The sequence below is a fragment of the Sylvia atricapilla genome, chromosome 1, assembly GCF_009819655.1.
Source record: "Sylvia atricapilla isolate bSylAtr1 chromosome 1, bSylAtr1.pri, whole genome shotgun sequence".
Classification (NCBI taxonomy): Eukaryota; Metazoa; Chordata; class Aves; order Passeriformes; family Sylviidae; genus Sylvia; species Sylvia atricapilla.
This window is the reverse complement of record NC_089140.1, coordinates 26,613,798-26,757,976: the sequence shown is the minus strand read 5'-3', so window position 1 is coordinate 26,757,976 and position 144,179 is coordinate 26,613,798.

The following is a 144,179-nucleotide window of genomic DNA, read 5'->3' as shown; positions in this document are numbered from 1 at the left end:
TGTTGTAGAAATCCCATTATTTTAACAATGAAATATCACTGTCTTATGCTGTGTAACTTTAAAGGTGACAATTATCATTACCCTTGAGCTGTAGTAACACACAAACCCTTCTTTCCAGCTTGATCACTGTTGTCATTTAATTGAATCTGAATATTTTAAGAGTAAGTGCTAGTAGCAGCATAGCTTAATATGATGCCAGCAGGTGCATAATTCAAAGCTAAAGGATCATTCCGTAGCTTGTAGGAAAACAGTGTTTACTAAAAACCCCAAATGCACATTCTAAGAGCATGACATAACACAATGGAAATGAGCAAGGAGTCTCCCAAATGAGATTTAAAATGTCACTCAAGCAGATGCTGAACTTGTCAGTCCCAGCACAATTTGTAGGTAAGAAACAACCTAAAAATGCAAAAATCAGTCAGATGTGAAATGTGTGATTCTTCAAACTTTCTAACCTGCATAGCAGCTTCTTTTTTCTAGTATTTTACAGCTCAGACTGAATTTAAATATACAATCACAAAAATATAAAAACAATAGGAAGTCAGTGTCACTCAGTGTCCACATTGTCCTGTTCCATCTGACTTAAAATATCCCTGTCAAAGAAGCAGCCTTTAGTTCATATGCTTAAGTGGCATATGCTCAACATTTCAACAGGGACTCTTTCTTTTACAGAGTATGTAAAAGAAATTGGATTTCTAGAGATTAATAACTTGAGAAAATAAAGTCTATATTTTTGTGCACATAAACTTGACATTTTATCCCACATATAGATATTCCTGAACAGCAAGGAAATATTACAATTTATATGTAACTTTATAATCTGTTTGATATTTTTGAGAAGAAAGTTACATAGCAGACTATGGGCTGGGTGGAGCAAAGTAATACGGGGGCAGATTAATAGTAACTAGAAGAGAGCTAGCCAGTAGTGTTCAGTGAGGCAACATTCAGAAGGATTAAAAGATGAATAATACTGAAGATAATATTTTGATTTTCAGTTGATTCTTAGTTTACAAGTAGGAAGAAGGTAATTGCTAAATGATAAGCAGATTGGGTGTCTGAAGGGTATTCTAATGAATGACTGTATCACATCACCTCCTAATTGCTTCCTTAACAGAAACATTGGTCTCTTCAACTAAAGGTGAACAATTTCAGGATTTCAGAGAGCTCATCTCCCTGCCAGCTCCTAGCACAGCAACCTGTGGGAGGTGACAGCTAGCTGAGCAGGTACAGTGTCCAAGACACTTCAGAACCACAAGTTATATTTGTTTCCTTTAATCGTTATATGTGGTTGTGAGGCATTAAAAATGAACCTGAAGTGCGTAAAACCTCACTGAAGGAGCTCCATATTTTTGATATTTATTTTTCCACTCTAGACTCCAAAAGATAATTTTATTTTAGTCAAGTAGCAGAAATCTGAATTTACTATTAAACATAAGCTGTGCTCCCAATAAATAATTATTCCTAAGAAAAGCTGAAAGTACTGGAATTAAAACTTACTTATGCTGGTTTTACACTGTTAGATCAAATATCTACCTATATCAGTGCAATCCGGAGATGACATAAAATACGTGACAGAGCCAGAGTGCCACTAGGAGACTTCAAAAGATTCTTTTAAAATTTCCATTTACTTTTCTGCATTCAGGATAGGGCCTGATTTGTTGTAGTAAATGCAATAGATTCATATGTTGCATATGAAAGGAACTGAGAAATCCCGCCTTTATTCCACTCTGCCCAAAAAACTTAGTTTCTATTCTATGTGTGACTTTATGTACACACACATTGATGAGATCAGATGCAGCCCAACTCTTAAAATATTTTCTGATTGCATTCAAAACATGTATTGGCACTCAGTGTTCATTGACCTTCTTGCTGTCTTCTTCCAAATAATGTTTTAAATAATCTGTGGGAAGTTCTGTTTCCTTGCTGCTCCATTTTACATCACAAGATATTTCATAAGAAAAATAAAACATGAAGGAAAAAGAGGAAAAAAGAAAGCCTTCAATTTTCAGCTTTAAAAAAAAATTATTCCTTTTGTGGTAAAAAATTATATTCCCTGTTTAGGGTTGTTGTCCCTGTTCAGTTTTCTCAGCAATTATTTGCTAATAGAATTAAAAGCGAAGATCGTAAAGGCTTATGCAAACATCTTGATCCATGACCCTTGCCAAAGTATTTGAATGTCTCAGGACATAAAGATTTTACCTATTCGAAGGACCAGAGCAGAAAAAGAACTATGAAAGAATGTTTTTCATCAGATAATTCAGATTTGTCAGAACTTGTGTTTTTCCCACACATTTACACTTTAGGGTGGAACTTCTGGTCCAAACCAGTGTGGATGCCTGCTTCAGAGCAGATCACTGGTTACAATGGTTATGCTTTGTAATTCATGATGATACTGGATCCAGGACAGCTTTTTCTGTTGCAACTCTCATGCCCTTCATGAGCAGCAGCACATTGATTTAGTGAAAGGATAGGGCAACACTACTGACTTGCTGGGAGGGTTGTGGGTCTTGCTCCAAACCTGCCAAGCTCAATAAAAGAGCAAGAAGCCACAGATCTCTTTATATCAAGAGAATTACATTTGCATAGGCTACATGTATTGCTACTGAGCTAATGAGTTCATTTTTTGATCCTCCCATAACCATTTAGAAACTACTTTTTACTTATTTACAAATGATCCAAAACATCTCTCTGCCAAAGAGGAGTGTATTTGTCCTTACTGATGTCAGTGAAGTAAGTGGAAGGAAGGGTCTCTTTGTACCTTATCACCTACTGGGCCATGTCTGAACATTTAATATATACATTCACCAAAAAGCCTGTCTTGGCACAGAAAAAAACCCCACCTCATTAATTCTGTGCAACTCTATGCTAACTTATCAAACTCCATGTAAAAAATGCCATGTCTACAAATACGTTTACAAGTGATCCACACATTGTCAGAGATGCCTGTGTTTTCCCAGTAGAAACTAAACCTGAAGAACAGAATCTTTTGCTGTTCAAAGCTTGTTATTTTTCTTAGATAGAATACTGAATTAAGTTCATTTGTATGCCTGTCAAGAAAAGAAGAAATAGAACATTATCTAGAAAAAGCAAGAATAGCATAGCTGCTTTTGCAAAATTGTCATGGGGTAGGAAGTATTGAATTTTTTTCCAATAGCTGAATTTAACAACAATAAAGTAGATTGGTACACGGATTTCCAGAGTCCCATGATACTTAATAATGTTTTCTGCAGTAGGATTTTTACTCAAATCTGTATAAGCTCTGAATGTTTGAATGAAGCACAGCAGCAGTGGGGAACACAACAGGAGGCATATAAAGTCTTACCAATAGGCCTTGCCTTTGAAGATATGAATTTGAATGACACCTTTTTTTCCCAGTCTGGTGCTGAAGGTAGGCAGCTTTGTGTTTTTCCTGGTCAACTAAGTTATCTTCTCTCTTCTCATAGATTCTCCTGTAAACAGAAATGTCACTCTCTTTGCCACTACTTTCAGAATTATCAGGATCATTTTAGATACTCTTGTGTGCTTGCTATTCTTTCTTAGTATTCTTCCAAGTTTTGTCTTCTTTTTAATCAACAGCTGCTTCATTATTTCAACCATTCTGCATCACTCTTGTTGTAATCTCTTCATATCTCTACTGTTGCTATATTTGTCCTTTCAACATAGCAGACTTACCCCACAAAACACAAGCAAATAGACTGTAACCCCCACCATTTCAAACACTCTTGCAACTGAAGCACTGAGCAAACTGGCATGTAAAATGTAGCTAAAGATACATCAAGGTGACTCTTGCACAGATTTCTCCTTCTGTTTCACCAGACAAACATCTGGCCTGAAATTTCCATGTTAAGTGTTTGACTCAGCTGAATATAATTATGTAAAAAGTTTTTGTTTTCTCTAAGCCTTGCTCACATATAAATAACAATAACTAATTAACATTATAACAACACTTTAAAACCTTTGAGTCAAGTTCATGGGAAGTTCGAGTTCTGGGAAGGAACTTGGGAAAGAAGCTGGGGTTGTCCCTCAGAAGTTTTCCTCATTTCTCACCATCTCCATATGGAGAAATGCCTCAGGGTTCCCATTTTGCAGAGGCTGTTTGTATTGATTTGTGTAATGGTAGATGTTAGGCAGTATATGTTAGCACTAGGAAAGCACATTGTCCTGATTCTGGATAAACTCTGGATAATTTATTCTGTCCTCACTGTGTTTCTTCCATCTTATCCAGCTTTGCTTTTGGAGGCCATGCTTCCTTTGTGACCCTCAGACTGAAAGGCTGAAGAGGTACAATTGATTTGCTCAGAAGTAGTATTTGATTGCTTCTGGTATGCCTGCCCTGGCACAAACCATGTTTCCAGTTCACTTGTCTTCTGGGAACTGTCTGTCACAGAATGTGTCTTTGAACAGGACTAGGTGAACAGAACTGAACCCACTCTTTCTGAACTGGGTTGAGAACTAGAAATAATGCAGCCTGGTGTGGGGCTACATTATCCTTCTCAGTCATTGCAGCCAGATTGTCCCTGGACCTGGAATTGCTGCTCCACAGTGGCACGTAACCACAGCAGTTTACCTAGGTTTTCTTCCAGCTTTGTAAAGCTGCGGTTTAGTTCATAACCCCAAGAATAAAGTCCAGCTCTATCTTCCCTGTTCTTTTGTGTTTCATTTTCTTTTCATATTGTTATAAAAGGCTATTTAGTGATATGAGCAGATGCACACTTTAAAGGCAAAAGTAACACTCACTTCTTTAGCACTCATTTTACCAGGGTTCACTCTACTGCATTTAAAATCTGATCCATAAAACTAGTACCTTAAAGGCCTACCCATAAAATATTTACAAGACAATTATTGAAGTATCGTTTATTGGCGAGGATTCCACTCTCCTTGCCTTTCTGATTTCCAAGTAAAATTGTAATTTTGAATTCAGACAAGGTGGTAACACAAAGAGGTATAATATCACTCAAACCTTTTTCACACCTTGGAGAAGAGATTACTTGCTTCTACTTGCCAAATATTTATCTTTTTTCTTTGATAAATTATTAGAGGAATGAGTAAAGCTGAACTTCTAGCAAGCAAGAGTAGAAAATCATTGTCAGAAAATAATTACATATCTGTGAATAAAGCACTTGATTAGTCAACTTTTTTTCCTCATCTCTCCAATATTTTTTAACTGAAAGAGAATAAGGTTAGGTTAGGCATTAGGATGGAGGTATTTACACTGAGGGTAGTGAGGCATGGGAACAGGTTGCTCAGAGAAGTTGTGGATATCCTATTCTCAGAAGTACTCAAGCCAGATTAGATGAGTCTGGAACAGGAACAACCTGCTTTAGTGGAAGGTGTGAACCGGTTTTAGTGGAAGGTGTGCCTGGTCATGGCAGGGAGGCTGGAACTAGATGACCTTTAAGGTCCCTTCTAACTTAAGGCATTCTATTGTTCTATGATTTTATGATTTTTTTTCTATATATTCTCAGGGTTTGCCACTGTTTTCTTTGTTATGGCCTTCCAAAAAAGAGATAAAATGTGGACGGCCTCTGATGTCCGCTGAGAGTTTTACTATTGATAAAGTCCAGTCTGTATTAGAAAGTTTCTAAAATTCATAAGAAAATATAAAATGTCCAAGGCAAAAAACAACTTGAACAAATTCAGCTTTATGGCTTTCATATTTAGCTATTTTATGGCTTCAAATTAGCAAAATAAGTTTTTCTAGCCTTTGAAATTATGTAAATCTGATTTAACATTTTCTCTTAAATTTGAAAGACCAAACATTAACAGATTAATTGGATTAGCTATCAGGAAGGAGTAGTAATATAACTAAAAGTTTTTCAGATTACTGTATTTAATTTTAACATGCTTTGTAGCTTGTTAGTTTTAAAACTATGTATGAACTAGAAATATTTATTAAAATAAATTATTGCATTCTATTTATGATAAATGAGATGTCATTAAAACTGCATAAAAACACATTCTTCATACTTGCTAGCTATTCCTAACATTTAAAGATGCCATTCTCCATTAAAAAAAAAAAAAAAAAAAAAAAAAAAAAAAAAAAAAAAAAAAAAAAAAAAAAAGGCTGCTGTGCCTCAATTATGGGTTTTTGGTTTTTTTAAGATGAAGAGTGGTCATGGATGGTCCTGAATGGGTTTGTGATGACAGATTTCAGCAGCTGGAGGATTTTTTTTAAGCAAAGAAAAAGAACTGTGCTGGAGTATGAAACATTTTTCAGACACAAAGACAATTTTTAGTGACTAATTATAGTTCGAACTAGGCAGGAAAAAACAGCAGTGTAAAAAATCCATGCGTAAAGTTAATTTGGAGTTGAAGTTCAGTTAGAAAGTGTCTGGTGAATGATCATAAACTTATTAATTCCTCAAAACAATCTAGACAGTAGCTTGATTATAGATAAAAGGTGCATTTTTAAAGGGTAGTTTGTGATACCTGTCATATGGAGGATGAGAACCAAAACTGATCTGGGATGCTATAAGGAGCCTTTAACTACCAGAACTCAAAGGCTTGATTTTAAAAACCAAAAGTTATGTCTATCCCATCCGAGCAGAGTTTTATTGTCTTTCTCTTCAGGTCTTTTTAATTTGGTATAAGGCAGAAAATTCTGTGATGTGCTGATTTTGGCTGGATTAGAGTTACTTGTCTTCAGAGCCACTGGTATAGGGCTGAGTTTTGGATTTGTGCTCAACATGGGGCTGGTAATATAGAGATTTTTGTTATTGTTATGCAGGGCTTACACAGATCCAAGGCCTTTTCTGAATTAAACTGACCAAAAGGATATCCATACTCTAAGGTATTGTGCTCAATATATAAATTTGGGGGAAGGAGGGAATGTTCAGAGTGATGGTATTTCTCTTCCCAAGTAACCATTACATGTATGGAACCTGGCTTTCCTGGGAATGGCTGCCTGCCCATGGGAAATGGGGAATGAATTCCTTGTTTTGCTTTGCTTGCATGCAGGCTTTTTTTTTTTTTTTTTTTTTTTTTTTTTACTATTAAGCTGTCTTTATCTCAACCCATGACTTTTCCAGCTTTTACACTTTTGATTCTCTCTCCAGGCTTGCTGGTTGTGGAGTGAGAGGTGGCTCCGAGGACCTTGGTGGCTGGCTGGGGTTAAACCATTCCATGGCAAAAAAAATATTTTGGCTAGATCCATAATTTTGGATAATGGGAACCTCAGTTCAATTTCTTATTCCAAATTTACTGCAAGCATATCAGTCTCTTAGATTCTCAATGGGATACAAGCTGCCATTTTTTTTGTTTTCTGAGGCTTAATGAAAGACATTAGTAGTTGGAGTGTGTTTTCCAACATTTATCTTTGAGATCTGTAGCTCAGAGGGTGATATGAATATCCTGTACCCACTGTAATGCTATGGGCAAATTAGTTACCCCAAAATGAGAGTCATGGCGGCTGAAGGGTTCAGCATATCAGCTGCAAGACACAACAGAGAAGAAATAGACTGATTTCAAATGTCACACATTCCAGGCAAAAATTCCACAGTTTATCTGGAAAGTGGCCTTGATTTATGCATGGGATGTGCTGCCCACACCTTCGTCTTGAACATTTCTATCAAATGATGAAAAGGTTTTTTATTTCTATTAAAAGATTACTTATCCTTTCCACTTGGCACTTCGTCCAAAGGAGGGGAGATTTTAGTTAAGTGTCATCATCTGCTTAAGGCACTCCTATCCACATGGCCCATTCTTGGGAAAGAATTCTCATATTCATAAAGACTGGGTCAAAGAGGAAACAAAACTTTTAACTTACCTTGATACAGTTGTACATATAAAAAAAAAGAATAAGAGAAACATTCTTTAGCCCTCTGCTAAGTAAGAATGTGGTCTACCAGCTGTTTGCCATCTCTACATTTCAAATGAAGGACCTAACCAATTGTCTAGGGAATTAATATTTTAATTAATTTGTGAACATTTAAAGATGGAAATATCAGATTGCACCCAGAGTACTGTGCCCAGTTCTAGTCCTCACATTTCAAAAAATACACAGACAGACTGGAAAGGGCTCAAAGGCAGTTCAGAAAGATAATCAAACCTGCTCTATGAGAAAAGACTGAGGGAATTAGATGATTTTACCCTGAAAAAGAGAGAGTTTGGGGAGGACCTCAATGCAATTATCCAATACTTCCAGTACATCTGCAAAGAGGAAAGAGAGTCTCCCTTCAAAAGGAGTCACATAGAGGACAAAGAGAAACAGGTACAAGTTGCACAAGGAGATGTTTCATCTTGATATAAGAAAGAATTTTTTTTTAAGTTAAAACAATCAGTCACTGAAATGACCTTCCACAAGACCATGGTGGAGTCCCCATCATTGCAGGTTTTCAAATTACTGGACAGGATGCTAGATAATGTCATCTAAGCTCCCTTTTCTACAAAAGGTTGGACCAGATCATCTTTTGAGATCTCTGCAACCTGGACTGTTCCATACTATGTCATGTCTTTTTACTCCAAAATAAATTTATTGATGCTTGGTGAGGACTACCTGCTAGGATAAAAAGAAGTGTGTTTCCAAAGAAAAGTAAGTTAGCTGGGGACTCTCATATTTTGCATGAATGTCTGAACTGCAAGATTATTGAGCAAAACATTCTCTGCTTCCTTCTCTTCTCAACAGTGCTGCCTTTCACAACAGAATTGTTACTCAGAAAGTGGCTGCCAGCATGAAACTTCATGTCTAGTCCTCCTCAAACACATTACTAAGTAATGTGTGAGCAACTGATTTATGACAATACATAAGTGAGCAAGTAATTTCTAGAGGATAGTTAAGACATAGAAATGCTGATTTTTCTTGATTGTTTGTAAGAAAACTAGGTTTTCCTTACAGTCTGTAAATGTAGACTCAGCACTTTTAGGTCTTACAGTACCTAAGACTTCTGAGTATAACTCAATGCTTTTTCTGGGTCAGGACCTTCATTTCTCTGCAGCTGAATATCCCTTACAATGTGGGATGATGTCACCTTGTTATCCCACAAATTCTTCTTTTGAAGACAAATTCTAAAAAAAGCTTTTGAAAAGGTTTATTTATAATGGGCCGAGTGAGAACCATCAACAGACATATGAGTTAGGTATAGAAACACTACACAGGAAGAGTGTTTCAAAAGTGCTCACAACCCTACAGGAGGAATACAGTCATGGAAGAAGTTTTCACAGGAAAAGCAATTTTCCTTCAATAATATTGCTGCTAGAGTAGCGTGAAGATTATTAAATTTCTCATCTGCAAACTTTGGTAAAGGAAATAGTAATAACTAGGATAAAATCTCCATTTTTATTCTCATTCCCAATTAAGTACAGCAGGTTTTAATAACAACATATTTGAGAAACATTTCAAAGCTAGCTGCAAAATTTTAAATTACATTTGTTATGTATAATACATTTTAGAAATAAAGGGGCTGATATATTCTAGACTCTGTCCTGTAATTCCTGTTAATTAGAGGGGACGTTACAAACAAAGTATGCATTAGAAAAATAATATACTCCAGAAATATGACTTTAAAAATCTGTGCTCTTTTAAATTTTAAAATAAAATTCATAAATTATCCTACTGGAAAAGAAATGAAGCAGTAAAAAACATGAGGAACAGACTAAGAAGTTAAATAAGGGTGCTAGAGAAATATTAGTCTGTTTTCATTCTCATACTGTGAGTGTAATGTACTGGAATTATAACTGTATGACTATCTTCTCTACTTGCTTTTCTCATTTTCTATGGTCAACATTATATTGAAATTATTGTAAGGGCAAACACCATTGTACAGTTGCAAGTACTTTCAATAGGTAAAGTATACAATATAAAGTCTCTACTGTTGCTAAGTAAATGTCATCTTTCCCAAAACCCACTTGCAAATATTGATCAAGAATCTCAAGCTTTTCAACAAGCTCCGAAGTTAGAGAGAATTAGTTTATGCAGTTTCAGAATATTTGTAGCTCCACTTATAACATCACTATGTGTTTTTAGGCTAACCAAGGATGTTAAGTAATTTTTTGTAATTTTCTGAGTTGTAGAAGATGGCTACCCAACAATCTGCAAGAACAAATTACTGGGACATGAGGTAGTTTGCCTATTCTTCATGGAAAAGGTTTAACAAAGGTAATCCATAAGTATTGAGAGAACTGGTTGAGGTCAATCTACAGCTGCTCTCAATAATCTTCAGTGACTGGGTAGGTGCCTCAGGACTGGAAGAAGGCAAATCTTGCTCCTCTCTTTAAAAAGAGCAAGAAAGAAGATCCAGAGAACTATGAGTTTGTCAGCCTCATGTCAGTCCCTGGGAAGAGAATGGAACAGCTAATCCCAGCAACCATTTCCAGGAACATGAAAGATAAGAAATTGAAAGTGAGTAGTCAGCATGAATTCACCATAAAGAAGTAATGCTTGACCAACCTGAGAACCTTCTATGATTATATCATTCTCTGAATATCATATGTTCACATATTAGGATGCATTGTTAATAATTTTGAAACTTGATTCTGAAGGTAAATATAATTAGCATTTCTTTCATTACTATTTCTCCATCTTTCCATTCTCCCACTACTTTTTAATCTTTTAGTCCCAAGGAAAAGATATGGCTGAGAATATCTCAGCTTTCATTGTTTCCAATCACCATTTTTTGAGGTGTTTCGTTTGTGAGTCAATAGGTGATTGGCCTACATAACGTTTTGTGCAGTGAGCCAAACTGTTGGAAATTCCTCCACTAATTTTCTGTAATCAAAATGACATTGAAGGGAAAAAAGCCATCCAACAACACTGAGGAAATTATCTAGTATTTCTCTCTCCACTTTACTGATCTATCTGACAATCCATAATAACAGAGGACAAGTATCATGAGCAATGTGGGGGTGTTATAGGATGTGTATACTTCCAGTACTGTATCATTGCCTTTCCACCTGATCTGTCACAACCATAATGTACTTTGTACTAACAGCAAAAATGGAATTTTTGCTCTACGGATACTGAGTGATGGAAAATTGGTTTTCTGAGGTTCCCAAAAGCTACCATTCTCTACCTAAAAGAGGATATACTCCTGTAAATCAAGGGTCTATGTAGTCGAGAATTTTTTTTACAAGAGTGACCCAGAAAGAACATTCTAGAAGTACAGTATACACATGCTTTACCATGAAACTCTCCCAATCTTCGCAATTTTGTTGAAATCTTGGTTTTGTTTTTTCATAATTTTAGTGACCTTCCACAGATTTTTATTGTACGAATTTGTTCACTTTCTGAATGCTTTTTACACTTTGAGATTCATATTCTTCTGTAGTAAGAGATTTAAAAGCCTAGATATGAATATGTAAAAACTTTTCCTATGTGAAAAGCTTTCTTCTTTTTGTTTTAAATGTGCCATTTTATGTTGTGTAGTTCTCATAATATTTAACAGTCATTCCCTATTTCCCCTTTCTCTAACTACTATGATTTTATAGACTTCTGTTATAACAGTCCCCATTTGTGTTTTAGTTTTCTTTTCAGGAAAATGCTTGTTTGCTTTACCCTTCTGATCCCTTTGTCCCAGCCCTGGGACAGACTTAAAGCCAGAATGCCTCAGCTCAACAAGATGGTTGAGCTGGTCTCAACTGTTTGTTTTTTTGTTTTTTTTTTTTTTTTTTTGCTTAGGTACCATCTAAGCTTTGGACAACTAGGATATGCCCTGATACACCATGCATAGTGCATTAGTATAACTGGCAGATTACGATCCATAAAGAAGCTGTAAGATGTAGTTTGGATGTATCCTTTCCTCTTTATAAAAGTAGCTATTGGTATCTCAAAGATTAGACCTCTGTGGAAATTATAGAGCACAGGCTTTTCCCCAAGACACTGAAACCATCACAGTCCATTGGGAGTGGGTGGGAAGTGGCTCAACAGCTTTAACTAATGATTGCAGTGGTTACCATAAAAGTAGTTGAAATAACTGTGACAGCAAAGCTCAGACTGATAGAGAAGGCATTCTCACCAATGTCATCAAGTGCTGCACCTGGGATAACAGCCAGGAAGAGGTAATAATTCCTGACAGAAAATGGGGGAAGAATTCAGTCCAAAGGGCATTCATTCATAATGCAAAAGACTTCAGAGCAAGCAAAAGAAGAGTTTCAGATGTAATGAGCAAGGTGATACCTTATGAATTCTCATATCATGCACAATTTTGGAATGTGGACAGAGCCAGCCAATAAAAAGAACATACTTTCTGTAATGAGGAAAAGGTATGCATGAAACTGTGGCTGTATTTAAGCCTTCAGAGGTGTTAAGGTATTTACTGACTATTATGAGTTTCAGAAGTTTTGAAAACATTTGGTTGGGTTTGGTTAAATATATGTTTTTTTTTTATTTTAGGGATACATTTATTTGACCAAAAATTTTGGTCTTCTCTTTGTTTTCTCAGATATGTTGGACTATCTGATAGTGTCTGGAGAGATGAAAGCCTTACTTTTACTTACTGTGCAAGTGAATGTGTAAAATGTAATGTGGAACAAAGTATCAGCTATGAATGTCTTATGATTTAAGTAAAAATGATGGACAGAAACTAGAGTAAAAAAATGGAAAAAGCAGGCAATAAGACAAGTTTTACAAAACTGTCAGGTTCAATAATCAGTGTACTTAGTGTCAGAATATTTTGACACTGCCCATTCTAAGGTTAGTAACTTGTCTCATTGATCTTTTTGCACATCAAATGGCTTTGCCTTTCTAAATAAACTGGATACTGCCTTACCATTACTCTGTCTAATTTTACATTCATTTTCATAGATGTACCTCTAGTAGTAGAATTTCAATGTGTAAAAATATTTCTGGAAATTTAATTGTAAGTTGCTGTGGATGTTCATTGAAGGTTTTTCCATTTCCTGCATCTCTGGAAAGCTCAGCCACATAACATTTTTCTGCAGTAACATATAAAAAATAACAACTAACTGCAGTAGAAGTAGCATGGTAGTACCTAGGTCAAGCTACTGAACTAAAATATTTTTAAATTATAAAACATGTTAAATGACAAAAAACACCCCTTTACAATAATTTGGATAATATAGCAGACTATTTTCAAATATTTCATAGTAAATGAAAAAAATGTAAGCTCACTGAATAAAAGTTAAATTTTGGTCAATGTTGAGCTATACTAAATTGGTTGTTCTGAGTATATTTCAAGGAGAACCTGAAAAGTCAAAAAAGTCATTGCCTAAAAATATTTGTTCAGTGTAACTCTTGGCAAAAAAAAAGTTAAGTCACTGATTTCATACCTGCCTGAAAGATTATATTCTTCCCAAGCTCAAAGTGAAGATCTGCCTCTGTTACTTGAAATATGGTTGGTTTTGAGAATATATGTCTGCATGCATCTGGGATGCTCAGGTAATATTTTAGCACTAAAATTAATCAAAAAGTGGAAGTGAGTATTGTATACATGAATTCATAGTGAAAAGTTGAAAAAAGCTTTGTTGTAACTACCAGGTGGCTGTGCTATATCAGCCTTTGGCTCCTTCTCTTGCAACAGTGAAGAAACCAGTGATCAATGTCTTGTCCAAATTGTGACTACACCAGGATAGTTTGGGTGAATGAGGAAAGGTGACTTTTTACTGAGACAAGTGTGGTCAATATAGGTTATATTTTTCTTAAAAATAAGGTTCTATGATTATGAAACTGAATGTGAAGTTCTGATGAAGGGCCTGGAACAAAAGTCTTATGAGAAGCAGTTGGGGGAACTGGGGTTGTGCAGCCTGGAGAAAAGGAGGCTCACAGGAGGACTTGTTCTCTACAGCTGTCTGAAATGAGGCTGCAAAGAGACGGGGTCTGTCTATTGTCCCTGGCAAAAAAGGACAGGATGAAATTAAATGGCCTCCACTTAAGCCAGGGGATATTTCGGTTGGATAATACAAAAATTTTCTTCACTGAAAGGGTGGCCAGGCATTGGAACAGGCTGCCCAGGGAAATGGTGGAGCTATCATCTCTGGAAATATTTCAAAGACACTTAGGAACATGGTTTAATGGTCAGCTTGTCAGTGGTGGATTTCCAGTTGGACTCTATGGTCCTGAAGATCTTTTCCAACCTAAATTATTCTATGACTCTTTGATTGTTTTTAATGCTGATTCTGTAGGCTACAAAATATAAATCCATACATGGTTAATATAGAACAGGTATGAGCATGCAACCTCAAATTCTTACATTTTTAATTCTCTTCTGTTACGATATAAACAAAGTAATGAATTGTCAGAAGTTAGAATAAATGAGATAAGGGATTTTTTGTGTGAGTATTTTTTAAGGTTTTGGTGCAGTTGTGGACAGGATGAAGGATTAACCTTGGCACTGATCTTCTTGTTATCCTTAGAATACTGGGAACAGGTAAAAGGATGCTCCTTTTCTTTGTGAGAACTTACCAGGATGGATGATATATGGTGAATGCACACAACCATGGCAATTGCTTCAAAAACCATTTCACCAGATGAAGTAATTTTACCTTATCTGCTACTGTTTTAATGTCAGATGCATAAAAATTATTGTTATCATCATAATAAACCTTCTGCTGTAGAAATGAGAATCATGGAAGTCCTGAGAATGTTGCAGGTAGAAAAAGGTAGGAGGTCAGTAGGTCAAAAAGCATGAAGTTAGAACCCAAGCACCCATAGTGCTTTAGCCATAGCTTGAGCATCTCTGCAAAATGCCACGATGTAATATCTTTGGTCCAAAAACTGTCTGTTGTGAAATAGAAAAAACTGTCTAGAAATAAATTTTTACTGCATCACACCTGCAGAATATTTTTATTTTCTGTTTTATAGGTCAAGTGAATACCCTATAAGCAGTTTTTAATCTGAAGAAAAACACACAATGGATTAACTTTGAAAACTGGCTCTTCTATGATAGATGCAGAACTATGCTGAAATAAAGGATTTCTTTATTTCTTTGTGCTCAGAACAACGGTTCTGGAAATACCCTAGAGAAGAAATAATCTTTTGTCATTTCATATCTCTTTAAAAAAAAAAGCCAGAACAAGTTTAATCAAAAACCTTTCTCCCAGAACCTCATCTCTAGTGGTGGCCAATAGGGGATATTAAGTAGGAGTAGGATAAAGTAGGATCAGTTTCACACAATATTATTCAATCTGTATGTAGTTAAAGGACCTCCTGGGCCTTTAATTGCATCTAAATCATCGTGTGTAATAGCTGTTGATACCACCTATCCTGCATGAATTTTTCTAATTCAGGTAAATTTGGCTAATTCACCTTTACAACAGCTGTAGCAAGAAGATACCCACTTTCAATGTGTTGTGTGAAAGTTCTGTTTATTTTAAAAATATTGCTAATTCCACTATGTACTTCTTGTTGCTTTATTGCAATGCTGAATAAAAATTGTTTATTCACTTCAGTTATGCTATCTATTTGCTCATAGATGTCTGTATAGTTGCTGCTGAAGTTGCCTGCTTCATTTTCTCCTAAATAATTTATACATAGATATGTTTGCAAGTTTTTACTTCTGGTAAAGAAGTTAAACAGATTTTCCTTCACCTTGTTTGTTGGCATGGATTTTTTTAGCCAGGAAAAATATTTTCTGTGAAACCATGAGCTCCATATTCTCTCTAAAATGGAAGAAACCAAAAGGTTCAGGACAGATGCCATGGTTTCCTTCTATAATACACAGTCCAGAAGCAACTGCTTTTGCAGATTCCAGAGAAAACATCAGCCAAGTGGACCCTGGTAATGACAGAGTCATCTCAATTTGCTATGTATGGTCTGTCTTTAGAACTACCCACTTTCATGCGGCAGTTTAACTGCTAGTCTAGACTGATGCTAGTCTGAAAAATTAGCATAAAGTAGCAATATCATATAATGGCACAATAAAAACATAGTCAAGTTCTTTGATGAGCAATACTTTTAAATGGAGCCTTTTCCAAGAACAAAAAATGGCTTCAGATCTTTTTTGTAATTAATCATTAAAATAAATAGGGCAAAATACTCTTTAAATCTATGTAAAGGCTGTAACTTTCAGTCTCCTTCCAATCATGAAATTCATTGTTTTTCTTCTATTTTTTCTATCAGGTTGCAAATATAACTGCCTGGTTCAAAGAAATATATCTCTGTCTTAGTTTGTGGTGGTTTTTGTTGGGTTTTTTTGAGTGGTTGCCTTTTTTTTTTTTTTTTTTTTTAATTTTGTTTTGTTTTGTTTTGTTTTTGGGGGTTTTTGGGGGGATGTTGGGTTTTTGTTGTGTTTGGGTTTTTTTTCAGGTTAAATTTATTTTATTGTCCTATTCCACCGACTTCCTCTGTGATGTTGCGTATCCCAGATAAAAGTATGTCCTTTCATCTCATTTTTTTCCCCAGTTGGCTAATACTTCAAAGGAATCAAATTTGCAAACACTTTAGTATCTACATGTGAAGTACAATTTATATCTAAAAATATAAAACTTATTTCTTTCTGAAATGTAGAAGATAGGAGTTTTTTGTTCTGGCCCAATGGGACAGTGTTAACTCCCAAGAGACTGGTGTTAACTAGTTTTTGGCTGGTATGGGAGCTTTTTTAAAGCATTATAGTTAGACTTACAGAAGATGAAACTTGGGATCATCTCAATTTAGAAGTCTAGCTTGTCTGGAATTGGTCCTCAGGGCAAGCCTGGCCTTGTGCTCCACCCCAGACTTTCTGGTGTATTTCACACTGAAATTTCACTGCAGGAAAAACTATAGCAGTCTTGGTGAAAAGAACCGTGGATTGATGTTTCCTGCTCCCAACAGCAGAAGGTATCCACAGTTCTTCCTGCCCTCAACCCTCCTGTCCTGGCCAGCTGAGCCCCTGCCTTCTTCATGGCTCATCTGGAGGAGGAGAGTGGGGCATGTCCTCCCTCCCCACTCTCACTGTTATTTGGGACTGTGCCTCTTGTGGGTATTGCACAACATGAACCTGGATAATTAATGGTCGTACAAATAATGCAACTAAAGAGAAAAAAAAATCACTGAAATTTTCAAAACAGGTTTTTAGCCAATCAATTGCTGTTCTTGGATTGTTACTGGTATTAGATAGCCTAAAACATGTAATGCAAGCGAAAAACTGAGAGATCAGTTACCCTACAGGAAAACATGGGCGGTACATGGAGATTGTCCTGTCCTGTCTCAGTTGCTTTGCTTCAGAAATAATGTTTTGAAAGAAGTTTTAATCTTTGGTGGTGGATTGTACAGTGATTTTGGGCCAACACAGTCACAGTCATTAATTAGGGTTTTGGAGACTTGGTAAAATTAATACAAGATATTTAAATAAGAGACATATAATAGAAGTAGAAGATTATTTTCTTTCCTTTGGATAAAATCTCTGCCATTGTAGTGATGTAAGTAAAGTTTTGAGAAAAAAAATTGAAAGACAATTTTAATAAATGGACTTTTTCCACACATTAAAATTTTTAATATGTATTAAAAGTGATTGTTTTTTCTGTATTTTGAATACTTCCAGTTCAAAGGCTAGCTAAAAAGGAACTTATTATAGAAAAAACTTTCATTCTTCAGTCTGTTTTTCTGTATTTAATAAACACTGATAAAGGCTCAATAAAAAAGAGCTTGATCAAAAGCTTACAATAGGAAAGACACAATTCTCCTAAAACACAAAAGCACGGTATAACCTAAAAGAAGCTGCAGCTAATCAAGTGTGTATGAGGCAAATAATCTGTACTCAGGCAGCAACATATATTTACAGTGTTTACTTTTTGATGATGTTGTAGAATAAGGAAAAAAAGTCTAGACTTCCAATGCTATATGTGAATTTTAACTGATCCCAGATTTATTTTTCTTTTAGATTTGAAGGCCCAAAAGTAATTTAAGTCTAAGTGATATTTGTTGTTATCACTAAACAAATCAGATTTGATTTTCTTGCTACAGATACAAACTTACGTCTCTCACAGGGTTGTCTGTAAATTAAAGAATGAAGATATGTTTTAAACTCTTGGACTAAACAGCAGGAATTTTAAACAGTCAAACACAAACTACCTTGTGAATCTTCCAGGTTGCTTCTTTATGCTTTTGCCATTTTTAAACAAGGATTTGAACTTGTCACTGTTCACTCTGTAAATATCAGACTAATATTCCTTACAGATTTTTAGAGAGAAAATATAATTCACATGCAATCAGATAAGAGAGTTTTCACTAACTTATTCAAGATGTCATGTGTAATGTTCTTGAAATGAATTGCCAACACAAAGTTTTTCCATTAAAGTAAACCTCTGGGAGCTTAGGTTGTTGAAACTTTCTGTATTATGATCTTTAATACCTTGCCTAAAAAGTGTACACAATTAAACTTTGAGTTGGTTAATTTAATTTGCAAAGTGTCTCTAGGAAAGAGTTTCTTCCAATTATCTAAAAGACAAAAATGGTAAATAAAGTACTGAGGAAGATGTTTCACTGAGAAGAGGTTGGCTTTGAATCATCTCTGCACTTCATTATCCTGCAATCAAGCAATCAAATTTCTTCACCTCTGGAATTCACATTCTGCTGATTATCATTTATGTACTTTAATTGGTTACACTGTAATTTCTGGCTAGACCCTTATGAACAAAAGGATTGTTACTGATGGCTCATTCACAGTTTTAGTCCCCTTTTTGTAGTTGGCTAACAGATTCCCTCCAGATTTCTCTATCATCACCTACACAGCTCTCCCACTGGCTATAAAATACTGCAGCAGCTTGTAGGTAATTGATCAGACAAGTGAACTGTAAAATATTCATTTTCTACTTCAACAGCTAGATAAATCTCTGGGGAAGTGGATGAAAATATTGCTTATGCACATCAGGGTTGGTGTAGTAATAGCAAGGTTGCTGATAAGCAGGGGTCTGCTACAGAGTTAATGCTTAATTCTGTTCCACGCCAGAGGTGGGGAAGTGTGCGGTCTCCCTTTGCCTGCAGCCAGGAGTCTCATTACACACAAAACCCCAGGCATCAACACCAATGCACCAGCCATGGTGCTTCAGGGATGGTGCATCCTGTTTTAATTAATCAGGTTCATCTCAGTGTAATATGCCAAGGAACAAATTAACAGTTAGTTACTGTAACCAACATACTAAAAACCAAAATATTAATGAACTGGAGAGCAGGAGTGAAAAGGGACTGACAGAAAAGAGAGAAGAGAGGTAAAACCTGCTTTTTACCTTTTTCACCAACAATAATTTTTACAATCTCATTTTAAGATTTTTTTTTTCTCCAAGTTTTCAAAAATCTTTCAAAGTGCTTTAATTAAAAGCATTCAAAAGCAACTGCATACAGACCTTAGAGGAATGGCAGAAGATAGTGAATTATTTTCATCTTTATCTTGCTGGGTTGCCATAGTAAGAGAACCTGAAGGGAGTTAGCAATAGCTTTGTTTCTGACTTGTACTAAATGTGTGTTAGGCAATCTTTCTCAAGCCCAGACTATACTAATCAGAGAATGCATGTAGTCCCTCCACCTGCTTTCTCCTCACACAAGAAGGAGAAATCTAAGCTTTAAATGTCGGAATATTAACAGCAGCTTTTAATCCCCCTGGTTTGTTTTTGAAGCAGCAGAGAACATATGTTAGTTTTCCATGTCCTTGGAGTGTAGTGTCAGTCAGCTTAAGATGAGACATTTGAAAAAAAAAAAAAATCAATGCTGTGTGTGCCACAGCAATTTTTACCACCTGGGAAAACAAATGGAAGACTACAATTTTGCAGTAGAAAAGCAAGTGTATTATAGGTGCTGCAGCATCTAATCTAGAGATGCTGACAAGAAAATCAACCTTTCTTGGATCAGAATAGTCATTTGCTTTAAGAACAGAAGGTAGGTCTATGTTACTTTCTGTATCAGCTCTGATGATTTAAATTCAGCGCCAGAAGAAAGGATGGTAATAAATCAGTCAATCAGAAAATTTAGAGAGCCCCCTAACAACCTGGACAACCTTATCCAAACATACTTTTCCCCTCATTGTGGTAATAAACAAATTTGTTCACACATAATCATGGTTTTGAGGTGAACCGCCCCCAGGCTGAAATCAGCTCCATTAAAAATGCATGCCATGGCATTCAGGGACCCTCTCAGGTATTGTCTAGTACCTTGACAACCCAAATATTCTGAAATGCATTCCATCACACCAGACAAAGCAGGCTGTACATCTTCTGCATACAGCAAGACTCAGATTTTTTTTAAATGCTTTCTATATTTTTTATGCTACTAAAGCAAATAACTTCCTAAATGAACATTCTGAAAACCATATTCTGGGTTTGTAGTATCCCAGGTGCAGAGTGCTGTAACTCATGTTTATTTCTGAAAAAGAAGGGTAAAGATGAAACATATTTATAATGAGAAAACTATTCAAAAGAGAAAAACATGAGAAAGCACTAAAAAAGCAAAGAAACACATATGAAAACAAATACTGGAAATAGTTCCCCTTTGTGGTCCTTGACATAATAAATCCTGCCATTTAACACTTCCTAAATTCTTATTCAGTTAAAAAGATAATTAAAAAAATAAAGTTCTGTTAATAATGAAGCAATAATAAAGTGCCCAATAACTGTGTGCAACTTTTGCTCTTTGAATGCCATTTTTGATGATGATAATGTATTGAAACGAAAGCAGATGGATCAGAAAGTCTTTTCTATCTAGGATTTTAATTATATTATTTCTGCTAATTCCTCTAATATGTATTTAAAGTAAAACAACTTCCCTTCCCTTCCCTTCCCTTCCCTTCCCTTCCCTTCCCTTCCCTTCCCTTCCCTTCCCTTCCCTTCCCTTCCCTTCCCTTCCCTTCCCTTCCCTTCCCTTCCCTTCCCTTCCCTTCCCTTCCCTTCCCTTCCCTTCCCTTCCCTTCCCTTCCCTTCCCTTCCCTTCCCTTCCCTTCCCTTCCCTTCCCTTCCCTTCCCTTCCCTTCCCTTCCCTTCCCTTCCCTTCCCTTCCCTTCCCTTCCCTTCCCTTCCCTTCCCTTCCCACAAGCTTTTGACATTATTTTGATAAGAGCTGATAAGAAAAACCTTCACCCACTTTTTTTTTCCTCTGAAAATATTGTGTTATCCAGTTGTGTCCTTGCTTTCCCCTCCAAGTTTCTATTCATACTCCACTGAGCTCTACAAATTTTGTTTTGGTATGTTCCTATATAACTCTTTATTATGAGCCACTCATCCCTGAAAATAGGAATGCCTTTTTTTCAGAGTCTATCTTTACATGATTTTATCATTTCCTTTTAAAATCCAGATAGGTATTGGAATCAGTACCAGCCTAGATAAGCATGTGTTTCACAAATTTCACCAGCCAATAAAGTCTTATACCTCCCATGAAGTTGTGAAGGACCAGCTCTCCTTTATGGGTCAGAGCAGCTTGGAAACATTCAAGCACTACTGAGCCTTAATCACCCTGGGTACTTTTCAATCACCTTTATGTTGAGATCATCTCTCTTTTTCTATCTATATGACACAGAAAATGTATTTAATAAATACTGTGTTGCTGAGAAGCATGAAGAGGACACTGATCTGTGTGTATGTGGAGAAGTTAAGAGACGGGAGATGTCCAAATGATTGTTACTGTCCCTCAAGCTTGGAGCATTTTGTGGAGCACTGCTGGTTGGTTGAAAAAGACTTGAATGTGAAGAAAAAGACAAAGAGAGGCTCTAATACAAGTAGAAATATCTGCAGAATAAAACAGGAGGGACATCAGGGCTAGAGTTAAGGAAGCAAAGAGAAAGGGAAAGAAGAAGAGGGGAAAAAACACAAAGAAAGGCATTGGTAAGGGAATGTAGTTTTCTTCTTTCTTTGCCCTGGAATTGCAGATTTCTTTGATTGTTGTTTGATTAGTTCCTTTACTGTAAGGGTTGCATTAAAATAAAATGTTTTTCAAGAGAAATTCACCCGATTATAATCACACTGTGATTTCTTGCTTTGAAGTCACTGAACTCTTCTGTGTGTTTCTACCCCTTTTTATTAAAGAAATTCTTCATGCATCTGTAAATCTGCTCCAAAACAGTATTGTCCCAGTCTGAGCACCATGGTACTTACAGCATCCAAGGTCAAAAAAGTTTTAGATTTTAAGAACAGGCCTCAGAGTAATTATTTTTACAATGTATTGGGTTTGCATGGCAAGATTTTGACGGTGGAAGAGGAGCAGGAGTGGCTTTCTGTGACACCAGCAGCTGCCACCATCCAGACAGAGTTCCAGCTGCCTCCGAGACAGACCCACCACTGGCCAAAGCAGAGCCAAGAAGTAATATTCATACATTACTTCTTGTAATGTCTGAGATAACATATTTAAGAGAGGGTAAAAATCGTTGTGCAGCACCTGTGAGAGGAGTGAGAACATGTGAGAGTGTCCTGAGGTGACTATGATGCCTCTGTATCCCCAGTTGCCTGTTCTGTGTGTGCTGTATGTTGTGTTCTGTACCTTTAAGAACGGTTCTGAAGGTGAAGCAGGGAAGGAAGACCAGTGTAGTTTGTTTTAAAAAGTGTTCACTCCTCCACATTCGGGACTGTGTGTTCATCGGATACACAGAGTAGCCAGGAAGAGGTTTTTTTTCTTTTAGTTAGTTTAGATAACTGAGACAAAGAAGCTTCCTGGACTGGTTTGTTTGTTTGTTTGTTTGGTTGGTTGGTTTTTTTTTTTCTTGAGAATATTTAAATCTGCTCTGGACTGAAAACCCAGAGAAGGACTGGGATCTGGTACCCATTGCCCACCGGGGCCTGGACCTCAGCATTTTCCAGCACCAAAGGGACTGGGACTGATAAAAGACTGAGAGAGCTGAGCTAACTCCTGGCAAGGACTTCCTCAGTTTTGCCATCTCTCTTCGGAGCAGCAAGAAATTTCATTATTTCATTTTTTTTCCCCCATTCCTCATGCTTGTAGGCATTTTCTTTGTTAAATAAATAGTTTTTTTCCACTTTTCTCTGAGTTGTTTTTTACCTGGACTGGCTGAAGGGAAAGGCCATTTGAGTTTGCTCCCCAAAGGAACCCCATTCAGAAGTTTCCTCCCAAATTTGCCCTAAACCAGGACAGAGAGAAACAGCCCTGTAGACACCAAGGTCAGTGGAGAATGAGGGGAAGGAAGGGCTCCAGATGCTGGAGCTGGGATTCCCACGCAGCCAGTGGTGCAGCCCTTGGTGCAGCAGGATGTCCACCTGCAGCCCCTGAGGGTTCACAGTAGAGGAGAGATTCACCTGCAGACTGTTGAGGACCCCATGCTGGAACAGGTGGATGCCTGAAGAGGGCTGTGACCCCCTGGGAAGCTCACACAGGACCAGACTCCTGGCATAACCTGTGGACCCATGGAGAGAAGATCCCACAATGGAGCAAGTTTGCTGGCAGTACTTGTGACCCTGTGGGGAACTGCAACAACCTGTTCCTGACAGACTATTCTCTGGGGAAGGGACAGTTTGAGTAAAACTGCAGCCCACTGGAAGGGAACTTGGTGAATTCCAGGGAGTGTCTCCTGTGGGTGAGATCCCACACAGGAGCAGGAGAAGAGCATGAGGAAGAAGGAGCAGCACAGAGAAATCACTGTGATTACAATCCTCATTTCCCATCTCCCTGAGCCATGCAGGGGGAGAAGGTACAGAAATCCAAAGTGAAGTTGAATCTGGGAAGAAGGGAGGGTTAATGGGAAGGTGATTTTATTTTCCACTATTCTAGTCTTTTTCAAATAATTGTCCAAAATTAGACTATGTTTCCCCTAGTAAAGCCTATTTTGCCCAAGACAGTGACTGGTAAGAGATTTATCTGTCCTTGTCTCAATCCATGAGGTTTCCATCATATTTTCTCCACCTGATAAAAAGGGCTTCTTGGGAACTTTGTGCTAGTCAGGGTCAGCTCACCACAAACAGGCAGCCAGGAACAAAGCTTGTTCCATAGTTTGAGGTGTAAGAAATTACAGATGGATTTATTTTTTTTTTTTAAGAAGGAAGATAAAATAGTGATAATGCTTCATAAAAGAAAACATCAGAAAGAAAACCACTTGTTTGCCTATAACCCTTCTACTTTGGGTATTCCAGATGCAGACCTGTCACTTCCCAGGAAATGCCTTAGTTCATGAGCCATATTCTGTACTGGCTGGAATAGAAGGAACAGCTTTGGTGGATGGAGGCATTGAAGTGCTTAGGGTTTGAAAATGTGAGGGATAGGTATTCTGATCCTTGTCTTTAACAATGTGTTCTGAATCTTAAATTTTATAGTGGCTGAAGAGAATAATTTCATTTCAGGAATAGACAACTTTGGGTGCAATAAAGATATTGTCTCAGTGGAAGAAAAGCTGTGTCTCCTGCTTATCAAGTGAGTGCTCTAGCTTTAGGCCATTGTAGAAGATGACCTTCATGTCTCAGGTCCCATGTGTTGAAGAAAACACAGAAATAGAAGTTACATTCCCTTTCCCCAATTAAATGTTATGCTTTTTGTGTGCAACTAATAGTGAGAAATTTTCTGTAGGATATTATATACATCAATAGTTGAAAATTTTCAGCAATGTTTTAATTGAGAACAATACTTAGAACTCACAAATAACATATACAAATTTAGTATACCTTGTATACACGTACAAGCACAAGAAAGCTCTCAATGTTTGAACAGACTTCTACTGCTTTTCATTTTCTCTGAATGCTTTATCTGGCTGAACTTGGCCATTTTTAGGCTCTTTATGCTAAGACTCTTTTTCCTTTAACCACAGTAGTTTTTCCAAGCATTAGCAATCATCCTTATATAATGCATTTAGAAGCTGATAAACCCTTTCCTTTTGTTGTACAAATTTGATGTGTCAGTTTTCCCTTCTGTGCTGAAATGCAGGGCTCTATGCAAGATAGTACTTTTGTTCATTTAATAATCTACCCGCCTTTCCATAAAGAACTCTACCCTACTTTCAACATCAATATTTCAAAAGTTCTTTTCACCATATTACTTTCTTTTTCCACTTCTAGTTGGTTATCAAAAGTTTAACTGAATAGCTATAGTCAATGCCTTTGCAGCTAAAAAGTTCAATTAATCTAGTTGCTGTCATGAATCTAGATAATTTACAAAGATTCCACTTCCCAGTTCATTCACTTTCCTTTTCAGCAGAACTCTCCCAGGTATTAGGTGCATATACCAGCTGTGATTTGCTGGAATACCACATTCCCAGCAGGTTTTGGAATAAAGAAGCAAAGACATAGGACTGTGTATATAAACCATATTAAAATACAGTATTTTAGATTTGTTACATTTCCTTATTTAGGTCTTATCACATGATCTTATTAGAATAATTCAAATTTGAAATAATATTTTTTGTTTATTTTCTTATTATTGCTTTTCTTAGTCCAGCCTTTGCTATGGAAATTAAGAATTGGCCTGCAGTCCAATTTATTTAAAAGTCCTTTTCAAGAAGTTGAGACATTATTTTAAATTTCAGCGCAAACAGCACAGTTGGAGACTAAAAGGTGATGGCATGACAAGAAACAATCTGGAGTACAATGGATAAAAAAGGAAAGCATTCCAGAGGAAATGGAAAATAAGTTAGTCCTTCCTGTGGACAAGAGAAGACAAAAAAAAGGAAAAAAGGAACACCCAGATAAGTGTGGTTCATAAGGACACTGGAACCATATTTTCTCCTAGAAGATTCTCAGTGGTAGAGTTAACTTTAAGACTGTACCTACTTTTTTGTGAATTTGGCAAAGGGAACTGTTGGAAAGGAGATTGCTTCCTGCATTAACCGTTGTAATTTGATTCAGTTAAGCATTTCAGTTAAGCATTTCTTCCCTTTTGAAAACATTTATGGAGTTTGCTCTGGTGGTTGCCAAAAACATGTACCAATAAATCAGGATTAATTTACTGATTTGCATGTAGGTATTTGGGAAGTGTATGGTAAACTGTTCATGTTTGGAATGCATCACACAAATTCCACTGTCTGATTACCTAACTGAATACATTGAATCCATGCCCAGAGCTGTGTTTTTACGTTAATAAAACAACTATGATATGGCTGTTTTGGAAAAGTGTATCTATACTAATAGCTATCAGAATACAGATTCAATACAAGGTTGTTAAACAATAATTCAAAAGTGATTTAGAAGTAGCTTGAGGGGCATCTGAAACCCAGTATATCTGAGACTGAAGCATAATCCACAGAAACATGTAGAAAACATTGCAAACATTTCACATGTGAACATAAATTAACAACTTCCTTTTAGTTCTACTGTATTTTTACATATTTTAAAACAGAAATATTGCATTTGAAAATCTGAAATAATGAAATTAGAACATAAAATAAATGCTTTTATGACTGATAAAAATTAAAACACTAAGAATGACAAATCAGATTAAGATAAAATGCATAAAGCTTTAGCCCATAATTCAGCCTAAATAAGCAAGAAATCTAATTTTCATTGGCTATTTCATATAAGCCCAAAGAATAAAGAGATAATTCAAATTAATATTTTTCTATTTATCTATCGTATGTTTCTCCATTTAGAATTAGCTGTTATATTACTATTTCAATATTTTTATCTATTCCTATTTACTTGTGTTACAGTAATAACTAAGGATGTTTGTCTATAAAAAGGACAGGGAAGGCCTAGATATAGATACATCTCACAAACCATCTATTTAAAGTGCAAGATTTTGAGATCTTTTGCTATTCAGTCAGAATTAATTGTTCTGTTCAGAGCATGATTAACTGTCTTTTCAGATCTGTTGTTCCTTTTTTTACCAACTGTTCTGCAGAAGGCAGCTTTTGCACAATGTAAGAAGAGCATTTGCAAAGAGCCAGAAACTTGCAATACAATACAGCACTGAGAAAAGGCTTGTTGCTCAGTGAGGAATAGAGTCATGTGAAGTAGAAGAATTCAGAGATCCTAGAGAAAATATAAAGAATTATTTTCTATATATTTTAAAGAGTTCTTAAATCAAAACCAATATAAATTATTGCCCTTTTCTTCTTTCCACTGTTAGGACAGGGTTGAAAGCTTTAACTTAAATTTTAGCTATGTAAATCTTGAAAAATGCTCATAATCTTGGGCTTGATAAATATAGAAAATTTTTTAAAATGGGCATATGCCTTCTTTCCAAATGAGATTAAAATTTTTCTTTGGATTTTTTTTTTTATGGTAGCTCTTGACAAAACTTTGTAGCAGTCCCAGTGTATTCTGCAGTGCTATGAATTTATACCATTAGAAGCAGAGAATTTTATGTCTTCTTACCCTGAGAGGGGAAATGTGTAAATGTAGGAACAAATCTTCCACCAGTTTAAAAAAACCCAGACCAGCCCACTTATGAAATCATTGCATAAATGTGCCTGGAATGTCTATTCCAATAATAATTCAGTTTACTCAGCCCTGAGAATAAATGTTAATGATGAATGTTTCTTAATTTAACCAGTCCATCTCTCTAGTTAAATTTCTCTTTTCCTTCATAGTAAGAATGCAGTATAACAGAATATCCATGGTAGTTAAATTGGAAATGGTGCCCGATAGGAGTTAAAAGTCCCCAAAAACTCTGCTGGAAAAAACCCCTTCATATCCATAGAGAAATGTGAAAAGAGCATGTAGAAGAATTAGCAGACTATCCAGAAGAAAATATTATGTATTATTAAATGGCAATAGCCTTACATTAGGGTTTTTTTAATTGGTAAAGTACTCTTCCTAGCACGTGTTACTGGCAGCACGAGGATCTATTTGATCTGTCATTGCCTTGAAGAAAACATGCTTGCCAGCATTCCTTCTCCTGGTCTTCTGCAGCCTTGTACATAGGAAAATTATGGTGTGAGGTGGAGTAGGGTACGCCAAAATCTGCAAAAATTCCACTTATGGGATCATGCAGAGAAAAGGAAAGTTTTCTTTGGAAAATCCAAGACAATAATACCTTGAATGTTCTCTTAACTTCACCTTGGTGGTTATAGATTCTTGCCTTGTAAACTCTGGATGATCCATTTTCTGAAGGATACTTTTGCTGTTGTTTTGACTTTTGAGGGGTGTCAGGGTAGTGGCATTTTTTTTTTTTTTTTTTTTTTTTTTTTTTTCATGGAATGACATTTTTGGTTTGTTTTGTTGTCTTCCTTTAATAGGTATTGAAACTATACTATGAACTAATACATTCAGAAAGTAGACAGACCATATGCAAATACAGATAGACAGTGTTTTAATTCAGTGAGACTACAGCTGATACCTCCTCATACAGTTCCTTCCTTATGGAAGGAACAGAATTCTCTGATGCTGAGCCTTTTAATGCTGGTATTTAGAGGCTTTTAATCTTTTCAGTTTTGCCTGCTTCTAATTTTCTGGTGCTAAGCTCTTCATGTTTCTTTCGTTTTCCTTAGTTTCTCACGTAACTCTGGATGCTCCAGACCTTGCCCTGGTTAAAACATTTTTCCTTTCTGTACCTGCCTTAGCTCTTGATTCCAGCACTTCATGCAGGTACTCTGAAATTGCAGCCCTGTCAGCACATCCTGCTTATTTACTGAAGTGCCAAGAAGTCTCAAATAAATGACAGCCCCAGTCTCAAAGATGTTCTTCCTCTGTGATGTAGGAGAAAAAGCAACTGATAAACCAAATTAACTAGAAGGAAAGTGAAGGCCAGATAACACACAGGTAGTGAAGACTCACATTCCTTATGTCCTGCTGCAGTAACTGTTCTTGGTAACTGGAATTGTCTTTTATTCTTAGCAACAAAACTGAGTCTTTGATGTAAAGAAGGGAAATGAAGAATTCTGACTAAGATGACCTAATTAAAAACATCATGTAGGAGTTATTAAAGTATTTCACTGAAGTATTTCTGGAAAGCTTGTGTCCTTCTCGGATGGACAAAATAAATATCATAAGTCCAGTACATCCTAGAATACTAATATTGTCTAGCAAACACTAAAAGTAAGGCTTGGAAAAAAATGGCATGCCTTTTCTCTTTAAATAGATGTTGTGATGATATTACATTACTCTGAAATAAATACAGAAGGAGTTTCTGTTTTTAAAATAAATAAATAGGCCACATGACAAACTATGTCTAAATTAGACAGCATAATTGAAATCAGACTCAGGTGTCAGGCATCTAAGCAGAAATCTCAGACACTCAAACAGAAATCTAAGGATGACAATTGTGGAAAATACTCTATTGTTTCTTAACCTCATACAACACCACTAGTGCCAGGGAAGACTTGAAGTGGTCTTATTGTATGTTTTTAAAGTTACACAGATGTATAACAATGCATAAAGTTAAATATAAGGAAACTAATAATTTAACATTTATAATAATAATAATAATAATAATAATAATAATAATTTCTCTATCTTTAGTTTGAAAAGTTCTTAGTTTAGTAAAATTCTGGAAAATAAATATATTTTGTTTATGTTCTTACTACCACTTTTAAGGAAAGCTACTGTTAGCTGTTAATAATAAATTATGAGTTCTCCTCCCAGGCTACATTAATTTTTTGGGGGAAAATACATACCCTTTGGGATTCAGACATTTTTTCTGGTAATGAGCCACTTTCTTCCTGCAACATTTCAACCTTCTCATTGTGAAATCTGACTCCTATTAGAACTAGCTTTTTTAGCTCTGCAGATCCTTCTCCAATTAAGGCTTCCTGTCGAGTAGACCAGATTCCTTCAGGAGGGAAATGTTAAAAGTCAGTGAATTATGGAATATCATAAAGCACACAAAAGCCTAAAAGTTATTCCTAATGGCTAATAAATTAGAATACTTTTTTGTATAATAATTGGCTGTGATTTTAGTTGAATATTCTGTGAAGTAGTACCAGAATAAACTGCTCCTTATTATAAAAAGTGGTGAGCACCAATGAAGAAAGAGAAACACCAAGAAGAATTCAGAGTAGGGAAGAAAAAGGAAATTAAAATTTAACTTGGAAAAATTCAGTAAACTACATCCAGAGGAAGATAATTCAAACATATAGATAGTCAATAGAGAAAAGATTTTACTAGGCAGGCATGTTGGAAAAGATTTAGAGATCAGATAGAGCATAGATTAGCAATGACATTGCAGTGTAGTATGAAAGAAACCCAAATATATTAATCAATTTTTGTCAGCAAAGGCACTGGGCTGTAGAGCAACAAAATAATGTGTCTGTTAGCTTGATCCTGTCAAACATCAGTCTTGCAGATGATTTCTGTGGCAGAACAATCAACCTCTCTAAGGGTCTAATTCACACGAAGTTCTCTGAAATCAATGGGTCCATACAATGACTTTTGATATGTGTGAATGACATTTTATACTGTTATAGGCCATTGTTAGCAGAAAGATATGCTATGATATGATGTGATATGATATGATATGATATGATGCACTTAAGTTGAGAATAAACTCCCTGACAGAATTACAGAGACATGAAGAATGGTTGTATATTGTATGATTAAATAATATAACAAAGAAGACAGTCAAGAGAAAAAAAATAAATTTCTGGTTATAAAGAGGAAAAATAGGATTAAATTCTGACTGCAAAGTACATTCAGTAGTGGCATAATCTCCTTACAAGGGGAGTTTGAGGCCCAAGGACACTGAAACTTTGAACTAGCAAACTGGAAAACTCATTAGGAAAAAGGACTGCAAACTGGCAGGACGGTGGACTTGCCTCAGCTTCACCATCAGTGCATACAGTGAACTCTGAAGTTCCTTCCTCCTTGTGCCAGCAATGCTCTTAAGTCTTGTTCCAATGGCAAGCAGGGATGCACTTGTGGCTACCACGTGCAAATGCATCCTTCTGTGACAACCAAACCTGCACCTGTCACAATCTGCTGAAGCCGCAAAAGTGCAGCTCCTGGAGAAAAAGAATAGCTGTGAATTCCTGAAATTCTTTTCCTTTCTGTTGATGCATTTAAAAGAGCCAACTATGATAGTGCTTTTTACTGAAGACCAGAAGACATGCTCTATTTAGTAATATTTTGGAAATGCCAGCACATACAATTTTCTTTTAGTTTACTCTACAGAGAAAGAAAAGCTACACTTGAATAGAACTGACCCATGCAGACAGATTTAGTATCTTCAGGATATTAGTAGCTTGGACTAGGTTCAGACTTCTAACCTGAAGGAATAAACTTCTGTAGACACCTTATTAACAGAGGAGGTTTAGACTTCTAGGATAGGATACCAGATTCTGCATCAGGAGACACAGGGGCTATTTTTATCACAGCAGTTGAATTGATGCGTGACTTTGGGAGTTGCAGACTAATGGTGAGAAATGCACACATTTAACAAGCTTGCTCCTTTCTGCAGTTCAAATGATAAACACTCTTTATTAAGAGAAAAACTTCAGTCTATACACTCTTTCTTACACTCTCAAAACATGCATTTACTTGAAATAGCTAGGAGAATACCTTAAATTAGAACTTAACACATTTACCACATTTTGACTTTGATATGAATGTTTTTCTGTACTTTAAAAATTCTCTTATTCTCATGATTATCACTTGGAACTAAGAGATCTATATGATGTGGGCATAGCAGGGCTGACAACACGCTGTCCCATTTGACATGAAGGCAACTATCCCAACCAGCCCAGCCCAGATATTCTCAGGTCAGATCAGCTGTTGTGTGCAGGAAGAAAAATTAAGTCCTTTGGGAAGCCAGGGCAGCAGTAAGGATGGCAACATCATTTAGCAAGAGCAAGTCCTTCTCACTGGAGGATGCCAGATTTGATCCTCTCTACTCTTCCATTAAACAGAGTTTTACCAGAAAAACCTTTTACAGCAGAGTCACTCTAACCTTCAAAATAGAAACAGAAGCCTTGTTCTCTAGTGAAGAGTAAAGAACAACTTGAGAACTTTTTAACCCACCTGTGCAAGTGCTGTCACCAATTGGTAGTTTTTACTGTGGAAGTCAAACTACAGATTTAGTTAGGCTACATAAACATTTCAGGAAAGCACATGAATACCGAATCTTTTAAAGACAATTGTACAGCCTTCTTTACAGAAGTGTTTGGGTTTTTACACTCAGGATAATAAAAGTGCTAATGATTTCTCACTTCCTACACAAAATTAAATGCTTAATAAGCTGAACAAGTTTCAGCTAAATTTCCCTAATTACCAACTTCAGTTTATTTTTTATTTGCTACCTCCCTGTGGAAAATGGTACACAGGATTTCTAACGTTGCAATAAAACACTGGAAAATCTGTTTCCCTGTACTGTTTTTCATGGACTTACTGGTAATTGCTTCTTTTTATTTTAATGACTAGGAAACACATATTCCAGAAAAGTAACAACAAAAATATAGATGTTTTTAATGGTGATTTTACATATCTCATATCTTCCAGGGTCATATCTTCCAGGACAAATGGAATAGTATTCCAGGCTGTCAAAAAAGTGTGTGACATCTATAAGACCAGTTCCATTAAATGTGAGTTTTAAAATAAATGTCAAGAAGTTAACTCAAGCAGGGTTTCCATCAGAAAGATGTGTTCTGGTAAAAAGATTTTGGTTTTTATCTCAAAAGAAATAGCACATGCTATAGTGGAGGAAAAAAAAACCAAACCAAAAAACCCCAAAAAACTTAAAAGGTGGGAATGAAGCTAAAAAGGAATTTTCCAAAATATTTGGAAAATATCAGTATTTTCAGTAAAACAGTCAAAAAATAACTAAAGAGAGGAGGAACAGCCTGACTTGCTATGACCACTTAATGTATACACTGTATATATAGAGACAAGGCCTTTCTACCAGAATCTTTATACACAGCTGTAATTGAGGAAATATTCCAGTTGGTGATTGACAATCAAGCTGCTAACAAGAATCTGATTATTCTTGCCTATTTTGATTCCAATAATTATGGCAATAAAATGGGTTAACAAAATCTGAAATAAAACAGTATTATGAAAATTATCTTAGAGAAATAGCATGATAGAGATACAATAGAAAATCATGACTGAGAAATACTGCATGATTACTTTAAAATCTAGAAGTAAGGAAAAAAATTCATGATACTAATTAAAGTTCTCATTAGAATCCCATTATAGGAAATAAGAGAAAAAAAGCCTCTTTATTTCTCCAGAGACAGCTTTAGCAATATGAAATGAAAAAAAAAGGCTTAGTACCAAATCATTTGTGTCTCTTTCCCTTTCAAGCACATACACAATGAATTGGATTGCATTTTATATGGTAAAAGGACATTAGCTAAATCACAGCGAATGCTTAACTATTCATAGTTTGCAACAAAGCAGAAAGCTGGTGGGTGTGAGCATATGCATTTCTGTGCTGGTGGAGAAGACTGTAATCTTCTGTACATCACATAAAATGTTTATATTGAACATTGGAATGTGATAATTAGAGATAAAATTTCAGATGGTACTTTTAATTTTTTTCTGAGTATAGTACTTCAGGTGTGAGATCACAGATCCTCTTCATGTACTGCATGCTTTTTCCAATGGCTGATAAAAAACCTTTCTGCCCACCAACTCTGAGGAATCATTAAGTGATAAGAGCAGCATGGTTGCTTCCCTATTTAGAAAATAGAAAATTACATAGAAATATTCAGAAAATTGCAGGCAGAACATTGGTGCATTTTGATCCAAGATAAAAACATCTACATTAAGTTCTTTACCAGACTGCTGTTTTCTATTTCATCACTCATTTAGTGTACTAATGATAGGTATATAAATAGTATTTTTGTAAATCTCTTTACTGACATGATTCATTACCAAAATTTAGATTTATAAATTACTGAAACAGAAGAAAAAAATAAATTGATTAATCTTAGTATTTTTAAGAAAATACTGCTGCATAGTTAAGCCTTACAGCTCTAGTTGTGCAGAGAACTTTTGAGTCTGTGGGTTTCTAACAATCCGTGCAGATAGGGGTGAATTGATCTTAAAGAAGTGAGTGCAAAACTAATTGCAAAACTGGTACAGTTCAGAATGTAGGAGTGCCTTACAGACTTAATTTTCCAAAAGGTTTGTATCTCAGATTGGCTTTCAGATACTAACTAAAACAAAAACTCCTAGGATGTAGAAGAAAGAAATTGTACTTTCAAAGTTCTTATCTGGAAAGAAGGTTCCTCTTTGTGAAGTATGTTCACAAGGTCTTGGATACAAAGACTGTTTTTCTTATACAACAACAGTGAAGGTTATGGAGTTTTGGATTAAGACTTGGTACATTTAAGTTTATTTTTGAATATATGAGGTTTGAATGCTATGAGAAATAATGAAATACACAAAAAGGTAGGATAAACCTTTTTCTACCACAATTAAATGTCAAATGGATAAAATTAATTTTTTCCTTGTGAACCTGATAAGTTCCAGCTCTGTTCTTACACATAATTTGTCACACTTCAAGTCCTCTCTTCCCCATGATGAAAGACACTAACTTTCATGTGCTCTGTATAAGAGTAACTACCTTTCCTTCAGTAAAATGACAGACACTACTGTTCAATATATTTCTGCTGTATTTTCTATCTCGTGTTTCTGATTTTCCTCTCCATCAGTTTTTATTTATATGCTGCAATGAAACACCAGAACATAGCAATGATCATGAAAGGTCATGTATATCTTCTAATGTGGCTGACTCAAGGTACTTGTGAGAAATTTAAAATACCTCTGAGGCAGAGTAATCTGAAGAAATCTCCTGTTCTTACTATTACAGCCTGAGTTAAATCATAAAGGTAACAATAAATATCTCTTTAAAATTTTCCAAATACATTAAGTAGTCTTGACTGACACATTCTCTCTACTTTTATTTTTTTCTCTGAATTAATTATTTATATTAGTGAAGCATTTTATGATTTTGTTCACAGTATATAAAAAACTGTTTTACTTTCTCAGATTCAGATTATTTCATTTGCAAACTATTTCTCATTCTTGATTCTAACAGAAAAAAAAAGAAAAGTTTTCAATTCAACATTATTATTTATTACATACATAACTGAACTTATTTGTTGTTGTATGTTAAATCTTTCTGCTTTTTAACTGCTTTTCGCATCTTCTTTTGAAGTACACTTTTGTTATGGGTAGAATTCTGGAAAAAATATTGATTTCAATAAAGGTGTTACATTGTCCATATTGTCATAATTCAAGTTCTCACATATTTGCAATGTGACATATTACTTCTTATGCTTTCAGTAGCACATTAATGATGAGCTCTGATAAGAAACCTGTAGGATTTTTAGGGCTCCATGGTTAATTTAGATACGGTTAACTTAGACAGCTGCATTGTACCCCACATTTTTCAGGTAGTTCCCTCCAGCATGATTGTCAGTGATAAATTTTGTTTTTCTGGTATTCGTTCATTTAGTTTATCTTTTTGTCCTTAAATACTTCATGGTTGTTCTTATACCTGAATAACAAAAAGGTTTTCCTGCACTTCTCAGATTTCCGTTTCATTGCCCTCCCTCCCAGTTCAGTAGTAAGAATAACAAGACAGTTCTATTAATAATTTAATCCCCTTTTCTATAATGACAGGAGTTTGTATTATCCTAAATTTCTTTTTTTTCTGTTAGGTTTTTTTTGATCCTGTTTTCTCCCACACATACAGGAAGACATTAAGTAATCATTCCTGAGGAACCAAAATTTTGAACATCTAAAGAAATTATGTTGTTGGGTTTTTTTAAAATTTTATTAACCATAGCAAGTGATTGGCTCATGAAGCTTTTTGTTTTCCCTTTTAAAATATGACAATCTCAAGGTACTTGAGAGAAATCGTGAAAAAGTTCAAATTCTTTTGGTGATAAGATAATGACTCAGAAAATATTCTTGAAAGAGACAATAAGCTTCATGATCATTAGTTCAATATCTTAAATATATGAGGCACTTTTTTTTTCTCCTCTCTTTCTGTGCAATAGTTAAAAAATTGAGGGTGTATAATTTTGAAGTTTCATGCAGCTTGGTTGTTATGCATAAAGTTACAGAAAACTTTTTCCGCACATAGGGCTTTAGTAGCATCACATTGTTATATATCAGAAAACAGCAGGTTTCATAGTAATCTTCCAAAAATTCTTGAGTAAAAACTAATGTAAAAAGTCATTTAACTTCCCAGCAGTGTTCTTATCTTCCCTCACCGCTTTGTAGGGATTTAGAAGATCTGTTGGTTCTATTACAGTCATCTTCAAAACGTATTTTCATGGCTTCTGGGTATTGGTTTTAAAACTCTTTAATTCTTTTCTTGAAAATCCATTTTTACCCTTCTAATTTCTCTCTTTCTTCATTGCTGCTATGTCCTTGATTAATGATAGGCTTTGCTAAGGTCAGTCTTCCTAAATGCAGAGAATTTGCATGCTTGAACCAACATCTTTCTAACTATTCTGATTCTCTAAACTACAACATGCCAGTTTTTGGCCACCGGTCCCTGTGGTGTTAAGAGATAGAATTCTCAGAAGACCCCACATGATGAGACTTAGCAAAAAAAACATGAAAAGTTTAAAATGCTTATGTGATCATGGACAAACACAGCTTAATTTCATACTATGATGCTGAACATTGCACTGTTCTTTCCCCAATCAGATTCAATATAATTTTTACCATCTGCAGCAAGTTAATGTTGTAAGAAAAGTTTATACATAATGAATTTCTTCAAATAGCTAATATGTTTTGAATTATTTAGCCAATGTTTGAAAATATTTTGTCAGATACTAATTCTAAAATATTACCAGCTTTACTGAAAACTTTTTCTACAGAATTGCTTTTTTTAGGTTAAAGAACATTTTGCTTCTTATAAGAAGCTTAATTCATGATTATCTATTGGTATGAATAATCTTAAATGTCAGTTCTACTGAACTTTTTTAAGGTCAGAAGAGAAAATTAATTTTTTAAAAGTTGTGCTGCAATCAACATCCCTGTTTAGTTCAACTGCAGACAATTTAAGCATTTATTAACCTAACTGGAAGAGTAAGAAGCAAGCTTCAGATAGAAGGGTATCCTTACTGAAGAGCTTCTCTTCTAAAGTCCCAAAATAGTATAAGACAAAATACTTCCATACACAGAATTTGTTAAAAAATCATCAAAATATTAAGAAAACTATTTTACATTAGTTAAAATTCATGTCTCTGTTGTCATTTAATTCAGCTATTTGGTTTAATTCTCCATGCCTTTAAAATTTGCATTATTTATTTATTTATTTGTCAAAATCCCTGCTTTTAAACAGATGCATTGATGCATAATCTGAGACCATCAAGGTATTGAGATTTTAAAGCTGAATTGTGGTTGCTTTACACACTTATTTTCTCTCAAAATTTCATAACGGTATTTTGTGCTCAGGTTGGCATGTACTATCTATGAACTTACGAGAGAAGTTGAAAGACATTCCTTCGGAATAAACACAGAGGATTAACAGAGGATTATACTTCTCAGTTCTATAAGGTTTTGAATGTACACAATCTGATTTTTTTTTTTTTTTTGGTGGTATCCAATATCAAACTAAAAGGAACAAAGTAGATGATATAAAGATGTATCAAAGATTGAGCTGAAATTGTATAGTTCCAAACTAGTTAACTGTACAGGCCTTTTGAAACTGTTTGAGTTAGAGACCACGCTTCTGGTACCTTTGGTTTAACAATATGGCTAGATTCTACTTATTAAAAGTTCTGCAGAACTTCTGGCAATCACTTTGAATCTGAGGTGTTTGCACTGTTTACAGCACTGATCTCGAATTCTTTTTCTTAAACTTTGTCTTTGTTATTGTGTTCTGTGTAAAGCCTTAATTTAATTCTTGATGCCTCATTTCAGCACCTAGAAATGAAGTCTGAAGCCATTTGATATGAAAGAGTACTCAGCTACATAAGTTCCTGTGACACAAAGTCTAACCTGCTGATTTGCATCCTGTGAAGGGCTACCTGTTTAGAAAGACCTGAGACAGCCTTGGAAAGCAGGGAGAGAATTAAAAATAACTAGCTTTTTAAGTGTGCAGCTGTGAACTGCAACAATCCTGGACATGCCATTTTATAATGGCTTCCCTAATGAGAACGTTCTTTTTGTTATTGAAGGTTCTTAACTCTTTTGCTTTCTTTCTTGGTTTTTAAGTGTTAGCAATCATTACTGTAGCAGCTTGTTCATCATACTGAGATATCTCTGAGTTCCTATATAAATATCAGCCTTATTTCTCCTTTCTGGTGTTAAGAGAGCTGGAAATTACAAATAAGTACTCTTTACTTTAGTATTTTGCTAGTTATCCAAAACCAGTGGGTGAAGGAATAAATTATAGGCAAAGTGTACTTTAAAATCATTTGAGCAGTGATGACTCTGAAAAAATAGATTCAGTTCCAGTTTAAAGTTGATATTTTAATTGTTTCTTTATCCAAATTAACTGTTCCATATTTAAGAGTTCTAGATCTCTCTGAGCATGCTCAAAAGAGATTTTAATGATGTAATAAAATAATAAACAAAAGGAACAGTAGTCATCAGCTCTTGGAATTCCAGCCTGGGCAGGACTAGTCCCTCTCTACTCAGTAACTGCTTGGTGTTTACAAGGTTCCTATAATGAGCTCCCACAGGTGATTTTATTTAATCAGAGCCTTTTTTTTTTCATGTCCAGTGTGTCTTTCCTGCAAAGGAAAACTGCAGAAGACTACTTTTCCCATGACTTCACCTGCCAGCTGCCCATTAATTTTAGGATAACTTGCATGGTCAGGCATAAGTGGATGCAGTCAGCATTGCACATAATTGAAGTTTACTTGTAAATTATCAGAATGCTTTAATTTTGGAAAGAAAAGGATCTCATTTTCTGTGAGATGACAGAACTTATTTTTCCTTATTGACTGTTTTCATCCTGGATGGTGTTTAGTCATTTTCTTCAGCATGCTTATTCAGGCAGCTACATTTGTTCTGTAATTTTAATAAAAGGTATGGTTAGAACAAGGTTCTTTGTCACTAACTGAGAGGCAATAAAATGTGGTTGAATGTGACAAACACTTTTCACCACGCCAGGGGTGCTTTGTTCAGACCTACCCGATGGCAAAGACATATCTTCTCATACATTAACATTATCTGAAATTCATATTGTATATTGATATTATATAGCAGAGGTCAGTTTCAGTGAAAAAGTGTGAAAGAGGTTTTTGGAAGGAAAGGAATTAATAAAAGTTATGATACTGACTGCCCACCACAGAGACAAGTTCATGTGACCAGTTATGCAGCTGAAAAAAATAACGATGCAGAAAGCAGAGTGCTTCAGCCACAGAATGATTCATTTTCAAAATTAGGAAGAGAACCAGAAACCCTGGGCTTAAAATGCAGATTTAATATGAATCCTGGCAGCTTCAATTGAGAAAACCACAGCCAGACTGTTTTAACAGCAGGCATGCCTGGCTTTATTTTCTTTTATGTTCCTGTCACATATACAACTTATCCAGGTTGCCAATTCAACATAAAGAAGTGGCCATTACCTTGAAAAAAATTCTCATTTTCACCCTTCTCATAAATATAAATACTTCTACAAGAGGACTAAAGTATTGAGCTGTGACTTTGATGCTGAAAATGTTGAGCAACAAGCTATGCTGGTGAGTCTGAAGGGTACTTGAACTGGCTGTCTGCAGCACTTTGCAAGGGAAGGTTTTATAAATTAGTTTAAAATTGCTTTGTTGTTGTTAGTTGTCAGTGGTAACTGTGATAGCCATAACTGAGTCCTTTGAATCTTCTAAGTGCATACAGCATTAATTGATCTGTATAAAATTCGTATGAGGTAGATTATATCACTCTTTTAATCAAAGAAACTGTTGCAGGAGCCCAGGAAAGTTAATAGAGGAATTTTCACTGACTTCAGATGTGTTGCTCACCGATGACATTCCTAAATGCCTGGTTGCTGATTTTTCATGGTGCTAATGGCCTGAACATGAGATCAAGGTCAATTGGAAATCAGCTACAGTGTGTGAAAATGAGGTCACAGGAATAGAAAGCTGAGCACAGAAAGGCTCCAGGAAGGCAGGAAACTGGGCAACCAGGCCTTAAAATTGCATAACTGAAGCTGAAAGGCAGGTTCAGAGGTATATAAAAGATTCAAGAACTGAGGATCTCCAGTTCATAGCCTTTAGAAATTGGTGTACACCACTCTGTTACCAATTCTAAAGCCAGACAACATTAGATAATAGAGCTTTGGCAACCCTCTACAGTGTCTCCTACTTGTGAGGCTTTTCATTAGCCAGCCCTTGGACTTCTGGAAAAGGGAAGTCAATGAAAGTGTGAAAATGTTCAGAGCCATTTGCCAGAAATATCTACATGCTTATGTGACAGAACTATGTGAATTAAATTCCCTATGAACTGGTTTGCACAGTATAATAGCAAACACTGGTGAAGGAAGATGCAAATATGCATAAAAGACTGTGTGAATCATGTAATGTCCTTAATTTTATTTTATTTATTTTTTATTAATGCAATGGCAATTTTCACAAATATATATGCTAAATAACAAGGGAAGCCAAAACAGCTCATTTAAATAATTTTGTGTGCATTATACTTCCAGTTAAGGAAGTCATTCCTGTCTGAAATGGAAATGGGAGGAAATCAGTGGTTAATTTAATGGGCATACTAATAACAGCAGGCAATTATTGGTCACAGGAACTATACCAAACCTGCTGGGGAATTTACCTGGTTTCATTTACAGGGGAACAAACTATCATCTGGGTTTCAAGCAGGGAAATAGCAAATGAACTGTCTGAAATTAAGAATGGCAGCCAATATGGTTTGCTCACTGATTTGGGGAAAGGACTGCCTGCTGCATACAAAATGTGAAATCATGAGGCATTGGTAGTAGGACTAGAACGGAGAATCAGAAACCTGTGACCGACTTGCAGAGCATAAGCAATGAAACTAGGATATATTTTTGATCACAGATGGCTGAATTTGGTACTGAAATCTCTCCTGAAATCTCCACTGAAATCTGTCCTAGAAGACCCAAATAAAGTGAAATTTTGGGTTGCTACTTTTATAGAAAGTCCTGTCTCCTGAGGCCACAGACCAACAGGATGTGTGCACTATGGCGTTGCTGAAAGTTCAAGCCCTGGACAACTTCAGATGACAGAAGTAGAGGTATTTGCTTAAGTTCTTATGCTTGGAAATTACAAGTATTTCCACAGGATTATCTCCTAGTAGTTTTCTGTCATTGTCTGGCATGGAGAACAATGGAATCCCACTACATCTATTGGCTGACATGTCTCTAGTTGCTGTCTTTGAAAACTCTCAGGAGTAGGATACCAAACTGAAAGTTTTGCAAAATCAGAACCAACATGTAAGCAAAGCACCTGATTTCTATTGCTCCCTTACATAAAATTTATGATGTTGTAATTCGGCTGGCTTGGTTGCAGTGTCTCCTGATTTACTAGTGTCACTGGGATCAGAGCTGTGCCCACAGTCTCCATGCTGTGAAGACAAAATAAAGTCTGCTAAGTGTTTTAGTGGCAAGCAGGTCACCAAGGTTGCAATTATCTCTAATTGACACTTAACACAAGCTGTAATATTCTTTATATGCTGCTGAATGGCAGCTCAGAAGGGTGTGAAAGTCTTTCCTATCAAGCAGCAAAATGGAAAAAAACCCAAAAGAACTTATTTTATCTTTTGTCCTTTGAACTGAGCACTCACACTGCTCAGTATGAATGGGAACAAGTGCACCAACACCTATGGCAAATGGCTCTTGGAAAGTAATTTTTGTCTGTATAAGTGATTACTCTATTGTATTTTACTATAACACAAAAATCTCTCTAGCTAGCAGCACAACTCAATGTACTCTCTCTTAACAAATGAATTAATGTTCCATCTTTTTACTGCAATGAACTATCACGTGACAAACGATACAGTGTCTTCCTGACAGTACAAGAATGGCTATGTCAACATTGACATAAAAGAGGTGTTTCTCTATAAATATGCAATCTTTTCAAATGCTTCTTCCAAAATTGTAAAAGGGTTATACTATCCCACTGGCACCTGAACAGTCCAGGTTCCTGATATCTTCTTTTAGTACCACTTCTGTGAAATAAGAAAAAAATATTTTCATTCCATCAATCATAGCTTTTAGGCAACTGGCTACAAATATTTGCAAATTTTTTTACTCTAGATATGCTTTACAGTGAAAAAACTTATTCTGTATGTAGTTGCAACTGAAGAAAACTCTCAAGTACCTGTAAAAGATGAGTTGCTGACTCAACCTGACTATTAAAAGTTCTTTTCTCAGAAGTTTATGATAAACATTCAGAATGATCCATCTCACTTCTACAAAAGGAGATACTTGGATAATTGCCTGGCATTTAATGGAGTACTCAATTTCAATAAAGCAACATATATCACATCTCAGATGACAAACCCAATCAGCCATTATTTGGAAATAGGCATTTCACTGTTTAAATAATATCACTGAAAGAATGTCCAGCTTGTGATCCTGAAAAGAAATAATCTTTCTAATTTTAAATAAACAGCAGAAAATCAATACATTAAAAAAAAATAGAAAACATAATATATTAAAGACCCAAATTAACTACCTAAACACTGGATTTTCTGAATTTCATTGTCCCTGCATCTTGCACTTTTGATAGATAATTCAGTATATTTGATTCTTTGCAGTTTAAGACTGGGGTGCTGTACAGTATGTGCAAACTCATTCAGTATGATACAAATGGCAGAATTCTCAACTGCTTAGACTTTGTTCTAAAGCTCAGACCTCACAGCAAGTGGTCCCTGCCTACTGATGCTTTTGATTATGCTTCAGCCCAAAAATCAGCACAAAGTAAACAGGGAAAGCATTCTACCCTTCTCATATGGAAAATATGGTGAATTGGTATGCATTAATGATGATACATTCAAATTTATAGGCAAATTCTAGTGCCTTACAACCTGCTGACTCATGATACTGCTGGTTATGAAGTCACAAAGACAACATAGAAAGTAACTTCAGATTTAGAAAGAATGAAAAAATGTTTCTGGAAAGAATAAGGAAGTAGATCTGAAGGTTTAGCTATATCAGTTCAAATATTTCATATGTGTATAAGGCCACAAATTGCCTCCAAATGAGTCTAGTAAACATATAGTTACTGGGAAATGTTAGAAAAACAAGATGAAGTTAAATATGCTTTTATGTACAATTGATTTCACAGCTAGAGATTAGTGGCAAGATTGTCAGAAGTGGCAATAAAATCTAGCAATGCTTTCAAAGGAATAGGTAAGATGGATTGAACAAACAAAATAAAAGATGGCCCAAGCACAGTAAGAATAACAAAATCAGAAATTTGTACCTCACATTTCCACAGTAAAACAAACCCTAACTAATCAACTGATCTGGGTAATGCCAGTTAAGATCTCTGAAAAGATTAGAAACCAAATTCTGATTTGTTGTTGGTACATGTCTTGAAAAATTGAACTAAAACTGGTCCTACAAAAAATTTTGGCCAATTTCTCACTAAGAAGCTTCTCCTGCATAGGTTTTAGCAATGAGATATGAGGATAGAGAAGTTAACTTTCAATGTAAAACAAGTGTCTCTCACATTTATCCATACACTTGAAATATGCATACACATATAGAGTATAAAACATACATAAATTCATTACTTACATTGTCAGAAATATAAGATTTAGCCTTGATTTTTGAGACCTGTGCCAAAAACTCAGATCACTGCATGAAAGAAACAACGTTTTAAAAGATGTAGTGTCAACTACTACCCTGGAACAAGTGTAAATAGGCCTTTGGAAAGCCATGCATAAATGTTTCAGAAAAGCTATTTATCTACCAAGTTATTTTAGATTTCTCTAAATATTTATGAAAATGAAAATCATCATAGATATGCAGGAAATCATAACTGTTCAAAGGTTATGTCATGCTCTAATGAACATTGTCTGTATGCTTTTGTTAAGGATAAATTCTCAGTATTGTAAGATCACTATATACGCCTAACAGCTTATTAACTTATTATTATTTTAAATGACATTAAAAGTATTACAGAAACAAACAATACTTGTCAAATGGAAAGTCAAATTTCTACCTTTCAGTAACTTTGTAGCTTACTGCAATGAGTACAAATAGACCAGATTTCTTTTAAAGTATTTAGCTACGGTTTTACATACAGAAATGATCTCTCTAAACAAAAATTATACAATTCTATGTGATCTAGTCTTTACAGGATCTAGTCAAAAAAGAATGAGAATAAATCACCCTTATTAATCCTGACAGTTCATTATGTCATCAGATACTATAAACTCCCTGCTACTGCTCTGTAGGCATCATGTATGGTTCTCTGAACATATCTGGAGATTGATTTTTACCCAAAAGCATTGAGTTTAACATTAATAATTGTAATAAGCAACAGGGCCAAATTTGTGTTTTCTATGCTTAATTATAAATAGGTTCTATATTCTGCAAGGCAGATTGTATAAATTCAGAACTCCTATAAACTCCAATTGAACTAAAAAAGTAAGAAGGGACAGAGAAATAATACTGAATTATTCAGGCTATATCCTGAAGAAGTTCTGAGACCTTATTTTGAACCTCTGGAGTGCTTGAGAGAATGGAACCACCACCAGAGTGAAAACTCTGGAGTGAAAATGGCATTATAGAAAAATTACAAAATCAGCTGGAAAGGGTTTCTTCCTTCATACTCTCTAGTTTTGAGGCCCTCACTGGAGAAAAATGCACGTACAAGTATTTGTTCTCATAATGAGAAATACTAATAATGAAAATAATTAGAATAAAATAATAAATTATAAATAAATAAAATATAAATAATAAAATCAGAATAAAAATTGTAAGCAGCAATGTACTGTGTATGAATATACTATATATAGCCACATGTTACGCCATTACTGATAATTATATTCTCATTGCCAGTAATCACTCACATGGATATTTTGTGCTAGATATTTCTGAAATTAAGTTGGAAGTTTGAGTCCTTTCCCTGACTGGCAGTTATAGGAGTTTTCTTCTCTTTTGCTGGAGCACACAAGACAGCAATTTTTATCTCTAATAATATCTTTTCTTAATCTACTTTCAAATGGACTGCCTGTCTCAAATTGAGACCAGAGTGATTTAGAGTCAAAAGAATGTGTATAATAGAGATGTGGCATGTTTAAATCCTCTCCTCAGGAACATAAAACTCAATTAGAAGTACAGTCTGGCAGACTGTGTAAAAAAGGACTGTGATGGACTTCATGTCTGGTAAATCATCCAGAACTTCATCAAAATGCAAAGCATAGTTTAACTGTAAATATGGTGTAAAAACATGGTGAAGATGAAAGTTTATTTGGAGATGAATTTTTTTCTGGACATGGGAAGCTGGTATATTGTATGGAATAGATAAAACAAAAGTGGAAGTCAGATTTAAAGTATGACTTGGTGAAAAAACATCAACTGTGCTACACAAGCATTCCTCATCAAAAATTTTCAAGTATTGAGAAAAACAAGAAGAAAAATGCAAAACAGATTGGAGAAAGTTATTTTTGGAAGATACAGCCTAATTATTTTTAAATAAATACAATTTTTAATAACCCAATTTTAATGTTAAAATATTCAATTGCCATCCAGAAGAGATCTAGAAAGATGGAAAAAAAAGTCTCTTTCAGTGAAGAATGTGTTGTCAAAAAGGCTTGTGACAAGCGTTACAACATTTTGTTCCACTGCCTTATTCTTTTGTGAGGTAATCCTCAATTCTTCTCTAACATTTAGAAGATAACAACAGCTTTAAAATGTTTCTGTGCTTGTGAAGGGTCAGGAGGACACGGTGAGAGCAAAGCTTCTTTCCTCCATCTCCGCTGGCTCTGGGATTCTTCTCAGGAAGACTGCACCACCCCTCACTTCAGGACAAACCCTCTCTGTGGTGTCTGTAACTGCCTCCAGAGCAAAAGGATTCTGCCATTGGCTTCAACACTTCTCAGCACTGAAATCTCAGCACTGTGGGACAACACAGACACAATGCAGCTTCAAAAATGGGGCATCTGGAACATGGTCTTGTGTGGACCTGATATTTTCTGAGCTTGAGAATTGCCAGCTCCTCCCAAGGGAAACTTTTCAACAGTTTTCTTTTTCCAAAACAACCTTGTGTAAAAAATATTCTTTTCCCATAACAACAGGTGTTGTTTGCTATTTCTGTTTCTTAGTCAATGGGAGATGTGTCAGTCCCACAGACCAATAACATGTCTTAGCACAGCATGTTATAAAAGGGCTGAATGAATTGTAAATAAAGCCTTCTGATTTCTACTGCCTTCTGACTGGAGTCAAGCATCTTTATCTGGTGTCCTATTGTGACAGTCTTGCTCTCTGCATATGCCTAAGAGCAGAGAAGGGAGAAAGATGGGGATTTGAATTGTAGCTGAATGAAGTTTGGCTATATGGAGCCTTTTTACTGTCTACACCTCATCTTTACAATCTCCAAATTCCTCATGAACACAGTTTCTGTGATTATTTAGGAATAACACAGATTACAGCCAATAGTATTTCTTCAAAGGACTTAAATCTTATGCAAGAAATACAAGGAAGCTGTGGTGACTTCAAAAAACTATTTATCAGGTATGAGAAAATAAGAAGTGTACCATGATTCCCTAAAGAAGGCTATAAAAAAAGTAAGTCTGGTAGGCTGAAAGAAAATTCAAACAGAGGAACCTTTTCTACAACTGCCAATGGAAATTGAACTGATGCCACACAGAAGATATTTCTTGGTGAGCCTACTTTTTTCTGCTCTTATTTTTCCTACATTTGGACTTTATCATTAAAGGAATTTTCCCTGTATCAATAGACAAAATGTCAAATAGTCAAAACCCGTATGTGACAACCAACACTCTAGATATCTGAGATGAGCTCCATTTTTGGTAAAATAAGAGTGGCACCAAAATACATTTATTTAGGTTGACAGAAATTATTGCTGCATCAAAACCTTGTTAAATTTCTTTGCAGCAAAATCCCCAGAATGCCATTGAAAACAGAGCAATCCCTGCTATTCCTATACATCAGGCTGGGGATCAGGGTGCTTGAGATACTCTGTGATAACTTTGCATTTAGGACAGATTAAAGTTGCCGTAATATGTGAAAACAGACACACAGATTCTTCACAGAAATGAAAAGATTACTTTTTTTAAGGTACATTGGAATGGTTTAGGGTAGATTCTTTGTGCTGCTGTCTTCTCCACAACTTTTTCATCTTGAACTCCTCAGCTGAATGAAGCACTTCTGACTGCCTGAATTGAACCTGCAAATCTGAACTCAATCTCATGTTCTGGCAGCTAAAAAAAACAAAAAAAACAAAAAAAAACCAAACCAAAAAACCAAACCAAATCAAAAACACCACAAAAAACCAAAAAAAAACCCAAAAAAAACCAAAAACAAACAAAAAAAACCCCAAACAAACAAAAAAACCCAACAACAACAAACCAACCCTGAACCTAAAAAGTCTGGTTTTGGAGGAAATTCGATATAAACCATATAGGACCTCAGAGAAAATGCATTAGGCTGTGTTGAAAACCTCATAAGTTTTATAGCTTGAGCCACTCAGTCTAGTCCTTTCCAGAACCAAGCCCAAATTCCACACCTCTTGTTCCAGTCCAGCCATTCTTCTAGCTCAGAAAACAGACTACAGCAATACTTCTCTAGTTATCCCTCTTGAAGACACTACATCAACCTAAAGCCATCCAATGTCAGCTTATCTTCCTTTCTTGGTTTTGAAGAGCTGACAGTACTCTGCAGTGAAATTATTTCAAAGACCCTGCGAGGCTTTGTCTTAGAAATAACAATTGTCTTCCATGCAACACAAAAGCCAGTCCACACAATCTTCTGGCTGGTTTTGTTTTGTTTTTTCCCTCTAGAAGTGTAAAAAGAGGGACAGTGAAGCTCCCAGTAGAAGCTTCAAAGAGTGAGGGTGCGGAGTGCATATGGTTTTGTTGAAAAACTGGTTGCAGAGCTGATTAGAGCTTTTCTGTGGAGACAAGGAGGTGGGCAGAAAAAGAAAGGAATCTGTGCACTCGTAGAGTGTTTTCCGATTTATTGTAAGCATAAATGACCATTCATATTTTCTGTGCAATTCCTTCTCGTCAGACAATCGCTAGTACTCAAAACACTGGATTAGAACTGGCAGGTTGGAACTGTCATACTTTCTTAGTTTCGATTGAGATTAATTTCTTTCAACAAGTAAAATGAAACTAGACTGCACTTCAAAATATTACTTTCCCTTTGTTACAAAAAAAATTAAAGAAAATGGGGAGTTTTAAATTATTTTTTTATTAATGTTTTACTTGAAAATGAAATTGGACAAACCTTTTTCATGATATATTAAGAAAGTAAAAATAACTACACAATAAGAGGTTTTTAATGGCAAAATTTGAAGTTTTGTAAAAAAAAAGAGAAAAAGGGTATTGATCCTTGCTTCTTGTTAAAGCATTCCAAGCATCTAATCCAGCTACTTCCCAGGTCACATTTTTGGTGTCAGATGAGAGCTAATGAAGTTCATGTTTTCTGAAGAAAAAATGTTGAAGAAAAAAAGCAGGTTTCTTTTTCACAGGCAAAGCTTTACTTTGAGTTTACAAAACCTTTCTGTCTTCCAGAAAAAGATATATTTGTTTCTGGTTTTATGTCCTGTGAGAGACACACACCATTTACATTTAAAAGAGGTTGTCACATTTATTTTTCCATTGAAAATATAAAGTTTTCAGAGAAAACTCCCAAAACCGATGAAGTTTTCAACACAGCCTAATGCATTTTCTCTGAGGTCCTATATGGTTTATATTGAATTTTCTCCAAAACCAGACTGTTTTGTTGTTGTTGTTGTTGTTGGGTTTTTTTTTTTTGTTTTTGTTTTTTTTTTTTTTTTTTTGGTGTTTTTGGTTTGGTTTTGGTTTTGTGGTTTTATGTTTGCTGGTAGGTTTGTTTTGTTTTGTTTTGTTTTGTTTTGTTTTTTTTGGTAGCAATGTTATTCAGTTAAAATGTTGACCTGAAAGCCTTTTTAACCTTTATATCCTCTGAACTATTATTATCCTGCTCCATGTACATAGTCTTTCTATTTGTCTCAAAACTCAAAAACTCATATTTTTTAGTTAATTTTGTATTCTCAAATTGCAGCTGATTTGGATTCCACACAGATATTCTTCTAAATAATTCAAAACCATATATCCAAGACACATGAAAAATATCATTGACAGGAAGCCCAATAAATTTAAATTGTAAAGATAGCAGTAGTTACTACTTTTTTTTTTCAATAGAAGCATCTGCTAGAAGCCAAATTTACAACTTATTCCCATAGTGCCCATCAAAGAAGTAAAGTGGTCATCTGCAGAAGTTTTTAAGACTTCTAAAGGCCCTTGACAGCATCTTTTGTTATCCCTTCAGATATCATGGTGCTGGATACCTATGAATACCACAACAGAATCAGGGGAGGATTTACCAAAGTTTTCAAAAAGAAAAAGGGTAAGAACCACAGCAGAATTGTCAAAACAGCATAACTTCAGTGTTTTTTTAACAGGAAGACATTAAGATTAACACAGTAAACACAGAAATTTGTTTGAATAAGCAATGTAATTACCAGGTCAAGATAATTTCTTTTGTTTTCCATAAACAAAATTACATTTAAAAGCATGTGAAGTGTTTTGCTCTCCTCCTAGGGAAATGGTTTGAGCACAAAGTTTTAATATTTATGTGTTTTCTCTTATAAAAATCCATGAACAAAGGATTTCACAACTCTAAAGGTTACACAGAATTTAAACAATAGGTTTAGTTGATTTGAATAGCCTTTTGGCATGTTGATTTATGCTATAAGAGTGGCCAAGGGCTTTAACAGTTTAAGCAGGATAATGGGGTAGAGAAAGCATGCTGAGCAAATGCATTCCAAGATTTAAGGACTTAAAATGTCTGAATTAAACTAAACTGACATGTATTCATTCTTAGCAAATTTGCTGTAATTATATGGGGAAATGTCTGAAACAAGACTAAGATCACCTGCCAGCTGATCTGAAGGGTATACTGGTTCCCATTATAGGAACTACATTTCAAGCTGTTGGCCTCATACCTAGACATTAAGCAAATTGAGAAATATCTCCGTTAGTATAAAAGCATTACAGAACTAAGGGCACTTCAGCTTTGGCCAGTCTTTGTTGAAGATACAGATGGCAATAAAATAACAAAAAAACCCAAATTAAATCATCCAGAGTAACATAAAAAGATGTTAGTGAATTGATCTATAATTAGTGCAATAGAATGGCACAATCATGAACTAGAATGAAGTCAACCACTTAAATACCTGAGGTCTCAGAATTCTGAGAGAAGGAAGATTAGTTTAATGGATAAATAAAAATGGCTTTTAAATCAATTAATTTGTATTTTAATAAGAATTTTATTGCCCTCTGACTTAAACAATCTATGAAGTTCTGTAAAGCTCAATTAAATCTGGGTCATCTGGAGAGCTATTTCTCTTCATAGTCTTATATCATGTAGTGACTTAACATTCTCAATCATCTCTGTTTTCCCTTTCAGAGAAATTTGGTGATTGCCAAAATTCTTTTCCCTGCGTCACATTTCAGCAACTCGTCCACAAGTATTTCAGATCTAGTGTAACACTCCTCCCTTTCGGCATAAGACCTGGGGGACATGCTAACATTTATAGTCCAGAGGGTAACCCAAAATACTTTGACCGACACCTTTTCAGGAAATGAGTTGGAATTCTGAGGTTTCTCAATACAACCCTCATTTCCTTTTAATTCCATACACCTTGTGTATGACACACAGGTGAGTCAAAGTTGTATGTTCCATATGATTATCTGTGGCATGCTACCATAGATAATGTGCATAGATGGTTTATTTCGTCTTTACTCCTCTTCCTATGATCCCCAGCTGGTGCAATGGAAGCACAGATTCCCTGGCATTTAACAGACTTGATTTATTCCTCTGTAATGCATACAGTTCTACATCTAAATTGCTCCAGTTTTTGAGGATGGGAGCAGTAAATTGCTGAGAATTTGCATATGATGCAGGATTTGGCAGCAAGGGCACTGAAAAATATTCTTCTGTTTAACATTTCCAATATTAGACACCTAAATCCTCAGTTAGACTGTGAAGTATAAGGTCTGTTTGTTGAGCAGTTGATGGTCTACCTGGCATCAATTGACACCACAGGTGAAAAAGCACTTGAGATATTGGAATCTCTAAATACAGAGGGACAAAAATTAAGAGTAAATAAAGTGCATTTTAAATTAGTAAAAACACTGTGGATAGCACTAGCAAAAAGGGGAAAAAATGCAACTTTCTTTAAAATTAAATAGTTGAATTTTCAATTTAGCTGAGATTTTTATGAGGATCATCACTCCTGATTTTATTCACTAGGCAAGCCTGGTTGACAGGCCACACCTATTAGGCTAACTTGATATATGAAGACTTTGGTATTATGCCTCCAATAGGTGAGATAAAGTTTTATGACTGGGTGGTGAGATGTAAACAAATTCCAAATCCCCACCATTTACTGCATGAGTCTTGACAAGACTGGAAACAGATGAACTCTCAGACTTAAAAATATCAATAATAAAATATCAATACGGAACTTTTTAGCAATTCCATTTTCTCTGTTTTCACAGCCCTTTTTTGTTTGTTTGTTTTTCGTTGGTTGGTCGGTTGTATTTTTCGTGGGACAGTGTTCACAACCTTGCATTTGTACAATTAATGGCTTCCTCTTTATCAGCCAGGAAACCACAACAGCTCCACTGTCTGGTTAGAGTCTCTTGAGTACTGTCTGGTCAGGGATCCCAAAGAGAATCTTCCTTCCAGGGGAGCTCCATTTCCCAAAGGATATTCCAACAAGTACTCATCATAAGTCAGTATCCTGCAGACTTGGACAGCTTTGTTCTTTGCATGAAGTATTTAATTTTATTTATTTATGTATGGAAAGTGACATTTTGGTTCAAGATGAACCTGAGTCATATTTCTCCTTTCTGATAAAGTATCAAACATGTTTTAAGCAGCTTACCTGGGCACCTACTGGCCAGTGTCAGGTGGTTGCATGGGGCTAAGTGGGATTGATGTGATTGTCCTTATCCTCTTGGCTGACAAAGTGACTGAGGAGAGGAGTTTGCACAAATCCATTAGGGCACACGTGTGCATCTTTGCAGGAAACAAAAAAGCTGCAAAAGTGCATAAAAAGCTGCAGTTTATATCATTGCCTCTTTCTCAGACATCCAGGTAACTAATCTCGTGGGTTCAAGTTAGATTATAACAACTCCCTTTAGAGAATTCAGAGTACTGTTGCACCCAAGAAATCCAGCAGAGCTGAATAGCCAATATGTTGTTATTCAGACTTGGAATGCAGCCCTAACCATGCATTTTTTAACTTCTAGCTCCTCTACTATCGAGCATACCTCCTACAGCTGTTGTTAACTCATCTTCTAACACCCCTAAAGAAATGTATCTATACAGATCTGCATGATAGGGGGATTTTTCCTTTTGTCGTGACCACAAATGTCCTGTTTAGATAAAGCCCTTGCTTAGGGCTTTACCAATTCTCACGTACCATTTTCCTACTTTGAGTTTTTAAATAGCAACAAGACCAGGAAAAAATTTCACACTGTGATGTATTTTCAAAACAGTTTTGCCAGTTTGAATGTAAATTTTGTAGGTGCAAGGAGCACTGACATAACTGCTGTACAAATTCAAAAGCTTTGAGCAGGTGCAAATTGATTCACTTTGTCCCAAGAACTTACACCTGCTATTAGAGCTCTGCTTACAACCAACCTGCATGAGATGGAGCAGCTTCCCTCCAAACTGACACAAGTGCTTGGGCTGAGTTGTTGAAGGTGAGTTCTGCTGCAGGACCCTTGTAACTCTGATAATCAAATACAGAAGGACAAACTGATGAGTTTGGGGAATCAGAGTCTCCTAAAGACAGATCCTGCAACTCTTGAGAAAAATTTGTTTTTGTTTTCTTTTTCTGTATTATAGGAACTGTACGTATATGTGCATCAGGGATAAAAGAAATGTGACAAAATCCCCAAATTGGAAGTTATTTACAGGGAGCCCTTTAAAATTAAAAACCAGCTGTATGTCTCTGATATGGGTTAGAAATATGTATATTTTCATGATTTTCCTTGATTTGCTAATCCTGAGAAATGCAAAAAAGAATTGCCTTGAGTACTTCATACCAAATGGGTAAAATAAATGTCTTCATTTTCAGAAGTCCTTCCTTACAAATATAGAGTTGCCAAACAACTCTGTTTTAATGAGGTCTTTTAAAATGTGTTCTTTTCTACTGACATGTTTCAAAGTCCTTTCCTATTTCTTCTCTTCTTTTTCATTTTCTTAATTCCTCTGCTATTTGCTATTTGTTTACTGTTTGTTTCCTTCTAATATCTCCTTTATTTTTATGTTGGTGGCTATGTCTTATTCTACCTTTACTCTAGAGGTGGATTTCTTTATGCTGTCAGAGAAAAGCCATGGAATATCTTCCCCTCCCTTAACACACACCCACAAACATGGACACACTCAAATCCACAGGGTGCTAAGCTTGCTGCAGCTCCTCCATCGGTGCTCCTCTTTGTCACAGAATGTTGGCTTTTTTTTTTCCTACTCAGCTCCCTGTACAGAAATCAATGTTCTGCTACACTGACTGGAGTGACAGTAATGCAGGAGATGCCAGCCCAACAGCACGATGCACAAAGAACTGTTCTCCAAAAACTCGTCTCTGCTGAAAAAGGAGGAGGAAGCCACACTTTGTTTCCTCCACGGACAGAGTAGGAACACCATTTTTTTCCTGGCTCTTCTGCTCCTCTTTTCCTCCCTCACTCACCCTCAAATCAGAATTGAATACCTTAGGCTTACAGGATACTAGTTCAAAGAAAGGACTCAAAATTTTTTTCTCTTTTATTACATCATAATCTTGTACAAGAGGCCAAAACATAAACGCTGTTTCTCTCTGAAAGGTAAAGAGAGGCTATTACTTGGACCAGCAAAATCTTTGTGGGGGATTACTGTTTTGTTCACTCAGGTTAGGAGACATTAAAAAAAAAAATCTTGAATCCTTGACAGTATTTTCCTGAGTTAACCTCCTCTAATGGCTGTTGGTATTTGCAGTGTCTATCAATGTCAGTCTCTTCTGGTTACACCATGCAGCTGGGTATATTTTGGAACAACCCACACATGATTCAGGAGAGTAAAATTATGCTCCAGTGCTAGAAAAAGGGTGACAATGGACTTCATTTTCACCTGGGCAGGCTTCAGAGTTGATACAGAGAGTCACACTAGGTTTCCAGTGAATTCAACATATTTATCTTCCCAAATTATCTTTTAGTAGTTCCTGCTTTTTATACTTGGTGGCTGTTTTCCCCTTGTCATTATTCAACATCTGACATTTTCCCCCTTGTGAAATAAAACATAAGGAGTAAAATCACTGTTTTCTGGGTTGTTTGTATGGGCATTGTTGATACTGAAAATCTGAGGCTGTTTGATTCATTTTTCATGCTGAAGTATCCTTGGTATTGTTTCTTCATGGGGTAAATGAAACCACTGGGCTCAGACTCAATGATGGGGCGTGGAGCTGGAATTGCATTGAGGAGACCAGTCAGGAGTGTGTTTAGGCAATCACAAGCTCTGACCTGCAGAATTAGGGTTATCAGAGCCTAGTGGATTTTCAAATGGCTCCTGATAAAAATTGGCTGAGTATTACGTGAGGATGGATAAAGGGAGATTTTGTTTTGCTTATTGAAATGTTTCAACTAACCCTATGCAAGACTAGTGCTTCACACTTGGCTGTTCTCTCCCAGTCTTTCAATAAATATATTGGATTTGAAAAAAGGAAAGAGAGAGGATAAAGTAGAATGTTAGAGGCTTACTGGCATATCATTGAAGGCACAGGAAGGTTAGACAGCTACCTGTGCTACATTTTTTTTGCTAATGTGACCCACTGAACTATTTCAGAATGATCTGTAATGTGGAAATCTGATCTGAAAATATTTACCACTGGGGTTCAGTCTTTTCTTGGAAGTATACTTGCTGTAATAGTACTTCAAAATGGACAAATACAGAATGGCACTTGTACCAGTAAACATATAGAAATTGAGGATGACTTCAATTGCCTTCAGCAGTTTTCTGTATTGTTTCTGAGTGAAAATGAAAGCTTGAATATTTTGAATTTTTTTTCTCCCAATCTTATTTTCTTTGTTTTTGAAAAACACGTATTGTAACAATGCTGAGCAACAGAAGTGGTTTTTTATATTTTCAAAGCATTAAACAAGGAACGACTAATTGCATTAGCTGTTTGGCACAGGCTTGGCACAGGCTTCACCCTTCATTCAATTAGAGCTTGCTTTGAATTTGGTGAGGTCAGATTGCATCCCATAGGTGTTATGACTCAGACCATGTCCTACCCATATTTTTTACAATTACTAAAGTAACACTAAGAACTGTTGACAAATGAGGTACATTTCATCAGGTCTGTTTAACAGATGGGGAAAGCAAGTAATGACAAAAGGAAATAATTTAACAGCAAGTGGCAAACCCGGTCATTATTCCTGCTGAAGCTTGAAAGTGTGTTTTGATATGGGAGGGGGCAAAAATGGAAAGAAAGGATTTCATCTCCCTTGTTCCTGTACATTTCTCATCTTGCTGGAAGTGAGGAGGTGCCACAAACGGATGTACCCTAATCTGGAATATGCGCCATAAGGAATTCCAATGGGAGCCCTTTCTTTTTCTCTGCTTACAGATGCACACATGGCTGAACATTCTGTCTATATCCATAGAAAAACTGGACAGACATCCACCTTTTAGCAGAGTACTAGAAAATTTAGTAATCCTAATGAAAACAATCACAGCCTCCTCGTGAAGATCGCTCTCCATAGTTCATTTATAATGACAGTGACACTTCAATGCCTCACCCAGTGGTCCCAGTCAGCCCAGCTATGTATCCTACCTGGTTCCTGCATTTCATGCATTAAACCCACACGAGTCTGCCCTCTGGCATAAGAGCCTTCACATTCCGGTTAGAAACCAGCCTACCTAAAATCAAGATACGAAACCTCATTTTCTGCTCAGACTCAGCATCCGCCGCAGATCGCGCAGCCGCTGGCTGCCCGGAGGCTGGCGGTGGCCCCGTGCCCTGCGCTGCTGTGGCCTCCCCAGAGGGGACAGCACCGTGGAAGCATCAGGGAACACACAGGGATAAAATGAACAATATCGGAGTGGAACAACCTCGTGCGCTGCTGAGGGTTATTAATCTTTAAGCGGGGATCGGTTTCAGCGCTCGGAGCGCACCCCCCAGCTGTGCCAGCGCCAGCCGGAGCGGGGCGGGAGCGCCGGGACATCGATGGCCGGGCGCGGGGACGGCAGTGCCACCCTCGCCCGCGCGATGGCAGCATGGCCGAGCCGTGTCCGAGCGATGTGTGTCTCGGCGGCGTCTGTCCGAGCGGTGTCTGTCCCGGCGGTGCCTGTCCCAGCGGTGTCTGTCCCAGCGGTGTCTGTCCCGGCGGTGTCCCGGCGGTGTCTGCCCCGGCGGTGTCTGTCCCGGCGGTGTCTGTCCCGGCGGTGTCCGAGCGGTGCCGCCGGAGCACGGAGGTCCCCGGGGCACCCGGGCTGGGGCCAGCGGGGCCGTGCGGAGCGGCGGGAGCGCGGGCCTCGGCTCTAGGACAGGCTGCTTTACCCTGCCCAGCTCCGGAGCTCGGTCTCGGGCCGCCTGCTGCCTTCTGGTGCCTCTGCGGAAACTGCCCCGACGGTGTCCCGGCGTCTTCCGAGGGTCGTGCACAGTTTCCCTGCGGAGGTTCCCATCTAAAGCGTCTGCTGCCCGCGGAAAAGGGCGGAGGGGCAGGGTCAGCTATTCCCAAACTGGCCCACTCCCAAACAGAATTTGTCAATCTCTTTCCAAGATGGGCACGGGGAAGGGAAAACAGGAGCGCAGGGCGTTGCAGGGCGGGGATCCTTCCAGACCCACAAATGCAAATTAAGCTTTGAGATACACATTGGGTGGTTCTGATCCATTCAGTGTCTCTGGGCTTCTTTTTACCTGAGCACTCTTTCAGAGCTCCAGTTATGAAGTGACTGAATAGAATCTGTCCCTGATCGCTTCAAAATTAGTCTGCAACTTGAAATCAGGAGCACATAGATACTTTTTAAAAAATGATCTATTATTTTTCAGCTTTTTTCCTCCTCAAGTTTGCTACACCAAAGGTATTTTTACTGAGTTGATGTACAGGGCTTTCATGATGCTGAAGTAATTTATGAAGATAGAACTGAACTAAAGTCTTTTATACCATCTTGAAGAGTGGGGTAACTGCCTCTTGCTGGAATACAGTTTTATGATGTGCAATAAAATACCCTATAACCTATTTGATAGAGTGGAAAAATAAATTTTCTTCAGCATCGCCTTTATGTTGCCACAATGTACCATTTTGTGTATTATCTGACTCCTTATGCTTCACATTCAGCAAGGGACTACTCCTTTTTCAGAGCTCTGCTATACCTGCACGCAGACATTTTCAATATGGTTGAGGCAACAAGTTGCAAATAGTAAACTGCTGCTGCTATTTATAAAGTCTAAGCTTAGAAATAGTCAGGGAAGCAAGATATCCTACACAAACTTCTAGTGTTTTTCTAAATTAATCTTGATGAAGAAAACTGCATATCTGAAGAAATTGTTATAGGGATGCGCAAATAAGCTTTTGCTTGGAGTCTTGATTTTAAAACTCTATTTTTGAAATAAAGTTCAAAACAAAGCCTTTTGACACAGGCAGCAGTTGGAAAATTGATTCAGAAAACTCAATTTTTAATTTTTTTTTTTTTTTAACCAAAGAGCTGAAGTTAGGATATTCAATTCAGTATTACTGAGACTGAATGCTGTGGAAGCAACGTAGGAGAAAGCCATGGGTTATTCTGCCTTTTGTCTCTGACCACATCTGATTTTTATACATAATCACCAATGCAAAGTTTGGAACCAAGGCATGAATATCAGTCTGCTGGATGACAGTCTGTTGTTATTATTTTTAATTTAATAGGGCCAATGAATAACGGAGAGGCTTCTGCTAAATTAATAGCTCTGAGAAAGGAAGAAAACTTCTTTCAACAGCCTCTTGGTTTAGGTATTCCATTCAGAAATATGAAATCCATGTTCAAATTCATTTGTGAGGAGATTTGAATTTCCTTTTCTGATATCCTGAGAGAGACTCTAAGACATCAGATTGTTGTTAAGGAGGAAGTCAGGACCCTTAGCTCTTTGAATTTTGGCCAAAATACAAACATTTGTTCTTTTGGTTATTTAATAGATTTAAAATTACTTTACAGAATTTTGAGGCAGAAATCACATGAATGACACAATATTAAATATCCTATAGAAAATGACAGACAGATTAAAGAGTTCCCTAATCTTAGTACACAGGACTTGCATGGCTAGTAGATAAATTCTGAAGCTTCACAGTTACTCCCAGGTGTGCTACTGTTGCCTTCATATGTTATGCCTTAAATAGTTTTTTTTTTTTTCTTCTCTTAATATTTACCTTGGAAAAGTGAATCTAACACTTTTGACCCCCCCCCCCCCCTTTTTCTTACTTTGTTTTCTAATAAATGAAGAGAGTATTTATTATTAAAATAATTTCTGATGGGTTATTTTAGCAGTCTAAAAATTAGGAGTAGTTTCAACCAGAATAAAGGCAAATTTTTTCTCTTTCCCTAAATGAATAGAATTATTCAGTATGATGATGGCAGGCCATACAGAAATTAGACCTCGCTTTTTTTTTCCTTTACTATTATAAATACTAAGGTATTAATGACCTTGGCCCATCATGTCTTGCTGAGAATTAGTGACTGGATGAAAACACTTCCCCAAAAGGGACAGTGACTAATTCTCTGTAAAATTCACTAGGGATTAATCAATTTAATAAAACCATTCAATAGTGTTGTGGAAGAATTTGAAAAGAAATAATTTATGAATCTGAAACTTTTGTTTTTTAAAAAGTAACAGAGTTGTAAAAAGAATCTGTTGAATAACATACACTGTTTAATTAGAAACTATGTAAATATGTACCTCAAGGGACATTATGATTATCAGTTTTCCTCTGTGTAATGAGAACATAATATAATATTTTTGCATTCAAGTTGTGTGGAACATGGGACAAGAGCATCTGTGACAATACAGTAAACAAGAGAAAAAAGCAGTGAGCTTTGTGGTATTGCCTGGAGTGTAATCATGGAAGGATAGGCATTGTGGTTTACCTGTTGTGAATAAAAAGAGCACTCTCTTTAGCAGTTTCCCATTTCTGCTGTAAATTTGCTCTGTACATCTCCCAATGTACTCTGTGGGAAAAACTTCATGCAGCTATTAATCTCTGCAATCTACTTGGGCTTCTGAAGGTTCAAAATTCACCAGAGCGTTTGGCTAGAACTAACCAATATGCTGGTGAGGCCTGTCTTTGTGCTGATTTCAGTTCAGTATGTTATATATGGACATACATGCATGCATATATTCCATGTTGGTTGTTCAGTTAGTGATGTAGCAGTCTCTTTGAAATAAAATCATCTTTGATTGTACTGGAAGAATAGCACTAGTTTTCTATGTCTATGATACCCTGTAGAAGATTGTTGCACAAAACTAGCAACATAGCCAATACAGGGTCAAAAGGTCTTAGTACTGTGTATGTTTAAATTCACCAGTATTTAATCTTTGCAGCCTTGAAGTACTTTGGACCATCATAGAAAATAATACATTTTGTAATCTTTAATCTCTCCAGAAGAGAGACAATTAAAAAGAGAAAGTGAGACAATTAAAAAGAGAAGGTGAAAGCATTTGTGTGTGCGGATGAAGCATGAGATTCTTTTATGAAATAAGCTATAAAAATGATGTCTATCTAGTCTAAATGCCTATATCTCTTAAGGTTGGTTGTAATCCCAGCCTTCATATATCACCTATAAAGGCCTTTGTTGCAGGAAAACCTTTCTATTCTCCACTCTTCAAAGCAATCTATTAAAGCCTATCTTTTTAGCCTACCAAGCCCTGCAAGAGGTTATGTGGATTTATGAATTGTACTTTGTAGTAGCAGAACTGAGCTTTTAAAGGCAATGGGGTTTGACAAGCTGCAAAGGTGGCCTTAACACTAACTGCAAAGAGCTACCGTGTGCTAGATTATTTAGAATTTATTATTTTGAATGTCTCCCAAGTATACAGGTTCTGCTTCAGAGCTGAGCTGCAAGCTATAGCTAAGTTCAGTGACATTAGCTATTGCTCATGAGCTAAGGACAATTCTGAGCTAGGAAATGCCAGTCTTAAGGTGCAGTGTGCTGTCAAGGCTATTCAAAGTTTGAACTTGTTCAGTGTCACTTTGGTGTGCTGTTGAGTTTAAAGGCAGAGCAGTATCTCTGTTACATGAAGGAGCTTTAGTTTGCCAGTAAATCTTAAAGGAATACCAATTTTAGTCCTTTCAGCAGCAGAATTCTTTTGAACTCCTGTTGGATACAGGGATCTCAGGGATCAATCACAGTATTGCAGGCAGGATGTGTTCATTCAGTGGCAGCAGCTTTGGCACCAAAAGAAGATTGTTGAAACTATTTTCCTTGTAGCAGCAGGAGTAAGTACTCTAAAGAAACAGGATTCAGTAAGATTGCATGATGCATAAACAGTGTGTAATCCTTTGAATGTACAGGGAATTACACACAAATGAGGAACAAGAACAAAAATCCAGTTGTTGCTGCTGTACACGCTTGGTGATAAATATCCAAATTTGAATTGATAGTCAGGAACATCTTTGTCTTCAGAGAAGAAATCTGAAATCATACAGCACTTTCTACCTCCACCCTTGGGATTTAATGGATCTGTATTCAGTGGTTTCAGCTTCACAGGTTTGTGGTTTTTAAATCAGATAAAATGTATTCCTTTTTACAGGGAAAAATATTTATTGGATAGGTTTCTAAAAACAAACATAGGATAAAACCTAGGACTTCAGTAACTAGGAGCCAGAAGTGAAGAAAAATAAACAACAAAACATTTTCCTGTAAATTAGACTACAGAATACCAAATGCCACACAATCAGAAAATTGAAAGCAATAAGATCTGTTGCAAAGACCAGGTTATAACAGTTCTCCTTCTTTTATCCTTCAGGTTATCAAAATATTCTTTTCTTTTCTCCTTCCTTGAGAATGCATGTATGTACAGAAAGCAAAACAAGACACATTTAAAAATATCAAGTATAGAATGAATTTATTTATTCTATTTTTTCCCCTCACAAAGACATTTTTGGCAAGAATATTCAAATGCTATAATAAAGGGATTATAAAATGCCTGCACACAGGAATGCCAGCATAGCCATATACATAATCCCATATTGTATTTTGGGTTGAAAATTTAATTATTTTTAGGAAATAAATTAAACACAGAAACAGAAAGATCAGTAACAGAAGGATTTTGAGAAACAAAATACCTGCAGCTGCATTTCTGTTTTTATGAGAGATTTGATTTGACATCCACTCATGTTAGCATTTGGAAGAGAATAAGGCTTGGCATATGCTACTATGTGTTTTCCTCCTACAGAGGAGACAAGTGGCAGGCACCCTGCTACACCTTTTAAATTGTTCTCTTATTGCACAAATTAAAAGAGGAATATTTAAACATACTTCAGAGGTTAATTTATAACAATTATTTTCTCCCTTTAAAGGCACTTTTATTTCCTATAGTTTGAAATTTATGAAAATACAAACCACAAGAGACCAACACAAGTTTCTAATTTCATTAAAAATCCTAAAATTTTCCTAAAGAACTGACTGTACCCAGTGCCTGAAAAAAAAAAGTCATATCTCTATGCCTTTTCTTTCTCAGTAAAGCAGCCATGGAAGCACTCCCTCTCCATGTTAAGATACGAATTCCAACATGAAGAAATTGCTGAAAATGGAAGTTTTATTCCAGTTATTACCCCAAATGTATAGAATTCTAATGGCTGTTGGGGTTATGCAGACTTACTAGTTATAAAGCTGCTATCAATGACATCCAGTAGCAAGCACCAGAGCAAGATTTGGCAACTGAAGCAGGACAACAGAAGAGAGTGGGCTTTTCTAATAGCGAGGGACAGTTACTTGTCAGCTGTACAGAGCTATTTGGAGTGCAAACCAAGTTTTCTTATCCCTTGAAATAATGCTCTCTAGCTCAGCAAGAGGTTTTATGGCTTAGTATGGGATTGATGTAGGGATTCCAGTGGTCTTCTTTCACAGGTGAGATGAGGTTATACAACTGTCTGGTCCTTGGCCCTGTGAATCTTTTCACCAGATAAGCACAAGGTTAAATATTCATCCATTAATAATCCGTCTTGTTCTCCTTTCTGCATGCAAAGCTGTACTCCAGTGTGCCAGTATTTGGTCATGTGAAGCAGCTGTCTGTGGCACTTGGCTTTTAAGCATTGTGATGCTGCATGTGAGAAGATGGCATGCTTTCCATTTAGTAGTTAAACTTAGTGGTGAAAAGCTGTGCCTCACCTCAACACCTCAGGCAACACAAAGCAACCACTGTAATATGGTGGTTATACATACATATATATATATATATACGTGTGTGTATGTGTGTGTGTATTACTCTGAATCCCTTTATCAAATCAGCCTAGAGCTCATCTACACTTACCTGAACAGATGACTCTGGATTTGCTGCAGACCTATTCTGTCCTCAGAATGCTTAGACAAAAAGTCAAACCCTGAGTGAAAAATCAATTTATGTGTTTCAGGGAAAGGCGAATTGTAGTCTTTCACAATATACTCAGAGATTTAACAACAACAACAACAACAACAACAACAACAACAACAACAACAACAACAACAACAAAGAGTGCTCTGAGATTGTATTATGTAATACATTATTGATTTTATTATTTAAAAATTTGCTTTATTCACTCCATAAATGACACTATATAGAACAATGAGCTCCATCAAAATAAAATTCAGGAACCTGATTTTAAGATGGTTGAAAATTCCCCTGTTGACTTCAAGGAACTTTGGATCTGCAACATTTGCTTTGCCAGCATCTAGTGCAATTTTTCCTGTAGAAGAATTCCTGTATGGAATAGGCCAGGAAAGAATGCAAGAAATTTGAGGGCTGATCTCTCAAATCTCCGCAGATCATGGCTAGAGGGATATAAGCAAAAATAGATGAATTCTTATATAAATGTGCAGAATATTTTACAAAACACTGTGTGTCTCCCCAGATTAGAAGCAGAAATAGGCAACAGTGTTAGGCACTGTTAGGCACTCAATGTGTTAGGCACTCAAAATATGTTGAATCATGGAGATAGATTTTTTCCCATGATGAACTCAGCTAATGCTACACTGCTGGAAAACTCACTTTTTGGATAGGGAATGGAAAAATTTTGCATAGTATAAGAGTCCTGTTACCAGATTAAGAAGTCAGGTTACGCACAACTTAGGCTTGAAAACTCAGTTTTCAGAATTTATTTTTCTACACAGATTTATTCTGTTTTCAGAAAGGCCAGGCATTTACTGTTATTGTTATTTGACCTAGGAGATTATCTGCACTCTCAAGTTTCTGTCTCTGTTGGATATTAGTTTGGCCACCTCTTTTTCATTCAGAATCACCAGTGACTTGTGTTTTGCAGCTCTTAATGTGACAGATAACAAGGACAATGGAAAGCACTCTGTGACAGATGCAACCTTTATGACATCTGAAGGTGCAAACATATTTTCAGTTTAGCATGCTAAAGGGCATCAGTTCAGAGCCTTAGATGGTTAGAAGCATATGCTGCTCTGAAAATAATAAGAAATAAGACTATTTTGAACACAGTTATAGGAGGAAGTGCGTGTAGCATTTAGCTCTCTGAGCACTGAGAAGAAATGTCTAGACTGAGTCAAACTAATGGAATACCTGTGATGATAAAAATAAGCCTGCTAGAAGTCCTCTTGTGAGCAAACTACATTAGTGCTCTTGTACAGTGCTACTTAATGTTTGCTGTTGCAGCTTTCATAGATACAGTTGCCCTTGAGATCACAGTGATATTTCTACTCTTTATACCTAGACCCCTATTCTTAAGCATTTTTGCTTCATTAATAATTGATGCCTGTGTTTAAGGCTTCTATTTGAAAATATCTCTCAAATCTACTTTATTAGATTTTGAGTAAATGTTCTCCAAATCTCCTCAGCATTTTGTTAAAAATGAATGTCGTATATCTTTTGATAAAGCCTACAGAGTTAAGTGCCTAATAAAACCGTACATGACTAAAATGACTATTAATATTTTTGCATTATGCTGAAGTATGAGTATTCTCCCAGCAAAGGTATGAATCACTGGTTTTCCATTTCTTTAATTCTTTATTAATTGGTACTTGAGGCAATAAACCATAACATATAACTTCGGCTTCAGATAAGGTTTAATGAGTGCCTGACCTTTGCTTGGATAATTTTCTGTCAGTGAACCAATTCAGGATAACCCTTTGAAGCTTGAATTCCTGTGTTGAGTGCTACTTGCTTTTCACTGTCCTTGACTTAAACGGGTGGTACTGATAGTTGGGTTTTTTACAAAGAAGGCTTCCATAAGAAAGCTTTCTTTTAAATGATTAATTTAGTGGAAATTTAAATTTTTTGTGTCTCTCTGTTTCATTAATTATTCTGCAGTAGAACAGAAGCCTGATTATAGCTGGAGCTGAGAACCACCTTTCCTAACATAACTGAGTTATATGGCCTACTAAGATGTCATAATCTGCATGATGGCCCTTCCACCTAAACGTACATCATGCTAATAGATACGCCATAAAAACTCCAGCAGAGTAAGTCCTGATTCTTTTAGAGTCCCACAGAGTATGGCCAGAGAAATCAGAAAGTTATTATCTAAATGAAATTGTATATTAGATACGGGACTTGAATAAGTTTGATACCTTTCAGGTAATTCTGAAAAAAACGCAGATATCCAACTGGTACAAGTTAAGATCTTGGCTGAAGTCTCCCAGTAACAGGCTTCCCCAGGGGAATCTCCAGTACTTTCTACTTCTGTCTCGATTTGAAATACTATGAGGACAATCACTCATGCTTTAAATTGGGATTTATGTATTCTATTCCTCTCTGAATCCCAGAGTGCAGCTACGCATGAGAAAATGTGAAAATGATCAAACTTATTTGGACTCTAAAAATATTTCATCATTTCAGACATTACTGAAAGATTAGGCTATGTATTCTCCACCTTAAAATATCTTATTTCTGGAATTTCTGATTACCATGTCCAATGGTAATATCATCTCTAATTTTTTTCTCCAGAAAAAAGTAGAACTAAAAAAACCAAACCAAACCAAACCAACCAAATAAACAAACAACAAAAACACAAAACCCCAAAACAAAAACAAACAAACAAACAAAAAACCAGCCAAATGCAGAAGTAAACATATTATTATATTATATATTATTATATTATTTGGCACTGAGCATACATGAGGAAGACTAATGAAATACTTCCTCCAGTCTTTCTCAAGTATATAAGTTAAGGCCAGAGATGCCCTGTAAGAGTGCCTAACACAGTGGTTGGCCTGACCTGTGTGTGCAATACATTCTCTATTTAAAAACTCTCTATATAAATGACATAATATTCACTAGAGCAAGGTTTGGAACTTCAGCCTTATGCTTTTGAGCCATTTTAACCCTCAACAACAAATGCTGAGTGATTGAATGCAAAATATAGCAACTTCAATTCAAAATGCCTTTATGTTAGCAGCATTTTAAATATATTCAAGGGTTCAATTTCAGTTTGAATCAGAAAACCTGAAAGAATGATCAAGGATAAATGGATATGGAAGAGTTTATCCTCATTGTTTTGGGAAAGCAGAGTACTAACATGTATTAAAGCAATATAACCATATTTGTATGGTATCAGATTGTATCTAGCTTAAATAAAATAATATTTCTCGTTATCAGATTCCAGACAAGTTTGGGGCTTTGTTTTATTGGTTTGGTTTTGTTAATTCTATACTTAGCTAATAAATTTGTTGCAAATAATTCCCATATTCAGGCATTCAAAATTAATTTAATGAATTGCATTCTTCACTAAAACTCTGAAAAGAAAGTATCTACTCACAATAATGTGCTTAAATAAACATTTGTTTTAGTGCTTTGCTAAAACCTGTGCCTCAGGCCCTGGTCTTAACATTTGCATACATTGATTCCAAAGATTTTAGAATTTTTAGTTGCTTAATCTGCCAGTTTCCTTGTGGAGTCACTAGCAGTTCTGTATGAAGATTTGGACTCATTCTCCACACTGAATGTACCATTTGCAAAAACAAGATACTGGGGCTAACAGGAACAACATAGAAAGAAAAAATAGATCCAGCTGCTTATAGCTACTGGCATAAACCTATGGAAACAAGCTGCCTTCCCCTGGTTAAAAGACTCCACTCCAGTGAACAGAATTAATTAAGTTCATTTCCATTCAGGACTGCCCTTGGTCCACAGAGAGTCAAAGGGCAGTTGAAGAGTATAATTACTCGTGTTAAAGAGAAATGGCAATGGGAGTTAGCCCAGCGTCACAATGTGTTTTAAAAGAACAGCATGCCTTTATTGTATTTTTAGTTTGATGTGGGTGAATTACAAAGCAGGGGGAAAAAAGCTCTATGTGAAACAGTACTTACCAGATATAAATGGAAACAGTCATTCAAATGCTTCATTCAAAGTAGTGAAGAAGAAGAAGAAAAAGACTAGCAGTTCTGATAATATGTCCAGCAGTGGGAACAAATGCCATAAATTAAGGTTTGCCTAAGATTATCATAAGAATAAAAACAACTGCCAGGACTACTAATTTTCAACCTTATTAGAATATATTAGTTTTTGTGTACAGTCATTCCCTTTGATCCTGTATGCATTTTTTTTTTTTTTTTTAATTTTCACCTGCTCTGTACAGCACCATTCATCAGAATGTTACAGGTATTTTAACAGCCTAATGTTGACTACAGACCCTTGATTCCTCCAGGCTATTTTCAGAACTTTTGTAGCAGCACATATTTTGTTGCCATCTTCCAGATGATTGCCAAATATTTGTTTTTATTTTTTCTCCCTACTGTCAGTGGTATATGGAGTATTTTAGCACAGTTTGGGATTACATTTTTACCTGAACTAAATAATATATATGTTGTAAAAATCAATTATTCTACTTTTATTGGAACCAGTCAGTTAAACCAGGCACGTGGGAAGGAAGCAGTTGTAGCTGTGATACCCATCCTGCTTGAACAGCTCATCCCTCTTTTTCCCCCATCACATATTGGGAGGATTCTTCTGAAGGGAGCTTGTCAGAGACTGGTATAATGCCACTGTTCTCTTTAATGATAAATACATTATTCCATTACAGCCCAACAGTGTTTCAGGGCCACAGGCAGCTCTAAGAAACATTCTCTCTTCATGTAAGCTTTTGTTCTGGTTTGAGCAGATCTCACTGTGTTGTAGTGCCAGAAACTGAGAGCTGGTTGTAGGGGAGGCCCCACCTCTCTATAACAGGACTAGTAAAGCTGCAATATCCTACCAAGCTTAGAAAAAAGGACATGGTGAACTTCATCTCATGTAGACAAGAGAATAATATACAGGGAATATTTTAGGTGCTGAAAGAAGTTTGTCCAATTCATATTTCTAAGATGTAGTTGAGAATAACCATAAAAGATTAGGCAGAATTTACAGAAGAAGCTATGTAATTTTTCCAATATGTTGACAATGAATAATGCAGATTTTTGTTCCCTGGACCTCCAGGTATCTCTGTTACTTACACCATTTCTATATAGTTTGTCTGACAAATTTTTAATCTGATAATATCCAGCTGCAATTCAAATCCGTTCAAACTATATTGGGCAGCTGAAAATACAGACAGAGAAGCTGGAGGAATCATGTAGCTGTGGTATTTCCACTGACTGGCTCAGAGGCAAGTCTGTCCTGAGAAACTGTATTTTAACAGCTGTCCAAAATGTTTATCTGGATCTTTTTCAGCTTGTTACATTTGATTCTTTTTGTTTATCACTTCCAAAAAGGTATTCATTCCATAAGATGAAAATGGCAAAAACCCTTGAAATGTAAGTTGTACCAGCACGATTTTTTGTGGTCCTGTTATCATAGAGCTACCATGTGTAAGGATTATGGTTATGAGCTGTTGATGTAGTGCAAATAAATAAAATGTCATTGAAGGACTGAAATTTACCTGCTTGGTTCAAGGTCAGGCAGTTATAAATTGAAATAGCGCTGTCTCCAGCCCCTTGTATTGCCACTTTAATGCAAATATTTGTAGGTAGAGCTGTGTCCTAACTCAACATTCATATTCAGAAACTTTTCTTTCAGAAGTCCTGCCTAAATTAGGTCCTTTATTAATTTTATACAAGACCATTTAATTATATCAATAACTCTCTAAAGTGCCTTTGTTTTTTTCCTTACACTTTTCATAAGATATATTCCTGTTCAATACTGTGCAGTGAGAATTAGTTTGCAAAGATGATTTAGAGTATAAAATGAGAAATGTGGTAAAAGAGCAAGTCTGCAGGATTACATGTGAAATGGAATTCCAGCTTGTTGAGATGCACATGTTAAAATAAAAAATTAGAACATTTACAGCTCCTCCACACAAAAACACTATAACAAGGAAGAAAGGAAGGAGAAGAGAAGAGAAGAGAAGAGGGAAAAAGAGAAGAGAAGAGAAGAGAGGGAAGAGAAGAGAAGAGAAGAGAAGAGAAGAGAAGAGAAGAGAAGAGAAGAGAAGAGAAGAGAGAAGAGAGAAAAAAAAGAAAAGAAAAAAAAAAGAAAAAAAAAAAAAAAGAAAAAATATTATGACTGAATAGCAGTTGCTATACTAAATGACTTTGAAATTGTGATATTTCAGTTGTAAATGCTTCATTACAAAAGCTTAAACAGTTTGGAAGTAACATTAATTGCTGAATCATGTGTGTAGCAGAAAAAACCTGTGATCTCAGAACAACTTCAAAAACAATGATCTAAAAATATTGAAAAAGGAGATATAGCAATAGATGAAACATGAAACATTCCCTTCAAAATTTAGATGCATAAGAAAAAGTGTAGCAACAATGTGATGGTATGTAATCATGTGACAATATTCAGACTTGAGCACTATAAAGCAAAATTGATGAGACAATTCACAAACATAAGCCACTTGGACCTGGTCCTCTCTGTAGTCAGGAAGGAAGGAATTTCAAAATATTTTCATGATTGGAAAAAGACTGGATTGTTTGTCCAATTGCTTATATAGTTCTAGATAAAGGCTAAAGTGCTTGTGAAATTTATTGTATTTGGATCACAGATGCTGAGAAACATGATTAGGAGAGCAGGGCTGCCATGTGTAAGAAAGTCTTCAGGATTTCAATGGCAGCATTTCAGTTTAACAGGCTTGGAGACTGGATTCCATTTCACCTGGAGTGGCAATGGGATTTCAACAATATTGCAGATAAGCACAAGAAAACATCCTGTAATTCAGAAAAAAATTCTAGTTCTCCAATGAATCTGGTTATGTTTATTACAGTAACAGTGAAGAGGAAACTACTACCTACTCCTGTATTTGTCATACCTACCAGACCTGTCATTGAGGAAGATAGTTAACACTGGTGCATGATAATATGATCAGAGAAAGCTCTAGAGGAATCTCAGGCCAGATAATCCTCTTCATGGGTCTATCTCTTATCATTGCCTGAACAGGGAAGCTATGTGCACCTGGAGTTATGATTTTGACAGCTCAAGACAGATGACATTAGTTTACTCATGCTGGGTAAGTGTAGTTTAATATAGAACTTTGTACAATGAAGGAAAGCCACAAACTAATGAAAAGAGCCCTCTCCATTTAGAACTGTTAGGTGACCCAGAACAAGTATTTTCCTTGTGTGATATTCTACATTCAGTTCAATCATTGTATTTCACCACCTCCATTTAGGACCTCTTCTGGCAAGCATTTGCCCATGTGAAAAGTCTTCTTGTTCTAACTTGCTGCTGGCAAAATCCCTTATCTGAATCCTGGCTGGGCCAAGCTGGGATGATCCCCTGGTAGCTTCAATACTGGATATTGGCAGGAATTGAATTTCAGCATGGAATCATGATCTATGTTCTCACATGTCTTTACTGCCCTTTCACTACCAGTGTGAATGATGATTTTCCAGCACCGAGATGACCTTCCAAAGGGAGTCAACTTTTCACACCTGATATATTTAGGGAGCTACATTGCCTGGGTTTTGTGTACAGATAATGGAAGAGGCCTTTGGAAAGATATTCAGAGCAGGATGCAGCAAAAAGTCTCAAGTTATAGAAGCTATGAAGAAACGACAGAGATATGAGCTCTCTACTCTAGGCCCTGAGTCACCTATTCAGCAGGTACAACACAGTAATATCCTAACCTGTCGGCTAAGCTGTGAGACTTATCCCATGAAACCAACTTTATTTATTTGATATTTCTAAGTGTTTAGAGATATTAGCAGGTGGTCTGTGATTAAACATTAGCAATACAAATAAAAAAATTAGTAAATAACAAAGACAAATAACTGAAATAAATTACCAGTGTTTAGAAGCATTATTTATTTCAGTCCACTCAGGTAAGTCCACTTTCCCAATACAATATATTACTGAGTAAACATTGAGAGCATAGCTCCAAGAGTGGGAAATGGCAAGAGATACAGATGGATACCAAAAGTGTCTGAACTGCATCTGGCAGTTTGGCTTTGTCTGGAAGGAGGCCAATTCCCAAAGAAGTTGGATAAGGTATTCAGAATGCTTCAAAAGCTCATACTAGTTTCAAATAGTAAAGATGTGTGGTAACTATGTAATAAAAGCATCTCCTACCTTATAGGCCTTCAGGTCTAGAGATAAAGCCCTAGTTCTGTCCCTCAACAGCCCATCTGTACCTGAGATTGTGTTAATTCTGTGCCACAGCAGTAGGGTATTACTAGATGTTGTTGCTTCATAAGATGCAGCATATTTAATACATGAGCAGATCTATTTATTCATCACTTGCTATGAGTTTATAAATTTTGTTCTGTTACCTGCACTGTGGGATGAATATTCTCTGTTTCTTGCTGTGGCTGCTGCTGTCTTTCAGTTATTGTGATTATGTATGAAAACTGCCCATCTCATTTCACCCTGATGTCTGCAACTCCTGCTTGTCAACTGCTTCTGGGAAGTATAAATACTTTTTAAAATGTTTTTTCTAATTTTCATAATTTTCATAAAATTCAAAGATGACAGTATTACATATGAACTGTCAAAATTTCTTTCTATTTCCTTTTGGAATTAGGTCTTAGGAAAAAAAGAGCATAAACATTAGGTAATAAAATAGTAACTCTTGAGATGAAAAAGAAATAGTGGTGCACTTGTGTGACACCAGAGATTCCTTATACTATGAAAGATTTCTATTAAAGCTGGAATCCTGGAGACAAATAGCTATCAAAAGAAATAATTTATATTTGTCATTTCCCTTTGTTTATCAGCTATATCCAGATAAATTTTGCTATAGATTTCTACTTTTTCTTTGACAGTAGCTGTATCACTTTTTTCCATCTGAGAGTTTCTTCAGGATCAAATCTGTAGTGGAAAATAGCATGATATTTTCGTGTTATTACTATCTGAACAAGATGTCTTTACAACCTATTTCCTAATCTTGAAGATATCAGGACCCTCAGATCCATTTTACATCTCACCCTTCCTAAACTCTTACATCAAGTATATGAAGTTCAGAATTGAAACTTCACAGTTAGTGATAAGAGACATTTTGCCTAGAAGGCAAAATGTCAGCTCAGTACAAGTTTTCACATACCTGATTTGTCTTTGTATGAGAAAATGTTTCAGATTCACCCTCCTGAAGGCCGATGAGCTATTCACTGTTATTTCTATCAGGGTTTCAGACTACTTTTTGAAATGTCTCTTACAAAAAAAAAAAAAAAAAAAAATTCCCTAGCGATTACAACTCATTTTTTGAAATTGGGACATTCTGTCTTTCAGTGCCTTGGGATAACCAATTAAAAAAGAGTAAAGCTAAGGAACTAGAAGAAATCCCCGAAACTCTGAGATCACCAGCCTGTCATCTGTCTTCAGCATCATCAATTTAGTTTTTCATGGTGAAAACTTAGTATCTTGGGACACTTCATAATAGACTTGACACAGTTTTTTAAATCAACAGCTCTAGCTGCTCACTGTGTATTTAACAATATGGTGATTGTCACTAGAAGACCTTAGGACAGACATAAAAAAAGACATTACAAGAATAAAAGATCCAACTTTTTAAATGAGAGTTGAATGACCCTATAACTGAATTTCATAGTTTAGTCCTGAATTTTTTAAGAAAAAAATATAATTATGGTGGAACTATGCTTGAATCAGATTAAGCCAGTTTCTCAGATGGATGATATTTTGTTGAAGATAATTTATACATAGATTTAAAATTACTTTTCAAAATTCATTTTGACAAAAAATAATAAAAGTTGTTTTGCAACAAAATTGTTAGGTACTATTTTGATCATTTCCTCCCCTATGTAAAAATTGAGTATTTCAAAATAATGGCATCATGTCTCAGATTTCACAATATGCTATTGTTGTTGTTGCAATATAGTAGAATAAAAGAGCAGATGAGAACTCTAAAATTTTGCTTTGGAAAATTTTATATCAATAAGAACATTATTCACACAAAAGTAATAAAATAATTAGTTTGAAAGATATTGGTTAATTGATTATCTTGAAAATGGTGTCTATTAACTTCCAGTAAATTTTAGTATTTTTAGACCAACAGAACTCAAGAAACCTGAGAGCAGTTTTAGAGTGTGCCAGGGAGCACAGGAATGAACAAGGTCATCTGGATAACCACATAGCGGTTGGTCTGCCATGAGTTGAGGATGAAATAAGGGACAAGTTGACATGGGATTGAATTTTTAGATGACTAAAGGATAAATGTATAATTAACCTTGGTAAACAGGATATCTAATACTCATATATAGAAGTTATAATGGGGAAGAAAGCACGTGTTGTAGGGAGGTATTAGGAATTGTGAATGTTGAAAGTGATGTACACGCAAATATTTTGTGCACCTGGGTTGACAAACTGGCCTTTACTTGGCAAGCAATTTACAAGTGCAATTAACTTCAGGCTCAATTTAGCTAATTTAAGCATCTAAGTAGCAATTGTGTATTTGTGTTAGATCCCTTGACATCTAAATAGCTTAAATTAGGGTGCGAATAATTGTGGAAGGAAAAAAAAGTACCAGTGATTCACAAAAATTAAAACTCCAAGAAAATAAATACCCTTAAACAAATCATATTATATGTTTGTTGTGTTTAGATAATGATGGAAAAACTTTCCTCACAAATTTTCTGCCATATCATTTCATATTTCTTGCACTGTTAATCTGAAAGTAATTATACTCCTCCTGTCTGAAAGGTGAGCTAGCTTTCAAATATGCATCATCAACAAAATACAAACACCTTCACCTGTATTTCTTTGTCAGTGCTTGAGGCTATTTAACTGGAACACAGATATAATTGGCTAGAAAGAGTTAACCCCCACCAGCAGCTTAATTCCTTACTCTAAATTTGTTTTGACTAATTTCAAGATTAAATGCAGAAAAAAATTAAAAGAAAACTGAGACAAAAGCTCCAACCATCTCTGATGGTTTGTTTTGCTTTTTTGTCATGAGTCCACAAACTCATGTTCTTTTTGTGCAATATTCTCGGGATTGGGATTCTTTTTGTTATTTAATAGATGATTAATGTTACAGAAGAATGAAGTGTAGAAAAATGATTTCCTGATTTTTTCTAATTAAAAATACTTATGAACTGAGTTTGCCATACAGGACAGTAATTTTTTTTTCTTTTTTTTTTTTTTTTCTTTTTCTCAACTCTTTGGGAATTCTCACAGCAAATATTGACCAAAGAATACCTTAGCTCAGTTATCTGAGTAACTAAAAAAGGAGAAAACATTAATTAATAACAATTATTAATAATTAAATATTATTATTCATAATAATACTTAATAATTGTCTTTGGATATGTCTTTTTCCAGTAGGCTATAGTAAAGATGTAACTGTATTTATTGTTTTCCTATTTAGTTAACCTGGGAAAAACACAATTTGTCAAGTTTATGCAAGTTACCTCTCAGAGATATGAAATATTTCTTCATGCCCTCCCTCTCCCCTTTCCCAATTAATAGGAAATTATACAGCTCTTATAGGAAATTGTTAATTAAGATTTTTTTTTTAAGGAAAGAAACATCTATAGCAGTACCTGAATAATGGAAATCTTCTACACACACACACACACTTTCTATCATTTGTTCCTTTCACCAATACTTTTGATGACTGCTTTTTTTGTTCATCTTACTAATTTCATAACTTCTTATCTAGCTGTAATTTTGAGGAACAAAGACTAATTTTGTTTTGGTAGTTTTTAAGTTGCTTTTGTGACTTTGATGGATTTGAGTTTTGTATACTTTTGAAGGACATTTAACAGGCATTCAGCAATCAGTGACTAGATGATGAAAAAAGTCCTCTCTTCTGTTGGAGTCCAGGGCATTCCTCTGGGTACCCTTGGGGGCCACAGACCTCAGCAGAGAGGTTTGGGACTCAAGCAAGAGGGTCTTGGAGCTATACAGGGGGGTCTTGGAGCTGTACAGAGGGGTAATAGACCCTGGCACAGAGCCCAGGAAGACACTGCCTTTAACTTCAGTCCATGGGAACAGCTTCCAACATTGAGAGAAGAGTTACAAACCACAAAGATGTGAAAACAGTAGTTTAGCTTAGTGTAAGATGAAAAATTATGTAGTTCTGAGTTTTTAGAATGTATGTACATGGGGGAAAGATGGAGGATTTAGGGTGGTGCCCTTGGTTCTTCCTTCTTCTCCCCTGGCCTCCATCTTCTGGTGACAGTGGGGAAAAGTAGTTTAAGGAGATTGGGTCAGAGTAGAGTTGACCCTTTAGTACAGTGATAGGTATGGGAACATAACTGTAAACAGTTATATGTAACTGTATAATGTAAACAATATGAAGTTTTCTGTATAAAGAGTCTGTGACATCCCACTGCAGGAAGAGTCACCTCGTGTCCCAGCTGCTGTTCAGATCTCGGCTGGGCACGGAGAATATTGTAAGATATAAAATAATAAACAACACAGGAAATCGAGAACACAAGACCTTAAAGACTCAACTTCTTTCTTGCAACTTGGCTCAGGGCTTTCAGAGGCAAAAAACTCCTAACCACCTTAATCTTGGATGAAAAAACCCAACCCAAGACTCTTCAGTTCTGGTAACTTTCTTCTACGCAAATCTATTTTAAAAAGTTATTTCTTTTGCAATTTTATTTAGCAGACTGAACTTGAATAGATTAAACTAGATCAGGATAAAACTGATTTAATTTGTATGATGTAATTTATCAGCAATTAGTGACTCATACAAGCAACTCAACAGATAGATCACCATGATAGTCACTTACTAAATGTTAGTATACATCTGCACATTTCTGAACAGCTTTCTGTGGTCAATCCTAGAAATTGGAATTGCATCCCTGTCCCCTGCCCCAAGTTAAATGCACCCCCATCACAGAGGGGAAAATGTCAGTGAGAAGTCCCACCCTTCCAAGCTGCACATCTCTCCTATGGGAAGTTATAAGTGCATCTATGCTTCTCCCTTCAGCTGCTGTCCCCATGCAGCAAGAATCATACCTGCACATACAGGCCAGGTCCCTGGACATTGCTCGTCATACTGTCTACCACCCCACAGGCTGCTCATGGCAAACAACAAAGAGGCTGCTCAGCCTGCCTTTGGCGTAATTGTGATACCCCAGGACAATTTCTAGCAGTAGTGAGCCTGGCATTGACTGCTGTCATTTCCACTGCAAGGTTTCTCTGCTCTGATACCAATAGTTGCACTCCCTTTATGCTTCTTTCAAGCTGACTCCTTCCTGGTTTAAAATCCATCCTTTGCAATTCCCAGGTCTAACGTAAGTGGTTGACTTTCTCTTTGGGTAAAAGTTGAGTGGCCAACTTTCTCTTCAGTGTTATAATTTCTCTTCAATCTTTATTTTGGGCCAACAGCCTCATGGATAGTTTTGAGTGTCCCAGTGGGATCTACAGCGCACACTCAAGTTCCTGTCTAAGCCACTGTGGCTGTTCAGGATGTTTTGCTAAAGATGTTGTGAGCATCCCACAGATCCCAGAGGTACACTGGTTATCAGAGCAGGGACAGGCAGTGTGCCAGTACCTTGAAAGAAAAAGGAAGATAAAGAAACTGAGAAGATGTCCAAAAATGGTCAGTGAAAATGGTGAAAGGTCTTAAACAGAAGTCTTACAAAGTGCAGCTTGGGGCAATGGCATCGTTTAGCCTGAAGAAAAGGAATCTCAAGGGAGACTCTATCACTCTCTACAACTACCTGAAAGGAGGTTGTATTGGTTTATACTGGTAGTCAGTGAGGAATTGAAAAGACACCAATGTTTTGGCTACTGCTGGGTGGGGTCACCACAGAATCAGTTCATTCGACTTTCACCAGTAGGCTGAGGATGGGCAAGAACTTGGGAGGTAACATAGGCAGAACAGCTGACCCAAGCAGTCCAAAGGGGTATCCATGCCTTAAGATGTATGCTGATCAATAAAAGCTAACAGAAATGGTGTATATGTGGAAGATTGCATTAATTATTACAAGGTTTGTCTTCTGAAGCAACCTCTATGTGTCCTGGAGCCCTGCTCCCTGGGAAGTGCCAGGAAATTGCTGCTGATGGGGAGGAGAGAATACTTTAAAAAAGTTTTTTTGGTTTTGTTGTTGTTTTTGTTGAGGGTTTTTTTGATTTTGGTTTTGGTTTGGTTCTGGTTTTGGTTTTAATTAAACTGCCTTTATCTTGATCCAGGTTTTTAGGGTTTTTTCCATATTATTTTCCTTCACCCTGGCCTGCTGAGGAGAGAAATGATAGAGCAGCTTGGTAGGCACCTGATTTGCAGCCAAGGGCAGCCTGCAACAAAAATGTCGAAACAGACTGCCTAGGGAAGTGATGGAATCACAACCACTGGGTGCATTTAAAAGATATGTAGATGTGGCAATCAGAGACATGGTTTAGTGGTGGACTTGGTTGTGCTGGGTTAACAGCTAGACCTGATGTTAATTTCCACCTCAAATGATTCTGAAATATATGAGAAATTGCTTCCAAGAAGTACTAAGATTCTATTGCAAGACTTGCTCCTTTCCATAGTCACTTACTGCTTTTCAGTGTAATTTCTCAATGTACACCTTGAAATCCCTTTGCCAACCTTTGATTTGAATCTAGTATTTTTTTCCATTGACTATGATTTCCATTTTCTATGACTGGGTTGTTCATATAGTCATCCTCACCAGAAACTTCAAATAATTTGATCAGTTTTGAATAAAAAAACAATCTCACTGACTCTGTTCATTTCTAATGATAACTCTAATTCTCTATGTTAAGATATTTCAGAAACTTATTTATTTTTTATTTGTAATTTCTTTTATATATCTTTATAAATACGTTCATTAGCATTAATAACAAAGATAATAAGCAATAATCTTGTCCAAATATAAATATTAGGATTCTAATTTTGATAATTTTTTCCTTTGCTTTTCTAATTTTCTGGAAGTCAAGCAGACCAAAACATCTCTTGACTAAACTGGTGTCACTGTGAATGGCAGTTATTCCAATAGATTTTACCACAAAAAGGATTATCCCTATAACTCGTCCCTGGATTTGAAAGACAGCATGGAAAGATGCGTTACTGTTTTCATGATTTAATTATCACAGTAACTAGTTGGATTAAGAATCTAAAGAAAAAATAGATGACTAATTAAATGAAATGAAAATATTTTAAGTTCTTATTTAAAGTTTAAAAGTTCTTATCTACCTGAATCCTGACCAAATTCTAACTCCGTGCACATTCCTTAGAATAGATAGAGATAACAATCTTTTTCTCACTTTGTTGGAAGTGGAACTAAAGCTCTAAAGGAAACAGGACTAGGCTGTGGATGGTTAAGCTCAATGATTAAAGCAAGGATGGAGTCAAGTGTGGGGAACAGAGATAGTTACTATGGTCAGGGAAAAAACCCCACAGGCACTAAAGTTACACTTGGTGTGAATGAGGGATTAGAAAAAATAACAGGGCTGGAAGATGAACAAAACTAATGAGAAGTAGGGTAAGATGTTGTCCAAAATTTTTAAGGTAATTAAGGAGCCTATGTTGAAAGTATGATTCAAAATAAGGAACAGGTTTTGATCAAATTTAAATAAAAACAGGTTACTTGGAATATTTTAATTTAAAAAAAAAAAAACGAAATAAAAAAACATGAAAATAAGCAGTTTTCCACAGGAATAAAGCATTTTTGGGACACTTGATGTCCTAAAGCAAAAATAAGATAAATATATAAAAAGTTGGTAATGATAATACTGCTCGTTTTTCTAGGAAAAGCCCAAAGAAAGGAGTCTATATTCATTTCTTTTTCTCATTTGGAAGCATTTTAGCCTACATAGCCACAATACTGTATAGTACTGTACATTCTGGAGGAATAAAAACAGGTGATCCCTTCACTGGGGAGCCTGTTCCAGTGCTCAGTCACTATTCAGGTAAAAACCTTTTCCTAATATCCAACCAAAACTTCCAACTTCAGGCCTCACAACTTCAGGCCATTCCCTCAGATCTTGTCCCTGGTCACCCAGAGGAGAGATCAGTGCCTGCCTCTCCTCTTCCCCTCATGATGAAGTTGTAACTTGCAGTGAGGTCTGAACAGACCAAGTGACCTCAGGCACTCCTCACACAGCTTCCCCTCCAGGCCTTTCACCATCTTTGTTGCCATCCTTTGCACATTCTCTAACAGTTCAATGTCTTTTCTATATTGTGGCACCCAAACCTGCACACACCATTCAAGGTGAGGCCGCCCCAGCACAGAGCAGAGCAGGACAATCCCCTCCCTTGCCCAGCTGGCCATGCTGTGCCTGATGTCCCCAGGACATGGCTGGCCCTCCTGGCTGCCAGGGCACTGCTGACTCATTTTTAACTTTCTGTCAACCAGGACCCCCCAGGTGCCTTTCTGTGGCACTGTTTTCCAGCCATTCATTCCCCAGTCTGTCTGTACATCCAGGGCTGCCTCAGCCCAGATGCAGAATCTGACACTTTCTGTGTTAAACTTCATAGAGTTGGTGATTGCCCAGTCATCTAATTTGTCTTGATCTCTCTGCAGGGCCTCCGAGCCCTCGAGGTAGTCAAGAACTCCTCCCAATTAAGTATCACTGGGAAACTTACTAAACATTCAAGTCTTGTGTCCAAGTTGTTTATGAAGATGTTGAAGATAACCTGGCCTAAAATGGAGCCCTGTGGAACCCCACTAGGAACTGAAGAAATTACCAAGTGGATATTATTTATTCATTATCAGTGAAATACATAAATGGTTCCTTCTTAAAACATAAGGTATACTACAGAGCAATTCTATAGAAAAAATTTAGCATCTGCTAATTAGAAAAATTATACCTTTAGCACAATAGAAAGTGAATATCTTTAGAAAGAAAATTAACCTTTTTTTCTTAAATTAGCACTTTAAATGATAAAAGAACATATTTATATCACAATATCTTAAAAATTGTATCAATTGCTGATAATGCAAAATGTAAGTCCAGTCAAAACTCTTGTAGTCTATTAAAAGTAGGAACACAAAAGTGTTAGTACTGAAATATAGAGTCTATTGTATTTTTATATACTTTTCAGAAATTGAAAGAACATCACATTTTTATATTATAAAAGCAGATACTTTTTGTCCTAAAATAAATCAGCCTAGGACTTCAGTTCTTTGTTTTACTTAGCCCAAACCAGTGTCCTCTGTGCATATATTAGGTAAGGACATAGTATAGAGCTGGCTAACAAGGATGAGAAACAGAAGGAAACTTGGGAAGTTGATTGACTGTCTGATTGTGAATGGTGACTGACAAGTTTAGCACATGGGTCATGCCAATATGTGACCTAGAAAAGGCTACAAACTAGAAAGATCGTTCTTTGGAGTTTGCCTGTTCCTAAATTTGCCATTAACAAGGGTGAAAAGAATGATAAATAGTGAACTTAATTTAATTTGATTCCTTGGTAACAGAACTATTTGATTTTTTTTTTAAATGCAAGTTGATTTTAAATGGAAAATATTCATTGGGATGGAAAATCTGGGATTATTGCAAGAGAAGAGGTCATCTGAAAATATTGGACTGTTTCTCAAAATTATTTTCAGTGAGGATCCTCTCTAAGACATCTAACTTTTTAAATTATTTTGCTCAAAATTCCACATGAAGTATTTCCTACAGTTGCTGCAGTAGCAAAGAGAAGAATTTGACTTCTTCAAGTGTTGATGTAGCAGTATGGATGTAGAAACAAAGGAGGTTTTCCTCAGGAAACTAAGTGTGTGGGAATAAGTGGGAATTGGAAGGGTGTAGATAAGTTCTCAAACACATGGAGGAAGAGGTACATGCCAAGTTTGGAGAAATACTCTGGGTAGATAGAGAAAGGAAGTAAAAACAATGATGAGATATTCAGCAGACAGAGAAGAAACCTGTATCAAGTTCTTTGCTCTCCATGAATGATATCTGGGCTAGCTCCTCATAGGATATCGTTTTTCTATTTGCATTTGACATGGATCAAGCAGGGAGTTTTTTTATCCTAGGTCCACTGACAAAGGAGCAATTTCATTAATTGACTTCAGTGATGTTGTGTACATTGTTTGTAATTGAATGCACCATGTAAAAGATAGAAAAAATACAAAGAATGCTCTAAGAATATGGAAACATCAGTGAGGAAAGAATATTTCATTATCTTGCTTTATCTTGTAGAAGTAACAGCCCTGCTTCCATTTCCAAACTCAAAAATTTGAGAAAATTATAAGACATCATCAGTATTATGACATATAACATTAAAACCTTTAATAAGAAAGATTTTATAAAATACATTTTATTAAAGATTTTTACCATTTAGATTTAGATTTTAGATATTTAAATATTAAAGCAATAATAGAAGATTAATAGTCCATTGATTGTAACCACAGTAACTGCTGCTTAAAGGATTTTGGAACAGCCCCAATATGTTTGCAGTAGCTGAAATTTGCACATGCAAATAAGATGCATTCTAAATTTTCTAATTAGTTGTTGATTTAGAAGCTGCTGACTGAGATATTCCCTGATTCTGTCTAGTCTGACATTTAGTAAGTCATTACACTTTAAGGAAGACACTGAATAAAAGGACAAAGTAATGTTTTAAGGCCTAAATGAAATATAACTTTGGGCTTTGTCAAAGCTTTAAACATTAACTAATACCTTGTTTATGACTACTGCAAATACTTTTAAAACAATTTAAAATAAAGATTAAAAATATTATAATATGGATTTATAATTATTTCTCTTTTCCATTTATCTGTTTGGTTCATAAGCCAAAATTTTGAGGCCATTGGATTGACATCTCTGAAAGCTGCTGTAACAAAAAGAGTGTAAAACAATATTTTAAAAATTGTGTTAGATAATACTATTGCAAATTTTAATGACTAGAGAAAAAAATTGGCATTATATTCTATTTCAATAGAAATTATTTTCCTATTGGATGAGAAAAATGTAAGGCAGACAAGCCTCTTCATAGACACTGCACTGGTAAACCGTCTTTAGAAGAAAATTTTATTTGGTTAGAGCCTAATCTTTGATCCAGAGCTTAAGTCAAATGCTTCTCCGAGTTGAGTCACTGTGTAGTAAACCATAAAGAAGAAAAGATAAGCATCTGTTGGTAGAACACGAACAACTGAACCATAAGAAGCTGTTTCCCTGTGTGTGTCTCACTGAATGTGTGGCTGGGCTTTGTTGTGTGGCTTTCAACTTTTACTGCATATTCTTTTGTAATGCTTTTGCTACTTTTAGGATGTAACTTTTGCAAGGCACCTGAGTTCTTTTGATTGATCTGTGATCTATAAGCTGCTAACCTGAATGTTATTAAGAAGCATAGACTCCATTTGCCTATAGTACACATGGGCAAATCCCCTTGATGCCAGTTTATCACTTGCATAGGGGCTCACCAGGCAGCTGAACCTGTAGGAAGGAGCTGCTTGTAGTCAATCAGCTTTGTTAGGACATGCCAGTTAATCTTCTCAACTCCTTACCAGCTTCTTAAAGCTAAATAAGACCTTACTGTTTATCTCTTGCTTTTTACTCCTTAAATTATTTAAAGCTATAGAAGAGTACCCCTAACTATAACTATTTTTGAAGTAGATCATATTACACAGTCTTAGTACCAGCATGTATAAAACCTTTCAAATTTGTTTTCAAAAGGTTCCAAAGAAACAGTCCCTTAAGTATCTCTACTAGTGCTAAAATAATAGCTTTGCTGTCTAAAAGATCACACATGAATACAGCTTTAATGTTTTCAAACACCTTGGTATTCCTGGGTAACTCAGATACCTTCTTCTCATCTCCATTTTTTCAGAATTCCAGCAGCAGCAGCAGCTGAAAAAGCTGCCAAAGTGTCTATTGCTCTCATTTACGGTGGATTTTCTTTGCTGAGCAATGGCAGAGTCACCTGTGCTGCACATCCTTCTTTTAAAACAACCTTGCTGGTGCTTCATTTTCTCTGCAAGAATAGACAGATCTGGTATTGTATAGCAACCTCCTCCTTTTGCTGTTCTGAATAGCTCTATATATAAAATTGGGCTTTATCTTAACCCCTCATATATACACCATGGCAGTGCTAAGGGCTTTCCAAAGAACAAGGGAGATGGGGGTTTTACTGTGAAATGACATCCAGACTCTGACTCCTTATCTCTCCTCTCCACCACAAACTCATTCAGTGTCTGTGAAATCTGTACTTTTCGAAAATAAGCAGAACTACTATGTACAGCAGATTAGAGGCCTTGTTTGTGGTGAATAACCACATCTTGGGAGAGCTCTGGAACACAGGTTTTCCCATCAAATAAAGCAGAAATCCTATGGAAGGTATTTTTCTCTGTCGTTTTGTATGGATATAGTGCCCAACAGCATAACACAGCATTTATCCCCTCCTCAACAGCAACGCAGGTGGGTCAGGTAATACAGAGATGATTTATTATTTTGGCTGAGCCCTCTGAAAAGTTGACACAGAAATCCCTCCTTGAATGACAAATGGGAAATGGTCACTAATCACCACTCATTGGCAGTCTACTTGGAAATTCATATAAGTAAATTTGCAGTGAGTGATCATGACGTTACAAAGCACAGAAAAGGGTATCAGATCTTTTCCCACTGTATAAAGAGCAGAAGGCCTAAAGACAACAAGCCTGTATGTGTTCAGCTGCAGCCTGACAGCTTTCTGCTGAGCTCAGAACTATTCCTGTCTTTAGTCCCATGAAAATCAATCTAGCTTGTTTTATGCAGAAAGATAGAAAAGACATTTGCATATAAGGGCTTGTCACTCTCCATTCCCACATGGATCCTTCAGTTTCGATCCCTGGGACATGAAGAAGCTACTAGAAAGAAGAAAAAAAAAATCCACAACGAATAAAGTAATCAACTAAACAAACAAAACCAAAACTAAAAACCAAGTAAACAAAAACAAACCCCAAAAACCCCAACCATTGGAAACCCAAATTCTGCCCCCAAAAACCAAATCCTGAAATTGTTGTGGGCCTCTGCATAGGTTTGAAGCAGAGAATTTGAGAAAAGACAAGCCTAAAGGCACAAAGAAGAACAAAACAGAGGGAAATAGATGAACAACTGAGTATTAAGAAACACTTTAACTGCCTGTCTATATAACCTGCTTGTTACAAATATGCTTATTAACTTATAAATAGGAATATGTTTTTAAAAATATAAATAAATATATCCTTGTAACAGTCCTCTGGGGTCTTTTATCAAACCTTAGCTATTATCAATACTCTCTAAGGAAAATGAATATAAATTAAGGATATAAATTGCATTTTATAAAGGAATAATTAAATAAACTGTTGAGATTCATTTCTCTCCTCCTCCATTTGATTTAATTCCTTCTGGATTTCTTGAGAAATTGCCACACTCTCTAGAACAAAATTTTTTGCAATAATTCCCATTACTCGTTGTTTTGGGATTTTTTTAAATGATGGCCTAAGCCATCATTTCATTATTTCATTTTCTGAGAATAGTTACAGGTCCTCAGGTAGAAGTTCCCCTTCCCCTTCCCCTTCCCCTTCCCCTTCCCCTTCCTCTTCCCCTTCCCCTTCCCCTTCCCCTTCCCCTTCCTCTTCCCCTTCCCCTTCCCCTTCCCCTTCCCCTTCCCCTTCCCTTTCCCCGTCCCCTTCCCCTTCCCCTTCCCCTTTTCTATCTCTCCTTCTTTCCCCCTTCCCCTTCCTCTTCCCCTTCCCCTTTTCTTTCTCTTCTCCTTCTTTCCCCCTTCCCCTTTCTCTTATTTCTCTTCTTTTTCTTTTCATTTCTTTTCCCATTTTCCTTTTCCCTTCTTTTATTATTCTGCATTATTATAAAATTGTCATTCTACCAAGGCACAATTAATCTTTCCCATTTTTGCCCAGTTACACGGATGCAGTGTGCGAAACAGTGTTATTTTGATTTGGTCACAGTTCATATCTGTGAGACACAGGTGTGATCAGTTGCAGCACTGCGAGACAATGATGAATGGGCCCTTTAGAGCTTAGCTTTACATTTCAAGAAACAGCAAAAGAGATTAAAGGAGAGAGAAACTAAATATGTGCCAGTGCTTGTCCCTCAAAAAGCAAGAACACTAAATTCATGTACAGACACTTGCTTCAGCAACCACAAGAAGTGGATTCTAGGGAATACAAACCAGCTTGTGTTTTAACAATGTAGGAGGTGAATTTGAGATTTAAGATGGGGGAACATATGGTTTGTGCTCTAAAACATATCACAGGTGTCCCAGTAATCTCCTTTTACTATTTACATTTGTGTTCAAGGGCTTGATTTCCTCTTCAGTCAAGAATTTGCCCTAAAGATTTATGAATAAACAGAATAGGCTCCTAAAGCAGAAGTAACTGGAAGTGTTTTGCTATGTAGCATGTCAGTTCCACTTATGCAGACATCTCTTCTGTTGGTTTACTGTCCAGAGGTTTCCATCCATAACCTCTGATCCAATTTGTATTGATTCACTTCCTACTTATACATAGTTTTTTCACAAAAGTAGGTTATGCAGAAAATCAGAATCTCCCCTCCCCAGCCTAAATATCAAAGAGTACAGAAGGACATTTAATATGAAAAGATTATGGTTTAAGTATACAAATACCAATGGACAAACTGTATTGCTGTGTTGTAATCCAAAATTTCAATCAAACATCATTCTTCATGCAATATTGTTAAGGGTGGTTTTAGAAAAGGATTGGCTAAATAATAAACAGAGAATAAATCAAACATTTTATTGCAAAATGGCATCTTAAGTAGAGCTTTTTCTAAACCACTATATATTTAATATAGTTTTTATTTTTCTGTTCTCTCTTATGTTCTAGAGACATTGTTCAAATATCATTGTGCTAAACAGAGAAATACCTTAACTTTGAAGCTCCATCTGGAAGTAAAATTGTATTTATAAATGCTTCACTGAACAAAATTTTTCAAATGCAATTCAAGTATAGTAATCACATTTAAAATACAGTTTTTCATAGTTATGTTGCATCTGCTCAATACTGATAAGGAGTTAAAAAAACAAGCTATAAAAATCAATGCCACTAAATGCTTATTAATTATAAAAGAACTTGCTTAGCTTACTGAGCACATTTAATAACAGGAATGCGTATTCCCAGGTATAGATACAAATTTTAGACAATTCATTTAAAGTACAGTTGGACTAAATAAAGTTTATATTCATCATAATCATTTCATTTAATCTGATTCTACACTGAGTGGATAGTTCTACTGCTGGTGGAGCACACAATTCTGTCTGGGTTAAAAAAAGTCCCTTCATATTAAAGGTCAGTAAAACATGGTGGATAAAGTTGCGTACAACATACATTCTGCCAGTTTTGCAAAATTATCTGCAAATTTAAGACTTATGACTAGTTTTCTCAGATGTTATACTGAAGTCCAGTAGCATCATGAAATGATTTAACGAGCTGGTGGTGCATGAGGAATATTGGGCAATTAGATTGGCACAAGAACGTTTCGACGTTTTCCAGTCTCACAAAAGACAGCGGAGAGAGATAAAACACATTAATGATAATTTTTTTGACATCATTAGACATGGCTGCAAAAAACAGTAGCAAGAAACCAAAGGTTATGAAGTTGAAACAGCAAATTGTAGACTAGAGGAAGTGCCACAGTAAGAATGACTTAATTAGAGGCTTTATGAGCACCTTATTGGGAGGTGTGTGTGAAGTTTTTATTACTGTAAATGTGGTTCTCGCAGAAGCAAGGACACTTGAGAATAAATGCAGTCAGTATAGCAGACAATACAAAATGATAGATCATAAATTAATTTATACCTTCCACAGTACAGCCAGAGCTTGACATCGCCACCCCACACATACAAAAAATTTTGATGTGTCTATACCACAAAGAAGTGATTCATTCTAGAGCAGATCTGTGAGAGGTACCTCCATCTTCTTCCTCCTTTTCTTTTACTTTGCCATTTTAAAATGATCAAATGTGTGGGACATGTTTTGGCACATGGAGAATTGTCTTCAAACACACTGGGCACAGGCTGTGTATCCTACTGATCTATGCTTGAGACCAAGCAAAATTTCACCAGTTTAACAATGAATAGAAATGTTTCACTTTGTTCAGAACTATTCATGCTTTTTTTTTTCAGCCTTTGAAACTAAAAATTGAAAAATCGTGTCCAGAGTGATATGTCCTTATTCCATTCACAATGATTTAAAGTTCCACAGATTTTCTTTTAATTTAGACCATTTTTATTCAAAAAACAAAATCTTTAATAGCATACATTTTGTGAAACACTTTCTATTGCATTTTCTATTAGCAATAGAAATGTTGCTATTTTTATGGATTAAAGTGTTTTCCCACCCACATAAGAATGGATACCATTACTTTTGTTTTAGACCAATGCACTGTAGCCACTGTATCTCACTAGCTGAAATGCAGCAATAGAGGATAGCACAGTTTAATGAATGACAAAAAAGCCTTTATGGAAGAAAGAAAATCGAAAAAAATCAAAGCAAAGTAGACTTTGAAGCCATATCAAATAATTTATATTATATGTCTAGAGACATCAGTGATCTACTTAGATTTGCTGACGCATACCTCATGTCAGCATTTATTTGAAATTGTGAAGCTGCATGACACTGAGGTAATAGTGCCTGGGCAGGTGAATGTATGGTTTTTCACTTAAGCACTTATGGGACGTACCATAACATGACCAAACTTCCTTTATATGCAGATGAAAAATGTCTTTGCTATTGTATTTGCTTAAACATAAAAATCCATCCTGTTTGAAAATGGCAGTATAACCTTTGATAAAGGATTAAGACTCTGCAATTTTGTCTAATCCAAACTCCAAGAAACTTCCAGATTCCAGTTTTTGACTCCTAAAGCTTTTTTCTTAGGAGTTCACATATTCCCCAAATTCAAAGGTTTTGTTTCTTTCACAGATGTTTGTGAAAATGGCCTTGCAATGATTACGGAATGTTAGTGTTCTCAAAAACTCATTGAAAGGAAAATAGAATGCAGCTTATGTAGCAGAAAGGAAGAAAGGAGGAACAGAGCTTGATAGTATAGGGTTAATGATTTCTGCAGCTGCAAAACTGGGGAATAGAACCTCAGCTTCACTGCAACCAGGATGTTGCTTTCATGCTATTGTTTTAATCAAATCAAGTATAAATTTGCCTGGGTAATCAGGGGGGAAGGGGGGATTAGGATGGTTATACATCTAAGATGATGTATCTTAGAAATAAATTTATTCTCTACTAGGTCAGGTGAAACTGTACCTAATCATCATATGATAGATGATATAATTGTAACGATTGTTGGTAGCTGAACGTGATTATTACCTTAAACTAGAATCGTGAGAATCCCAAGGGAAGATATTTACCAAATGCATGCTTGAGTGTATACAATAGAACAATGGGAGGGCTTAATGATTAACATAGAGTTGTATAACGAAAAGGACTATAATCTGTACGTCTTCTGAGCCCTATTTGGAGCTGGATTTGGGTCTGTACCCCGACTCCCAGAGCTCCTCAATAAAGCACCTCATAATCATTTCTGTGATTATGTGTGCTCCTCGCTAACAAGCTCACATGTAAAATTTTTGCTATGTAAGGTTGTACTAGATTGTGGTGCTCTCAGTAGTGTGTGCTTCTTACACATCATCTCTGAATACTTACTCCTGATCTTAAAAAGTTTTGTGATTACTACTTCCTGTTCTGCAACAACAAAAAGCATCAAACTCCCTACTTCTGTGACCAAAGCAAGAATAGTTCTGCTTTAGCTATAATGAATTCAACTGGATAGACTGAAATCACATAAGAGATATAAGAGAAATTATATATCTTGTTCTTATTTCTAGAGCCAAAATTTTAAGATGCTTGAGTTTGGTAATCTACAGGCAAATGGTAATTCAGCCAGAATTGCAGGGAAACAGAAAGTAAGTGCAAAATAAGGACCTTGTGCCTCAGGTAAAACAGAGTAGAAAAGTTTTTAATGTATTTTATATTCTATTCCTTGCAAGTCTATCAATACATGGATGCATTCATTCATCAGTTGGAGAAGTCACATTGTTCTTTCTTCAAACTCAATTTTGAAGACATAAGACTTTTACTAAGTAGACGCTAAGCAGAGCAGATTGTGATTCCCCTTTTAGTTGAAGAGCAGACGACTAAAGCCACAGAGAAAAACCCCAACACCATGAGATATTTGTGTTCTGGTGTAAGGTGCTCTCTTCAAGAACCAATTTGATCCTCACCACTTAAAGAGAACTTTTAAAATTCCCTTTTGTGGTCCCAAGCTTAACTTACTAATTCTTGATTGGAAGACAAATAAAAAAGAGATACTGGGCTTCTTATGTTAAATCAAATTTAGTTTATTCATTATTTCAGCAAAATGGTTACATAGAATTCAGCATCATAAAAAATTGTGCAGGTCCTCCCAAGTCAGCCCTTCTCCAGGCTGTGTCTGCTATGATGAGTTTAGAGCAGGAGGGGATGATCACTCCTCTGAAGCTGCTGTCTGCACCTCTGTCCATACAACACGGAGCATTGCTCGCCTGTTTCCCTGGAGGAGCTCCCCATGGGCTCGTGCTCAGCTGACTCTCAGCCTGACCTTCCAGGCCCTTTCAGCTGAGCTTCCTCCAGCCAGGCAGCCCCCAGCCTGTATTGTCCCAAGGGCTCTGCCTGCCCCGGGTGCAAGGCTTGGCATTTCTCTTCATCCATTTTTAATGAGCCCCTGCCAACCCAATCCTCCAGCCCGTGTAGGTCCATCTGGCTGGCAGCCCTGTCCTCAAGTCCTCTTCTCAATCTGATGTCATCTTCAAACTTGACATCTCCAACCCCTATTCTGAAACTACAGCCTTGACCATCTTGTGAGATTCCATTTACCACTTGAACACATACAGTCTAAGCCAAGGTCTGTGTGGCTGGGGATGTGGCAGGGGAGTTGCTCCAGTATTCCAGGTTCTTCTTACACTTCTTGGTTTTCCTGGTGACTACCTTAGCAGTGGGGACAGCATGACTGATTTGGGGTTCATCTGCTCTACACATGTGGAGATCTCTAGTGACAAGACAAAGGGTAATGGTGTTAAATGAAAAGAGGATAGATTCAGACTAGATATAAGAAGGAATTTTTTTATGATGAGGGTGGAATAGAAACAGGTTGCCCAGAGAGTTTGTAGATGCCTCAGGTTTGGGTACTGATGTTTATATTGATAACGTATGGCTATGGCAGTAATCTCAGTCTTCAAGCTCTTAATGTGAACTGGGAAGAAGCAAAAAAAGCTAAATGAGATAAGACCTGGGAAGAAAAAAGTTTAGCATGTCAAAAGTGAGAAAATAAGACAGCAGAGTTTCCCCAAAACTATAATTTTTTTTCTTACTGGCTTGCTTTATGCAATTATAACCCTCTGCAACTCCTAACAAGCCTTCCTGTTTCAATGGTTGTGACATATTCTCTGTTTATATGTGAAGTATTAAAGAATTTTTGCCTTCACAACTTCCTAGTAACCCTCTTTATGATTACGCCTTTTTTTTTTTTTTTTCTTTGTCTTACATTGTAGTAATTTTGAAAGATTATTGGTCATGGTTCACTCAGGTATTCACAAATTTTTTTTCATTTCTAAAGTAATATTCTTAAAATATCTTTCTATTTTCTGTAATGATGGCTTTCAGATTGAGTTCCCTTATTATTCATGACACAGGCTTTATGGAATCAGCAGTATTTTCTTTAGAGAGGAAAATTGATATATAGTCTGGTGTGACTTAATTTTATATTCCTAAGAACTCCCTTGCTCCTTTATCACTGTCCTTCTCCCCATTTTATTTCATTATTTCATAAAAGGATGCTTAATAGTAGCAAAATAAAATATTTTAAGATTTAAAAATTGCATCTTCATGTGGTTTTGTTGGGGTTTTATTAACCCCGAAATTTTAAACATTATTTGAAGTCTCTGATTTCCTGCTTCTATTGTCACATTTACTGAAGATTTTGATTCTGCTAAATTCGTTTCAACATGCTTCTTTTCATAATGAGGAAAAAGGCCTGGATGGATGCATATGCAAAATACAGTATTCAGTATAGTCCTTGAATATTTGGAGCAGTTGTCAGAATTTTGGTTTTTTTCTGGCTCCATGGTTGTGAGAAAGGGTTTGGAAATTAACTGTGTGGGGACAATGCATTAATGTTACCTAAGACTTTGGAAATTATTTGGTTGAATGTTAAAATATTACGTAGTCTAATTTTTTGCAGCTGTAGCTACTTCCTATGAACTGGTTAGCATTCTAGCCTTTTCTTGCAACTAAATAAATTATTAACTAATGAATATAATAGTATATTCCTGTTTAAAATTCTACCTACAAATGCTTTTCTAAATCAGTTATTGCATGTTTTAATGACAAAAATATGTTTCATATGAACCATTTCTACCGTGTTTTTCACACTTCTGTCATGATTAGATAAAAAAAAAAAATTAGGAAAGTGGGATCACAGTATTTATACATACCCAGAACTTTATGGAGAAAGCACTAAAATTTAAGTTTTTTAAAAGTCAGAACAATATATAAACTCAGAAAACTTTTTTGGACTCACTTTTCCCTTTCCTTTAAAGAACAATTGCCTCATTTAGGAATAATTGGTATTCACTGGGGAAATGCACATGTTCTGAAACCTAGTAATTTCCAATTGCCAAGATACCTAATGAGTTATCTTAACAAGATTACCAAACATATAAAAGGAACTAATTGCATTGCATTTAATTCTGAAATCACAACTGGATGCAAAATAGGTTTTGCAGCTGGCATTTTGCTGGCAATGCAAGATGAAAATGAGGAGGTAACTAGAGATCAAGGGATCATCCTGCTCAGTTTTTATGAAGAGTCACTCCTTCCTCCTCAAATGGCACCAAAATTATACACCATTATTTCTTGAAGAGAGAAACATTTGAACAATCTGTGACATGACAAAGGATTAGTCAAACACATCAATTCTCAAAAAATGCATTTAATTAACTGTTTTCCATTTATTTATTCACACTGTGATCAGCTATTCAAATAGCAATAGACAGGTATTTTTTCACAAAATAATTTGGGAGTTATATTTTTCATTCGAATTTCTACTGATGATTTATTGCACTATTTTCACATTCACAGATGCAAACTCTTATTAATTACTGATTAAAATAATAATTTCATTTTTTAGAAATATGATACAAGATATTGCTATTCTTCAAAGCAGATAAGACACTTTACTATCCTTACTAACACACTCATTGTGCTATCACATTACTTCTAGAATTATATTGCTTTTGTATTTTCAGAGAACACTCCATCTAGAGATCCACACATCCACTTTGACATCAAATGATGGATTGTTTTTTCTTTTCTTATCTGTATACTATAGTAATTATTATCAATCTTCCTATGTTCAATGTATTACAGGTTTTTTCAATAAAACACAAGAAATGTTTCTTTCTTTGAAATATTTGTAAATTCTAAGTATGATTTTGGTGTTATAAGATTTGGTTTAAATTCCTCAGAAATATCTGTGTAGTCTGGTTAGCTTTAAATCTTCCTGAAAAAATTATTTGCTTAAAATTATTTTCATTTTGAAGAAAACACCTGTGGTATAACACCATCATAATTTTAGCTGGTTGTATTTTCTTGTTATTTAGTCTTCACTTGAAGCTTGGCATTTTATGAATCCTAGATGTTTATAAAGGACTATTTTAATTGTTATCAGCTGTTTATGGACACATACAACAATGAGACAGAAACTCAAGACTGAGGAATAAGAGGGGATGAGATTAAATCCCCCTTCTGTTTCTGTCATTTTTTAAACTGATCTCGATATTGAGGCTGGCATGAGGTTCATATAATTCATAATATAATCATAATTTTTTTGCTCATCTGAACCATTTGAAATATTCATCACAAATGTTTACCACAGTGTAGCCACCTTTTTCCACAAGGTGTGAAGCAGCTATATTCTTCTTCAAATATACTAATTGTTCAAGGCCATTTACAAGAGATTAAGTGCATTATTTGGAGACAGATTTCTTTAGAAAAATATTCCACCGGTTTCTTGTGGGTTTTGATTATCTACCTGGATAACAAAGCATTCCTTCTGTTTCTTATTATTTAACTAATAACTGTAAAATTAGAGAAAAATGATCACATTTGCTTGTTGTATCTTCTACTAAAAAACCATCAAACAAAGCCAGTAGGAAACAGCTCCTAAGAAAAACAAGAAGAATGGTGCTCTTTTGCCTTCTTAGCTGAGCAGTGAAGGTTCAAGTAGAGATAAGAAAAGGTCCTTGAATCCTTCAGGATCTTGAAATGTGTAGAAGCAACAAACAATTCACAAAATATCTGACTCCAAAATAGCTAGAATTCCAAGAGTAGTAACATCATATAGGTTTGTTTCATTTTTATGTTTCACTTACATGCTTACTATTTCTTAGTAAGCATGCAATACATGCTTACTATTTCTTATGGTTAAATAAAGACTGTTGGGATAGCCTGACCTTGATGTCACCTAGCACAGCCCTTCTGTTTTTCCAGCAGTGCCAGTGAAGTCTTTGAGCTCCATGAAGATTTTCACCAGTGCATTTTATGTACATGTCCAGTCTTTGAAATCATTCAGGTCATGACCACAACAGTCACAGGAAATTCAGCCCTTTTATTCACAAATGAGATTCCTGCTATTCAGCCAGCTCTAAGTGCTTCTATTGTTAAGGGCGTATATCAATTTCACTTTCAATTTCTCTTCAAAATAAGTACCAGGAGAAAATAATGTTGAAAAGGAATAACCAACAGCAGACTTTGACTTGGTAATATCTTTCTTTATCTCATAGTCTCATTAAAAGATATTCCATATGAATGACCTTAAATACTATAGCTGTTGTGAACTGAGATGGGCAAATTGTGAAGTCTATGCATAATGCTTTTTCAAGCAAAACAAAATGCTTTTTTATACTTCTTGACAAGATGTGTGCCATATTTTCTGTAAATACACAAGACGTTTCTTCATCTAAAAATTGCAAACCAAAAATGAATCATGCTTGTAAAATTTTACTATCATATTATTGCTCTGCACATCTGTTTGAGACTTTGATATGATTGACTGAAAGGCTTGAGTAAAAATAGGAAAACACACACAGCTGCAAGTAAAAGGAAGGGAAAAAAAGGCAACAAACACTAGAAGACAAATGACGTCATGAACACTGTTGTTTCCTCCTCTATCTTATCTTTACATACTTTAACTCTTGTATTGAATTTTTCTACTTCAGCAATATTTTCCCTATTTACTTGTCATTGTGATTCCTTCCATCTCTGTTGGACTGGCTTATTGTTGCACATGACAACGGGGGAATGTTGCAGAGGCTCTGAACTGAACAGAATTCCCTTTGACTTGAAAGAGTTTCTGAAGAATGGATGTTTCTTTTCTGATCTTTGGAGGGAGTTAGAAGAGCTACTCTGTTCTCTTTTCCTTAAGTTGCTGTTTATACCTCTGCTTTCTTAAATGTGACTTGTCCATTTTAGACAATGATCATGCCCAGACATTGCCTTAGCAATGCAATACCACAGCAAAGGAGAGGCAAAGAAACAGCATTTATATTCAGGCATTTGAGGAGTCTTTCAGAACAATGATCTTGGCAAAGGAAGGTTCACAAGTACATCCATTCATACAATATCTAGGGGCCTCTCAGGGACAGTGTTATGCAGAATTAGAACAGAAGAGGCAAAAAACCCTGCCAAAACCCCAACAATTAAAAAGCATTTTTAAAGTCTTGGTTAGAGAGTTTTTTCCTTGGTCACCTTGTATTCAAACTGGTCTTTGTTGATTCAGCAGAAGCATAATCTGATCCCTATTCCACACTGGTGGAGCAGCCACGTGCTCTCTGTGATCTCTAAAGTGTCTGAGTGCCTGACGACTGACAAGTGAGGCTGTAAGGCCACACTGTGAAACTAGAAATGTCAAAACTTGATCAGAATTTAATTCTTATGAGCTGATAACTACATTCTATGTTTGTAGATACTGAAGAGATACAGGAATATATCCTGGAACACTATTGTAATTAAAACATTGCATTAAAATATGTTGGTACTATCTCTTTCAATCACAACAATTCTTTGATTTATTATTTAATTTTTTTGTCATGTGATTTTCTCTTGGTCTTAGCCTTTGCAGAACCCCAAATAAAACAGTGTCTTAAAACTTTGTCTAAAAACTTAATGTCTTAATACTTAAAACAATGTCTTAAAACAATAATACTGCAGAATTTCTGGAAGACAAAAAAAATTTTGACTTTTCAGACAACCTCCAACATATAGAAGGATCATAAGCAAAACCCCTGTGCATAATAAAATGACATCTACTCCTAGAATTGACATTGGTCATAATGTGGCAGCCTATACACCTACAAATTCCTAGGCTAAACAACCTGGAAACAATCAATAAAAATCATTGTAACACCGAGGTCTCACCAGTGTATATGTATATATACACTAGAGAGAACTCTCACTATCTATAACACTGGGAAAAAAAAAATCACCTCTTTTCTGCACAGGGAAAGAAACTAAATGCAAACATGTTCAATGTAAGCATGAAGCCACTGCATACCTTCCATATCAGCACTCCCCCAGGGTACATTGTCATGTGGTTAGTGAGAGGATAGTGAGAAAATAAGAGGAGCAAAGCAAAGCATATTTCTTTTTTCTCTTTTCAGACTGGTAGAAAGAACATGTATATGATATGCATATGATGTTATTAAGTAATTCATAAGTTAAAAAGTGGTGTGAGATATGGCCAAAGAAAAAAATCTTTTTCTTCCACATGAAGATTATTGTGACTGCCCTACCTTTCTGTGGGTAAAAGTGCAATGATATCTTGTTAGCTCTTTCTGGAAAGCCCTTTCAACTGTAATTAGTATGAATGTAAACTAACTGAGTTTTTTCAGATAAATATGAACATTTTTTAGATGTTTCTGAGTATTATAGAACAAATTCTTTCATTCTAGCAGCTCTTCCCAGTAGCTGTGTCTACTTTGAATAGAGTAAAAATTCAGTTAATTTTCCAATTCCAATTGCAGCCTAGATAGTGAAATGGTATGATTAGAACTTGGTTGAATGCTGCAACAAAGTATTTGTGAACACTTTTTGAATACAATCACAAATTTGCATTGGAGCAGGCTGGTCTTGGGGCACCCCGAATTATTTAATTTCCTCCTAAGAAACTGTTAAAATTATTCATTCTGAAATCTTGTCTAAAAAAACCAAGAGTGACTTCTAGTCTGCTAACCCGTGCAGTCTTGAAATGCAGCACTTATGGTTCTGTATTTCGAGACTGTAATAAAAACATGTTTTGGGAATAATCTAAAAAAAAAACCAAAAAAGATATCTTAAAAACCCAATTACTTATTACTTATTTTAGAAGAAAAGATCTTACTGCTCAGGATATGATCTTTTAATATGGCTATTTTTGCTGCTATACCAGTAACATTTATTTTCATAAACATGAATGGACACAGGCATGTTATGGCAGAGTGAACAAGTTTATTCCATGTGATTGGCAGCAAAAAGACCAATACATCATATAGGTATAGGAGTTTACATCTGGCCACAGGTTCATAATATTCATGTCACCACTGAATAAATTTTATTTCCTCCAGATGTTTGCCATTTTTTCTGTAACCTCTACAGTTTACTGCAGTAAGTTATGAATGTCTCTGTATGAGATTGCATCAGTGTACAAATTAAACCTGACTCTGTCCCAAAGTTTCTGTCAATCTGCTTATGAACTGCAACACTTTTTCCTGAGAACCTTGACAGGAACCCTTTTGGTAGATGAGGATTCCAGATTAGGGTCAATGTGCAGCAACTGTGAAATGAAAGTACACATCTAGCAAAGTTTCACTGTGAAAAACCAAGACATACCTAATCATGCTGTTTGTCCTGAATAGCAAAGGGGAAGATGTAATTTGCTTTATATTTAAAGTGGGAGACCAAACCATAAATCACACAGTCATCTAGCAAAGTGGTATAAAACCCAGCAGGTGACACATGCTGCAGTGTTTTATGCCATTAGAAACGGTAATTAGTAATAAAGTCTTTGTCTATTCTTTGTAAAAACACCTGGCTGAAAATCTATTGTACTATACAATGTAAAATATGTTTAGAAGCATATAGCACCTGTAATGCTTACATGGAAAGAGTGATTTTTCCAGACTTTTTGACATGTTTAGATATCAGTTCTGAAGCCTTGAAGTTGTTTGAAATTTATCTCTGGTTGTAAAGCAAGCTGATCTGATTACAAATGTGCGCATGTGTTACAAGATACTGGGACAAACTAAAACTACACATGCTTCCTTTTGAATTTCTCATATATTGAAAGATGACATTATTGTTCTTGAAGACTAATATTTGTAGAATATTTATATATAGATATGAATATATCTATGTGTATAATATCTCTATATATGAATGCATAAATATATTCTATGTACATATGTATCTACATATGAACATATATGCATATATGCATATCTATTTCTATAGATATGCATATATATATAGAAATATATATATGTATACATAGATATATATGTGAAATATATGTTGACTATAACTGGGTTTTGGGTTCAGTGGAAGTGATGACAAGGTTAAATCCCTCTGTTAAATTTTAAGACAATATGCAGCAGGATTTAATTATTGCAAGAGATACAAAAGAAAAACTTGTTTAGTGTGATTATTTGTTGTCACTGCTTTAGTAGAAGCTACAGACTCATGATATTATTCTGCTAGGGTTCATCCAGGAGCAATTATTTTTCTCTTCTTTCTGTTAAGTGAATAATATTCTCCTTAAGAACTGAACTAGAAGATTATTAGGTGAAGTACAAAAGCACAGAGAAAAATAAGAGGCCCAAACCAGACAATTTTGTATGTCTTTGTAGACGCCGCAAGTAATATTTGGGGTCTGAATTTTAACTTGCAAGCTGACAAACTGGAGTTTGAATTTGCATTAGGAAATTACATCCAAGTGTTGTGCACAGAACTGTTTTCTCTCATTTATGTCAAACACAGGTGCAATGTATCAATGCTGTATTTTTGCTGTACAGTTATTCAAAAGAGAGAGATCTGTGGAAGGAGTGAAGAACGAGTAGTCTTTTGTGTAAGCAAATCTGTTTCATCACCTGATAGCACTTCTGCTCTAAGTCTTGACAGCTTCATACCATTACCTCTGATATTATTCATAAAGTAATCATCAAGTAATCCATCTATCATGAGTTGTGTCAAGCGAGACTTCTCAGAGATTCCAGCAGTAACATTGGATTTACCATATTAAAATATTTCCCTTTTGTTCCTCTTGACTAAGTGATGCATAGGGAAATTAGACTCTTTTGAGAAGTTTTCCTGATACTTTTTGGAAAAAAAAATGACACCAAGAACAATATTCCTATCACACTCCTATCACATTTGGCCCATCTGATTTATTTTCTTTCGCAAATTCTGATTATTGGAGTTGATCAGCATTTTCAGGGAAAGAAATCTATTACTGTAGAAACTTACGCTGGAGAATAGTTTGCACAAAGAATAAATCTAAAAAAGAAAAAGGTCCTGCTCATCCTTTTCTCCAGTCAGAAGACCTTCCAAAAAAATCAGAATTCCAATATCATAACAATAATAATGTCCTCTTTCTCTTTCAGAGACGATTTTCCTTTGGGAACACCTTGCCACACAAGCATAGCTATCAAGTTCAGACATGAAGAAATGTTGCATTCAGGAAAGAGAAGCTCTTATGGATTAGAGAAGTTTTCAGTTAAATTAATTCCACTTCACAGCAAGAGGGAGTGATACATTTGACCTTTGTTGCATAGGAGTTGTAGAACTTCAAGTGTTAGTCCTTTACAGAAAACAAAACAAAAGTTGTAGAACACTCATTTATGGACTTCTGTAGAGATTAAAGGGAGCACGACTGTGCACTCTTCTAAAAGTAAGGTGAAGGGAAGGGAACTGTTGATCATCACATTGTTTAAGACTTGTTGTTAGATGGGTGAAAGTAGTGTACTATAGCTTGAAATTTTTGACAGATGCATGTGGAAAAATATTCATCATATAACTGATATGAATGAATTGTTTGGGAGTTCTTGGAGAAAATATAAATAGGAAAGAATAATAAGCCTTATTTGGTTTTATAAAAAGATAAAAATGTATATTCTGCTCTTCTGTTGGAAGTCTGCCTCCATTTGGCACAGTGTGTTGCTTTGCTACTATGAGACAGGAATTGAATTTCCATAGAATACAAGCTTTCTAACTGCTGCTATTTAATAAACCTTGGTTACTTAAGCAGATGTGTAGAGAGATCTTTGAAAATGGGGACTCATATGTGACTTCAAAAATAATATGTGACTTCTCAGAAATGTACTTTATTAGACTGTCTATAGTTTGTAGGAAAAGTTCTGTTTTTCTGAAATGGAAGTGCTCTTTTTTGAGACAGCAAATTTCTGAAGTGATTGTATTTGAGGGGCAAGCTATCTTTTGAAGACAACCAGGAGCATCTTCAGCTCAACAATCTTAAATGCCAGTAAGAATAAATGTTTTTTTCTGTACGGGATTCCTCTTTTCCCAGTAGGCCCATCTAGAGCCTTCCCCTGTAGCTCTGAGATGCCTGAGGAAATCTTTAATATTTTGCCTTACACTTCTGATATTCCAAAACAGAGAGGAATCTTTTATTTTCGCTTGTTTGTTTGTTTATTCCAGGCATTTCATTATTAGTTTTCACTCCTCAAAATTCCAGTAGACAAAAAATTTCTTCCTGAATGAGTCAAAATCTATTAATGGTCCTTTCGCTCTTTCATTAGTGAAGGTCTGGACAAGTATTCTCTAAGTGCTGAAAACTGAGCAACTCTAGAAGATCTACTTATTTTCTGTGAAATTTTCCAATTTTCTTCTAGAAATACTTTGTAAACTAGAGATTAATTCCTTCACATTTTGAAAATTTAAATGTAAATGTCTGGAAATCCAGAACCCCAAATTAAAGTAGAAATCTAAATCCCCAAACAGGAACATTTTAATTTCCAGTTAGCAAAATTATTTATTTGCCCAAATTAAATAATAAAAAATGTGTTTCTAGCATATTTTCCTTGATCACTGAATGTAGAATTTTCTTTGTTTAAAATTTCACTTTTCAGTTTTTCTTTCCATTTAGCTGCATTGCCCTTTGATAGCTGACCAATCTGATCTACTGATTCATATGCTACTGAAATCAATGGGGCATTTCTGTACATAGAGAATTTAGCCCTCTTGAAAAATACTGAATTGTACCTTTTTCAGTAAATAGGACAGTTGCAGAGAACATGCATCCTTAGTCCATACATTCAGCATTAGTATTACACCCTTAAAATGCACATTATTTGATCTTGTTAGATTTGTGGCATCACTCAAGCAACATGATATCTTACAGCTCTCTGTAATAATCTTCTATTCTGAATTATTGGAAACCTTACAGTTGATCCTTGTTTTCATGTATATATATATATACATTTCTTCTCTTTCATTTTCATAGATTATGAAAATATAATACAAACAAAGTTGCCCACAAGAATTGAAAGGAAATAAGGGCCAAAAGTCCTTGAAAGTGAAGCAGGGCCAAAACAGCAAATACATGAAATTTTATAACGTAATAGCTTTCAGATTACAGGTCTACTTTTTGCCTTCAGTCCCAATCAAATCAATAAAGTGCTGTGTTTTATCAATATCTACAGTGGTTACCTTAAAAATTCATCAAATTACATTTTTAGATAGTAGTAAATTCCAAACAGTAAGTTAGAGGACTTCTTGGAAGTTAGGTAACCTTTCTAGTGATTTCTAGACTTCTGCCACTACTGCCCCAAGATCAGCTAGACTCGCTTGTTTGGAGGGACCAGCTTTCATTTTGCATGTTAAAAAATATGTCAATATAATAAATTCTAAGGACTGGAACTGATGTCAGTGACCTGAAGACTGCATCCATAAAACTGTTTCTTAGAGCTTGTTGGTAGTGAAAGGGTTCGGTGGATAGCAGGACACTGCTGTCTTGGCTTTTCCTCAACTTACCATCGACTTAGTGACTCTAGCAGTCCTGACAGACAGTGGCTCAGTGTCAGGCAAACAGCAGGTAAAATACTGCTGTTTTCCTGACTATTACCTTTAAAATAATCCTGGCTGTAGATCTCTTCTAATCATATTCTGGTTATGCCTCTGCATCAGATTGTAGGCAGGTTGGAGACATCCCAACTCTTCTGACAGTGACATCTCCAAAAGGGTCTTTTCTTTGTTTCTTTTTGTTCCATTATTTTAATCCTGCTTCGTTCTTCCATCCCTAAGTAATGGGAAAATGTTGATGCTCAAAATTAAAAAAACCCAAACTTCTAAATTCTGTGATTTCCTCAAGACAAAATAGTTTTTTCTTTCTTACTAGTTGAGCCACCATACCTATTAACGGTGTCAAGCATCCCAGACTCCTATGAATTGCACTGTGCCTGGTGAGTTGTGCAAACCAATGCCTAGAAACATGTATCTTGTTTTATTCTCTTATAAAATGCAGAATTATAAAAACAAACATGTTGGTGCATCAAACTGCCAGACTCAGCTCACATTTCCAGCAGATCATATAATTAAAATAGTGAAAAAGTATGTATCTGCAGAGCAATATTTGCTTAGTTGAAGCAGTTAATTCAAAAAGGCCCCATGCTGATCAAAATAATATTGTAGTATTTAATACTTTAGGGTTTATTAAACCAGCATTTTCCTTCTTCTTCTAAAAATTGCAGTGTACCAAATCACTTCTTTCTTTGTAAAAGATATTCTACTGTATGTAATAACAATTTCTTTTCAGGCAGATCTGTCCTCAGGGACAGGCCTGTTTCTTCCCTTTTCAGAAGGTGTCACACTACTTTCTATTGCTATAGAAATATAAACAATTCATAAGAATTCTTCAGTGTTAGAAAAAAATGCACATGCACCTTCAGAGACTTTTTGCACAAATGGTTTGCCTTATCCTTGCCCTTCAGCATGGGAATTCATAAAATATTTGAAGATTAAAGGATAAAACCCTTTTTCCTGAAATTTTTCATGCTGTTATTATTTGGTGTTACCTTTGGTTCAATGAAGTTGTACAATGGGCAAAACTAAAATATTGGGCTTTCTAGTGGATCAAGGATTTAAACTTTTTGTTCACTGTCAATATGTTAAACACAGACTAGGGAAGAATAGTAAGAAATACTACAGAGTATGGTATATCATTCTTCATGCCTCTTGATGTTACCTGTTGGTTACAGACCAATGTGAGGTCCATTACATCATTCTGGCTGTCTTGAAAAGTAACTTGAGGTGATTTTGTGTGTGATGAGATGCAAGGCTTGCTCAGTTTCTTTGACTAGAAGTCATTGGTTAAAAGGAATTGTCAGGTTCATTACCTGGGCAAGGCTTAGCAACTGGGTATGCCTAGTTCTGCAGTAACACGGCACAGCAAGTCATCCATTTCATTTTAGTATGGGCAGGATGAAACCCACAGTACAACTCATCATCTCCCTCACCCCACATAAGGGGGTGGCTGACATACCCTGTTTATGTTTTCCTGACCTGAAGCTGTCCTTACCTGTACCAATGTAAGACACAGGTGCTGCCACAGAAATTAAGCTGTAATAAAACAGCATGGGGAAATTATCTGTGAGGGCTCTGAAGATGAGGAAGAATCAGAAGAATAGAGAGTGGAGAGTCTCCATTCCAGCTTTGCCTCCTCCTCACCTACGTGTTTAGTTCTCCATGAGATTTATCTGACTTTTATTCTTAATTGATGAGAAATCTGAAGCATTAAATTTTAATCAAGGTTTGTTAAAATATTGAGTGATGTAAATGTCATGTAACTTTGCATTTCATTGCCAGACATTATGTTGGAAAAAAAGTCAGCACTGCTTATATCAAAAATTCATTTTGCCAATATGAGCTCACCTTTTGCTTAGACTCACATTTACTTTTACTCACATTGCTTACTGAAAGCAGCATATCTGTGTGCACATAGCAGAAAGGGAAATTACTCTGTTTTCTCCCTTTTTTCCAGTATATTGCTGTGTGCAATACTGTGTGTTACAGGCTTGTCTTAATCAGTTACCCTGCCAGTTAGCACTGTGACCTTTGCAAGATTCCCTTGGCTTTCTGTGAGAGGCAGATGTCAGTATCATGGGTTAACCAGGCTACATGATTTTTTTTTTTGGAGGATAGCCAAACCATATAAAGTGCTCTTTAGAGAGAATGTATCTGTTACTTAAGATCTCATCATTTTACTTGTCAAAGCTCACAGAATATGTCAATAATGTTTAGGTTACCTTCCATGCTGAAGACCTTTCTGACTTTTTTTTTATTAGAAAGTTTTATTAAAAAGTAAAAATTACCAAAATCTACCTCTAAGCTGGTTTGGTTTTTGCTGGTGGTGGAGGTGGGTTTTGTTGGTTTTTGGGTTTTTTGGGGGGATGGAGGGTTGTTTTATTTTGTTAGGCTTTTTGTGTGTTTTTTGGGTTTTTTTTAATTAAAAAATTACTTTGAATACTGGAAAAAAGTATTATGAGAATCATAACCATGCTAATTTCTAATAAAACACTACCACCCTCTTTCTACAAAAAAATTAATATTCCAAGTGTTTTAAGTATTGGGGTGTACTCCATATGAAACTGTGAATCATATGTCTAAATAAAAGTATTTAAATATAATTAAAGAATAATAAAATTATTCATTTTTATTACTGTTTTGCTGCAGTCTTGTAATACATATTTTAGCATTTTCATTAATATAACCTAAAATATCAGTGACTGCATTAATTTGGGAATATAATTTTCTGCAGTGAAAGTGTGGCATGGTAGAAAGTTACCAGAAAAAGTCTCTTCCACTGCTACATGAAAGGTGTGGAATTTCTAGTTATAATAAACAGAGATCTGATTCATTGAGTTTTCAGGAATTGCTTGTTTTCCTTCAGGAGAAACCCAGTAGCTTTTAATTAAAACCATTAAAACCAATAGATTTTAATGACTAGTTAATAAAGTGTGTAATAAAGTTACTTCCTAAGTGTGTCTAAATCAGAAATCTTACATGTGGAACCACCCTCTTCCTAGTAAAGCTAATATCTGAGAGCTTTATGGAGCTTGTCAAAACAAAATTGAACACTGAGCATCTTACAGCATTTACAAATCACATGGCTATTTTGGGTGTCTAGGGCAATGGTTTTCAGCATGTACAGTGATACAGCTTATGCTACAGGGTTCCTGGGCCTGTGGGAAGTCAGGATCTTTTGGATCTCTGTGCAAAAACCCTGTAATGCAAGCCCTCATGTTCCCCCCAAATAAGGCCTTCACACCTGTTCCTGTGCAGTGACATAGTCCAAAGACAGAGTTTGGTTTCATGAGCAACCAAATAACTTACCAGCAATCACTACTCACATTCCAGATAGCTGTTACTCTATTCCAGGATCAAGGCAATTAGTTTTTTATTTTTTGCAACATAAAGTTAATGGCTCACTGTTGCAACAATTTTGAACCTATGTCTCACTGGGAATGACTAAAGTACAAGGGTCTCTGCTTTCCAATATGTAACTGAGCATGTCACCTCCTTGAGATTTCCAGGGCATGCAGCTGCTGGATGTGTGCAAGCTGGGGAGTCCGGCCAGAGCTTCCCCAGAAACTCAGTGTATTTCTGTGGGGATGGCTGGAAAGCTGGATGGTGTTAGTGGCAACATGCAACCTTCAGGCTGCTCTATCCGTTTTCCAGATCTGAATGATTTCTGTTTCTCGGCATATTTTTCATAGCTGTTCCCTCTAAAAGAAGCTACTAAAGGGCCCTGGAGCACCCTGCTAGAAGTGCGTGTTTTAAAGGATATTCCATTTGTGAAGTATAAGATGTGGGATGAAAAGAGGTCATACTCCTTCAAAGTGCCATTTCTAATGCTCAGAACTCTTTTGAGATAAAATAAAGAGAGTCCTCAGCATCGTGTCTCAGTCTGATATCCCTTTCACCAGAGAGCCATGGGGAGCTTAGTGTAAAAACTGTTTGGAAATGTTCCTAAATGAGGACAAGCCCCGTATTTTTCTTTTCTATGTTCCTCCTTAGATTTTTCCCACTTGATATTTAAAGAAGTTACTAGTAAGATTTTTTTATTTATTATTTTATTGTTAGTGTGGACTACTGTGACTTCAAAAATGCTCTGTCATGTTATCTAGTAGCTAAATCAAGCCGTAACTATCCTATCCATATATTGAGGATGGACTACTTAAGAACTTATATGTTCTGTTTTTCAAAGATAAAGCACCAAATAAAATTTGTCAATTCATCCTCTTGTGCATAGGAGTTTTTCTTTTTTAGAGAGACATTTTCTGAAACCTAATTTGGATTGACATAGTGATAAGTGTTCTTCACTATTGCTGATTAAATATAGTAAACTCACTATTTTAGGCAAGAGGATCAGAGTATTATTTGTAGATAGCAAAGACAATCCATCACCATAATGATTCAATAGTCTTCAGTGTTTAAATTCAACTACCTCACCCTTTGTGAATACCTGTTTTGCATAACACTCTCACTTTCTTCTAACCTTTCTAAGCCACCATTTGTCTTCCAAGTGTCCTGTCAGGTACGCTGAAGACATTTCTTTGTATGCAGCATTACAGAAAAGTCATTTTATAGAGCTATAAATGGAACTTAAGGTAAATAACTTTAATGATGTAACTTAAGATCTGAAATCCACAGCTGAAATTTTGAAACAATCACAGAGGCATATTACGAAGGAAAGAAAATGCAGTGACCGAAGGAATCTGTGTCAATGTAATATCTTTTGGTAGCTGGGCAATGACACAAACAGTATTTTAAGCTCAGATTCTTTATTATACTTTTTACTGGAGAAATTTTCTTTGTTATGTTGAATACATTTTTCTTTGTTGTGTTGAAAGGGAAAAAAAATCTTTTTTAGTCATATCAATAAATTTGGATTGCTTGAAATCTTGATGTGAATCCTTCCAGTGACTTATCTGCATAAAATTGAATACAATTATATTTCAGGAAAGGACTTCCAAATGTTCTCTAGAAGCTTTTCAGAATTCTTGATAATGAAGATCCAATTCACTTATGCTAAAATGCTCCATGTTAAAATTTCATGAAGATACTGATTGGAATGAAAATGAAGCTGCAAGGACACCACTAAAATTGGCATATAATGGATGTGCTTATTTTCACATATTTCATGGTATTTCAGGTGAGGTTCCAGTACAATCCACATATCCAGCAAAATAAATCACAAATCCTATCTTTGGTTAAAGTGAACAAGAACACTTTTGAAGAGAATTGGGTACTCTCATCTGCCTTTGAATCCCTGGCAGTGAGGTCATATTTTGAGAGATACTATCTTGGGAAACTCATAAATTCCTCTTGTTGATTTACTTCTATATAGAGGCACTACCTTAGGAGGGAATATGAGAACTGGCAAGGGATAACTCTTGCCACTAAAGTAAACATAGTCCACTTTCACATGGAGGTCATACACAACAGATCTAGTCTCATATAATTGAACAGAACCATGCTGTTCAAAAATTGTATAGAGATCTGCTTCATTCATTGCTTGAGTTGTACCTGATTATATCTCACAGTATGGGGCTCATCAAAGGAAAAAACAGTTCCAGCAGTATATACAAAATCCAAGTTGTCTACCAAAATAAAATAAATATTCATTCAAATAATATTTTATTTCACATGGAAACACATGCATACAGTTTCAGTAATATTTCAGTGGAAAATAATTCTATCTATGTAGGACAAGGTGAACAAAAGACACCCATATAGACAAATCGTAAAACAACTGCAGGAAAAGAAAAATAAACCATTTATTTTTATTTGATAGGCAAATAAGGCAGAAATAAGGTGGGATAATATTGAAGGAAAATGTCAAAATTAGCCGAATATTTTTTTAAATACATAATGCTAATAGCTCTGCTATAAAGACATGGCAGATCAGTTAAAAGAGATATGGCTATTTATATGTTTATGTTTATTAATTTATTATTGTGTCTCTTTGTGTTCATGTTTTCTGAGAGGTTTTGTAATGCTTTATGGAACATAGAAGAGAATGAAATAATGAAAAGTTCTTGTTTTCTCTTTAGTAGATGAGTTCCTCAATGTTTTAGATATAGATAGAAAATCAAATATTATGTTGTTTTTGACTGTAAATGTCCCTACATGGCAAAAATTAGGAAAAATTAAAAAGAAAAACAAATACAGAAATATTCAGTCCAGGGTTCTGAGTGATGGGGAATATGAAGGGTTGTGTTTTGTAATGAAAATTATAGCACATTTTTATAGTGCAATATCTTTCCATTACTGTAGATTAGCTTAACACTTCCAATATAGTTGCATTTCAACTATGCCAGTAATACTAAAACAATATTTTTGCTACAAAAATATAATTACAAAATTAAATTCTAAATCATAAGGAAAAAAAAGATTCTATTTTATTTTTTTTATACAAAAGTCTTTGCTCACATTGAACAGTGTTGAAAATGATACATCTATGATAGTTTTTTAACTTTTTCCCTTGCCTTCAGTATTCAGCAGGCACTGAATCTGGCCTACCACAACCTAAGTGCAAATTACACTTGAGAACACTTCACATCCAAACTTGCAGCTGAGGGTGATTTTTTGTTGCTTAGTAGTAATTCTTTGGATAATAAGGTTTATAATTAAAGTGCTGACACTGCTATAACTGTAGAGGCATAAACAGTGCAGCTATAAATAGTGCAGTAACTGCAGCGACAGACTTTGTCAAGTGGTTTGTAGAGGACAGCTCGGCTGTGGCAGCTGGTGGGATGGGAGAAATTATGTTGAGGTCTGCTGATCTATTCCTTTTTGAAGTTATTGTTAAATCTTTTACTTCTTCAGCAAGAACTGAATTCATTTTGTGGCCCATAATTGGGACTTTGCTTGAAATGGACAATCTCAATTTAACTAAAACACGCATCCAGATTTCAGTAAAAGAACAAATTATATCTGACAGACCTTGGCCTTGACATTTAAAATTACACCATAGCCGATTAAACTCTATGGTATTTAGGGACACACACTACTTCTAAAGGGGAATGAGTTCACTAGAGTATTCAAAACGCTCAACATAAATGCTAGGAAATAATGGAGACATTAGGCAGAGTTAATGTTATTGGAGGTTAATCTGGGACAAATAGGGTAATGTATAAGTTTCAAGTATTTAAAGATCTCATGAAGACACCAAATAGAGAAACCAAGTTTTAGCACATCCTCTCATGTTATCTCATTTTACATCAATAATTATTATTATTTTAAGAACTACTTTTTCTCCCATGGATTTCATATCATTCCTGTGTACTTTTATCAAGGGTCATTTTGTGATAGAAATCCAAATGCTTACTCTGTTTCCAAAAAAATTATTAAGGTTCCAGTGACATAATGGTTGTTTGTTGCAGTGTATTTCCTCTTTGTTAGACAATGCAGCACTAACTGCAATTTAGGACCAAATGTACTCTGCTTTTTTTTATGTGTTTCCTTTCATCCTACCTACCATCTTCATTTGCCTTTCAGAAGTGGGTCTTGGTTGACTATGTCTACACTGCAAATTAGATGAGGTCAATGTGCAAGTTTGAGCACCAGTTTAGGATCTGGACAGCTGTCAGTGCCTGGATATAATTTAAGAATTCGTGCAGGCCAAGCCTGATCCCCGCTCACAATATGTAAAAATATTCATGTCCTCAAGAAGGGAATTAAGCCATGAAATTCTGCCATGTTACTGGCCTTAAGCAGCAGGAGCAGATCTACTTTAAAGGAGAGACACTTGGGTCCAGGGGAAATGACAGGATTCAAATGTAGTTACAGAAGTCAGGTAGACGTCTGTTTCTAGGACAGTTCATTACACTCATTTCAACATTAGTTAATCTACTGCACATAGATAGGAAGATGCAAGAATCTTAAGAGTCAGTTCTACATGCTCCTAAATAAGATTCAGACAGATTCCTTTACAAACAATAGTCTGGATATATGGATTACTTTATGGTCACTACAAAAATTGGAATAAAATTAAATCCACTACATTGGACCAAAGTAAATTCAAGGAGTTGATCTCCATATTGACCTGAGATTTATTTGCACTGAAAGTACAATTTTGGCCACTGATTGCATGTACATGACATGAATTACCTCAATGCAGTGATTAATCTCTTATTAGATACAGAAACTGATTCTTTAGTGCCACACAGCCACATAATTATGTATTGAAGAGAGAGAGAGAATGGAATGAAATAACAGGATTTTTCAAGGCAGTGAATTTGATTTCTGTAAAACAAAAAATAACCCCAAATAACAAGTCACACAAATTATATCGCTTGGACTTTAACCTAAAAGAGTTTTAAATGCAGCATGGACTGTTCTTGTGGTTTCAAGTAATGGTTGCTATGGGTGACCCAGAAATGAAACCAATCATGGCATTGTAATTTAAAAGTAAAACAGCTGGCAAAATATTTCCTCTCAAGCCTGTTGTCTCAGAAGAAAATGAAATGGTCGGGAGACTTTTTATTTACTTCTGAGATAACATGGACTGCTTGAACTGAGGAACATATTAATGCTTTCAACACAGCTTTCTATTATGTGTCAGGGACTCCATTCCAGGATATCACACCGGAGGTGATGAAAAAAGACAGAAGATAGAATGAAATGTTTGAATCTAATGGAAAATAATCAACCATCTTTATATTTCTACTTTACATTTTATCAGTAGTCCTGATTGCATTCTATAGGTGGGGATATTTGACCTAAAAATAACAGCTACTCCAAAGTACATGGCTGTGCACACAGTACAGTGCAAAGTGATAAGGAGTTGTGTGTGATAGTACAGAACAGTCACAGCCGAATGTCATGTTCTCCTCCTGGAATAAACAGTGGTAATATTGTCCAGACTCATGTAGTTGGTGACTAAGATTTATCAATATCTACAGATTTAGAGAGGAAGGAAAGGTGAAAGGTCTTTAAAAATGGTTCATGTTTTAACAGGAATTTGTCTTAGAAGAAATATGGTCCCAGCAGTGTCCTGATTAAAGAAATGTTTAACAAACAGTTAACTGAGTGAACATCCCCAGGACAGATCACAGTTTTGGGAGGAATTAAGAGGGAGAATTATATTTGCTTCACATGTCTTTATTAAACATATCTGAATCTTAATGATGCTTCTGCATGATGCTTAAATTTACAAACATCCTGTGGTGGTTTTGCTTAATGATTCACACATTATTATTGCAGTTTTGTTTAGTTATTTAATTTAGATAAGCTTTTTGTACTTTTCCTGGTAGTTATCTTGCAGCAACACATATAATGAGTGTCAAAGAAAAGCAATTTTAAAAGATACCATTTCAAGAGCAAGAATCTCAATTTGAAGAGCAAGAATCCCAGCACAGTCAGCTAGATAGAAAAAAAATTCAAGGTGCACATTCTCTAAGAGAGAAAACAGTGAATATTTGTTTTTCTAGAAGAGCATTTTGGCCACCTGTTCTTGCTGGAGTTGTGTTGCTCTCAAAGTGCTCCCAGTAACAAGGATGATTGTGGTAAACCAGCCCAATGAATAAAGTCCACAGCCAGCACATTTCTACTTTACTTTCAATCAACACTAACCAACCTCCCCTTTTTATCTTTTATTTAAAGAAATAAAAAAAATCACTGAAATACACATGCTCCTTCCCAATGCATCTTCATTAAGATTCAATTTTGCTAAGTCTCTGATGAAAGGAGCTTGAGGTGTAAAGGGATTTTGAACACATGCAAAGAGACAAATAAAATAGCCTGAACTAAGCCAACTAAAGTTTCAAATAGGGAAGAACCTGAAGTCCTTGCAAATGTGGAACTTGGCAATCAAACAGCAGGGAGACCCTTTACCAGTAATTATTTTAACATTAGCTACAATCAGTGACAAAATAGCAGAAAGTGCTTTTCTTCACAGCTATGACTTTCAAGATGCACTGCTGTGTGCTCTTTCTTCCAAGGTTTAATAAGAAATATGATGATAAATGGCATCTTTTGCTAATGTTTTTAAGACAGCCAAAATAGAACGTAGTGTTTCTTATTAATAATTTTATAGCATGCTATGTAAGATCTGAGAAATCATGATGCGAGGAATGGCAAACAAAGAGTTTAAGAAACATAGAGGAACCACTGTCTTTGGGAGATGCTTTCTAAGCACAAATACCATTTTTTCTTACTTTTATATTCTCACAGCTGCAAAACAGGTGCCAAATCGTCTGTCTGAGTTTTCTTCTCTTCTTAAACAAACTGCTATGCGTTTGTTGATTTTACATACTCAAGGGGATGGTAAACAAGGGATTTGGTACCTTCTACTCATTCCATTACAAATATTACATGTATTTACTATATTCTTAATTTAAAGTATGTGGACATAGCTAAATATGAAAGTAACAAATGCAAATCGTACTTCTCTTTAGATGACCACATGATGCATTTATCTGATTTCATAACAGATTACTTTAGCCATAGGCAGTTATTTTCAACAACAGCAGGATCCCTTGGAATGCTATGCCTGATCTTCCAGGTACAGCAAGATTTAAGTTACTACAATACAAGCTGAGATGACATCTTACTATAGGAGTTCCCTACATTGAACAGTTACTATGAAGGAAGTGTAAGGAGGAGAAATGAAAATATCAAGTAAGAAAAACACGTACCTACATCTGTAGGCAGCTTACATATCTTCTCATTTATTTCACATGGAATTCAGTGTGTATCCACACAGTTAAGGTTGATTTCTCTAGAGCTTATCTGGTCATGTTGTTTGTTTTCTGTGTAATGTTATAGCTTTCTGTTTAAAGCTTCACAAAAGTTTCGGAGGAAAGAAATTGAGGTTCCAAAGCACATAGGCACTGGAATATAAACACCAGATTTTTGTTTCTATATGAGTACTAAGAGAAGTAAATGACAGAAAAATTAAAACCAAGGAGACAAAATGCAGATTAAAAATCTTTCTTTATAATTTTATAAGTTTGATAGATATTTAAGTGAAACCCAAAACATACAAGGACATATTCTAAATTGCTTAATGACACCAGTGTGAACATTTTGGTGGAATAAATATGATCTCCCCTGTGCTGCCTGGGGCTTTTTTTTTTTTTTTGTGAAAGGTTGCAACCACACTATGGAAACCTTTTCTAAGAGAGAAGTGTCTTTTTTTTTATTGTTATAAAGCTACAGACACCTTTAAAAAGCCACATAGGCTGCCATAAAGGAGCTAACATTTCACTAATATGGATTTTTCACAGAAATAAATGAGTCAAGCCACATAAAGCAGTTTCAAATCGTGTCAAAACTGAGTGAGAAATTCAAACCGTGCTGAATAGTACCCTTCTGGGTTAGCTTCATTTCTAAGCCACAATTTCGTCTCTGCTTAAAGGGTCAAAATTAAACCTAATGTTCTGAAAAAAAAAGGCAATTTCAGTGGACCAAATTGTTCTAACTACATTGCCCCACAGGATGTGAGGGTTTTTAAAGATCTGGAAAACTCAGGTCTCCAGTGGTTTGAAAAACAAGAAATTCCATTCCAGTTCCTTAAACAACAATAAAATCAATTAAATCTAATGCCCCCCTATTTATAACCAATCTCTGCAGCTAAAATTAAGTATTTTCTACAGGAGAAGCTATAACCAAACTTTTGTAATTTTTTTGTAACATTCTTAATTTTTTTATATGTTCCTAAAATGGGGCAGGGATCCAGATTTCCCCTTGCATTTTTTCCTTAAATTCTGACTTCAGTATCATCAGGGACCCAGGTGTTAAGCAGAGTATGCACTGCCCAGCATGCACTGCCCAGCTCTGACTCAAGTCACTTCATTCAACAGACCTGAATAAGGCCCCGATCTTTTTCTGGTCCATTTTTAAAGCTCATGCTCATACAATCCTAATTGAACTTCATAAAATCATAGAATTCTGTGGGTTGGAATGGACATTTTAAAGCACATAATTCATCCCTCTCTTCAATGAGCCGTGAGCCTTTTACTTCCCTTGTTTGTAAAAAGATTTCTTCCTTATGTCTAGTCTGCATCTACCTCTAGTCCTATTAAAGGCCCTGTTTATACATTGCTCTCCATCTTTCCTGCAGGGTCCTTTTAGGTGCTGGGAGACTGCTCTAGCATCTTCTCAGAGCCTTCTTTTCTCTCGGCCGAACAACCCCAACACTCTCAGTCTTTCCTCATAGAGGAGGTGCTCCAGTCTTCTGAAGATCTTCATGGCCTCCTCTGGACTCACTGCAAGAGGTCTGTGGCTTTCCTGTGCCAGGGCCTCCAGATCTGGATGCAGCACCCCAGGTGGGGTATGACAAGGACAGAACAGACAGGAAGAATCCACGTCCTCTTCCTGCTAGCCATGCTGCTTTGGTTGCATTGGGTTTTGTCCATTGCCAGTACATGTCCAGTCTCTCATATACAACCCCAAATTCCTTCTCCATGGGGCTACTCGAAGTACCCTCATCCCACACCTTGTGTTCACACTGGCAGTTCTTCAAGCATGGAACCTTATTGAGCCTTGTGAGTTTTCCATGGATTCATGTTTCCAACTTGCGCTGGTCCCTCTAGAAGGCTTTGTTAATGACTTGGTGGTGTAGAAATTCAGACAACTCATTTGAAACCTAAGAAATCTTGATATCACCATTTATGAAAACTTCAGCCTGTTTGCTTTTGAAAATCCTTTAAGTTCTCAATGTTACCAATAGATTCAGTTCACAAAAAATGCATGCAGTCTCCCTTGGTATTTATACTGGTTTACAAGACCTTATCAAAGAGACTGTTATGGTTCAGCATAATTATGGGAAGGATTAGAAACTCTTGGTTCAGCAAGATGAAGTTAACTGGATCCAGACATCTTTCATCTGCTCATGTAGATACCAGAATCCTTTAGCTTCCCACAGCTCTCATGCACCTCCTGTTCGTCTGGTCTGGCTTCTTCACAGTTCTGCACTGTCACAGGCCACCCCCTCAAGAGGAAGAGCATAGGTAGTGAGGAACAGCTGAGGCTACTTCTGTGGGGGAAGTGCCTGTATGATAAAAGTCCTGATGTTTCATCTTTTGCTTTCTGGTTCGAATGTTGGCAAAAGTAAAAACACTGTTTCCTTTATGTTTCCTGACCAGTGAAATAATAAGCCTCAGGTATAACTGCCCCCACTTTGTCAGGCCAAATTAAAAGCATGTTGATTTCCTCAGAATCATGAAAACCACTAAATTGTTGGAAAATAAGATGTTGACTAGGGAAGCTAAATGAGCCAAGCAATATACTTTGTGATCTAACCATTCTGAGTAGAGGCTGGAAATTCGTAGATAAAATTTTATGTACCTAAGGATTGCAAACATGACTTCATATAGGACTTTTTATTAGTTAATGATAAGAGCCACACAATGGGTATTACCAACACTTGATAACTGGCATTACTGTCTCTGTAGAAGAAGAGATTTATTTCAAGACAAAGAAGTTTGAAAACTAATTCAAAGACTATGAAAGCCATTAGGAGAAACTTCTATCATTCATTACCATGTAAGGTTCCTCATCCACTGAGCTCCGAATTTTTAGTAAAATTGTTAGGCTCAAAAAACAGACTCTTGAAGAACTGAAAAAACCCAAAGATAGCATCAAAAAGGAGACTGGAAGTGGTATATTATGTAGGTTTGCTTAGCATAAGGTTAGACCAGGTTCTTCTGCCCTGGATTTTAAGTTGCATCTTGCCATGTCATCTTTATTTCACCAAATATGAGGTTCTCCTCTGTTCTTTAAAGTGAGAGACGGGTCAGGTAATCTTTATAGAAGTGTGCTCAGAAGAGGCAAAGTGTACTCTTTTCCCCATATCTTGATACTACATTACTGCCAGTCTGTCCTATTCCTTTGTGAAATCCTACTGTTCAGAAGATCAGCCCCCTGAATGCAAGCTAGTGTCAAATATTAAGAGTGAATTAAAACTGCAGGTAAAAATGGTGACAGTGGCATATTCCTGTCACTGGGCTTGACAGGAAATTTATTTTGCTGTAGCTGAAAAGTAATTAACCTCCACTGTGAGAAATTCTATTACTAGTAGCTATTCTGCCATGCAAAGTACACTACATGGAAATGTTACAGGCCATCAAGCAGAAAAGGCAGATTTGTCTGCATTTTAAACTAAAGCTGCCCCCGCCCCCACTTTCCATTCTTTTTCTCTCTCCTCTCACTCTATCTTCACTGAAGCTAGAAATTGAGATGCACATGTGGTTGAAAGAAAATGGAATAAGGCTTTTCATAAGGTATTTACAGAAATTAATTAATCTGTGTGCGCACATGTGCATGTATGCATGTGTGTGTGTGTATGTATGATAGTGGTGTGCTCCTTTTAACAAACCCAAACTCTTCATGGAAGAAATTCAGCAATGATCTAGATTGGCTCTCAAATCATGATAACTTTGTTGCAGACACGTACAGGAAAATGTCAACATATCAGCTGACAGACCTTCTCTTATCTTGCTCTCCCTTACAGTCTGCTGTTGCTGGTGGAAAGCGCAATCATCCTCTTTTGTGAAGGGACAAAAACCTTTCTGAGTCTTACACTCAAAACCAGGACTTTATTCTGAGGGGGAAGTTAAGTTTTTTCGCATAGGTTGGATGATTGTACTTTACAAAATATGATTGCTAACCAGAAAGACCCCACCAGCTTGTCTGTGAATTTTGCCTGCCTGAGAAAACTAGCATTTTTGGAGAGAGGAAAATTGTTATCAAGCTCTTCCCTCTGAGATCAGGCGCTGTCAAAGTCATTAAGTATGAGAGAGAATCCACCAGTCTCTGTGTGTTACAGGAAATGTTGAGATGAAAAACAATATTGGTTTTTTGGCCTCTGAAAGAGAGTTGCCTGGTTTTCTCTTCATGCCATAATTATACCATGAACTAGATGTGGCAAGTCGCTGTAGTTTGGAAGCCAAGAAAAGAAAATCTACAGAAAATTACAAGGGAAGGAAATTTTGACTATTACAGACTAATGGTTTCGGCCAATTGCTTTGCAGGCAGGTTTGTGAGTGACAGCTGTTCATTAACAGCATGATGTCCTCCTCCCTCTCAGGAAGAAGTGGTAGCTACAACATTGCAGGTATTAAATTACTTTTGCTTAATGATGGACTGTGGGAAAAAAAATACATTTTAGATCCACATTTTAAAGTGACAGTGCTCTCTGGGAATACAGATTACTGTTATTAATGAAAGAATGTTTAATACTTTTCTAGCAGGGGTTTCTGAATCATGCACCATTTAAAAAAGATTTCACTTCTCTGTTAAAAAAAAATGTTCCTGGGAACAAATAATTGAAGTTTACAATATACCACCAAGGAACATATTCAAAGGTCTTTTATTCTCTTTTTACAAACCCTCTGTGATCAAAAATGAGAAAATATATGTACTAAAAATGAGTAATAGACCATAATTGGTTTTTCTAATGATTTCTATATTAATGATGACTCCCAAACCACCTTCAAGATTTAAGTCAACATTTTACCTTGGAGGTTTATAAACAAAACAAAATAAAAGGAATTGGAGGACATTGGTCTATGACAACAAATTGCAAAAACATGAATACTAGGAGTTCAACATTTTATGTGATTCAATTTTGAAAGCTCCAGAAATTACTTTAATGAGGAGGTTACAACCCTGGGAAAATGGAAGCCACAATGTGGCTATGTAAATAAACAAATATATATAATGTGCAAGCACATATCTGCTTGAATATATTTTGTGCAAGGAACAACTCTTAAATTTTTTAACTTAATAGCTGAGCTTTCATCAAAATTGTTTTCACTTTCAGTCTTTGTGGTTCCAAATCAACACTTTTCTTGTGTCAGGCTACCAATGCAGGAATCTGTCAAGGATGTATTATTGTTCAAACAATTTTCATTGCATGTTTTAAGATTAGACAGGCTACTTTCTGTAGATAAAAGTAGTGTATATAATTTTCCATGGCATTTTATAAAGGAGGCAGAGCTTTGCTGAGATTCTGAAAACCCAGCAGTCTGCCTGTTTGTTGTCAAATGTGTTTCCTGTGTCTCATCTTTCATATTTTTGTTATAAAGACAGTGATTTGGACCTTTGGATAAGATCAAAATGTGGCTAGGTTCATCCTTACACTCAGATGTAGAGCAAACACCTCAGCTGACATTCTGGTATGTGGTAGGATAGTTCTTCAATTTTCTCCATGGTTAGCAAAAAGCCAGACCAAATACAGCTTCCTTTCTCATCTGCTTTTGGTCATCTAGACTTCAGTCCTGAATCCCTGGCCTTTGCCTTTGATATTTAAAATTTCCTGGTCCATGCAGGACCCTAAATGACCATCTGTAGCTCTCAGGATTACACGCAAATGAGGACAAGTCATTTAGTACAACTAGTACAGGATCTGTTCTGATGGTACCAACAATCTTAGTCACAAATGAGTTTTGTTTGGTCATCAGTCAGCCATAAACAATTTATTATTGTTTAATCAAAATTACAGCAGCGCTATCACCATGGCATCTCAGAACCCACCCACACTGAAGTCTTAGTTTCTCCATCGTTTGTTTGTTGTAGATCTAAGCTTTGCATGATAGCATTTTTTATATGACTTTCAGATGGTTCTGCTCTCTTTCAGTAAAATGTCATCATAGACTCGTTTTGGGCATTCTGTAATTTAACAAACATGAGCTTAGATTTGCATCGGACAGTCCCTTTGTTCCTTGTTTTAATATCTTCTTCAACCAACCTTCTGAATAGGAGGTAAGGGAGGTGACAGTGATATGTTTGAACGGCATTTTATTGCAAAGGTTTGAGCTCTTGTTTGCTAATGGTAACTCATGTTCAAACATTGTTATAACAGATTTGGAAAAATAAATGGATTTGATAAATGCACTCATGCATTTAAGCTATGTCAAGAAATAAAAATAAATGTTTTGGTCATCTTTTTCCGTAACTATTTCAAACAAGTATTTGCCTGCTTGCTTCTGAAAACATTTTGGAGTAAACTGTTACCTCCCTAAAAATTCACTATTACACCTTTTCTAAAATATATGTCCTCCTGTATCTGAATTCTAATTGCTTAGCACCATAATTGAACTGGTGAAAGCAGCTCCTGCACTAGTTTCTCGATGGTACTGATCCTCACTGCTGGCAAAACTTTCATAATTTTATTAATCTCACTTCATTGCCTGGTTAAGTTTTAGAGAAGCTTATTCTGGGAAATATTGAAAAACACCTAAAAGACAACACAGTCATTGGTCACACCCAACATGGCTTCAGGAGATGAAAGCCTTGCTTATTAAACCTGATTTCCTTTTATGGCAAGGTAACCCACTGAGTTAATGAAGAGAAGCCAAGCCAGGTGATGCAATCTTTCTGGATTTCAGTTAAGATTTCAATACTCTTTCACACAGCATCCTTCTAGACAAAATGTCCAGCACACATCTGGATAAACTCGTAATGCAGTGGATGAGCAACTGGCTCACAGGTTGTCACAAAAGGTGACAGTGAACAGGGTGACATCAGGCTGGTGACCTGGTGAACTAGTGGGGTTCCACAGGACTCCATCCTCAGCCTTTGTTCTTCAAGATCTTCATAACTCTTTTGGGCTCAGGACTGGAAGGAATAATAAGCAAATTAGCAGATGATACAAAACTGGAAGGAGCTGTTGATCCCTCAAAGACAGGGATGCCCTACAGAGAGACCTAGAAAATCAGAGGGCTTGGCAACCATATGAAGATCAACAAAAGTGCCAGCCAGATTCTGCACCTGGGATAGAGCAACTCTGGATGCACAGACAGGCTGGGGAATGAGAGACTGGAGAGCAGGTGAGCCTGTCAGAATTCAAGAAGTATTTGGATAAGGCTCTAAGGTGCATGGCTTAGTTTATTTCTAGAAGGAAAAAAAAAAAACCCCGAACTCACAACAAAACCTAAATATTTCACACTCAGTGAAAATCAAATATAGGGTAAAGTATCTTCTCAGATTCTGAATTGTCTTGATCAGGTTGAAGTGGTGTTACATTAATTCAAGTATGTCCCTTGCATGTGAGAAAACTTTTCTTCAGAGATTCCAAGTATAATAAGCCTCCATTTGATATATACCCATTATATATATACACATATTATATATACATATTTTACATATATGGGTATATATATATATATATATATATATAAACTATATTGGAGTACATATACACTACATTAGAATTAGTATAAATATTTTAACTAGAAAAGATATATAAGATACACCTGTGTTTGATCTCCCTGCTTTTCTTTCTTCACAGTATCCCGTCTTTCTCTTTTTTTGGAGTATTTTTTAATAATCTTGAGATTATTTTATAAAAGGACAGCTTTCAAACCAATTCCTTATTGGAACTCATTCTAAAAATAAATAGGAAAAAAATAGGTATGTTTAAATGATGAGTTTTTTGCTTTGTTGAAAGTGGAAATGTATCACAGAAGCAGCTTGACAGAAATACCTGGTCTTCTTGTCAGAGTAGGTTTCTTTTTTCTGATTTTCATTTTAACTTGTTCCACTGGGGGATGAAACAGTGACATCTTTCTAATCTGGTACTGAGGTAATTGAAAGAGAATGCAATCACTATCTTCAGGAGGGAAGAAATATAGAGGGACCAGTAGGGAACTACCTCTGCAACAGGAGGGAAGATGTAGATTCATAGTAGAATCAGCCTGAAAAGTAGCCAGGCAACTGAAGTGCAAAGCAACAGCAGGTTAATAATTAAAGTCTCACTTAACAAAGCTTTTATGCATCAACTTGAGCAGTAAGTTTATTTTTAATATGAGGTAATGGGTTGATGATAGAAAACCACAGATACTTAGCAAGTGAACCACTTTGTGAAAAGGAAAATGGTGTTTACAGTGACAAGAGGGGCACCTCAACTCGTGAATATTGTATAGTCTGAGTGTGCAAACAGTACAAAGCCATGTTTAAACTGCAGACTGATGTACATCTTATGGAGAACACTCATTTTAAGCTTCTCATTATGAGGTCTGCAATGTCATTATATGCTGAGAGTCTTTCTGAAGTACTTATCCTGTCTTTGCTTTCATAGACAATACTCATAGCACTTGAGTGCAGCATATAAACTATTTTAGAGTAAAAAAATCATGCACATAGATTTTGTGAATATTTTGGTTTGCCTTACCTTTCTTTGTCTTCTGATATAGGATTAATTATTATCCTGTCCCTTATTGTAGTGCTACAGTTGCTCTTCTATTCTCGCAGTTATACATATTATCTGGAAGTTTTAGAGGGTGTTTGTCAAGGTATCAATATACCAAGAGTTAGCAGTGATTTTCCTGATGGAGATACCTTAAGCATGGCAATCTACAAAGGACTTGAAGTGAGCTCCCTGACTGGAGCCTGGGAACTGACAAACTTTCTTGCTCTAAGTTCATCGAAGGACACGGGTTGTGGGTGGACATGGGTTTGTTTTTACTTCAGTAGGTCATAATATCAGGAAAATTAAAATGAAAGAGGAGTGTCCAAACATGACTCTTCAAATTTGTTCCTATTAAAGCAAGTGTGCTGTAGTTTTAATCATGGTTTAAGGGGTTCTAAAATCTCAAAATTACCTCTGTAGAGAAATTATTTCACATAGGCTGGAAACAAAAATTTGTAATTCACATTTGATATGGTTTTATGACTTGTCTTTGATCATTACTGGGATGTTCTATTGGTCATTTAGGGAATAAATCTTTGACATGTGTCATCAGTCAGCCCTGCTGACCACAGGATTTTGTTTTGATGTGCACATCCCTGGGTGGCACCAGTTTCTTCTAGTCCAGAAGACTAGACTGTGTATTCTGGAACCATGATGTCTCCCTCATTCTTATTAGTACAGTTGGTTCTTGGACCACTTGGTGAGTCAGAATGAAGTATTGCTCTCCAGTATACTGGAATCTTAGGTGACTCCATGTTCTCATATATCCAATTATAGCACAAAATAATTCTTGAAAACTTAGCGGGAGTCCCCTGAATTATAAACATATACATGGGAGGAAAACTGTAATAAAAATTAAAAGTAACAAAACCAAACATAAACCCAAATATACTAGAAAGTTGAAAAGTTTGGACAATCCACATAAATGTATTTGCATATTTTTGTTGTTGATGTTAGATAATTCTTAAACCACAAACACAATCATAATTGTTGCTGTGATCTTGAACTATTTTGCAGAGATCCCTTGTTTCCATATAGAGAGCTGAGGGTAATTATCAGTGAAGAGCAAGAGGAAAAGTTAATTAAACCAAAATCTGGAGGAGCAGAAATTTGTGTTTACACAGTTTTTCCCATATAGAATTGTTTTCCAAAGACAGACGGAGCTTGTTTGCATTAACAAAAGGCAGACATGATTCTAGACATTCAGATTTGATGGTCAAGTCTATTCAAAATTCAAGAGACTGGAGTTATCCATATCTGAAGATTATGTTGCCATTTGAACCTAAGTCTATTTGTCCACTTTTATCTTTTATATCCTGACATGCTAAATGTATGATAATATTGCAGTTTAAAATAAACGTATTTTAATAGAATATGCTAGATCAATATCCACATTCACAAAAATGTAAAAAGTGAAGGCACTGAATTATTCTGATAGCCAATGCATAGAAATACTTAAAGATCTGCTTTTAAATAGCATCATCTCATACATTAATATTTTTTAGCATATCTATTAACTTTTTAGGGGTTCATTTATAAAAATGAAAATACTGTTGTGTTATGGATTTGGTTTTTTGAAGGCAGAAAAAATTCTAAAAAATAGAATAATGAAATTAATGTGGTATTATCTACCTTCTTGCTTCTATTTTCTGTCACTGTATGATTTACACAGTACCTCACCACTTTAAAAATTAATAACTGTTCTCACTCATATCCCTCCTTTTTTTCTCTAAGTATAATATAGTGATTTTTTCTAGAATGTGAGCTTTAATTCAAAAACAGTGTACGATTCACAGATGATATACAGTTTCTGTGTATCCCACTTATTGGAAGTACAGTACCAAAATCTTATCACAAAAGCAACTTATATAAAACAATAAAGTAATATAACTGCTGCTCCTCATATGGTAGGTGGAAAAAAGAGTAGAAAAGGCTTTTCTTTTTCATATAGTTTTATTTTAGCAGTAAAAGTCTTACAGTATAATCCTAATCATATATTTACCTAAATTAGCAATCAAGATTGGCAATTAATTAACTAACATTCATTAACATATATTATAACAGTTATGAATAAAGTGTTGGCTTGTACAAACTGAGGTAAAAAAAAAGGCTGCCTAAAAGGAATCTGAAGTCACTTAAGGACATAAAAGCTATATGACTGAGGCAATTGCTGTTTGGTAATCGTATGACTGTAGTTATCTGGATCGTACATATGCAATGTTAAATAAACCTCTGCCTAAACAGATGGGCTGTTGTCTGATCTCTCTTGAAAGCATCTAAACCTCTAATTAAGGGCAGTGATATAAACAGAAGGAAGATATGCTCTTGTAATTGGCAGAATGCACATGTACAAATAGAGAAGGGATAATATTAACTAAGATAAGTAAATAGAAGGCACCGTGAGTTTTGTAACTTTACATGAATGAAGAGCCAGTGGAGGAGTTTGTTCTGAAAATGGATCCTGATGGAAATTTTTGTTCCTCTGCGAATGCTGCAGCAAAAACAAATATGACAAACTTTTACTAAAGTTTATTTGTGTTTTTTTGAAGTACAGGTAGCTGAGAATGAAAACGGAAAAACTTCCAGTAATACTTAATCATATTATTCTAATTAGTTTGGGTCTGGATTAAGACAGAATTTTCCAAAATGTTGGAGCTGGAGCATTCCTCATTTGTATTGACTTAACCAGCAAATTTTGGGGGAATCAATTTATTCCTTCAGGCATAACTGAACATCACTTGCCCAAAGTACCACAGTTCATTTACCCGGTGTTGATAAGAAAGACAAATTTAAGGAAAGGAAAAGTTGTAGGGACTATGGTTTTTCACATGATCTGCTGAAATAACCCTGACTTTAATTAATATAGATTTTTATTAATAAATACAAATGACTCTGTCAAATGCCACTTCCAGAATGAGGTGCGCTTGTACACAGTGTCATCAAAAAGAAGATAAGACAGACACCATCATATCTACATTTATTTGCACCTTTTCCTTTCAATCAAAATCGTCTTTTCATTATGGTTTGGTTCCCACATAACAAAAACCACCTCTCAACAAGTCACATATGGCAATATGCATGTACTTTTATTTACAGAACAGGGCAAAATCAAAATGTAAGAGAAAACAGCTTTGAATGGCTTCTGTTGCAAAAAACTTGTAACACAGTGAAATTAGGAACATACCTAACATTTATAACAGCCTTATATTTTATTACAGCTAAATCCTATATTGAACATTCAGCTGTACTAAGCCCACCAAGACTGAACTCTGGTTTTGTTATTTGTGTGTTGGTTATGTTCAGAGACATATTTCCTTCCTTATATCTTTGTATGGTGCATGACATTGGCTCTTTGAGCCTCGTGTATATCTTGCTAATTGTGTAATATTTGATCTTGAATATGTACAAATGAATATATATATATACATATATTTTACCTTCTCTGGCAGTTTATGACTTTTGCTCCATTGTTGTTGTTAGTGGTGATTTTATTCAAGATATTTTATCTTTCTTCCCAAGCTCTGCTTCTACTTACTGCCATTGCTATCTTTTTTTATACATTAATACACCAATCAGAAATAGAAGTTTTGCTGAAATTTAGAGAGAACACAGACATCTCTAATGATAGAAATTGATCTAGTTCAGCTCCTATGACATGTAGACATCTTCCTTTAAAATTTAGATGGAAAATAAATTATGTTTTAGTTGTACTTGTGGCTAAAATTTCCTATCACACTCCAAGTTAACTTCAAGATGAATTATTATAAAATATGGTTAGACCTCATGTGTGTTCCCTTAGGTTGTAGACCATGCAAAATTCTCTGACCTCTGCAACCTTTTATGCAATTTGTTTTCATATCTAATTAAGTTTTCAGGATACTGTATATCCTCAGCTACAAAAAGTGTTTAAAGTGCAGTTATATATGGTAATTATTTGAAGAATTAATTGGAGAAACAGAGGAAAGGAACTGAACATGAAATACATAACCACATTATATTTCTTGCTGTCACTGTAAGTGAATGCCTATGGCCTTGAGGCCAAGATTAATTAGGAAAAGCAATGTTAAAAGCTCAAGAAATTTTGCCAGTAAGGGAAAGTTTTTCCTCTTGTGAAAAGTTTTCTGATAATGAAAATATTTTTTTTTAATCAAGGCAGTGTTTCGAAGGTTTTCTTGCTTTCTATTTAAAAAACACTAGCTTGTTAGATGTTATATTGCTTTTTTCTTATAAGAATTTGAAGTTTATATTTCAGAGAATTTCAGAATAATTGAGTCTAGAAGGGATCTCTAGTTCAAACCTCCTGATAAGAGGAGGGTCAACCAGAGCAACTTCCTCAGGACTGTGTCCAGTTGTATTTCAATAGCTCATAGTACAGATACTTTAACACCTCTATGAGCAAGCTATTCCTGAGGGGTTTTTCTGACCAACACTTTTATCTTGAAGAAAGGGCCATCTTTCTTTGGTAGAAGTTTCAAATATATCAATTGATGTTAAAAATAAGTACTGTTCCATCCAATTTACAAACACATGGAAAGAGGTTCAGTGTTGACCTTAAGAAGGAAAATCTACATTTGAGCCAAAAAGCATTGTCTGGTGTGCAATAATTATTTTCAATGTCATTATTTGTTAAGTCTCTCCATCACGGATCCTTCAAAAAAAACCACACCAGAAAAAGAATTAAATCATGAAAGACAGAAAACTTCAATATCCTATCAAGATATTCAGTTCAAAGGCCTTCTGTACTGAAACCCTTATGAAAAAAAAATATAAAATGAGGCAATCTCATGTTCCTCATACTACCCAATGACCATCAGTATTTGAAGACAGCGATTTGAAAGAGATGAAAGCGAAGTTGTTTACATCGAAGGAAATTCATGACTTCAAGGATGCCAAGCAGAAGAAATCTATATCTTACATGTTCTTTCCTTGTCATATGTAGAAGAGAAGGCTTGGAGGAGACCTTATCACTCTCTACAACCATCCAAAAGAAGCTTGTAGCCAAGTGGGGATTGGCCTCTCCTCCCAAATAATAAACAACTGGACAAGAGCAAATGCCCTCATGTTGTGCCAGAGAAGTTTTAGACTGGATATTAAGGAAAATTTCTTCATGGAAAGTGTTGTAAAGCTTTGAAAAAAGCTGTCAGGGATGTAGTTGAGTCATCATCCCTGGAGGTATTTAAAAGCCATGTAGATGTGGCATTTAAAGCCATGTTTAGGGATGGATTTAAAACTGTTATGTTAATGGTTGGACTTGATGATCTGAGAATACTTTTCTAAGACTTTGATTCTATAAAAGGAATGAAAAAGGCCACGATTTGTTCATAAGACTTGAAGTGAAACAAAGTATTTGATTAAATGCGTCTGAATTTGACCATATTTTGACCAAATCCACCACACAAAGTATTTGTCAACACCTACAAATCTGCTAATTCCAAATGTCCTGTGCTGTTGGGAAATACGTGAGACTTAGTGTTTCTAAGCTGAAGGAGAAAGTATGAATTAGCTCTTCCTTTCCCATCTTTCCCATAGTTGTTTCCAATGTTTCACTCCAAGACTAGCAGTGGTCAGTCTGTGGTTACTGTTGTACAATGTTATAATTTAGAAACTTAAAAAGATTCACTTGCATCAGTGATAATTCAACAAAAGACTCTCATCACAACAGATTAACTGGATGCTTTTTATCACAGTGACCTCAGGTTTTTATATGGACATGTCTATTTTTTTATATTCAGATTTCTAAAGCTTATCATATGTTGTCCTGCTCTTTACAGAATAGTCTACATTGTGTTTCAAGAATTCAGGAGGTAGTTTGCTATATCCTCCAGAAACACAAATTTTGAACATTGTATACCTTGAGTTTTTTTGGTAACGTTTCAAAAGAATAAAAAAGGCATCTACCATGTTTTAGAAACATATTTACTTTGAAATGAAAGCAAAACATTGACACATTCTGCCAAAAAGACACACACCTTATAAAATTAGGAATAACTAAAACATTGCTGTTGCTTTAGTTGTTTGCTTATTGCAGTAGGTAACATAAATCTTGATTTTTTAATGCAGCTACAATTATATCTTGATTTAAATCTACTATTATATCTACAATTATTTTCACCATAATTATTTAGATTTATTCTGTTTTGTTAATTATGTTAATTGTTTATATCTTTCAAATTTTTTCTGTATCTTGATTTGAGCAACACTTGAAAAATATTCTAGTTTCTAGCAAAACAAGAGCTGAATTAATTTAGTTAAAACTCTTCATGCTATTGCATTCCATAAATCTTCTAGGTGAAGAAAAAATAATTTGCAAAAAAAGAATAACTATACTGTAAATACTAGCACATAAAATTTTTCTTGACCATGAAGAATAAATTTATTAGTAATGAATTTTGAAAGCCAACTATCATATTTACATGGACATCATCTATTAATGTTTAGAGGCATTAAGTAACTAACTACATGTCTCAAAAATGGTGTACAGCCATGTGATTCATAGCAGAAGAATTTCACACTGAAGAGACCATAGAAATAGGGCATTTTTTATTCTCAGAGTCCATGCGGCAATTTCTTCTGGTATATTATGAATAGCAGAAAATATTTCTTCTTTAATATGACATAATTTAGCTGTGTCTCAAGAACGGCTGCAGTGAAGAACTAAAATTTTTCTGAATTCTGATATATAATGAGAGATATTTGGAAAGTTTAAGCCACTTTTTGCATCTAATCATAGTGTTATCATAGTAATTCAAAATTCAAAAAATATAAATTATTATTATTCAAGAAATATAAATGGTAATAAACCCCAACATAATTTATGTATTTTAATCTAACAGTTTAAATTTAAAGCAGCCTGTTCCTGACATTTTTAGGTGTTGGTTTGTTAAGATGAGGGCTTCATTTTCAAGGGACATTAGGAATTCTACTCATGCTCAGCAGGCATCTTGTAATGAAGTGATAACATCCTATCTGACATACATGGGCCCTTATAGGGAAGGTATAGTATTTGCTATGTACTCTGTACAGTCCAAAATTCTAATTGATATTCTGTAGCAACACAAATACTCTCCTCAGCTGCTAGGGAATTCAACAACAAAGGCTATTAAAAGTTAATTACCTCTATAATGGAGGGCTTTCACCCATCTTTCCTTCCATTTAGAAAGAAACAAAAAACTGCTTCAGGAGATTGAGTAGAGGTTTAGTAAAAAAGTTGAAATTATGCCACTTGCTAGGATGTGACTAAATAGGGAAGAACTCAGGAAGTCTTCAATTTCCCATCCTAGTACTTAAACAAAAGTGAGACCTCAGGTTATAAAACCTGGGTGATGCAAATGGTTGGTGCAAAGACACAGCAAAGTGACAATATTTGATAGTTTTCAATGTGATAGATATTTACCTATCAAATATTCAAACATTTTCACCTGTTTTGCACTTTCTCTTCCCTTTTTTTTCATTCCCTGCCCCCTAATGATTTCATGTCCAGGTAGACATTTTTATCTTTCTAGGGAAAGAATCAAAGACACCATTGAATTATTCTCAGTCACAGGAACTTTTTGGAGATGGGTTAACCAATACATGCACATTATTTCTCACAGACAATGGTATATAAGTTCAACATGCCTATAAAGCATTATAATCCTATTAGTTCTATGGTTCCTTTACATGAATGGCTTCCAAGAGCTTCTGATGAATTAGTCTCATGCTGCTCCTTTGAAGCAGTAACATGAGAGAGAAAAATTTTGATAAATAAATTTACCAAGTACAATGCGTGGTACACTAAGTGCCCATGACTTCCCAAGGGTTCACGAAAATGTCACTGGCAAAGATGGAAAAGCATTCCTAAGCTCTATGTCTTGTCCTATTGGCACAAGATTCTCTTTCTCCACTGTAATTAGCATTAATACAAATCATTTTATAATTGAACTGATTATAGCACCAGTTAATTAGTGTGAAGAGATGTTTCATTGTGTGTCTTCAAAATAATTTTGTTCAGAAAGATGGAATATGCCAAATTATTGAAAAAAGGTACTGAGAAACCAATCATTGGCTTCAGTGTTTGACCTTCTCATATAAATCTTTTGCCTTGCTTTTTTGACATTTGCATAAAAATCCAGGTAAACAGCTGTCAAAACAATGTAGCAACAAAGGATTTGGTAAATCTCCATCCATTCATCTCAGCTGGAAAATTCTTTGTACTGTCATGTTGTTGTTTATAATAATGTTGTTTCAGCCATCACAAAAACTACCTCAGATATCTGAATTTGTTAAACTTAAGAAACACAAGGCCATTCAAATTTGTCTACCAGTTTAAAGTCCAAAATTATTTGTTTGACAAGTTGAACAAGATTGTTTTCCCTGACTAGACATATAAAGAGCTTTCAGCAAACAAAAATATTGCCCCTGTTGGCTGACAGCTGACCCTGCCTTCAGTTAACAGGAATTAGATTTATTGAATAGTAGGAGTTTCTTTATCTCATTGTATAGCAGATGCCAGAATGTCCAAATCAGGGCTCCTCACAACTGAGAATTGTACATTTCTCCCCTATGTATAAGTTCTCATTTTTGCCACTAAATCTTTTTTTTTTCTTTTCCTTTTCCACCACATCTGGCAACACGGTATTGTACGTGTCTGTCACGCACATTGGAATCATCACAAAATGTATTTCACCAGTCAAAACAAATTTCAAAATATCTGACCATAATTGACTGCAGCATTCTCTCTTCTGTATACTTGCAAATGAAATGAATGTACTGTTCTGAAATCAAATTACAGAAATTTGTATTCTCAGCATGATGTTCTGCTTCACTCAAGTTTTAAGTTCAAAGTGTAAGTGTCTTGTTATTTCAGAGAAAGAGATGTTAAGTAGCTTCACTATTTAGGTGAAACAAAACTACTATGCAGCTTTCATGTAGGCGTCTGAGCCTTATGAAACTGGGAACCTTTCAAACTGAACTGAAGTAGAGGAGAAAAAGATAATAAAAAATGTCTCATAAGAAAAAACACTGAAGATAAAAGGATTTTAAAGTTTATCCTGTCCTGGACTATGTCAGTGACACACACTGAGTTTCTCTTCAGCTCATTAATTGTCTAATAGGCATACGAAAACACTGAAATCAGGGTCAATATCAGGATGCTAAAAAAGTTAACAAAAGATCATGAAAACTCCAATGATTTTTCTTCCTCATTCACAAGTCTCATTGACACTACTGGCCAATAGAAGAGACAGAGAAAAAAAATCAGTACAAATCAACTGTGAGACACAGCTGTATAGAGATATAAGAGGAAATGGATTGATTAGGTTGGAAGAATCAGGCTTCAAAATCCCAGAGTTAGGACAAGTACAGACCCAAAACCTGGAAGAAAATCTTTTCATTCACTCCTCAATTTATCATGGGGTTTTAAATATCTACAAATGTGTGCTTATACGAAACTTCTCAAAGAACAAACCATGTCCAGTTCAGCTGTAATGTAAACCTACTATCAGAGCAAATGCACTCAGAGAAGAGCAGAACAGTAGTACCACGGATGGGCCAGAGCTACAAATCTGGTAACATATTGCTATTTTTACTTGCTTACTGTTTCTGGGAGAAATTAAGTGTCTAGACCTTGTGATGTTATAAAATTCACAACAGTGGTCCCAGTATGTTTACATTTATTTTAAAACAAAACACATGGCAAAAGAACAAGGAAAAGAGGCAATTACCACTTCATTTGAGACAGATAATTCTCATAGATAATGTAGTTTTGACTAAATCACCTGTGAGTTTTAAGATTTTTCCATTGTTAGTATCTAAGTAAAAACAGAATCGTATGTAAATAACCACTTCTCTGTGGCTTCTGCATTTTCTAAGTGCAAAATATCCAGAAATGGTTCTTGGAGAGGCAAATCTTACAACAATTTTTGTTGTTCACTTTTAAGAATTTCTATTTTTCTTTGCAGACTTGCGCTCAAGAAACTTCCATGTGATAAAATTTTTTGAGATCTCTCTCTAAAGAAATGGTTGCCACACTTATGTGCTAAAGGTTTAACAGAAGGAATTCTTCCTACACCCAGAATGTACAGAATATTCCAGGTAGCTGTATTCTTATTTTTTTATTCATTTAACTTTCCACAATCTGTGACATTTGGATATTTGAATCACATATAAATTTTTGCAGGTGGACTTGGAAGAGTCCTAATTGGAGTCCAGTATTTGTTGGAAGTGGCAGAAGGAACAATTCTTTAGATTACTAATTCTGATGTTAATGGCCCAGATGTTATTGGTATCTGCCAGCTGAGAAAACAATAGCCAAAACCTTTGCATGTGTAGTCTAATGCTGATGAGAAAATCATTTGGCCACAACCAATGTTCTTGGCCTTTATGTTTTTAATACCTTGTAACCTCATTATTTGAGTCTATACCTTACTGTAGAAATGATGTAAGCTGATCTAAAAAAAAAAATCAATCTATTTTAGCTTCCTGCTATTCTGTGAATTTCACAGACCCCCTTTTTACAGTATGTCACTCAGGATCTTCTAATAAAAGAAAAGTCACTGCACATAGATTCCAGCATATCCGTTCAATCCTACTGTCTTGTATGCTATTGAAAGATTTCCTAAGATTGTGTCTTTTTGTCATTGTTTCTAGTAAAATTGTGTATTTATCACCTGAAAACCACTGGAGAATTACTTTTTAATTTTCAGACACTATTCTGGGAGGTTGATATTTAAAGGTTATATAGAAGGAATTATGGCTGACACATTCTGTCATTTCAGTCAAATATGTCAAGTTTAGCACTTTCTGCTAATGTTTTTGAACACACAGAACTCCTTGTAACAGTAATAGATGACAAATTCTTGGCACTGTAGTTACTCAGTGCCTCACATAACTACATGTGAGTAGTTATGTGAATGAGTTTCACAGTGGATAATTAAGACTTGTTTTTTAGTGTGTTCAGATTAGGCTTCTTAACAAAATTTTTGTTTTGTTTTTATTCTAAATAATATATTTTATGAAGCAAAATGCATATATAGAGAATCAATTATAGAAATCATGACAAAAATAGGTAGAAAATATTTTATTTCATAGAGCCTCCCTTTTAATTAGCTATATTATTTGGTACTGATGGACGTGATCAAGAGAAAAAAAATTACTACAGACAATAAAAAAATGGCCAAAACCAATAATGGAGAAAAAAGAGATGCAAGGTAGACATGATAACATAAACTTTTAGGAACTTTGAAAGTTTTTTTTCCAACAATAATTTCAGTACAAACTGTAGCAGAATGAATATATTGAACTTAAGTGTAAATTGTATTTAAATGGTTTAAAGTTCAAGGTATACTTCAGATTTACAATATAGATTTACAATATAGATTGTATATAACACTCTCTTTTTCTTTGTACAAGGTAGTGAGCTGCATCTCACCAGATGAAAAATAGTATGGATTCTAATTTATGATTATTTAAAAGTCTGAAAACAAAATGAACACACACTCACCTAGGAAGAAAACTAAAAGAAAGATAAAATAAAAATATTACATGACTAATGTTATGATTCTCTGTAGTTAGAAAAATAAAAATAAAAAAAACCCACAGAAATAGTGTATATCACCCTATAAATACATTCTTGTTGTGGTTTATCCTGTGTGAGAAACTTCACTCCACACAGACTCTCACTCACTCTTCTTCCCCATGAGGGTAGAGAGGTCTGGGAAGGTTAAAGTGTGAAAATTCATGTGTTGAGATACAGACAGTTTAATAGGTAAAACAAAAGCTGTAGACCCAAAAAAAAGCTGAGTGAAGCAAGGAATTAATTCACTACTTCCCATGAGCAGGCAGGTGTTCAGCCATCCCCAGGGAAGAAAAGCTCCATCACGTGTAACTGTTATTTGGGAAGATAAACAACATAACTTCAAACATCTCCTTTTGCTGAGCATGAAGTCATACTGTACAGAACATACCTTAGGTCAGCTGGGCACAACTGTGTCCCCTTGTGCAGCCCCAGCCCTGTCGCTGCTGGGGCAGGGTGAGAAGAAGGGTCTTGATGCTTTGTCAGTGCTGCTCAGCTGTAAGTAAAACATTCCTGTGCTGCCGATACCGTTTTTAACTCAAATCCAAAGCAGCCCTTTATAAACTGCTACAAAGACAAAACCAGTAAAAAATTCTACAAATAGTAGCCTACAAGGAGTGTATTTCAATATACTTTCATTTCAAACATGCCTGCAATAGGCAATGCTGAATCTAGATCTATTTTAGCAGTACAGGTGAGACTGAATAAATAAAACTGTTCTACATATTAAAAAAAAAAAATGAGAACAGAACTCCTGCAATATTAAGTGTGTTTTCCATATGAAAAACTTCTGGAACATAAATTACTGTAGCAAAACTTCTCTGCAATGCCTGGCTTGGGTATGTAGGAAAGAGGTGCTATGTACTTTGTTTTATCTTGAGTGATTCATGTTAACTAGACGACTGTCTGTTGATGGTGCTTGTCCAGCTAGTTCTTTCCAAGTAGATTTTACAACCTACACGGCAAGAACTTACTTTTCAGACCATTCTTTCTTTCTTTTTTTCAAGATTTGGTGAAGGCTGAACAATAGTTTACGTAAAACATAGAAGGAGAAGGAAGAAATGACTAATCAGAGACAAATCTTGTCTTCTAATGAAATCAAACTAATAATTTGTGAAAAATCCTTTGAATTTATGTTTACATACTGCTATAAAGATGGCCTAGAAATCATGATTCTACCAGTTTGAATGTCGAGTATCTCAACATAATAATGATGCTTTGCATGGAGCTTTTATCTCATTCAGCTTGAGCCACTTGTACTGTGGCATGATTTTAAGGGACCTTTTCTATTTGTCATTTTATCTTGGTACTAGGACTGCAGTGAATAACTATATGAGAGAAATCACAAGTGAAATCACAGTGGTCAAAACTGAGTTTTGGATTTAGGATCATCTGTAGCTGGAACCAGCAGACTCGAAGCCTGTGAACCTCTCCCACTCATTCCAGAAGAATATTTAGTGTATTGTAATGAGCTTTAACATGCTGAGTGAGCAGGAAAATCTGAATATATGAGTAATATGTTGAGCAGATGTTGAAAGAGAGGGTTGCCCTGTAGCTGATATGTTTCTGGTGAAAAAAAAAAAAAATCAATCACATTTAAACATCTGGTCTCATCTCATAAAACAAAGAAATAAGTGACAAAATGCTGTGTTACAACTCTTCATCTCCTTAGCACCTTGCAGGAAGCAAATTTAAATTTTGAGGCCCCTCCATGACTAGGAAATAAACCACTATAGACCAAGTACATCATACACTGGGAGGACATAAAGAATCCTCGTAACTTACGCCATAAGAAAATGCAGAGGAAAGATTAAGCCTTAATTGCACTACACAAAAGTATTTTAAATGATTGCTTAGAAGGCAAAACTCCATCTTTGTTGTGAATTATAGCTGTGGGTGCTCTCTGAATGTCACTCTTTCTTTAGAAAGTAAATTTCTGAAAAAAATGTTTCTGGTTTTCTTTCTCCTTTTACTCAAGTGCACATAGAATGTTCCTGGGACTGATATGATTTCAACTCAGGCTTTTTCTCAAATTGATTTATTAGGTTTTGACAGAAGTCATGAAATTACAGTAGCCAATAAATCAGCATTCATTGTAGCTAATCTATAGTCTGCTCAAGCATTAAAAAACCAGAAAATCGAGTCATCTAACCTCCTAGGAAGCCATTCTAACTAATCAGCTATTGAATCACACTCTGCTCCCAAACAGCTTTTGTTTGAATGTTCTGATGAAGATGTTCATGCCCTTTTGTTTCCATACCTTATCTCCTACCAACATCACAGCAGTGAATTCCTTAAGGTTGAAAGACACTCAGCCTTGCAAATAGTAAATAATTCTACAAGATATATTAGACCTAGCTGCTGCAAAGCCTCAAGAAAGCAACTACTTTCTATTTGTTCTTCCACTAATGAAATATTTTTGGGGGATTTACTCAGAAAAGACTAGAAAATAAGTAGAATGCCCTTTTACTTTTATTTAACTGAATTTTCTGAACAGACCTGTTTTGATCTGTTTGTAATATGATCTTACTTTGCATACCAGGAAGGAGTGTCAACCCTCGCTATTTTTAGTCCAGTGTCAATTTTGTATCTGTATAAACAAGGCAGAAACACATATGCCAATCAAAATTTAAAACATAAGTAATGTTGTTTTAAGTGGCTTTTCGCTCTAATTGGAGTTAATGGCATTTAAAAAGGAAAATAATGTAAAGTTTTAGGTTCTTGGCTTGTATTTGCTGCTTTGTGTTGACTGAGTTTTGTTGTTTCAAAAATGCGATAGTAACTCTAATATTTCAATCATCGTATTTTTGGAAAATGCAAATTTCATCACTACTGGTTTCATGAAGAAAAAACAAATATGGAAAAATACCGCACTTTTTTGATTCCTTTTTTCCATGTGCCCTTGATTTCTCATCAAATATTCTTTTCCTCCCCATAATCTGGATGTAAAATACCTTGAAAAAAAACTTTGAGGCAGAACACTTTTAGATTTGAAATAAGAAGCATTATTTTAAATTTAAATCCACTTACATTTATGTAGTAATTTTCTTTGTGTTTAGTTTCTGTTATTAAAATTGCTTTTCATTTTTCTACTGCTAAATATTATTCCCGAATTAAAGAGTTTTGAATAAGAGGAACACTTTAGAAAATGTTTGCACTTTTTCCTCTCCCAGGGAGTGACTTAGAAACATAATTTTGCTGCTGGTAGTTAGTAAAGCAAAAGTAAATAAGAACTTTTTTTCTAATCACAATTTTTAAGAAAAAAAAAGCCATTATATAGAAAAAAATCAAAACAAACAAAACCTCTCTGTATCAGTTTAAACTTTTATGTGGTTTGAGAATTCAGTTTTCCTGTCATGATGTATATTGCTTTATATGTCTCAACTTTTCATCTTAAATAAATTTCTTCAGTCTAAAGTTTCGGCTGTGGACTTAGCTACAACATTTTTGTGCATAGAGAAAAATTGTAGCCCTGGAACTGAAACTTTCCCCTGAAGATATAGGTTTGCATATCTCACAGTTGAAACTGTAGAATCCTGTGGAAAGGGTAATAGGTAACATTAAGTTCAATAGCATGAGTCACAAACAGTAGTGAAACACTACAGGCACTGGAGAAACCTGGCTTTCTGTAGATTTGAACCTCTTGCCACTTGGCCTTCCCCTTCTATTTTATTGTTAAGGTCAGCATCAAGGTATTTGTCCTGAGAGTAATTACTTGTAGAAAAGTTTACTGCCTATATTTCAGCAAGGAGATGAGTTTTGAGTCCTGAATCAGCCCAGCTGAAACACCTTCTGAGACAATTTAATTGCTTTGTAATTTCTTATCTATTTTCACAAATCACTGAAATACATTATTGTGCTCAGAGGTGCATAGAGAGGAAAGGGCTCACAAATGGGTCATCAATAGGCAGCTTCCTTAAGAAAATGGACTTCTAATATTCAACAGCTCTTGCTGAGCCCAAGTTCAGGTGCTTTTTGCAATGGATGCTATTATATTATGTGCATATCAATTTGCCAGTTTAAAGTCTTGTATTTTAAGTACTAGAGAAAAGATTTGACAGGTACCTCCCTGTTCTCCCTTGAGATTTAGCAAGGTACTAGCAAGAATAAAGGTTTTATTACAGCTACAAGATGTAAAGCAGAATGATGCAGTGCAGACGTACAAGAGAAATACAAAGGTGCAGGAGAGGGGTCAGCCATCAATCTACCACAGTGCATCTTTTGTTTCTCAGGTTTGAGAAACAGACAGCAAAGGCAATCAGGTCTGGACTAGCAGCATAAGTTTTCAATTTTATGTCAGAACAGCCCAGGTCATGATCTGAAAATTGTGCTGAGAGATCATTTCTCTTAGTGTTACACTTTTCAGAGACGGATGTAATTGCCCTTTTCTAGAGTAATGACTGATAAAGATTCATGCTGAGATTTAAAAGTACTTTTGAATTGATGACCATGTCACAAATTCATAAACTTATTGTATGACTGGAATCAAGTAAAAATGGAAAATCTTGAAGTTATTTTTCTTTGTAATATTTTACAATGTTTAATAGCATTTCATTGGGGCCATAGCTGACAAAAACCACAAAAGTATAATTTAAATTCTGTTCCCCCAGAAGAATATTTGTAAGCTGTATTTCTGAACAATTCATTCATTCTGGTGAGCGGGAAAGAGTTTTGACAATTGACAGAATCACAGAATCACAGAATCTGCTGAGTTGGAAGGGACCAACACAAGGATCATTGATACCAACTGCTGGACCTGCACAGAACATTCCTAAGGATCACATCATGAGTTTGAGAGCATTATCCAAACACTTCTATCTCTTCTTGAGCTCTGTTAGGCTGGTGCCTGAATTACCAAATTACCAGCTCCCTGAGGAGCCTGTGACAGGGGACAATAACCATCTGGGTGAAGAAACTTTTGCTGATACCCAACTCAAAACTCTCCAGATACAACTTCAGGCCATTCCCTAGGGTTCCTTCACTGTTCACTACAAAGAAGAGATCAGTGCCTGCCCCACCTCTTCCCCTCATGATGAAATTGTAATGGCAGTGAGGTCTCCTCTCAATCTCCTCCAGGCTGAACAGACCAAGTGACCTCAGGCACTCCTCACACGGCTTCCCCTCCAGGCCCTTCACCATCTTTGCTGCTCTCCTTTGCACATTCTCTAACAGTTTAATGTCTTTTCTATATTGTGGCAGCCAAAGCTGCACACATCATTCAAGGTGAGGCCGCCCCAGTGCAGAGCAGAGCAGGACAATCCCCTCCCTTGCCCAGCTGGCCATGCTGGCCATGCTGTGCCTGATGTCCCCAGGACATGGCTGGCCCTCCTGGCTGCCAGGGAACTGCTGACTCGTGTTCATCTTTACATCAACCAGGACCCCCCAGGTGCCTTTCTGTGGCACTGCTTTTCAGCATCTCATCTGTACATCCAGGGTTGCCCCATTCAAGGTGCAGAATATTGTATTTTCCTCTGTTGAACTTCATACAGTTGGTGATTGCCCTGTTCTATTATTTGTTGAGGTCTCTCTGAAGGGCATTTCTGCCTGAAATCAACAACTTAGATAATTAATAAGAGTGAAAGTGCTGACTTGCTTAGTAGGGGCTCTCTGAGTGGTCATGTGTATGTGTATGAAATACACATGTACATATATATACACCAGGTTTTCAGACACTTCTATAGCTGCTATACAGTTCTCAATGTGTGCACTAGATGTACAGTTTACCCATAGTTGTGAAACACTAAGTGAAAAAAATGGTCCAGAAATAATTTACTTTTTTTATAGACTTTTGTTATGATGATTAAGAAGTAATTAATTTTCTTTCTTAATGAACATTTTACATAAGTACATTTGGTTTAAATTATGATTTATACAGATAAACCTGTGCTGAAAACATATGATTTTTCAGGTAAATCCAAATATCAAGTAGAAGCAAATTCTGCAAGGTTTACTATGGATCATGCAGGGTGAGGCAGTTAAGGCCAGGATTTTCTTAGAACACAATTTTCATTTAGCCTTGTGTTAAACAAGGAAGAAAGTGCATAAGACAGGGATGTCTGAAAAAGAAAGTGGTCAAGCCAGAAAGCAAATATTGACAAAGTAAGAATTTACATTCCAGGTACCTGTATGCAACAAATCTATTTTTGGGGGAGATAAATATGGAATACTTGATTATGATTACACTATGTAGTAGCTAACCATATAGATAGCCACAGACACTTCTTTTGGAGAGTATTCATATGAGAGTTCCCATCTCTCAAAATGTCTAGAAAAAAAGCCAAATAATCTCTCACTCTCCTTAAGGGATAGAGAATACATTAGTAGAGAACATTTCGTAGGAACTCTGGGGGGGAAAATAACCTTGGGACATATCATTGCATGATGTTCCCAGTACGTAATTAAGATTTATCATTTAACAAAGAGGTTTCTTTTTTTTAAACACCAAATGTGTTTTATTTGTACACATTTCCCTAGTTCCTTTTCAAATCACTTTCTGTTAATTCTTGCATATTTATATCATTAGTGTAATTACACCTAATTGCCTGTTTTAGTATAAATACTTCTCCTTGCATAATTAGAATGTAATTGTGACTCTAGCATATGATGAATAATCACATCATTACAATTTGGGATGATGTCACAAAAATTCCTAGAAACTCAAAATTTATTACACTTTAGTTATAAGAGGCACTGAAGTAAAGGGCTGTCCTGAGTCCTCTTAAATAACCAAGTTAGCAGCATAATTCCAATGCAGAATGCGATGCAGATGATTTATGCTTTCCCCAAAGGTAATATGGTAAAGCATAATTAGAGTTTCCAGACAAATGTATACAGAGAAAATCAACATAATTTTGACTGCAAGCAATGATGGAGAAACAGATAATATGCACAGAAGCATCTAATTGCGACTTTCAAAATAGAGTATGTTAGTATGTTCCAATGTTTTTTTTATGGTTTGTTTGTTTTTTTAATCACACATTTCAGTTCTAGATTCAGCCTTGAACAAAATATGAAGAAGAATATTAAATATAGTAATAGTGCAGTGGCTTAGATCCTATACAGTTCCTTAATTCTTTGCAAAAGAATGTTGAATATTACCTTAAGTGTCATAAGTTTTAATGACACATGAGAAAAGATACTGTACATCTGATAACCTAGTCATGAATAAGTTGGCAAGTGGCAAATACATACATAGGTCAGGCTGAATCTATGGAGGAAAATCCATTTCTCTGGTCCATCAATGTTTTCAGATACCTGAGGAGAGGATAGATACAGGAATTTATGCATGATAGTGTAGCTAGCTGGTTTGAGCTGGGGTAAGGTTAATTTTCTTCACAAAGGCAGGTATGGGGCTGTGTTTTGTATTTCTGCTGAGCACAGGTTTATTAATATAGGGATTTTTTAGTTATTGCTGAGCAAGACTTAAAAAAGCCAAGGTCTTTTCTGCTTTTTTGTGGTGCTATGCTGGTGACAGGACAGGGGGTGCATGGGAGATTGGGAGGAGACACAGCCAGGACAGGTGACCCTAAGTCAGTGATATTCTGGACTGTATGACATCATGCTAAGTATACAAAGTGAGGGGAAGAAGGAGGAAAGGGGGAATGTTTAGTGTGATGGTTTTTGTCTTCCCAAGTAATCATTATATGTGATGTAGCCCTGCTCTCCTGGAGATGGCTGAACACCTGTCCACCCAGGGGAGCACTGAATTAATTCCTTTGCTTGTGTGTGAGGAAGACTTTGACATGCTGAAGAGATAAGGGAACAGAAATCTCATGAGGTTCAACAACAGCAGTCACAAAGTCCCTCACCCCTCCTAAATGCAAGGTTCAGATAATTATGATAGCTGAGATTTATGATTGTTTTTCTTTTTTCAATTAGTTGTGCTAGCCAATATACAGCAGGGCTAGCACAATATGTACATGAAGGGTTCTGCTTCATCCCCTGCAGGAAAGTTCAAAAAAGTATTTTAATTCCTCCATTAAAGGTTATACATGTTTCAGATCAGTTATAAGGGTCAAATGGGAATATAGGCTGCTGAGCAAATCAAAATTAGGTCTTTCAGTTTAGGCAGAGTAAATTTGCCCTCATACATCAACACTCTTCTTTGAGAATATTGATATGTGTGCTTCCTATATGAGTCATTCTGGATAAAATCAGGAAAATATTAGGTAGCTGAACCATAGAATAGAATGTTGTTAAATATAGGTGGAGCTGATAGCAACACATAAAATTAAACTGAACCGACATTCCCCATTAAAAATCTTGTATTAAGTTGCTTATATCTTCATCAAGATTTGTTCCTATGTGTTGAAATTTGTTGCAGCAGGTGTTTGCCTCAGGGTTATTTTTTCCTCTTTGTTTTTAAGCTCTGTAATAGGTCAATTGTTTCCAAATAAAGGACTAGACTGATTATGTCAGTATAAGACACAGAAGTCTGTAGTTAGGAAACTCTACCACTTTTTTTTTTTTTTTTTTTTTTTTTTTTTTTTTTTTTTTTTGGTGAGATATACTTGGCAGAACTGTAAAATGAACCATCCAGTCATCTTGAATATCTGTCTAAATCTCAAGAACTATTAGATCCCTAAAATTTCAGTCTTCATATTCATATAGATGACTGTTCAACTTAGGCAGCTATAGCCTCTGAGAGCTCTTTCTGGGCTGAATCTGCAAAATGTTTTACAATTGCCATGATCCAATATCTCAAGTATTCTTTGCATTTTACATGTTCTTATCTGTGCCAAGCTGATGGAATATTCCAATGTGTTTGAATGATATTAGATATTTTAGATTTTATGCCAAAAAGAGCCTCAAAGTTTCAGCCCTTGAAATGAATATGATCAAAATATATTACATTCTATAAACTTCTTTCAACTACTTCAGAAAGTTTACTCATCTCTGCTTAATTTTCTTTATTTGTGTTTTGGATAAAAGCATTTCTGGAGATTTGAAATGCAGAGAGGAATCTATAATTTAAGTCCAAGAGTACCCTAGTCTTTAAAGGTCTAAATGCACCTGGCATTTTTAGTGTCTTAACAGCTCTGAGTTTCTTTATAGATGAAGCATGATACATGATACCAAACTTGAAAACTGATTTCCCAGAAACATTTTCTGTGGACTTGAATGCATCTTGGATACATTGCTAAGTCCAGGACTCTGGTGGGTTTTGTGCTTTATATAGTGAGTCACAAAGTTGCCTCTATTTTCAGCTGCAGCTTTTCCAGAGCTAATCTCAAAGTATTTTTCCCTGTGCCCTCTAAGTCTATTTGTATGGTGTCTTGCTGCATTCTCACAGCTTGCAACTTTTCATTCCTCATTTCAAATGGCACCACAAGTTTTACCATTTGAGTCTGGGGGCGGGGGAGGAAAACTTGACCTTTGGCCCTAATGCAGAGGGTATAGTTGGAACAGTATTCAAAAGAACCTCTCTACCCTTTGGGCTATATGTGTTTCTTTTGATTTATTGAACTGTTGTGACAGTGTAATGAATTTCAGTCCAAGAAATGCCACAGCCATCAGCACAGTCATCTGAGACTCCTACAATGGATGAGCTGTGTTGTTGGGTCTTACATTGCTGTTGGAGCTTCTCAGGCAGAAAACAATGAATATTTGGAGACTTGCTTGTGGATACATGGGACATTATGGTGGAAGCTGTAATTATTGGTTTTAATAAAGAAGAAACTGAGATTTAAGAAGCCAACCAACTCGCTTGTGAAAGGCAGCTGATAGTAGTTTAAATTTCACCATTCAATGTCACTTAGTTAAACATTAGGGACACTTACTTCCTTAGGATTTTCTTTCAGGTCTTCATATGGTTCTTTTACCTTTCCTAATTGACCTGCATCTCTAGAATATTTTATCTTTATTCTAAATCTGTTTTAAAATACTGAGTACTTTTTTTAATTAAAAAATTTGGGTTGTTTTGTTTCCCCAGAAGTATATTCTGATAAATGGTGCAATTGCAATAACAACTGGATACAAGTAAATATTGGATAAACTTTAGCCAAAGAGTAAGGGAAGGATTAGAATAAAGAGAACAATGATATTCTAATCCTCCCAAAATCTGAAGCAATGGGAAAAAACCAGTCTCTCTAGTTTTATTGGGGAGCATTTTTCACTTATGATGAAGTGGCTACTACTTATGAGGTTCTTTCAAGTCCAGTGCTCCTAAGGAAAAAAAAAATAAAGAGAACAAATACTTAGTAATATTCCTCAAGATGAGATTTCAAACAGTTTTGAGGCTTAATTACTTGTTTTCAGGCTTTTCCATTGTGTGTGGTTGGGCAGGTCACATCACCACAAATGCAAATTTTATGGGTTTTTTTGTTTTTAATTTCTGGGGAAGATATCTTCCCTTTGTCTTAGGCATTTGGTGTAAATTTAGTCTGTTCTGTCTTTTCTTGAGTGAGCCTATCAAAGCTGCTTGGTACTTTTCTTATTCAGGAAATTCCTTATCATAGACTGACAGATGTGAATGGTTGGCCTAAAAGGTTTGTTATAGTCTCATTTTCAAGGGAAGTCTTGATTTCTAGTCCTGACAGCAGTACTGAAGAAAGAAATGGAATTCTTCACCTCCATCTCTGTCAGCCAACCTGAACAAACACAGCTATTGAGTTCCCAAATGCATAATCTTGCTGGATTTCCAGTGTTAAACTCTGACCTTTGAGAGCCAGGTCATAGATCTTTTACTTATATTTAATCTTTGCTGAAGCCAAGGCTTACAGCTGATTTGATACTTTTTCATATCTTGTAATCAAAATGGATCAGCTGCTCACTTTCTTTCCCTTTTCACTTTTCATAAAGAAAGGTTATCCTATTCTGTTGTTTACGTATCAGATAATTCCAAAGACTCTCCTCTTCCATTTGTTATATCTAGCCCTGCCTCTCAAGGAACTGACAAAGCATTTAGTCCTCTCAGCCTGCTTATTCTTTTTCATTTGATTTGCATTTTGAGTAAAATCTTTACAAGATTTTACTTGGTTATTTCCCTATGGATTTACTATCAATGTAAGGGATCCTGAATACCAAATTCATTAACTATTCATTCACTGATCATAATGAATTAATTTGGTAGAAATTTGACTCTCATTTTGACTTATGTAAGAGAGTCACTGTAACTCATCTTGCTTAAACACTCATTAATCTGCAGACACAGAATGTTGCTAGCGTTTACACCAAGTGAATCTGTAATGCTTTCCTCATTTTCAGTTCCCTGCTTAGGTATATTATTTTTTGGACTAATTTTGAAAACACCAGTTACTAACCATTAATCTTCTATTTTTAGAGTTTAATTTGCTACCAATATACTTTTATTCTTCCTCATCAGAAGCACAAAATGTTAAGACGTTCCAGTCAAAAGATGACACAACCTGAATTCCTACCTCTGAGATTCAACTTTACCTTACTAATTCCATTAAACCTCTGGTAAAGTAGTGAATAATCTTTTGACGAATGCTTGTGAATGAAAGGGTTATATAAAAGAAAACTTCTCCACTTAAATAAAGTCATAAAAGAAAATGTGTAATTCAAGAGCAGGGCAGAATATTTCTCCAAGTTCTCTATTTCCAGGGTTTCATTGGTGGCAGACATAAGAGTTCTGAAAGACATGTAATCACATAGAAGCACACTGCTATGAGAATTGGCAATACTTTTCATAAAACTTCAGAGTCAGGATTTGTGCCACAAGTGCCAGTCTCCTTAGTGCTCTTTAGTGCCTTATTATGAATCACAGGTTGTCTTTGTAATCAAGTTTCTCCTTGCTAATCACTCTCTCTCCTAAAAGAAAAAAACACTACAAGCTGATTAAATGCATACTTCCCTATGTATTGTGTTTTTCCTAAGTAATTTCAAAAAAAAAAAAAAAAAAAAAAAGAAGGCACTTTTCCAAATGGTTATCTTGCTGAAAAGTGGTATTTGAACTTTACCAAGGCTAAGGGGGTTGAAAGGTCTTGCACAGAAGCTCCTTTCAAACTCCATAGAGAGAACCTCTTACATGGTCTACATAATAGTTGAAGTTTTTTAAACAGCTCAGTTTTCCATAGAGAAAAAAGCAGAAGTAATTCTGTAATTAATAGCAACCCAGAGTTCATGAGAAATACTATTTGTGAGAGAAAGTAGTGTGAGCTCTTCAGTCAGGCAACAATTACTTAACAAAAATATTAGGTAAATAACTTCTCTCTGGCAGAGATAAATTTATCAGAAAATTTAGCAGAGCTGATGGGAATGGGAATACTGTGTTAAAATATGGGATCACAAAAAGAAAACTCTCACCCTTCAGTGGTAATGAGCTCACTGCGGCATGTTACTAAAAAAGCAATCTATGTCTGAGTGAAAGGAGCATGTCAGAGAGAAAGAAACAGCATTCAGTGAGGAAAGAGGGAAAGTACTTTCAGAAATCAAGATAGATAAACTGAGAGTAATCTTTCTGTTAGAGAAACAAAACTCCCCTGTTGAGTAAAGTTTATTTCAAGGAAAGAGCATATGGATGGATTTTTTAAGTTGAATATGATTTCATATCTTGAAATATGTACGCAAAGGTCCAGAAATTATGAAAAGATATGCATACTAAAAAGATTCATACAAATTGTTCTTCTTCTCCAAGGACCCTAGAGCAGCAGTTTTGGAGGTAACAGTGATGTATTTCTATCCTTCTGCGCCAGATATTAAGAAAACTATTGTGATATCTGATATCAAAACCCAATAAAGTAAAATGTTGCCCGAAGTGGTAAGTCTTTGGACCATGTCTCTGTCTTGACCACAGGATCATCCTTTTAAGACCATGGAACTTATATATACCAAAGTAGACCAGAGAGAATAATTTTCTTTTGCAAAGAACCCCCATGATCCTTATGATGGTAGTTACATTTTAAGGTGGAATGAGCCATTGGAGCCAAATCCTTTTAAGAAAGTTGTGCAGAAGAATACTACTGATTCATCAAGTCATATCTAGGCTACTGAGACAAATCTGGAATTAAAGAAAATATAAGCTCAGATTTATTTATGTATAAAACTCATGAATAAAAAAAATGTTATTATTTTTTCAGTGTAGGGGGATAGGAATTCATTCAGTTATGCACTGGGTGGAGTAACAGAGTTTCTTGGAACTATACATGCAAAAA